Genomic DNA, 137,757 nt, shown 5'->3' with positions numbered 1-137,757 from the left:
AGCACCCACAAGAGAAAGAAGAGTGAAAAGAGTCCTTTTGGAGTCACCAATTCGCCTTCAGTGCTCCCAGATTTTCTATGCTGCACAGACTCCTATTCAATCCATTGGTGAACTGGAGCTTGCCTATCTGCACTTCCGATACAATCAGGAAGCTTTCAGCACTCAAGGCCCCTTCAGGAGTCCTTCTTGGCCTCAGAACCCTCTTGAATCCCAGTCCTGTTACTTGTCTCCCACGAGCAGGTCTCCAGTAGCCCAGGGCCTAGTGTGAGTCTCTCAGTTGCTGAGCACTTCGTTAGTGAACTGCCATGGTCAATTTCCCTGCCAGGCCATCTTTCAGGCTTCCCTTTCTTGGTGGTGGGGTGATGGGTCTTCTTCTGCTTCTGGTGCCCTGCTCCAGTCTAGTGATACCCAGAATCAGCGTAACTGCTCATGGACCACTGCAAGAATGAGTTCCACCATTATGGGCACAGGCCACTGTGGTTTCAGAATGTTAAAAAAAACACATGTTCAGGGCCATAAGACAAAGGAGCAGAATTAGGCCATTCAGCCCATTGAGTCTGCCCCACCATTTCATCATGGCTGATTTACCATCCTTTTTACCCATTCTCTACCTTCTCTTATTATTCCCTTCCTAATCAATAATGGCTTAAATATACCCAATGAATGGGCCCCCACAGCTGTCTGTCGCACTGTGTAGTAGGACCATGGAGGAGCGCTGATCTCTGCTTCTCACTCTCCAGGGTCCCCACCTATTAATTTCTTTGTTTATTTCACTATCTTTGTCAGTTTTATTTTGTTTTGGTCATTTATCCTATTTAATTTTATGGTATTAAGTTAAGCACTGCTTCCTTCTGAATTGAAAGATATTCATTCTTATCCAGCCAGCACCCCTGGATGCACTTAAAAAGCATTCTTCACCTGACTCCATTCACTTCAGTTAGTCTTGAATAGTTACATTTCCCCATGATTATTGGCTTGCAATGCACACCAACAACAGAACCATTTCCTTTTTTTAAATTTCTGAACTCTTATCTATTTGAATTGCATCTTAATGTAACCTCCAGGATATATTTACGTTCTGGTGGTATAATTAGATCCATCACTTAATCCACCACATCACCTTTTCCCCTTCCTATCTCTGTTGGAAATGTTGCCCGTCTGATCAAACCCAAAGGCCATTACATCATCTGTATCTGTGGTATATTAAAACAGATTATTGGGTTGCAGAATGCAGTGTAAAATGCATAAAATCTCTTATGTCACAAACTGAATAGAAAATTCAGCATTTACTATTTAGGTTCCATACCCTATGACACCTCTGAAGGGATTCTATGAATAGAATTTGTAAGGCTATAAATACATATCACATTTAATTAATTTCAAACCAAACCTTTATAAGTGGCACTAATTTGTTTTGAACTCATAGAATCATAATCAGAAGGCCCTTCAACCCACTGATTCAATGTTCACCATTAATCACCTGTTTACACAAATCTTATTTTATTCTATGAACTCCTCCCAGGTGAAGTCTGAACATTGACATATTTCAACACCCCCATCCTCTTCCACCAATCTTTACTAAGTTAAAGGAAGGCTCAAGGAAAAACTTTCCTAATTATATTCCCAGCCCACCAAGAAGTTGTCAAAAAAATAGAACATAGAACATACAAATCTAGTGCACAGTACAGGCCCTTCAGCTCACAGTTTTATGTCAACCTAATAATCTACTATTTCAGATTTCCTTACTGCTTAACAATACATTGTTTTCAGCTCCATGTACCTAGTAAGGGTTTTTTATGCACAAAAGCTGTGTTATTGCCTGCTGACGTTTCCAAAAAAAGGCAGGTTCACCATCTATGCTGAGGACTGAAAATGCAGATTGCACATTTCTTTTATGTAGCCCACAGCAGTGCGCTGGCTTCCCAGGGCCAAAAAAGGGCAGGATGTGTAGCCGCCGCCCAGTGACCGCTCTGCCAACTCTTTGCTTGACAGCTCGACCACCCCGCTGCGTGATAGTCCTGTCAGGAGTGGGCGGCGTGAGAGACTGAGAGGTTTGAGAGTGTTGACAGCGTGAGGGAGTGGGCTAGGTGAGCGGCATGAAGGAGCAGGTGGCGTGGCAGAGCAGGGTGGGTAGTATATAGAGGGAGCGGGCAGCTTGAGGTAGTGGGTGGCGTGAGGGAATGGGCAGCGCGGGGGGTGGTTGGTAGTGGGTGGCGTGAGGGAATGGGCAGCGCGGGGGGTGGTGTGAGGGAGGGGGTGGCGTGAGGGAGCGGGTCGGCGTGAGGGAGTGGGGTGGCGTGAGGGAGCGGGGCAGCATGAAGGAGTGGTGGCGTGAGGGAGTGGAGTGGTGTGAGGGAGCAGAACAGTGTGAGGGAGTGGGGGTGGTGTGAGGGAGTGGGGGGGGTGTGAGGGGGCGGCATGGGGCAGTGTGAGGGAGTGGGCAACATGAGAGAATGGGGCAGGGGAGAATATTGAGGGAGCGGGGCGGTGTGAGGCAGTGAGTGGCATGAGGCAGTGGGGTAGCATGAGGGAACGGGCAGTGTTAGGGAGCGGGCGACATGAGGGAACTGGCAGCATGAGGGACTTTCGCAATGTCTCTTTTGATTTGGGTAAATGTAAGCCTGGGCTTCTTCCGATAAGGCGAAAGTTGTGGCTATTACCGGTGGTAGGCTTTATTTGCATAATTAAGCACCCATTGGGCATAGTTATGAAAAGAACCCCAGACTTGTTTTGAGCATCTTGAGATTGTGTGGGACCGGGAGCTCCATGAAGGATCGCATGCGGTCAGGGGCGGTGACACCATGTGCCACGACATATCCAAGAAGAGCCAGGTGAGTAGTGCTAAACACACACTTCTTTCTCCTTGTTGTAAGTCAAATTCAGGGACTCCACTGTGCGGAGGAATTTAGAAAGGTTGGCGTTGTGGCCCTGCTGGTTGTGGCCGCAGCTGGTGACATTGTCCAGGTAGGGAAAAGTGGCCGTTAGCTTGTGCCTATCTACCATCTGATCCATCTCCCATTGGAACATGGTTCTCAAATAATGAAGAAAGGGGTACACGGAGGGTGCAGAGGCCGCAGGCGGGACTGGCTGGCTGGCTGGGAGGGGCAGTGAGTTGGGGGTTGTATACCGTTAACGGCAGTTTGTGGTTCTCTGAATGCCATTGTGACACTCCTGAACTGGCTCTGGAAATTGAGGCCCAGGAGAATCGACACACAGAGTTGTGGCATTACAAGCAAATGAAAGTTATCACAGTGTTGGCCCCCCCAACCATTAATGACACTATACAATACCCACGGATCACTGCATATTGGTTTTTAGCGGCCTTTGAGATGGTGTCGCTCGTGGGTCTAACAGGGAGAGAGAACTTGCTGTCAATGTCCGCTGGATGAAACTCTCTGTGCTACCACTGTCAAAGAGGCAGTTAGTTCTCTTCCCATTTACCTCTATCTCCATCATCGAATGGGTGATCGGGTGGGGACTGCCTTGGTTGAGTATGATCGAAGCCAGGACTGGGTCGTCATCACTCTTGGAACGGAAGCCCAGTCGGTAAGATGGCGGCCTTCATGTTGACCACACAGTTGTCTTGGGCAGGAAGGAGGAAGACGGAGGTGACATCATCCACGAGGGAGAAGAAGGCAGACGTGACATCTGGTAAGACGGTGACGCTCGGAATGCGCACACAGTCGAGCCTTTCACGGTCGGAAGTGATGTCAGGATTGATGGCCCACCCCCAGGGGCACATGCAGCGCTGCTCACACAGGAGGGTATGGACTTACAGACATGCTGATAGTGTCCTTTCTTTCTGCACCCCATGCAGATGGCTTCTTTAGCAGGGTAGAGTCATCGGGGGTGCTTTAGCTGGCTGCAGTAGTGGCAATTCACCGCTGCCGTTTCAGTTGTGGGATCGTAGTCAGCTTGTGCGGCACCAGACTGCGACACGTGATCCCAAAATGGTGCCACCCATAGCCCGCATGTGGAGGACCCGTTCTTACCAGTGATCGCCTTGGCATTGTGCTAGACTGATTCGAGAGTCCTGGCCAGCTGAAACGCTCTTTCATGGGCAGCTTGTCCTCTTCGAGCAGTCACTGATAGATGTAGGCAGACCTCACCCCAGACACGCAGGCATCCCAGAACAACTCCTCCATGCACTGAGCTGCAGGCTCAGGTGCTTACACAAAGCTCCAGCAGTCTCTCCCCAGGTTGTACAGGGCCCGAAGGAACTCGTCCATAGAATTATCGGGCTGCTGGTTTCTCGAGGTCAGGAGATACTGTGAGTACACCTCATTCACCCGGGGTCAGTAGAGGTTACGAACCCTCTGTGTTGGATGTGCATCTCCTGTTCGCCTGGTACGCTTGGTGGCCTACCTTCGCTTGTAGGACCTTGAGCCTCTTTTCATCCAAGTCCACCAGGCTCACAGTGACCTTGAGGAAGTTGGCTCATACTGCTCAGCAGCTCTTGTTACTAGCTAGCCTGTCAGGTCTCAGCTGCTTGTCCATCTTGTGTGGCAGGAATAATGTGTATTAAATTGATACTCTCTATCAATAGCACAAAAGACTGAATGAGGTGAACAATAGGCTTTAATGCACATTAGATTGTAGCTGGCCCGACTCCTTGTGCTCGAATGGAGGACAGGAGAAAGGAGGTTGACCTTTATGGCCAGGTCACTAGGGAGTGCATCAACAGTGGGCAGGCCAGCCACTCGTACACAGCACAATATATACATATCAGCTCACCACCTTTGGACATTTTAAGCATGTAAGTGGAGCATCTTAAAGGCAGGGGAAACCTGCCTTTACAAATCGCTAATTTTCACTATAAAAGGGCCAATAGTCTTTTCTTTTTGAAAGCCTCTCCAACTAACTGTGGCTTTGCAAAACAGCAAAGTAATGATCAGGGCTGAAAGGATGTTAGGGCAATTATCAGGCTCCCCATCCTATTTTTCCAATTCCTTTCAGATCAAATCATGGAGAAAAGTTGATCCTTTCCTATTTTGAGAAGGAATTAAGAATTGTGTAAAGTTTGGGGATTGAAAACTTTTTCTCATCCACCACTTCCCCATCTCGAACCCAGCCAAGTCGAGGAACTTCCGTATCTGATGGAGTACCATAATTCCATGACCCTAAAATTTTCTGTTCTCCCAGTCTCTGTTATAACTCAGTTAGAAAATCAATGGATCCACTCTTCTCAGTCTTCCAAACATCCCACCTCAATCAGATTTATTTGAGCCCAGTTCCCATCCTCATCCCTCCATCCCCGACTATGTTCTACTTTTTTCTTTACTTTAGCTCATTCTCTACTCTTATTATCCACCTTTCTCTCCCTACCTTGATTTATCTTACAATGTGTTCAATGGAAAGGATGCACTTATGCTGATATTCTCTTCCAGCGCAAAGATGCCAGTCAATGAAGTGTTTCTGAAAACTTTGGTTTCAGCTATCTCTGCCACTGAAAAGGAACCTCAAACCTGTCTTCATTGACGAGATCCCAGTGGAGAGGATTAGTACCTTCAAGTTTATGGGAGTCCACATATTGGAGGACCTCTCCCGAAACCACAACTTTAAAGCGTGTGTGAGAAAGACACACCTGTTGCTTCTTCTTTCCAAGATGTCCACTGAAATTTGGCATGTCATTGAATACTCTGTTGAATCTCTACAGGTATATTGTGGAATATACTGACAGGTATATACTGACTGGTCGCATCGTGGCCTGATTTGGAAACTCAGGTGCCCATTAATGTAGCCTTCAGAAAGCGACAAACCGAGCAAAGTCCATCACAGGCATTGACCTTCTTTCCATTGAAAATAGCAAAAAGCAAGGATGTGATTTTCTCCCTCAAGAAGGCTGCCCGCATCTTACTTCTCTCTTCAGGCAAATGGTTTCAATACCATGTGACTCTAGGCTCAAGAATAGATTTTAATCCAAAAGCTATCAGATTCTTAAACTTAACTGGAATCATAAACTATCCCAGGACCACTAACAGATCTGTCTGCCATACTGAAAAATTACTTTTTTTTCCTGCATTAACTGTAACTGTGAATATTTATATGTCTATCCTTTGACATTTATTATCTCTTTTTCTGTTTTGAATTTGTGGCCATTTAAATTTTTGGTGCATTTTATATACCTACCTCATTGCAGCAAGTAAAATTTCAGTGCTTCTGGGCATTGTACTTATTTATATGACGATGAACTCACATTGAGCATTGAAAGCCAAATGCGATGTATACTACCATATTATGTAGCTGATTGTGAACTTCAGGAGGGGAAAATCAGATGTTTACGATCCAGTGATCATGGGGGAATCAGAGGTGGAGAGGGTGAGCAAATTTAAATTTCTGGACCCAACACACAAATGCCATCATGAAGCAAGCATGTCAGCGCCTATTTTCTCAGTAGTTTGCGGAGGGTTGGTATGGCATTGAAAACCTTGGCAAAACTCTACAGATGCATATTGGAAAGTGTGCAGACTTGCTGGTAGGAGGCACTAATAATTCTGAACAGAAAGTCCTGCAAAAAGAAGTGGATGCAGTCCAAGATGTCAAAGGCAAAACCCTCCCCACTATCGAGAATGTCTGCAGGGAATGCTGTCATTGGAGAGCAGCAGCAATCAAGGATCCACACCAACCAGAATGTGCTCTGTTCTTGCTCCTGCTATCAGGAATGAGGTATACTCTAGCTGCCACTAGATTCACACCTCCAGGTTCAGGAACAGTTGCTACCCCTCCACCATCAACCTCTAAACAACAAACTCAACCGGAGACTCATTGAAGGACCTGTACTTTGCACATTATTTATCACTGAATATTTATGTTCTGTTGCATGGTTTGCATTTCCTTCTTATTTAAATTTCTCTGTATTGTATATATCTTTTCTTGAGGACAGTTTTTTTTTGCACTCTCGATAAGTAGAAATTCTGCCTGGCCTACAGGAAAAACAGTCAGAGTTTTATCTGATGTCATATGTCTGACAATAAATTTAAACTGAAATACATCCAATCCCCAATCTCATTGCTGGTTAGCAGCAGCAGGTCCCTTATCTTTTCATATTTTGGTGGTGTGTTTTTTGGGCTGAAGACACCATTTTAAATGTCATCAAGAAGCATAGACAGATGCCAGTGAGATGAATCTCTGCCAAGAATGCCATTTCTGGCCCTCTTTACTTTGCAATAAATTATGAATTGTTTATTGTATATATTGAATGTTTATTGGTTTTCGAGGGGGGTGGGAAAGGGGGGAAGGAAGGTGGGGGGGGGGGGAAAGGGGAGAAAATGCCACTGAGTATACACTGGTTCAGTGTGAAAAGTAAAAAATTATTTAAAAAATTATGAATTGTTTAATATTTAAAAATGCATTTGACAATCATGAAATGTAACAAATATTCAATGATAAAAGATCAAACTAAACTCAAGGTGAGTGGAAGCTCTTAAATAAAGATGAGTGTCAGCCAATTTGATAGCTCTATCTGTTCTGTGTTCTATCTCAGTTGTGGAGACATGTGGAATTTTTAAATAAGTATTAGCGTCCACACAGGTTTGGAAAATGAAAATCAGTCAGTGTATTGCTTCCAATGGTTTTTTGCTCAAATCTCAGAAATTGAAAGCATGATGTGTGAATGGACATTGGTCAAAACAGAAAGAGACTCAGATCTCATGGCATGGAAACATATAAAAATAGGTGCAGGAGTAGGTCATTTGGCCTTTCAAGCCTACATTGGCATTCAATATGATCATGGCTGATTAGTACCCGGTTCCTGACTTCTCCCCATACCCCTTGATCCCCTTAGCCACAAGGGCCAAATCTAACCTACTCTTAAATATTGACAAGGAACTGGCCTCAACTACTTCCTGTGGTAAAGAATTCCACAGATCCACCACTCTCTGAGAGAAGAAAATTTTGGTTATCTCAGTCCTTAAAAGCTTCCCCCTTATCCTTAAACTGTGACCCCTTGTTCTGGTTTTTCCCAGCATTGGAAACAACCTACCTGTGTCTAATCTATCTAAACCCTTAAGAATTTTATATGTTTCTATAAGCTCCCCCCTCAATCTTCTAAATTCCAGAGAATACAAGCCGAGTCTATCGAACCTTTCTTCATATGCAAGTCCTTCCATCCCTGGTATCAGTCTAGTGAATCTTCTCTGCACCCCATCCATGGCGAGGATGTCCTTCCTCAAATAAGGAGACCAAAACTGCCCGCAGTACTCCAGATGTGGTCTCACCATGGCCCTGTACAGCTGTAGCAAGATTCCTGTACTCAAATCCTCTCGCTATGAACAAGGAAGTCTGCAGATGCTGGGGCTGAGAGCAATACACAAATGTGCTGGAAAAACTCAGGGGGGGTCACGCAACATCTATAGGAAGGAGAAAGCCCCCCCCCCATCTTTTTATTCAGGTGCTTGGCTGTTTTCCTTACACCCGACGAAAGGCCCAGACCTGAAATGTTGGTTACCCTTCACTCTGCTGCGTGACCTGCTGAGTCTTTCCAGCACATTTGTGCTTTGCTCTCAGATCTCATGGCCTTCTTCGATTTGCTGCTGCTGCGATGTGGGAGGTGGGGATGAGGAAAGGCTGCTCCATTCAGGCAATGCACAAGAATAAGCTGGTAGCTCAAGGGAGGAGGAAGGTGAATTCCTCAACCACAGGAATGCCTAAGAGGAATTGAACCTGAGAAACATTAGAGTAAGCAGTGAGGCAACTGTGAGCTGCTCTGAAACTGAATTTAACAATACATCAAGGGTTATTGCATCATAGAGTTCACACAGACCACAATCTGTTTCTTTTTGAAAAAAACAGCAAAAGGAAAATATTAGAAGCAGCTGTCTACTACATTTACGTTGCAATCCTATTTAGTATTTAAATTTGCAAAATGAAGTCAGAGTACAAGCAGTTCTCCCAAATAACACATCTTACAAGAGCAGATGCTTCTCCAGAACTCTTTTGTTTTTCATTTCTCTTACATTCAGTCTTTCCTCACTTCAACATATTCCTTTCTTTCTCTGAGGCACTAAACCTGGATCAGGTGAGAACTCAAACAATAGGAGTAGGGTTTGGCAGCTGACCCTTCAAACTTCCTCTGCCACTCAAGATGGATTATGACTGACCTTTTCCGTCAACAGCACTCCCTCAAACCCAACCCAACCCCACCCTCACTCCCCAAACTCCATCATTCAATCAAGCTCTACAGATGACTGTACCGGCAACTCAGCGTTTCAATGGGCATTCAGTCGACTATGAAAGGTGGTTGTGGAGAGAATCACAACCACACTTTATCCTGTGGATATTTGGTTGTCCATTTATCTGCATCAGCATGCCAATCAAAAGAGGGGACACTCATTGGTTTTCACTTCCTTTGACCACTGGTATGAGGGTCAATTTGGTGACACACAACCATCACAGTACAATCAAGCAGGTTTGGGTTCTAGACAAAAAACAGACGGCAGTGAGATGACTTCACCACTCCCAGTTTTTATTGATTGAAAATGAAGACTGAAAGAAAGGCTACATTAGCAGCCAATTAATTATTATCCATCCAATACTATTCCACTCCACCCATTCCTGGTTGAATGTCTCTTATCTTACATTAATTTTAATCACATTGATAACTAGCAAATGATTTTTTTTTTGCCTGGAATGTGACTTATTCACCTTCAGATAAGCAAATCACAGTTGGTCCATCAGGATGTGTGATTTGTATGTTTGTAATTAATTAAGTTATGTAGTATAATACATAATGACCTCATCACAAATGCAAATATATTTTTATTAGCATCATGTGTATTTATTTTCTTGCTGTTACTTAAAACTTGTCTCAGCATCTTCTGGCTTGTCTCAATTATTGCAAGTAGGACTTATCAGAACTCTGGAAGCACAGTCAATCCAAGGAAACATTACAATTGATGACAAGACTATTTGAATTGATCCATGCATTTCCCATACTCTGGGAGGATAGATGGGGAAAGGATAGCTTGATCAGAGGGAGATAGATCTTTTAATATGCTAGCTGCTTTCCTGAGGCAATGGGAAGTATAGAAGGACATGATGGATGCCCTGAGCTCTGTTCACAACTCTGCAGTTTCTTGCAGACTTGGGCAGAACAGTCCCATACCAAGCTGTGATGCATTTGGACAGGATATTTTCTATGGTGTGTCGATAAAAAATGGTAAGGGACATTGGGGACATGCTGAAGTTATGAGCATGAACAAGGATGGAACAGGATAGATCATTGCTGATATTTGCATCTAAAACCACAAAGCTCTCTATCATCTCAACCTCAGCACTATAGAATAGAATAGAACAATACAGTACAGGACAGGCCCTCTGGCCCTCGATGTTGTGCTAACCCATATATTCCTTCTTTAAAAAAGGGTACTTAAACCTCACGACAACAGAACCCTCTATTTTTCTTTCATCCATGTGTCTAAGAGTCTTTTAAATGCTCTCAATGCTTCAGCCTCCACCACCATCCCCGGCAAGACATTCCAGGCATCCACAACTCTCTGTGTAAAAAAAACCTTACCCCCTGATGTTTCCCCTAATTGGCCCTCCCTTCACTTTGTACATGCATTCTCTGGTGTTTGCTGAACCAACCCTGGGAAACAGGTGCTGGCTGTCCACCCTATCTATGCTTCTCATAATCTTGTAGACTTCTAACAAGTCTCCTCTCATCTTTTTATGTTCCAAAGGTAGAAGTCCCAGTTCTTCTCACTTTGCCTCATAAGACATGTTGTCCAATTCAGACAGCATCCAGGTAAATCTCCTCTGCACTTTCTCCATAGCTTTCACAACCTTCCTTTAAAGAGGTGAGCAGAACTGAACACAATACTCTAAGAGGGGTCTTACCAGAGATGCGTAGAGTTGCTGCATGACATCTCTACTGCTGTATTCAATTCCTTTATTAATGAATCCCAGCATCCCATAGGCCTTCTTAACTATCCTATCAACCTGTGATGTATGGATTTGAATCCCAAGGCCCCTCTGATCATACACGCTCTTAAGTAACTGACCATTAACCATGTATTCAGCCTTCTAGTTTGTCCTTCCAAAATGCATCGATATTTTGATTGATATTGATTGATTGATGCAGACATCTCATTTCCTGAAGTTGATGGCCAACTCTTTCATTCTGCTGACATTGATAGAGAGGTTGTAGTCCTGATATCCTGACAGAAGTAGATTCTTTACCTCATTCCTGTACTCTATCTCAAATTGTTTGAGTTCACACTTGCAAAGGTGGTGTCACCTGCAAAGTTGTAGATGGAATTAAAGCAGTATTTGACCAGACAGTCTGATTATATAAAAAGTATAGTTTTGATTTTGGCCCACTGGCATGACTGTCCATGGCCTCATGTACTGCCAAACCAAGGCCACCTGCAAATGATAGAATGACACCTAATATTCTGTCTGGGCATACTCCAACCAGGTGGCATTAACTTCAACCTCTCTAGTTTATGTTAGGCCTCTCATCTCTCTCTCTATCTCTCTCTCTCTCTCTCTCTCTCTTTCCCCCCTCTACCTGTCTCCTTTTCTCCACTTCCCAACATCCTTCCCTTTTCATTCAGAGAGCTAACACCTGCCCGTCACCTCCCAGCTGTTTTCTACCCACCACCCATATCCACCTATGGCCACTTGCCTGTGGGCCTGTGCTCCTCCCCCTGCCTGTTTCCCCATCATTTTATTCAGGTGCCTGCCTGCTTTTTCCTCATCCCTTGATGAAGGGCTTGGACAGGAAACTTTGTTATGTAAGGAATGCTTTGAAACTTACTGAGTTTCTCCAGAATTTTTGTGCATTGAAAAAGATAGGTTGGCATGAATTGCCAAGAGTTAACGGCATGTTCTGGAATGCAAAGAATATGAATGGACTGGTCTGGAATATATAGAGAAGGAGGTTGGATTTCAGTTGTACAAAGTTTTGGCCTTTTCTGACAATAAGACCAAGAAGGCATGAATTGACCTCTAAATCAATAGCTTAAAAATTAATATTTTAAGAAGAAACTGCATGCATTTGTCCTGTATTCTTTTTAAATAAGAGTGCCTGTTTTAAACAAAGAGAATTCATTGGGTTCAATACAACAAAGCTATTTGCTCTGGTGTAGAATCCAGAATAGCTTGGGAATTTAGAAATAAAGCCAGGATTACTTTTTCTCACAATGTCTGCTAGATCCTGTTATTTCCTTGTTGTATATTATGTGGACACTGAGTCAACGGAAACTTTTTGATGGTCAGAGTATTAAGATACACAGATGTTGGGTGAACAGTGATAAAATAAGTGTGATTGAAGTCAATGTTAAATCAGCTTGAAGGTTTGAATAACTTAAAGCTCTGTTGACTAATATACACCCCATTGAATTCCCTTCTTATTTTTATCTTTTTCACATGACAACCATGAAGAATTTGCCTTCTGTAAAACTGTGTTTTAATACAACTGTCCTGTGGTTGAAACCTGACTTGGCATTCAGAGGAAAAAAAAGTTTGTTACCGATCTCTAATAATTTGCCTCAAAAAAAAACTGCAGACAGAGAACTGTCAGGTCTTTGCACAAAATGCTTGATGATCACAGCACAACTTGAGCAATTTAAAATTTATTCTGGCATATTTTATGCTAATTTTTATATTTTGAGTAACATGCACATCGCCTGTGACATACATCCTGGTGAAATGCCATTTTCTTATTGACAAAGCACAGTGTTAAATCACAAGAGATGAACCAAGGTTCACTGGTTCACCCCGAACATGAAATCTAAATACTAGCCAAAGGACCTCAGAGAAGAGTAAAATTGGTATCTCTGTAGATTGTAAATGCATTACATCATTTTAGGAGTTTCTAAGCCTGTTTACAAAGTCGCCAACATATGTGCACTATTCAATAAAATATGGAAGGCACAAAAGGGAGAGTGAGAATAAAATGACTGAAACAGAAAAGCAATAAAATCTGTTCTTTTTTGGAATGTGCCTTTCTGAGTCTTGTTAAGTGGAACTGCCTGTACACTATTTTCATTGATCTACTTCAAGTCTTAATTGTTGTATTGGACCATACATACTCTTGGACAGCTGCTTCTAATATTTATTCATATTGTTTTTACTCCATTTTAATTCTTTGCCTAAATGCCAGATTGTTTTCCTTCATGGTAAAGGCACCCATTTCTTACTGGGATACCCATGTAACTGCCGGGGCCAAGGCCAATTAGTATTAATTGTGAGCCTTGACGGGTTGTACTGACCATGGCTGAGCATTGTAGCCACTTCCAATTCTGCTCTCATCTGTTATTCAGGAGTAATCAGAAGCTGAAATGATTGGCAGGTATTTCCCCCTTGCTAACCCAGGTGTGTTGATGCTACAGATATTGCTACACCTACCTTGCCTGAGGTCAGCTAACTCAACACAGATTCTGCATTAAATGGAAACATTTCTGGATTTCTTGGCTATGGACCACACTGGATAAACTTGCTGAATGATCAGAGGAGTCACGGAAAATAATAATAAAATTTTTGTAGCAGATTCTTATCCTTCCTTTATGAACTGGAACAAATATACAAGAGGGGAAACATTTCCAGACCTGCCTTAAAGCAATCAATTGAATGAATGAAGTAACATGACATGAATAAAACCTTGTTTAGAGGTTAGGCAATGTGCTCTCTTTGGCCAGTTCTGCAGTGGAACAGAAGTAAAATGTAAAAAAAGCTCAAATATGGATGGCAGAGGCGTTTCTCTGTCTAAAATAAAATGGTCCATTGTTGTCCTGTGCCCCATAACCACCACCCAAACTGAAAGTTTTTGGTGGTGCTTCCTGTTGAAAGATGCCATATTTGCTATAAAGACATAGAGACTGCGGGAGCAAGCTGATGTCTTCAGGCCAGCAGCAAACTCTCAAATATCCAGTGCCATGGTGGCTGGTAGAGAATTGTGTAGGCTGCAACTTGAGGAAAAAAAACTGAACTCATCCTTATTCCTTAATATCCCCAGGCTCACCTAATGCCTGGCTCTTGGCTCTCAGGACCTACATCTGCCATTCCCTCCACTCTCCCAGATGATTTATTATCCTGTTGCATCATAGACAACATTATCTATTCTCCATTCTTCCAGTCCCTTGACAATGATAATGAAGTTACAAAAATCTCTTCCATGCCTCCCGCGATCTCTTCTCTTGCTTCCCAAAACATCAAAAGGTACATCTAGTCAGGTTCCTGATGATTATCCACCTTAATGTGCTGCAGGGCCTCCTTTCTGATATACACATTAGCCTATTATTGTTCCCTCTCCTGAACTACTTGCTTCCATGTCCTCTGCATGGTAATTACAGATGGAAAATAGTTATTGATGTCCCACCCATTTCTCCTGGCTCCACACACAGATTGCCAGGTCTGTCCCTTGAGCGAACCTAGTCTCTCCCAAGCTATCTTTTCTTTTAATATACTTAGAGAATCTTTTAGGATTCTCCTTTACCTCTCTGTCAGGAATATCTTAAAGCTTCCTTCTGCCCTCCTAATTTCCTTCTTTACTCCTCAAGAGACTCATTTTATCCGCCTTTTTCTTGGCCACCTGCTCAATTTGCCTTGTCAACCAAGGTTCCGTGCCAGCCTCAACCTTCACACTAACCTGAACATATTGGCCTGCACTCATCCTATCTCATTTTTAAAAGCCTCCAACTTGCCAAACATCCCTTTACCTGCAAGCAACCTCTCCCAATCAACTTTTGTGAGTTTATTAAAAATGGAATGGAAATGATCCTCGCTCCAATTTCAGACTACAACTTGGCAATCAGACCTATCTTTTTTCATCACTTTCTTGAAACCAATGGAATTGTGGTCACCAATGTGCTCTCCTGCTGACACATCAAACCCTTGGTCAGTCTTATTTCCTCAAGGCGAAGTTGAGTGTGGCTTCCTCTCCAGTAGGACCACCTATATTTTGCTTCTGAACATTTCCCTGGACACGCCTGACAAATTCTGCCCAATCTAATTCCACATATCCAGTTAATATTAGGGAAGTTTGAGCCACATGGTATTACCACCTTATTATTCCTACACCTTATGATGATGATGATAGTACAATCCCATCAAAGTAATCACCTCTTGTTTATAGCTACCCACATGGCCTTGCTGGATGTTCCCCCAGGAATATCCTCTCTAAGTACAGCCATAATGTCTCCCTCCTCTCTTACCTCCACTTCTGTAATGCTGGAAGAATCGTTATCACAGAACATTTAGCTGCCAGCCTTGTCCATCCCTCTAATACATTTTTGTACCAGCTAACATATCACTGTCTCATTGTTAACCCTTGCTCTGTTTATCTGTCTTATGTGTCAAGTTTCTTGTATTTAAGTTAAGTTTAGCCCATCAGACTTTCCACGTATCCTCTCCTGCCCATGCCTGTCCTACCTGCTGGGCTTCCTTGCTGGGCTTCACCTGATACACCACTATTTTGGACAGCACCTACGTGCGCATGTACATAGTACTTATGTGTAGGACAAAAATCATCCTGAGCAGCATAAGCAAGCCTCCCCACAAAGCTATTAGTCACCTCCAGTTCAGATGTGACCTGTCCCTCTTGTAGAGGGCCTCTCTGCCTTGGGTGAAATCCCAATTGTACATCCACTTGCAATATTGTCCTATTCCTACTCTCACTTGCATGTGGCGCATGGAGTAATCCTGAAATGACAGCAGTTGGAGTCTGTCCTTTAACCTACTGCCTAACTCCCTTCATTCATTTTGCAGCACCTCATCTCTCTTAATGATAATGAAGTTTTTATCATACACATAAGTACTATGTACATGCATACTACAATTCTTCCCTGCTGCGGTCAAACAGGTATTTTGTTAAATAAACATTTGCTATGGTATACAGGTATGCGCTGCTTAACATCCACGATACGTTCTGTGAACATTGAGCATTATGTGATGTGGATGTTGTGTGAACAACATATTATATACTTAGCAAACCTATATGGGATACTATACTGTACCTGTAAACTTCTTATTTGTAAATAGGGATCAGTGTGGAGACTGACACGGGGCTGTAGGCAAAGAACGGGGCAGTGTGATCAGTGTGGTGACTGACACAGGGCTGTGGGATCAGTGTGGGTATACAGTGTACAATTTCCTATAGCTAGAGATTTATTATTCAGCCACATATGCTATCTTGCTTCCATTCACTATCTTCAATTATGATCCTCCACAAACTGAAGATTTTTTTGAATCATGTATACAGCGATCCAGGCCCCATTTGAGTGAGTATCATCCTACATATTATGAAACTGCAATAGATAGCATGAAATAACCAAACAATTATTCCTAATTCAGTGGCTTCTCGTGTTCAAATACAGAGATTTAGGAGAGAAATGCATCTTTTGCTGCACGTACTAATCAGATGCTCGAGTGTCAGCTGTTGGTTGTATTCAAATATTTTATTCATTGATGAAAATAAATGCTCTAACCAGAAATGAGGATTATTTTGTATATACAGGAACATTTGGAGTTTTCTCAATGTGTAGATGACTGATGCATTACAAAATGATTGCTAGTGACTGTGTTGATCTTAATTTCAGTTTAGTATTCATATGTTTTATTGTATTCGATATTTAGTACCGTTTCATTGTTGAGTTAATCACCCAGCCTACACATCAGCAGTAATTATTGGAACTTGCTTTTTATTTCTGAAGGTATTTGGAATAGAATAATCACTTGCTGATTGTTGATCTGGCCATCTTGTTTAAATAATGTATGCACATATAATTGTTTGCTTCCTTGATGGACTTTGCTTGGCACTCTGCACAAGTATATTCCATTGAGGCAGGTAAAGGATGTTAAGATAAAAGAACCATGTTATGCAAGGGATGTAGAAAATCTAGTTAAGAAAAAAAGCTTAAGAGAGGTTTAAGGAAATGATAGAGCATAAGAGAATTACAAGATTGCAAGAAAAGTGCTAAAGAAACAACTTGGGAGAGCAACAGGAGGCCATGAGAAGGCCTTGGCAAGGAGGATTAAGGAAAACCCATTCTCCAAGCATGTGAAGAACAAAAGGATGAGTTGTGTAAGGATAAGACCCATCAGGGATGAGAGTGGAAACATGTGCATGGAGTTGGAGGAGGTAGTGGAGGTCCTTGATGAATACTTTGCTTCAGTATTCACCAGTGAATAGGACTTTGGCAATTGAGAAGATGACTTAAAGCAGACAGAAATGCTTGAGCATGTTGACATTAAGAAAGAGATGCATTAGAGCTTTTGAAAAGCATGAAGTTAGTTAAGTCACCAAGATCAGACATGATTTACTCAAGGCTACTGTGGGAAGCAAGGGGGGAGATCGCTGGGAAACTGGTGATGATCATCACTAGGGACAGGAAAAGTCCTGGAGGATTGAAAATGCTATTCCCCATTTCCTCAAGAAAGGAAATGGAGATAACCCAGGAAATGATAGACCAGTGAGTTTTACTTCATTGTGGGCAAGCTGTTGGAGAAGATCCTGAGAGACAGGATTTATAAGCATTTAGAGAGGCATAATCTGATTAGAGGTGATCAGCATGGCTTCATCAGGGAAGATTGTATCTCATGAGCCTGATTGAATTCTTTAAGGATGTAACAAAGAACATTGATGAAGGTAGAACAGTGGATGTAGTTTATATGGATTTCATTAAACATTTGATAAGGTTCCCCATGCAAATCTCTTTCAGAATCCCAGGAGGTCTAGCTTTGCTGAGAGAAGGTAGAGTGTGGTTGTAGATGGTTCATACTCTGCAAGAACATTGGTGACCAGTTGTGTTCCACAGAGATCTGTTCTGGAATACTTCCTCTTGGTAATCTTTATAAATGAACTGAATGAAGAAGTGAAAAAGTGGGTTTGTGGATGACATAAAAGTAGGTGGTGGTGTGGATAGTCCGGAGTATTGGCAGAGGTTCAGGACATTAATAGGATGCAGATCTGGGCTGAAAAGTGGCAGATGGAGTTTGACCCAGAAGTGTGAAGTGATTCATTTCAGAAGGTCAAATTTGAAGGCAGAATACATTGTTAATGGGAGGACTCTAAGCAAGGTGGACGAATGTAATGTAATATTTGTAGATGTATTTGAGAGATAAATTGGTAAAATTAGAGTAGGTTACATACATGCATACACACACTTTAAAACAGATCTTCTCAGCCTATCACAGATTATTTTGCATCCCTTCCCCATGAATTCTGCAACTTAAACTTCTTTTTCATAAAACAAATCTCATATCTTTTAGCAGCTGTCTGTGGGGAGTTGGTACGTTCTCCTCATGTCTGCGTGGGCTTCATCCGGGGGCTTCGGTTTCCTCCCACTGTTCAAAAAAGTGCCTTAGTGTACTTGTGGACCTTGGCCATTTGGCAGTGCGTACCCGTCCGTGCCCATTCACTGACGTGTTTTTGCAAGACTTGCCAAACCAAATGCATTGAATTCGCCTATCGTTATTGAATGAAGATCTACCGGGACCAAGGCCTGAAGAGGGCGCACAAAATCAGTGAACCGGTGCGGACTCGAAAGGCCAACATGGCCTGCTTCCGCTCCGTTAATGGTTGTATGGTTATAGCGATTGCTTTTTCTAAATTGCTGCAGTCTTGCTTGTGGTAACTAAATAATTATGGGTCCATGGAGTCAGACATTGCCCGAATGGACGTTAATTGGTGCATACCTGTACATTAAATTAAATGTACTGAAATAAATAATATATGCAAAAGATAGATGATAAATATTCATTGTTAGAAAAGTGCATAAAGTGGAACTTCAATAGTCACCAACTAAAGTAAATGCCTCTCTTAAAATCTTTACCTTCAACTCTTTCTACCTCCTGTTTGCTCTTCAGTGAGACTAACTGCCACTCCACACATCCATGTGTTCGGAGAGGATTATCCTGCAAATATAATGATTAGGGACACTTGACCTCCCAGATCTCCCACACCTCACAGGAGGAGCAAATCATTTCAGTGACTACCATTTCTATTATTCAAGTTACCAGTCAAATTAAATTTAAATTTAAATTAGACATACAGCACGGTAACAGGCCCCCTCGGCCCATGAGCCCATGCCACTCAATTACAACCATTTGACCTACACCTCCAGAATGTTTTTGAATGGTCGGATGAAACCGGAGCCCTTGGGGATAATCTACACAGATATGGGAGAATATACAAACTTCTTACAGACAGTTGGGATTTGAACCCTGGTTCTGTAAAAGCGTTGTGTTAACCTCAACACCAACTGTGGCCCAATGGCTCAAGGATAAACATACCTTGTTACCACACAGTCTCTTTGCCAAAGGCAATGCGCTGAGTGTTCAAGCACTGGATATGTCTTAACTCCTCTTCCTTTCTCATTCCCATCACCCTCAATCTTTCAAATATTTATCTATCCCCACCATAAAAATATATATGGCCTCCACCACCTTCAGGGGCATAGCATTCCAATGACGCATTACACTCAAAACAGGATATTCGACACAACTCATATTACTGGCCCCTTCATTTATACTTATGACCTCTTGTTGAGAATATCTCATCATCTAACCTATCTACCCCCCCGTTGGGATATTCTACATTTGAACAAGCCCACCCTAATTTTTCCAAACTGCAAGGAATGCAGACCAATTCTCTTGATGGACCAACCTACTCATCCTTGGAATTAGCCTGGCAAATCTTTTTGGGACTACCTCCAGTACTACTGCATCCCCTTTGTAAATGAAGGGTCCATAACCATGCAGCTGTTTTGGGAAGGGCTGATTTGTGGCCGGAAACCTAGATAGATCTGCTATGATCATACTGAATGGTAGGGCATGATTGAAGGAGTGGCCTATTATATTGTGTTCTTGTGTTCAAGGTATTTTTTTGCTACTGAACAGACCATGCAAGGGGCTCTCTCTTCTGTGTTCTACCATTGAAGACTACACAAAAGACACCAGTCAGGTCCAGCATTAAGTCATACAAGTTGTGCTGGGTGGGTCAGAGAGGCCAAAGTGGCAGAAGGGCCTGGGATGAACTAAAACCACTGGGCTAAGTTTGGTAATTACAGAGAATGGAGAGCTGGGAGTGTGCATTGAGCATTGGGCAGAAGGCTGTTGTTTGGACATCAATAGGTTGTTTGTGAGGTACTAACTGAAAATAATTATCTTTGCAAGGTCCATGAAATTTCCAGCATTGATGTTATATTATCAGTTGCTGCTATTGTTTTGGGGTCAGGGTGATGGGAAGTAATGGAGTAGATGTTGCTGAGTCCAACCAGTCATCGGTCATTATGATAGTGATGTGGGTATCCTTCCCGTCTCTGAGTTAGGGGGTGACATACAATCTATCACATGTCACTGAGTGGATTGGAGTGTTGTCATGAGGTCTTGTGCTCGTCTCTCTGACAAGAAAGGTTATCGATCATGACAGGACTGTGCTCCAAGGGCTTTGTCAGGAAGACTGATATAACTTTCCCTGTTTCCTCCATGACAATCACAGAACATGTCATTTCCAAAACTGACACTGAAGTCGCCAGCTTGACTCCCTTTGAAAAATGGACCAAGGATTTTCCAAAGTTCAAGTAAAACTGGAGTTATGGCTTGGATGATAACAGCATTATTCTGTTTTCATGTTGGAAGGAGCCAGAGGATTATGATGCATTCAGTTATCCCATGGAGAATTATTAAGATGTTAAAACAAATTCTTAAGAGCAAAACCAACCCAATAAAGATAGCTCTCCTCTTCCAGTTTGTCTTTCCAAAAAAAAGGCCTACCAATAGTATTCTTCTTTGAGCTAGCCATCTCCTGCCATCTTGTCTCTCTCAGGGCAGTGATGACAATAGTCTTGGAATTCATCCTGTTGCAGACTAAGGGATATCGGAAATGTACGAAAATATAGCGACAAAATCTATTATCATAAGGTGTGAGTTGATACATTTGACATAAAAATAACACAGGCAATTATAACCTGAATGGAATTTGTGCTGTGAATAAAACAGAAGGGTTTGAATGTGATTAAATCAATGTGAGAAAGCTAGAAAATTGCCAAATGTCTTTAAGCTTCTTTACATAGGGAGGTGTGTGACTGTGGAGTTCACTCAGTGATTAGTGATTCATGTCAACATTCAGGGTTGGATGGGATTGGTGGATCAAGGGAGAGAGATATGGGAAGAGCGTGAGAAGATGTGATTAGGAGTATTTGCTTATTTGAAGGGTAAACACTGACATGGACTTACTGAGTGAAACAAGCTGCTGTGTTCATAATGCAGAGGTATTTATGCGCTTGTGTGTTTGTTTTTAACTGTTCTTGTTTAAAACTTTAGTAATTTTACAGACGAAACATAATCCGAATGTGACCAAGAAGGTCATTTCACATGAAAGGATCTACAGTGAGAAAGGAGAGTCTCAGCAGAGGCTTGCAGGTGTGGTCTAGTGAAAAACTATTTTCTAGCTGTGGGGCCCAGTGGAGATGAGAAAGGCCAGGGCCTCATCGATATAGAACTTATCGGAACAAGCCACAAAGGCAACGCCTTTACTGAGAAGTGGTTGGTGTTTGTTAGAGAGAGCAACACTAGCTGGTACTAAAATTGCTTTTCTATTTAAAATCCAGTAAATGCTATTTTCATCTTCAGGGCAGCATGGTTGGTGTAGAGGTTAGTGCAATGCCTTCACAGCGCCAGCGATTGGGGCTGGAACGGGTTCAAATCCTGTGCTGTTTGTAAGGAAATTGTGGGTTCACCCCATGTCTGCATGGTTATTCTCTGGGGGTTCTGATTTCTTCCTACCTTTCAAAAACATACCGGGGTGTAGGTTAATGGGGTGTAATTTGGGCGGCATGGACTTGTAGGGTCAAATTGGCCTGTTACAGTGCTGTATGTCTAAATTTAAAATTAATTTTGTTTTTAACCTATCGAGGTATTACTTTAACCCATTGGGATGATACAAAATATGTAATCAGGAAATTGCTGGGTTTTTTTGTCTCCTAATTTTTATTTCCATTGATTTTAAAGGACTTGAAAATATGAGTGGTGTGGATACATGAAAATTTGGATATATTCTACAAATTCTACCAACTCCCACTGTTACCTCAACTACACCTCTTCAAATCCTGTGCTCTGTAAAGATTCTATTTCTTTCTCTTAACTCTTCCTCCTTCAAAAAACGCAGCTTCCCCTCTATTACTTTCAACCCAACCTTAACTTACATCACCTCTATTTTCCGCACATCTGTCCTGGCCCCCTCTGTAGCAACATGCAACAAGGACAGAATTCCCCCTGTCTTCATCTACCACCTCTCCAGCCTCTGCATCTGACATATTATCCACCTCAATTTCCATCACCTACAATATGATCCAACCACCAGACATATACTCACTTCTTCTCCCCTCTCCACCTTTTGCAGGGACCAACCCCTCTAGGACTCCCTTGTCCACTCCTCCCTTCCCACTAATTGACCCCCAGTACCAACACCTGTGACCATAGGAAATACTACACTCCCTCACCACCATTCAGGGCCCCAGTCCTTTCAAATGAAGGAACATTTCACTTGTGAATCTGCATGAGTCGCCTTCTACATCCAGTGCTCCCATTGTTGCCTCTTCTACATCAGAGGGACTGGATGCAGATTGGGAGATCATTGAATTGAAGCAGAAGAGAAATACTAAGTCTGTGGCATTAATAAGGACTTCCCAGAAGCCAAATATTTTAATTCTGCACACTATTCCCACAGCGATGTGTCTATCTGTGATCTTATACGCACTGCCAAACCAAGGCTACCTGCAAATTGAAAGAACAGCTCCTAATATTATGTTTTGACATTCTCCAAGCAGGCAGCATGTACATCGACCGCCATTTTCCATTAAACCCCTCTCCCAAGTCTCTCTCTTTTCCTATGCCTTTGTCTCCTTTTCTCCATCTACTCACACTTCCCTTCATTCTCCATTCAAAGGGCTATCCTCTCCCCATATCACTTCTCAGCTATTTTTCTCTTCTGCCCTCCCACCTTTATCCACTTATGACCTCTGATCTGTTAGCCTGTACTACTTCCTTGCCCCTTCCTCCTTTTCTCCTTGCCCCACCTTATCTTGACGAAGGGCTCAAGCCAGAAACATTGGTTACCCTTTACTCCCCAAAGATCAGGGGTTCCCAACCTTTTTGTTCCTCTGTATCCCTTGGGCATTTTTATAGGTTCCGTGTACCCCTAAAAATTAGGGATTAAACAAACACGACATTGTTCAATCTGACTGTAGATTACAACACCATGTATTGTACAGTAGTGGTTATTCTCTCAGACCCAATGTACCCCCTGAAAAGTGCAAATGTACCACTGGGGGTACATGTACCCCAGGTTGGGAACCCCTGCTATAGATGTTACGTGATCTGCTGAGTTTCTCAAACACTGTTGCGTATTGCAGTACAATCACGGCACCTGCAGACTTTCCTATTTAAAATCAATTTCCAGGTGAAGTAGTGATCCACTTGCATTTCTTCTATCTCGTGTATTGCATTTGGTGTTCACATTGTGATCACCTCTAGTGATTGGTTTGTGGTGAACCTGCATTTAATCTGCTAGGTGTGAGCCTAAGCTTCCAGGTGCCTGCCACTTTATCTCTCTATCCCATTCAGCCTGTATTGTTACAATAAAGCTAAATGCAAGCTCAAAGAACAGCACCTTACCATCTCTCTGGGCACATTGCAACTTTTAGCACTCAAATTCTACCTTTTATGGAACTTGGCTTCTACCTGCATCTGTCATCCATCTGTAATATTAGCTCAGCTTGTTTGTTGTTTTCTCCCCCTTTTTTTCTGTTTTCTCCCCCCCCTTCTGGGAGTGTACTCCAGTTCTGCATTTTGCCACTCCTACGTTCTTTTAACCAACTTTTTACCCTCTTAACATTTCCATTCACTTACTCACCAGATAACCTTGCCTAGGTCTTAGCCCCATGATCATACTGATTTCACCCTATCAGAGACTTTGCCATCCCCTATACTTCCTGGAGACTCACAAGCTTCTTGTGTTTCCTTCCCAATTCCGATGAAGAGACTTCACCATGAAACGTTATTTCATTCCCCACAGATGATGGGCCTGACTTGTGAAATATTTGTAGCATTTCTGCTTTTGTGTCAACTTTCCAACACTTTTTCCACACTATTGACAGCCAATAGTCGCTTTCAGGTGCTCGGACGCAGATAATGCGCCGACAGATGAGGCTGGGGGGAGTGCAGCTGGGACATTCAGGTGGCCGCGGAGAAGACGCCTCTCTGTCGCCTGAACGTGCCAGATGAAAGAGAACCGTGTCTGAGCAAACACCGGCTCCTTTGGACTGTGGCTGTAGTCCACTGCAACTTTCAGGTGCAACAAGGGATTCTCGGAGCCGGAGATTATACCTAGAGGAGGAGGGTTAGCTAAGTGCTTCTCCTGGTCGGGTTCTCCACTTTCAAGTGGCCTCCTGACAGCCACATAGGGGTAGAATATGTGTCTTTACATCGGGGTATTTTGGCCACCTGAGAGCGAATGTTATCTTTATTTGACACTCCTGCAGTAACATTCCCTTTAAGTCAGTTTTATCTGCATTATTACTTTGTGTGATACCACTTTCTTTGCCACTGTTAGTGCCAGGGTGCCTTTCCTGATGTAGTAAAATACCCCTGGTGTTTGACCCCTACGGGGATTGGAAGATGTCTGATAAAAGGGTTTTCCTGTTGCTTGAGATTCACTGTTACAATGCCTAACAAATACACCAGCATTAAGAATAAACAGTTTAAAAGACAAAAAGCAGGGCAAAAAGTAAAGTAATTTGAAGAGAAAAAAAATCAGTATTGTGGTCCTTAATTATGAATCAGGTAATGCCCTTAACTTACAAAATTTACATTTAAATTCAAACCCTGGTCACTGGCACTGTAACAGCACTGCATTAACCATGCCACCATCATAATTAATACCCTCTCCCCAAGTTTATAGATAAAGCCTTACTAATATTATTAATAATACACTAATAAAGATAAAGACTCTGAAGGACTAATAAAGATAAATCAGGAATAAGGAGGCACTTTATGAGAGTCACCCCGACGACAAGTGGTATCAACTAGCTCTTCATCCTGGGGAACACCATTTTATTCAAACAGCTGCGACAAGCAAGGCACTCCACTGGCTGAATATTACAGATTCAGATTTATTGTCTGAGTACATATATGACATCACGTACAACCCTAAGATTCTTTCTCCTGCGGGTGAGGCAGAATTACTACTTATTGGCAGTGGAAAAAAACAGACTTAATGTATACATGTAAACAAATAAAGAAATGTAAACAAACTGATTGTGCAATACAGTGAAAAAATCAATAAAGTGCACAAGAAAGAATCCTTAAATAAGTCCCTAATTGAGTTTGTGGTTGAGAAGTCTGATGGTGGAGGGGTAGCAGCTGTTCCTGAACCTAGTTGTGTGAAGCTTATGGTACCTTTACCTCTTTCCTGATGGTAGCAGCGAGAACAGGGTGGTGTGAATCCTTGATGATAACTGCTGCTCTCCGACGGCAGCACTCCCTGTAGATCTTCTCGATGGTGGGGAGGGTTTTATCTGTGATGTCCTGGGCTGTGTCCATGATCGTTTGCAGGGCTTTTCATTCAGGTGAATTGGTGTTCCCATACCAAACTGTGATGAAGCTAGTCAGCCCACTTTCCACCAAACATCTGTCGAAATTTGCCAGGGTTTCCAATGTCATGCCAGACCTCTGCAAACTCCTGAGGAAATAGAGGCGCGATGTGCTTTCTTTATGATCCCATTAGTGGGCTCAAGTCCAGAAAAGATCCTCCAAAACAGTGACTCCCAAGAACCTAAATTTCATCACACCCACCAGCTCTGATCCCACAATGTTCACTGGATCGTACACCTCTGGTTTTCTCTTCCTGAAGACAGCAATGAGCTCCTTGGATTTGGTTACATTGAGTGCAAGGCTGTTGTTGGAGCACCATTCAGCCAAGTTTTCAGTCTCCCTCTTTCTGCATGCTGACTCATCACCCATCTTTATACAACCCACTAGTGTGGTATCAGCTGCACTAGTGTTGGTGTCGTACCAAGCCACACCATCATGCGTGTGTAATGTGAGTTGCACAGGGGGCTGAGAACACAGCCGTTTGTGCTTATTTGCTCCCATCTTCATCAAAAGTTTATGCGTCACTTTTGTGTTACGTCAGATAACATTTACTTCGACAATTTAAAACTTTTATTTAATTTTTAAATTTATTTTATTCCATCCATTTATTTATTTATGTATCTAGCTGTCCATTTATTTCATTATTTATTTGTCTATCTATCTATTCATCCACCTATTTATTTATTCAACCAGTCACCAATCAATGCACCTATTTATTTATTAATTTATCCACCTGACTGCTTATCTATCTATCTATTGATTTATTTATTTATCCTTTCTGTTTATTGTTTATTCGTTAATTTTCCTTGATTTTTTTTTGCCAGCTGCTTGAGGTTGCTTGAATTCCAAATAACTGTAGTTTTATACATGGAAAACGGGTAATAATCATTTTCTTCAACTGCTTAGTCAACTGCTCAAACACAAGAAATAGACGGTTGGCAGTAGATGCGTATTTTGTGAAGCCCTAGCTGCTGAAAGATGTGTGCTTCTCCAGCTTATTCTGGCTCCTGACACTGGAGGCAGGAAGGCTCCAGTCTCATGACAGTAAAGGTTGCCCCTTCAACAGATCCCGCAAAAAGCTCTGCAGCTTCAAGGTACAAAGCAGCTACAAGTCAATAATTGCAACCTGCTTCTCATTTCAATCGTGGAAGTATTCGCCACTGGTCACTTGTCTGAGTTTTGTATTAAAAAACCCTCTGCCTTTTGATAAAAATGAATCCACACTTTATAACATGTATATTGATGCCAAACCTTACTTGGAACAATGCCCATTGCCTTCTTATCAGATACTCTACTGCAATACAGGCAGCTATTGTTAAAATGGTTCAATGATTTAATTTGATCTGCTCAAACCAGCTGCACACAAGTAATGGAGGTTTATCTTCCTTAATAGCTGCTGACATGAGGTTGCCTGACCATCTCACACTGTACTCAAATGTGGGTCTTTCTCACCCAAATGGCTTTTTGAAATAACACTGATTCCCCGAGAGTGCTATGGTATGGGTTGATTAATTCACTGTACCACTTGTACATCTTTTCCATATGCCTCGTGGTTTTCACTTAGTGTCCTGATTTCCCAATATTTGTTAAGCGTACATATCGGTATTCTTAGTGCACAACTTATATAAGCATTCCTGGAAAGAAAAACACAAAACCGTGAGCAGTGGTGTGGAGATGATGAGATATAATAACATCTTTGCTTCTTCCGGTACTTCTAGTGAATGTTCAACATCATCCATCATAATCCAAAATGATCAGGAGTTATCTTTCCTTTTCCAAAACAAGACCATTCTTATTTACCATTTCAGGGGTTTCAGTGGATCAGAATGACCTGCTGAATTTTCCTGCTGAACAACATTTCTATATTTAAAAAAAAATCCTTATGTGGAATTTAAACAGGATAAACACCTGGAGAAGCTCTTGAGTGACCTTGTTCATTGCAAATCCATCTGTGGTCCTGGCCACCATAAAGGTGAGTGCACAGTATGGTGCAAGACCAGGGAGTTCAAGTTCTGAACTGTACTTAGATAACAGATTCACGTGTATATGCATCTGCGTGCGTTGCGGATGGGATGAAGTGGCCATGCGGGGTCCTGCAGGTTCATAAAGATGTGAAGGAAGGATAGGAAAGAGAGCCATCATTATGAACAAGGCAGGGAAATAAAATCCTGCCAGCGTGGCCTTCTTCTCTACTGCAAAGTTGCCAGTTGATTTGTGCTCTCTAGAATCATACAAATATAGAGTCCACACAAGTGCTGGAGAAAGTCAGCAGGCCATGCTGCATCCATTAAAAGTAAAAGGCAATCGACGTTTCGAATCTGAAGCCTTCTTCAAAACTCTTGTTTACCTTCTTACGAAAGTAGCCATAATTCATGCATGGGCCAGACAACAAATATCATCAGGCAAGTCACCCGCCTGGGGATTTATGCTCAAAGCTTATCCTAACCATATCTTCAAAACCAAATTTCCTTGGAGAGTTTACTACATGAAAGTCATGATACAAATCAAGTTGTGTTGATCCCTATGTAAACAATGAGAAGCTAGAGAAACTCTTCAGGTCTGGCAGCAGCCATAAAGAGAAATGTACAGACAACATTTAAGGTGAGGACCTTTTGTTGAGACTTACGTTACCAATGACCATGAGACAGAGATTAAGAAGCATGTTCAGTTTTAACCTCTTTAACTCAGAGGTGCTGAGATAAGATATAGTAATATCCCTATTAATGCAATACAGAGCTGATCTGCCTGGTCAAGCCAACCTATGTTTTGCTACAACTGCTTCATGTTACATTCTGACCTTGATCCAACCAACGGGAATGGAGTAGAATTCAGTAATGAATTGAGAGTGATTTCCCCTTGAAATCCAAGCAGCTTTTGATCATGTGTGGCATCCAGGACACTTTTGTTGAAGGACATTCAAAGTAAGCCTAACACAAAGAAGGCGACTTTGGTTGCTGCATGGATTGTGGATTGGTTAATGGAGGGAAAAACATCAGGAATAAATGGGTCATTTCAAGCTTGAGAAGCTGTGATGAGGTATCAGTGTTGGAGCCTAAGATGTTCACAATCCTCACTAATGATTTGGAGGTGGGGAAGATATATGCTTGTTTACTAACAGTGTAAAGTTGATTGGCAGTGTGGATTGTGAGGACAATGTAGAGGTGATGGACAGCTTAAGTGACTGGATAAGAATATGGTAGAATGTAATGGGTAAAAGACCACACGACCATGAAACCTTAAGATACAGGAGAAGAAGTAGGCCATTCAGCCCATCAAATCTGCTCTGCCATTCAATCATGAGCTGATCAATTCTCCCACTCAGCCCCATTCCCCTACTTTCTCCACATAACCTTTGATACTCTGACTATTCAGTTACCTCAATCTCTGCCTTAAAAACAGCCAATGACTTGGCTATAGCCACCCATGACAGCAAATTCCAGATGTTCACCACTCTTTAGCTAAAGAAATTCCTCTGCATCTCAGTTTTAAATTAGTGCCTTCAATCATGAAGTTGTTTCCTCTTGTCCTTGATTCCCCTACTATGGGAAATACCTTTGACACATCTTTTCTGTCCAGGCTTCTCAACATTCTTCTAAACTTCAAGGAGTACAGTCCAAGAGCCATCAAATGTTCCTCATCTGCTAATCCCTTTATTACAGGAATAATTTTTTGCAAATTTCTTCTGAACATCTAATGCCAGCACGTCCTTTCTTAAATAAGGAGTCCAAATCCCATACTCCAAATTAGGCCTCACCAATGTTTATAAAGCCTCAACATCACATCCCTATTCCTCTAGATAGGAATGCCAAAATCGACTCAACCTGGAGATTAACCTTTAAGATATCCTGCAGGAGAATTTCCAAGTCTCTTTGCACCTCTGAATTTTGAATTTTCTCCCCATCCAAGTAATAGTCTGTCCTTTTGTTCCTTTTACCCTACACTTTCCAATATTGAATTTCATTTGCCATTTCTTCGCCTATTCTCCTAATCTAAGGCTCGCTGCAGAAGAGATCACCCACTTTAGTAGAAAAATATAGATAAATGAAATAACATAAATGGTGAGAGATTGGAGGATACTGGTGCTGAGAGCAATCTGGCTGTTGCTAGGGTCTTGGTAAGACTGTTCTGGGATATTGTGAACATGTCCAGTTTCCCACACAAGGAAGGTTATACTGTCAGAGGTGCTTAGGCAATTCCTGCCAGTGGTGAATCTGCCTGCCTTGCAGCAGGCAAAAAGAAATTTCATGTAATAGGACACTGTTTGATTACTATGATAATAAATTGAATCTTGAATCTTGAAAATTGACAGGTGACCTCCATTAAATCTATAAAGCTTGTAAAGGGGTGAGAGTAGCTAGAATGTCTGCATTGAGAGGGCTGAGAAAGGAGGGAAAAGAAAGGTGAATCTTTGGAATTCTTTACCAATGTGCTATGGGGGATCAGTCACTGAGTATACTGAAGACACACAGGGACAGATTTCTGGATATGATATAAATCAAGTGATAAAGGGAGAGTGAAGGAGAATGCCCCTGATAAAATGTTCACTTATAATCCTATACTGCAAAGCCATTCTTTTTTCACTAAGATAACTGAATATTTATTTTATCTGTTTTTCTGCAGTATTTATTGTCCCTTTTTAATTTAATTATATGTACCATTTTTATTTTTTATTTGTTTTATAGATTTTTTTGTACAATATAAATGTTGAGCTGTAGCAAGAAAGAATTTTGGTGTGTATGTACATTGTATAATATATATGGCAATAACAACATTATCATTATTCAATGGTGAAGCAGGCATCACCTACCAACTCCTGCTCCCAATTCTTCCATTCTTTTGACAATCATTCCAGTACTGGTGTGTAGCTGTAGAAACCCCATGGGTAACACCATCTTCAGCTGCTTCCTCTATGTCCTTTCTTCCATCATCAATCCAAAGGTGGGATGCTTGTGCTAATTGCACAATGTTCTATTGTGTTTGCCTTCTCCTCACAGAATGAAGAGGCCCGTCTCTACATGCAGCAAAACCCAAACAACATTCAGGCCTTGGCTAATATAATGAGTAATATGAACACCTTACAAAAGGAGAACAGTGACCAAGAGTCCATCACCCCTTGACAGGGATCGATTTATCATAGCTGAAACACCTGCAGCAAGTTTCCCTGGGTTCACCATTGAACATCACTGAAAATGGATAGAATCTAACTGGATAGCATTAACATCCACTTCTCCAGCTTCCATTAAACCCCCACTCATGTTCCAAGCCGTCTGTTTCTTTCTCTCTAGCTCCCAACACCCTTCCCTTTCTTCTCCATTCAGAGAGCTATCCATTTCCTCCATCACTTCTCAGCTTTTTCCTCTTCTACCTTCCCATCTAAATCCACTCATGACCTCTTACCTGTTAGCCTGTGGTCTTTCCCCTGCCCCATCCTCTTCTCTCTCTCCTCTGTTCCCCATCCCTCCATTTATTCAGGCATCTGCCTGATTTTTGCTCGTACCTTGACAAAGAGCTCAGGCCTGAAATGTTGGTTACCCTTTACTTGTTGTGTCACCTGCTGAGTTTCTTGTGTGCCTTTTGTGTATTCCAGGAGCATGAGGGAATTCTCTGCACTTTTTTGAATACATGCATTTAAAAAGATCAACACCATCCAGAGTAAAATGTCATGATTGATTAATATTCCCTTGCCATTCTAAATCTTTGCTCTCCCCATCACAAAGTCACCAAACCTGCAGTCCATCTGATGTAGAGGATGCAAGGTAACAGCTTGTCAAGCGATCTGCTCTTGGCTCCTGATTTCTATTATCTAGGAAGGCACGGACAGCAGTCACAGTTAAGGAAACCATTTAAGATATTCCCTGCAAGTCACATGCAACCCTAAAATGTTAATTCTTTTCCCCTCTCATAAGATGTTGCATGAACTGCTAAGAACTTCTCGCATTCTCTTTTCTTTTCTTTTCAATCTTTTTATTATTATTATAATTTATAAACACATACAGTTCAAAGAGATATTAAAAAAATACATAGTAAGTAATGAATTAATACAGAGATATTAAACAATAATATTACAGAATAAAAATATATCATAAAAAAAAATTTTCATCAGTTTAGGGTGTGAACTATCTCTAAAAAAAAAGATATAATTAATAACAATATATGAAAAAAGAGAAAAAAAAACCCAAAAAAGAAGAAAAAACAAATCTGAATTTAAAAAAAACTTAAAAAAAAAACCTACAGATATAGCTAAACCACGCCGATCACTCCGATCTCATCTTACAGCCCAATTATCATACATAATCATAGAAAGAAAACAGAGCCAGATCAACTCACCACAAATGAAAATATTGAATAAATGGTCGCCAGGTTAACTCAAACTTAGAAGGGGATTCATAGACAGAGTTTCTAATTTTCTCTAAATTTAAACATAGTATAGTTTGGGTAAACCATTGGAAAACAGTGGGAGGATTTACCTCTTTCCAATTTAATAGTATAGATCTTCTAGCCATTAGTGTAAGAAAAGCAATCATACGATCCGCAGGAAGAGATAAATAAGTCAAATCTATCATAGGTAATCCAAAAATTGCAGTAATGGGATGTGGTTGTAAATCAATATTCAAAACAGTAGATATAATGGAAAAAATTTCCTTCCAATAATTCTCTGTTCCTAATTCAGTGCCATGGTATCCTTAATTTCCGAGCTGCCTCTGTCACTGAATCAAAACCTTGGACAGCTACTAACAAAGCACAGGATCCTTTCAGCACAAGGTCTGCAGATATTTGAGAGGGTGGTTCACTTTAATGGACAATTACATAATAATGTCCATATCTGGCAACATCCAAGATTCAAGATTCAATTTATTATCATAGTAATAAAACAGTGTCCTATTACATGAAATTTCTTTTTGCCTGCTGCAAGGCAGACAGATTCACCTGTGACAGGAATTGCCTAAGCGCCTCTTACAGTCAGAAGAGAAGCAAAAGAGAGTCCCCCCAGAGTCACCGATTGTTCATGGATTCACCTCCAGTGCTTCAGCCTCTGCAGTCACAGAGTCCCGTCCGGTCACAGAGTCCTGACCGGTCACAGAGTCCCGTCCAAATCATTCGCAACCTGAGCTTCAGATCCAAACCTCCGACATGGTCGGGAACCCTTCAGCACCGCCTCGCATCCTGGTTCCGATATCTGGTACCCCTTCAGCCAGTTCCCATTTCTCAATCTCTCTCTCTCTCTCTCTCTCTCTCTTTCAGGGGACAAACTCTTGACAGATATTTTCTACAAACCCACCAAGTCCCACAGTTACTTCCTCACACCCTATCACCTGTAAGGATTCTATACCTTTCTCTCAATTTCTTCACCTCTGTCACATCTGTTCCCAAGTTGAGGTCTTCCATTGCAAAACATCCAACATGTCCTCTTCCTTCATAAAATGTGGCTTCCCCTCTACTCCATTAACTCAGCCCTTACCCGCATCTAGACTATATCCTTCACATCTTCCCTGGCCCTCTCCGCCCTGAAACGCAACAAGGTGAGGATAAGGCGACACATCCAACATATTACCCTTCACAATTTACGTCACCCTCAACCTGATCTGACCACCAGATACATCTTGCCCTCTCATTCCTTCTCTGCTTTCTGCAGGGAGCGCGCGTTCTGGATCTCCCTCATCAATTCAACTCTTCCCGCTCATCGACCCCTCACTACCCTGTGACTGCAAAAAATGCTACACTTGCACCCATTCCTCCTCCCTCGCCATCACTTGGGATCCCAAACAGTCCTTCCAAGTGAAGCAATACTTCACCTGCAAATCCACATGGATTATCTACTCCATCCAGTGTACCCATTGTGGCCTCTTCTACATCAGAAAGACTGGGAGATCAGTTCATTGAGCACTTTCACTCTGTCCTCTGCAATAAAAGGGACCTCCCAGTGGCCAACCAAACCATTTCAATTCCATATACAGGGTACTAGAGTACAATCTCAGATATTCAGAATTCAAGCAAGCAGCAAAAAAACCTGGAGGACATTAAAAAAATAAATAAAAATATTAAATAAAATTTTAAATTTGTAAAAGTAAATGCTCTCTGAAGCAACAAACCCCCTGGTGAAAATGTGAGCAAACATTTGCTTGCGTGGCACTTCAGACAGTTTCTGCCATTGGTAAATCTGTATGCCTTATGGCAGACTAAATTAATTCTGTTTAACAATGCACTGTTTTTATTGCATAACAATAAAGGCACCTTGAACCTGGTCGTGCCTCACTCGCAGTAGCTATTTGAATAACATTTGAATAAAGTTGCATCTGAATAAAGTGGCATCACCTAGGATGAAGAGTTGGCCGATGCCAATTGCTGCTGGGGTGACTCTCACAAAATTTCTCCCTATCCCTGCTTCGTAAGGGTCTTTATCTTTCTTAGTATTTTGTTAAGGTTTTTTGTAAGGATTTATCTGTAAACCTGGGAGAGGGGGATTAATTATGATGGTGACACAGTTAGTGTAGTGGTTAGTGCTGTTTCAACACCAGTATCCAGGGATCTAATTTAAATTTGAATTTTGTAAATTACAGGAATTATCTGATCATAATGAACTTTACATAATTAAGGAATACAATAATGATTATTTTTCAAATTACTTTACATTTTGCACAGTCTTTTGTATTTTAAAGCAGTGGTTCCCAACCTTTATCTTTCCACTCACATACCACTTTAAGTAATCCCTGTTCCATCGGTGTTCTGTGATTAGTAAGGGATTGCTTAAGGTGTTAGGTGAGTGGGAAGAGAAGGTTGAGAATCACTGCTCTGGACCCGATTGTTACTGAAATATTTTGCTTGAGGAAAATTGTCATTGGCCTATTTGTGTAACCAGGCTAAGCAAAAGAGCAAATTGCAGCCCCCTAATATTTCCAATTTTATCATTAACCAAATTCAACAGCAAAGATCTCAGAATGGATAGAAGAGGGGTACATTAGACAACTTTGCAGTGGCTATACAAGGGACCATTCAAGGTGATCAGGAACAATGGGTCCACCTATATCCTGGACACTGGGGGGAAAGAGGAGGTTTTTATGATAGACAGACTTAAGTCGGCCCATGTAGACTTGACTCAACTGGCCGAGGTCCAGGCACTTCAGCCAGGGGGCAGACTGTAATGCCAGTTCTTGGCGGCAGTAGGGGGGGGGGGGGGTGGGGTGGGGTGGGGTGGGGTGGGGTCATGTGGTGGCCCAAACTACATGATCGAATCAGCGTAAAATAGCGGCCACATGTGGCTAAGAAGATCCTCTCCTAAAATGGTGCTGGTCTTCCTCCCTCTTCTTCAACACAGAGCAAAGCCCACAGGCGTGTAGAATCTTTGTATGTGCAGGTGATGACACTTCCAGAGGAAGTTCCGGGAACAGGAAGTACATAGAATTTGGTTTGGAGAACACTAATTAAAAGCCAGTTTTTAAGCTACAACTCCGACTGAACGTGTCTGTCTTTTCTAGCTCTAGTGTAGCACAGTACCACAATATATACATTCAAATTGTTCCAAATACAACAGAACACTAATAAACTGGTACCTTCAGTCTTTCCCAATCTGAACCAGTAGACTTTCACCTGTTAATACCCAAGCATACTCTTTATTCACTTTATTTTCCAAGTGACAGAGGAGTGCAATAATATTTCCAGTGAAGCTCGTGAGTTTGAAGGGAGCACAGGAACGAAGCGTTTAAAGGGAGAACAGGATCCTGAACCCTGACACATTTCAAAGGAGTGGTGGTAACATGATCTGGTAAGCCAGATTCCCCACCATCTGATTTTTGAGCAAACAGATGATGATGTGGATTTGCTTTTGATGCTACAGTTTTCCATCACTTCCAATTAACAGCGAATCACAAGAATATTATTATGTTCTTTTACTTGATCCCAAAATCCTTGCTGGACTGTTGCTACTGTATCTAATCTACTGATTAGCAAGTCCGCCGATTGCTTCCTTTTTGCAATAATGATAATAAAAGGGAAATGATAAGTGAATCCATGACTGATTGAAAACCATTCAGAAACGCACTCAAATATAATTACGTCCCACAGCTGATGTTCTGTCATAACTAGTGAAAATGAAAACTATTTGCAGTTGTGGTTACAAAGCCGGTACTTAAAATGAATAATCAATTTCTTGAATATGTTGTCAACACACTAGCAAAAGTTATAAAACCACCTTGATGTGTCAAATTAATCCCAAGCTCCTCAATGACCAGTGACTTGTGATTCCCTTTATTCTCTGAGGAATTCAGAGATGTCATGAGTAATTTCAAAATTTAGAAGCAGTCATTTTCATTTCTAGTAAAGTGCTTTTGAAGCTCTATCACCTTAATTAGGGGCTGGAGATTTTGCTGAAATGATGCCAAGATAAAGGAAGCAAGGTGTCGCTAAAATTTAAAGAATTAGAAATAGAATGTTCTCCTGCATTTACACTGCAGTGCTGATCTTTCTCAGGTTTAAACAATACTTAATTTGGTGGTATCAGTGGTTCTCAACCTTTTCCTTTCCACTCACATACCACTTTAAGTGTTCCCTATGCCTTAGGTGCTCTGTGATTAGTAAGGGGTGGCTTAAAGTGGTATGCAAGTGGAAATAAAAAGGTTGAAAACCACTGTTTTAATTGTACCTAATTGACACGTTATGTGCACAGTTTCATAACTCCAAAGGAAATGGCCCAATGACAATTTTTCCCAAGCAAAATATTTCAGTAACAATTGGGTCCAGAACAGTGATTCTCAACCTTCTCTTCCCACTCATATGCCACCTTAAGCAATCCCTTACTAATCACAGAACACTAATGACATAGAGAATACTTAAAAATGGTTTGTAAGTGGAAAGGAAAAGGTTGAGAACCACTGGTTTAGAGGAAGTCAAAAAGATCTTTCAAGCTTCAGAGCTAAAATAGAACAAAGGGCAATTCTTTCATGCAATGCATCTAAATGAAGACTTGGAAAGATGTTTTATGCAAGGAAGCGAACCTATAACTTAAACCTTAAGGTGTTAAATCAAAGCAGATATAAGTCAGAGAATCTGATTTGTCAAGGAATCCAAACCCTGCCACACTAATGATCCTCTCACCCATTTTGAACAGTCTTTCTGCTCCTGGACAAGCCATCCACCCAGACCTCGTACCTCAAGATCATCTTGTCCGCCCTTGTCCAGTCTATTCACACCTAGATTCAGGACACCACTCATACTCTCCAACATTTTGAAGAATTGCAATTCTCTGGCTCCCACTGCCTCATCATCACTCCTTTACACATCTGTACCCCATCAGGAATGCTTCAGGACATTCCACTTCTTTCTTGAATGCAGAGCCATTAAGTCCCCATCAATTAACTCTCTTCACGATTTGACAAAACTTGTTCTTATCCTAAACAATGACTTGTCTCATTTCTTCCATATCAAGGGTATAGCCACATTTGTGGGCCCCAGCTATGTTTGCCATGTTGTTGGGTATGTGGAACAATTCCTGTTTCAATCTTACTTGGGTTCCTTTTCCCAATTCTTCCTCTGCAACATTGATGACTACATTGAGGCTACCTCATCTATCCATACAGGACTTTACATTTTAATTCACTTCATTCCCAACTTCTACCTGGTCCTAAATTTACGTGGACACTTTCTGGCACCTCTCTCCCCTTCAATGACCTTATCTCAAAGGTTATTGATTATAAATCCACTGACTCTTACATGCTGGATTATACCCTTTCTTACAATTCCTCTACTCAGCTGCATCTGTTTCCAAGATGAAGCTTTCTACTTCAGGGCATCATAAATGTCTTCTTGGTTTGATAAGTGGTTCCCCTTATCATTGATAAAGCCCTTGCCTATATCTCTATTTCTTGATCTTCTGCCCTCACCCCACGTCCCTCCACCAACCACCTCTTCCCCTCTTCACTCCAATGCACTTTTGCCTGGTTCACTCTTCCCTCCCCATCCATGTTTCTACCCCGTGAGCCACTTCTGCTGCTTTCAAGAAGGTCCATTTGTGGTGTGCTGTCGGTGAGAAGCCAACACACAAAACCAAAAGACTGTACAACAGGCTTTATTTGACGTAAACTTCCACAGAGGCAGCTGTGAGATTGTTCTGCTATAAACCTTGAAAGTGACTTTGAAGGGCTGGCTCAGGCTTATATCCCGGAGGGTGAGTGACACCCGACCGGGTGGGGCTTGGTCCCTTCAGGTCAGCTGATTGACAGCCGGCCAGGTGTTGTCCCCATGCTCTTCTGCAGGTACAGAGGTTGCTCCCCGCAGTAGGTCAAAGGAGTACTACCTCATGCACAACTTGTCCCTACATCTACTCATCTACTCCTCTCATCTTTATCTCGGGCCACAACAGACCTTCCAGAGAGACTGAGCTTTACATCCAACGTAATCTACTGCACTTGCTGTTCTCAGAGTGGGCTCCTTTACATCACTGAGACCAAACCAAGATAGCGTGACTGCTTCAGCAAGCACCTACGTACTGCCTAAGCTTGAGCTTTCTATAACCGACAATTTCAATCCTGTCTGTCGTCGGCCTCAGCAATGTTAGGGTGAGGCCAAACATAAATTTGAGAAACAACACATCATATTCCTCCTAACAGTTTTAAATCTAATGGCAGGAACATGGATTTTTTGAATTTAGGGTAACTGCTACCCCAGTGGTTCTCAACCTTTTTCTTTCCACTCACATACCACTTTAAGTAATCCCTATGCCATACGTGCTCTGTGATTAGTAAGAGATTGCTTAAGGTGGTATGTGAGTGGAAAGAAAAAGTTTGAAAACCACTGTTTTAATCATACCTAATTGATTTGTAATCTTCATGGATCCATAACTCCAAAGGAAATGGGTCAATGACAATTTTTCTCAAGCAAAATATTTCAGTAACAATTGGGTCCAGAGCAGTGATTCTCAACCTTCTCTTCCCACTCACACACCACCTTAAGCAATCCCTAACTAATCACAGAGTACCGATGGCATAGGGATCACTTAAAGTGGTATGTGGGTAGAAAGAAAAAGATTGAGAACCATTGCTCTACCCTAATCTGATTTTTCTGTTTTCATCATTCCATGATTTAATTCTGCATGTTTTCTTTTTTTTCTCTCTATTAACTTTTCTTCCTCCCTCCCCTTCCTAGTTGTTTCCCCTCCGCTTGTCTCTCCACTTCTCCCATCTTCTGTCTTTGGCCCATCCCCCCAGGTTCTTTTCTCTTTATATATGTAATATCACCACCCCCTTTTCACTCTAGTATTGATAAAAGGCCCCCATTTGAAATGTTGTTTGACCATTTCTACCCATGGCCACTAACTGACCTGCTGAGTTTCTCCAGCAATTCTTTGTCAATAAGCAATAAGCCATGGTCAGATTAAAGAAGAATGGTCTCAATATTTCTATCATTTGTGTTTGGAAAGAAAATCATGATGGAAATTGATCAGAAGAATACTTGAAGCTTCTAATTTGGCACATTGAAGGGCTCCAGGTAAATACATAGAAATTCACAAGTGAGAAAGAAATAAAGCTACAATGGCTGTAAGATTTGGCCCAGTGGAGATTGGAATGACCAAGACTTCTGATAGTATTGAAGTAGATGATCTGCAATTGAAAATAAGCAGAGAATGAGTTAAACTGGCAAGTTGGTCAGACATTACAGCATTACAGAGGAAGTAGAAAAAAAAAACAGCTGGAAATCTGAATTAAGTGTCAAGGGCATCTGGAATAATCCATGAAGAAATAAACAGAAAGAACATTTCAGGTCAGTAAACGTATCAAAATTGGAAAACTAAAGTGGCTCTACTTTCTAAGCCATCCCTATTTTGACAAGCACACTGAGGAAGAGAAGTATTTAATAATTGTGCATGTTGTGCACATTTTTTTTAAATGGAGACCTGGGCTTGTGCTGGCTCCAAGTGAGAAGGAGAATACTTTTCATCTAAAATCAGCTTAACAACATTGTAGCAGTTTGAAGAAACTAGCGGATTCACAATTGAGCCTCTAGTTGCATAATAAGCTAACCAATTCACAAGTAAACTATTCATTGCCACAAATGATTATAGCAGAGACTTGGATTTAATAATTTATACCAGATTAGTCTTACTCAATGAGAGAACTCATTTATTGATAGTTTATAGGTCAGTGAAACAGTTTGAAAGTGTGAACAACAACAAAATGGCTTTGGGATCCATAGACACTCGATGTCTCTGAAGGGATCTCCTTTGCTTTGTGGTGTCTTTTTATGTGCCTTTATAGGTAAACAGTGTAAGCAAATTTTGTGTATTATATTCATGATGATAAAGGAACCAGAACATAATCCTGAAATATTTCTCTTTTCCCAACAAATTACCTGATTTGCCTTGTTCCTCCTTTATCTATAACCTTTAGGTTGTTCCAGATGTACACGTTATCTGGTAAAGAGTGAAAACAGGCAGAAATGGAAATGGGGAAAAAATACCAGGATGTAGTGAAGATGAGAGGATCCCTTAAATCAGTACCCTGCTGTTAACACTCATTCAAAACTGCCATAAGGAGTGAAGCTTTTTACCCTGGTCCACAGAGGTCTGGAGAAGACATTTTGTAGAATAGAAATGAAGAACACAAAAGTTCCAGAGAAACTCAGCAGCATCCATGGAAACCAAAAGGTAAGTCAACATTTTGGGCCCAAGCCCATCTTCAGGTATAAAACTGAACCTATCTATAAATTCATGTGTCCACGATGCCAGTGAAATTTAATGTAGCTTAAATATTATGACTTGCTTTTAACCTAATTCTGATGAAGAATAAATTCCATTTCTGTCTGATTTGCTATGTGCTTTCCAGCATTTTCTGCCTTACTGCAAATTTCAAGTTTCTTCAATATTTTGTGAATGTCTTGAATGTTTTATATCTTTCTACTTTTAATAATAATTTCAGGAATGGCGAGCCATCTCCCTGCACTTGTAGTATTTGCATGTGAACAGCAAAAATAGCCATGTTGACGACTACCTGAAACACTAATTCTGCTTCTCTCTCCACACTCGCTGCCTGAACACCTCAGCGTATCCAGCATTTTCTCATTTTATTTTAGGTTGTGCTTTATGGCTCTTGAATTAAAAGCAGCTGAATGGTTACAAGGAGTTTAATCATCTTAAAACAGGTAAACATTGAGAAGCTGAAGGAACTTAACAGGTCAGGCAGCATCTTTTTGGTAGAACTGGTGAGTCAATATTTTGAATAGGGATCCCTTATCAAAATATTCTCCAAAAAGGATCCCTATCGAATATGTCGACTGACCAGTTCTACTCATGATGCGTTGAGTTCTTCAACCTTCTCATTGCTTGCTTAAATTTCCACCATCTGCAGTTTTACTTGAAAATTAGTTGTTTCAGATGTCTTTTGAAATGTAAAACTAATATGTCAGTTGCCAATGTCAATTTACAAATTGTGCAGCATGGTTAGTGTAGTGTAGTGGCACAGTGCTATTGCAGCACCGAGGGGAGTATTGGGGTCTCTCTCCCTGCCATGAAAGACAGTAATAAGGGCCATTGTTTGCGGAAACCCATAAACATTATGAAGGACTTCACACACCCCTCCCTCAATCTATTTCCCCTCTTGCCATCCGAGAAGAGGTTCTGAAGCGTCCAGGCCCTCATGACCGGATTGCGAAACAGTTTTTTCCCCCAAGCCTTGAGACTTCTGAACACTGGGGACACACACCTTGCATATGTAATATGATATTTATAAGTGATATGATGTATAAGTTTCTGATGTAATTTAGCCATGTAAACAACCAGGTCCATGATCCAGAGAAACGTTATCTTGTTTTCACTGTACACTGAATGGTTATGGTATGAACGACAAATAAACGTGACTTTGACTTGACTTGACCAATAACCCTGGTTCAAATCTGGTGCTGTCTGTAAGGAGTTTGTACGTTCTCCTTACTTTCACGTAGGTTCCTTTAGGTTCTGGCTTTCTCCCACATTCCAAAAACATACGAGTTAGTTTGTCACATGGGTATATTTGGATGATGCAAGCTCATGAGCCAGAAGTCCCTGTTACCTAGATATGTCTCTATATTAAATTAAATTAAACATTTAAGGCAATCTGGTTGGAGATCACTGAGTTGGAATGTAAGATGTATTCCCCCTATTTGAGGGTAGCCTCGATTTGGCTATACATAAGGCCATGGAAATAAATAAATTTACCTGCATTTTTTCAATATTTCAATGATCAATTCATTTTTTGAAAACTGTTATTGAAACTGCTTTCATTACCTTTTTCAATTGCCCAAATCTGAACGATCTGAAGTGTAAAAGATTTCACTTTCATACTTGTTTTTAATGTTAATTATTGTAAACTATCTGTTCTGGTTAACACCCTGATTGTCAGTGGAAACAATTTCCTCCTCGAGTGCCAGGCATTGCTTAATTGGCTTCACTGCTCCAAAGTGACAGGGTTTGAGTCCTTCTCCAGAAAATGAACATAAACTACATTAATGTTCATGGGTGATTCTGAAAGAGTATTGCACTCTTTTAACTGCCAGTCAGCATTTTGAAGAATGGAAAGGAAAGAATCCTGGCCAATATTTAACTTTCCATCAATAACACTGAAATAAAAAGAGATTATTTATTCATTATCAAGTTTCAGATTGGAGGAGTGGTTCCTCTCACACACACACACACACACACACACACACACACACACACACACACACACACACACACACACACACACACACACACACACACACACACACAAGAAGATTAGTATAGAAGCCAGTTTTAAAGAGGCCAGGGGTGAGACAGAGGCCTATCCAGGATTGGAAAACAAGACAGAGATGAAACATGATGGACAGAGGCAGCGGTCACAAAGACAAAGGGGAAGAGAGACAAGAAAAGCAAACAGGTCAGATGGTGGAAGATAGGTGGGGTGGGTGATTAAAAGACAAACACTGTCAGTGCTGCAATTTTATGAGTAGATTATACAACAAATATAGAAGCAAAGTGTTGGTCAATGTTTTGAGTCAAGACCATGCAGAGGGAAGAGAGTTAGTATAAAGAGGTGAGAGGAAGGAATGAGTTGTGATGGATGGTGACAGAGGAATAAGTTGAGGAGGGGATGATGGGTAGATAAAACAAAGTGACAAAGAGGAAGTAGATTTGGGAGGCAGCAGCTGGTGGATGATTGGCAGAAACAGATAAGATGAGGTTAAAAAAAAAACAAGGAGTAGATGGAGCCAGGTTGCAGGATAGTGTAGGTAGAGACAGAGGCTGGAAGGTGACAAGTGGAGACACATGAGACTGCATATGCTGGAGTCCGATAAGTAAGGAAAGCTAAGTGAGGGATGATAAGCAAATTGAAAGGAGTTGAGAAAGGCAAGAGGGCCCACAATTGGGCAGGATTCTGTGTGATATGAAGATGGAATCAGATGGAGAGTACAATATTGAACAGCAAGGTCTTCCTTTAGTGGTTATGAAGAACTCAATTAAATTTTCTTTTGACCGGATCTATTTTAAGAAGAACAACCCCATTTTCTTTAGCTCCTCCTCATAACTCAAGTTCTTCCTTGGAACAATCCTTCATACCTGGATATCCATATTATAAACAATGCCTTCATGTAAACACAGTGTTCCAGCTGAGGATCAGTGGTGATTGACAAAGAGAACACAAGAAACCACAGATGTTGGAATCTTTAGCAAGCTACAAGAAGGTGGAATGATTCAACAGGTCAGGCATTATGCATTGAGAAAAAGGAGCAGTCATCATTTTGGGTTCTATTTTGAGACTAAGGTGGAAAGAGCTTGCTCTCTCCTCTTCCAACCTCAGGCTTGATAAAGGGTCTCATTGACTTCCTTTTCTCTCCATAGATGCTGCCTGACCCACAAGTCTCTCAGGTGATTTACCAGGGTTCCGGGTGCCCTATATGATCATTTTTCAGATAAAATATAATCTAATTCTGTTGCCTTGCAATAGAATTAAACTGTGGATGGTGCTACTCTTTTGCACATCAGTAATCCATGATCAAGGATAAAGTTCTGCTTCTCTTTGTTTTATTTGAAATCACACTGGTCTTCCCTACAGCTCAGTATAGAATCATAGTCACGTATTTGCTGGCATTCAATAATGTTTGGAGACGTTTGTTTGAAAATATTCACCAATTAATATTGTTACTGGAGCCAGCTTACTTCACTGCATATAGGTGTCCATGACTTCAGCAGAGGTTCTTCCAAACTCCTGCTGTGATGTAAGTGGAAGACTGTAAAAGTGGTTCAAAGGAATTTCCATGTGGTACATTGGCATTTCCCAGAAGGATACAGAAGTGAAGCCTGCCCAAGTTACTCCATATGATTTATTAGCTGTTGGGTCTCAGCCATCAATTGGGAGGGGAGGGTTGTGAGGGGAGAGGGCGATGGGGATGGGATGCCATCTCAGGCTGAGTTCTTCTTGGAGATGTCGGATGCATTCAGTGATGTGACATTCAATCACATTATACCCACTAACAGTGTACAAATGATAAAGAGGAGCAAATCTGCATGTAATTTTGTTCCAATGGCAATGATCTGAATAGTTACAAGGGCAGCACAGTTAGCATAGCTGTCAGCGCAATGCCCTGACAATGCCAGCGATCAGGACTGGGTTTCGAATTCCACGCTGTCTGTAAGGAGTTTGTAGGTTCTCCCTGTGTCTGCTTGGGTTTTCCTCGGGGGCTCCGGTTTCCTCCCACTGTTTGAAACATACCGGCAATGTATGTTAATGGGGTGTAAATTGGGTGGCACGGACTCGTGAGCCAAAATGGCCTGTTACTGTGCTGTATGTCTACATTTAAAAACCTCACCTGGATGCAGGTCCAGAAACTAGTTACAAGCCATCTGCAAGAGCTGTGTATTCCACTGAGGGTAAAGACTACATTTTTTCCCCCCAGGGTTTCAATCATTCGTTTCCAGGAGATGGTATGTTGAATCAATCTTCTGTTTCTGAAATATATTGGATGATTCAGGAGGATAGGCAAACTGGCTCATAGATGTATTGCTTCCAGTTATCAGGTACAGGCCAGAGTTTTAATTCCACATGCATCCATCAATATTTCTCAATGCTGTTAACCCCATTCCACTTCAGTTTGTTGACTGCTGTTCTGTTCTTCCAGACCTACTTTCTTGTGGTGGTTTGTAGCCTAATGTCTGAATTTAATTTTTTTTTCAATTTAAATTTAATATAGCACGGCCCTTCCTGCCCACATGTCCATGTCGTCCAAAATACCCCAATTAACCTACAACCCCTGCACGTTTGAAAGATGGGAAGGAACCGAAAATCCTGGAAGGAACTCACACAGACACAGGGAGAACGTACAAACTCCTGAAGGACAATGCCAGATTCCAAGCCAGGTCGCTGGTGTTGGAATAGCGTTGTGCTAACTGCTAAGCCTACAGTGCTGCCCAATTAGTGAATATTGCTGGACACCACTGTGGCTGCAGTGAATTATTAAATAGTGTTGAATTAAGCCCATTGATTCTGTGGTGGCTCTTTTGAAGGGCAGTGCATTTAGTTCCATTCCTTTATCGTAACAAGTGTTCTCAGGCTAAACGTGTAACATTCTTTACTCAAGTCGTAATGAATCCCTGTGGCTCCTAGACTACAGTAACATAAAATATAGAATGTGCTGTGTAGTATGTGGGAAATACAATGAGATATAAATGTGTGTCTGGCTTGTTGGAGGTATTTTTCAGACGATGCACATGTATAGAGTGATATCTCTCTTTGGCAAATTGAAGAAGATTTTAAAAAGTTAATACTATACTATACAAATTCCACCCCCTTCTCTTCTGAAGTTATTTGGTAAGTACATATAATTTCACTACCATTAAAAGAAAACACAAACTCATATAGCAAAATCTAAGTGATCTTATAGATTATAAAAAAGATGAATAAAAGGACCCCATAAAGTTAAAATTGTTTAACTCTCTTACATTAGAAGAGCATCTGATTTTTTTTTTCCCCAAAGTTAGACATGCCATTATATCAGATAGCATTGGTAATTAGTAGGAGGGACAGCATCTTTCCATCTCATCAGTATTGATCGTCGAGCAATAAGGAAAGCGAAACAAATTACATGAGATTGAGACCGAGTTAAATTTGCATCAGTTTCTTTAATTGTTCCAAAAAGGCCTATTAAAGGGTTAAGTATCAGATTCACATTAAGAACTAAAGATAAGGTATGAAACATATCTTCCCAAAATGTGGAAAGAGCATCTAGTGATATCTAAATGACATGTCACAATGTGCATCATTCTCATTTGGAATATACTACACTGCTTTTCTCCTTAAAAGAAAATGAATTTAATTTAACAGTGTTTAAGTATGTTTAACTGGCTTTCAATTTCTCATCAGCGTTCATACCCGTGTTAGTCATGCTAATCTTGGAGAACCTCTTACCTTTTCTTTCCCCTCTTTCACATCTGTGGCAATTCTTCTTCAACATTATCATTTCAGGAATAGGTTCCCACTTATAATCCTCCTCATTATTCCTAAGTTTCAGCCTGAAAGCTCAACAGTTCTCTTCCTCCAAACTGATCCTCTTTGACCCACTGAATTATTTCAGCGATTGTATTTTATTAATTCTCATTATTCTCTTAGCAATATGTGCTGAGATTACGTGGTGTTGGTGAACTTTTCTGAATCTCTTACCTATTTTGAGGACACTAAGTGCCATTTCGACAGTACCTTGATGACAGAGGAAATGGGCCAAACACAGGCAAATGGGACTGGCTCAAGAAGACTACTATGTTAGCATGGATGAATTGAGTCAAAGCGCCTCTTTATGCTCTGAATAACTATAACTCTAAGATGAAGATGATTTTTACGCAGACTTCACAGAATTTTACCATTATGAAGAGTCTCCAATATCCCGGCAATGGTTGTTCACACAGGAACGACCAAAACTGAAATTTCAATTTCTGTCCACGATTTTAGACAGAAAACCAGCATTGCAATATGTAAAGAGGCAGGACATGCAACGCCACTGCGTCGACATCAACTGCAACATAAAACATATGTGAGACACACAGCGCCACTTTGTTGATGTCAACCTGATGTATATCATACGTGAGATGTATATCACCACTGTGACGTGTATTATACCTGTCTGACACATCTTCAAAACAGAGCAAAATGGCTGTAGATCCGGAAGTGCTGATAATTTAATGTCTGCTTGTTTCAAATTTGAAAATCACGTTCTGCAATGTCGTGCATTTTACACGTCATCACACATCATCGCCACATCATATTCATTAGCCAGTTGATTCTGAAATGCCTGCAGTGCAGTTTACATGACAGGTGTTCTGGGAAAATGACATAGGGTCTAGGAGGAAAAAAGTTAGAACTGGAATGACACCCACATTCTGGTTCCAAGCTTTTTACACAGCAGGGGTTCTGTGAAAATGGGAATAATTTCCCGGAATGCAGTGGCTGTGTAAAAAAAAATGTAGTCTTATATGATAGTCATTGGAACTGCACAGCTCCAATATCTTGACTTCTTACTTCTGACTAGTTGGGAGGTCTCAACACGTGATGATTGTGCAACTGGAACCTTCATGGCATACAGTATGTGTGATATTTCTTTGTTTCAACTTCTTTTTCTTCTAGATTTTTGGCTCAAACACATCCTGTTCCTCAGCATTTCTGCAGGAATGTGTCCTGCTGTTGAGTGTGACAGGCCAACTTTGCATAAGTGATGTTCAAGTGTACATTGTGTACTGTGCGTGTACATTGTAGGCATTGAGCATGTGGAACAAGTCATAGGACTGCACTTAAGTTCAAAGGACACTGTTACATGGTGGTTATATTTAGACCAAACTCCTTCAAGTATTGTAAACAAATCATTTTGCCTTGCTAAAGGATTTCCAATCCTGAGTGCTTTCTCTTCAGTGGGGGGGCTTTCCCATCTAACATTTGGTCTCAACCACTCACCTCCCTCTCCTGATCCTGCTCACTGAGTCTCAGTGTAATCCTGACCATTTTCACCTGATGTTAATGCCCTGAAAAAAAAATCAGGTGGATCCCAAGCTCATTCTCTCAGACCCTTCTACTCCACACACCCCAACCCCAAATTTCCCATGCACCAGGTATCTTTTTGTGGAAGGGATGGAAACTTGATTGGCAATCTTCTCTATTCCATCATATTAAAGCAAGTTCAAGTTTATTGTCACATTTGCCAAGGTAGAGTGAAAAAGATTGTTTTGCATGCTGTCCAGAAGGCTTATCCATACAAAAGTAAAGCAGAATAAGACACATTACAGAGGGCAGAGTTAAACTGAGGGGCCAATTTTAATTGAGTCAGGCAAACAATATTTTACTTGTGTCAGGTTTGTTCAGCAATCCGATATGGAAGGGAAGAAGCAGTCCTGGAATCTGGTTTTGCATGATTTCACAGTTTTGAATCCTTCTTCCCGTTGGGAAGAAGGAGTTGAGAATATAGTCAGGGTGGAGTGAGTCCTTCAGTATGTTAGCTGCTTTTCCAAGGCATCAGGAGGTGAAGCTATTATAAATGGAAGGAACAATTCTATGCATAGCTGTCATCTAACACTGCACTTTTCACTTTTTCCACAAACTGCTGAACTCCACAACCACACTGTGCATCACCCAGCCGCAAAAGAATAAAATGAAAACCACTGCAGTAAGAACTGTACACAATTTAGTTAAAAAATGACGAACACAGATTTTCAAGTCAGTGCTATAACTGGGTTAAGTTTAAAGATTTCTCTTGCTGGCTGCCTCATTGGTTAGAGGAATAATTGTTGTGATGTTGTGTAGTACAATGCAGAACTCCATGTGCTGAGTTAGCCGATCTGAATGAAGGTATTACCACTAATCTTCTCTGTATTGGGCTTGAGTAGAGGAAATCTCAGTCCATACAACTGACCCTAAGGCGACAACAATTCTGCCTGTTGTGTTCAGTATGATTGGATTCTCATTGTCCAAGTTCCTTACAGTTGACTCCCCAAAAAATAGGATTTCTGCCACACTGCCAACAAAGTACTGGCAGCAGAAATAAATGAGCTCCATGGACATTCCCATCCTTGTCAAGAATCGATATCTGGGAAATGAATCCAAAGTTTGCTGCCACATAATGAATACAATCCCAGTTTCAGAGTGGAAGAAGGAATATGGAAGGGAGAAGCTCAAATAGGTGCACTTTACAAACGGAATTTAATTCCGATTTACAGTGTGCACCCCCTCCCCCCCCCCATATTGGTAAGAGTCTGCTCTGTTATAATCTCTAGCCATTTAAACTTTTAAAGCTTAACTTTTAAGCTTAACCATTTACATGGCAACATATTCACAAATGAACAAATGTATTTTCCTCAAATCTCATCAACGTGATGGAAAGACTGATTCATGCATGTGGCGTTGTTTGAAATCATGCAGTTGTAGGGCAGTGACTAAATTTAAAACTCGCAGTACTATTCCTTGTCTGAACTGATGAGCATATTAATGCAGTTCACTGTCAGACATTGGGAATACTGGAGCTCAGAGTTATCTGATTGTGAGTGCTAAATATGTCCAAGGTTAGCAACATTCATTCTCTGTTGGGAGTGTGAACATTGTATGCTGTTTCAGTTGGGAGTGTGAGCAGTGTGTACTCTCTCAGATTGGGAGCATTATTGTTGTGGTGAACCACTGTACGTATGTGTTTGTCTGTTTGGGCACACCCATGGCCAACTGTACCTGTGGATCCTCCCACAGGCTCCAGAATGTTCCACAGACCCCTGCCCAGTGCAGAACAGTCGAGCAGCATGGATGAGCTTTTGTTTTAAAGATAATAAAAGCCCATCAGTTCACTCAATTTCAGTCTTTAGGAATAATTTCTCTTCTTGAAATTGGGAGCATTTCTGTACTATCAAGAGGATAGATGGCCAATATTTTGCATAGTCTTACTTCAGGAGGCATGAGCATTATAGGTTTACTGTATTTTTAAATATTTTAAAGCAATTTGTCTGCAGTCTGAATATTGTAGATTGGTAGTCAGATTGCAGTCAAATTGGGGAAATATGCTACAATTAATACTCAGTAAAGGAATGAGACCAAACATGGCCAAATTGCCAGCCCTGCAGCATTGTACACAAGTAGCATTACCAGGCTTCTGGACTGTGGAACCAGTGTCGCCTGGACCCAGTTCCCATCATATCTGCTGTTTGGGCAGCGTGCTCTGTAGCAGCTGGAACAGGGAACTTTTGAGTCATTTTGTTCTCGGTACTATTTCAACCATCAGCACGCCTGACTGCTTGGCTGGGGCTGAGAACAGCTGATTTGCATATCTATCCAGGCCTGCACTGATTCAGCTCCATGCATGGAAATGAGCCAGCATGTCGCTGTCTGAATAAAGCAGGTGCTAGGTTAAAGACAGGAGCTAGTTCATTCTGATCGCAACAGTCAATGTAAATGACAAGCAGAAAGTGCTGCCTGAGTGTGCAGTGTTTCCCCACTGCAATTATTTCACATTCAATCCAACTGAGAATGGGATAATTCAGTTAAAAGGTTTCTCATAAACCAATAAATTATTACTTTTAAAATTAATAGTGACATCAGTGGTAAAACTACCGTATTTGGTGACATATAAGACTCACTTTTTTCCCCAATAAATTGACTCAAAAATAACCCCTGGATCATATATGCAGTTGAAATTGAGCAGGTCACTGGCTACTCGCCCAGCTTCAGGAAGCCCGCAGTGGAGCTGGGGCTGTCCAGTAAGCAGGCCTTCAACTTTGTGGGCCACCTTCCCTCGGGTGGCCCATGCTTTCCAGAGCTGGTGCTGCCACTGCTCATTCCCCCTGGTGAGAAGGCCGACTATGGCAGTCCCTCGCCAGCAGCGGAGGACTGTGCTTTCCAGAGCCACCACTGCTCACTTTCCCTAGTGAGAAGGCCAACCACGATGCCCCCCCGCCCCCCGTCAGCAGCGCAAGACCATGATTTCCAGAGCTGCGCCACTGCTCACTCCCCCTGGTGAGAAGGCTGACCATGGCAGCCCCACCAGCAGCGCAAGACCATGCTTTTCGGAGTTGTCGCCACTGCCGCCACTCACTCCCTCCGGCGAGAAGGCCGACCACGGCAGCCCCACCAGGAGCACAAGACCATGCTCCTGGATCTGCCACCACTACTCACTTCCCCCAGTGAGAAGACTGACTATGGCAGCCCCTACCAGCAATGCAAGACCATGCTTTCCAGAGCCGCCGCTGCTGCTCACTCCCCCGTGAGAAGGCCGACCATGGCAGCACCTACCAGCAGCGCAAGTCTGTCCGGAGCCACTGCCGCTGCTCGTCCTCCTGGTGAGAAGGCCGACCATGGCCCCTACCAGCAGTGCAAATACACTAGAAACTTTTTTATTGATATCCCCTGCTGAAATGGGGGTGGGAGGGGTCTTATATGCACATGGGCATTTTATGCCATTAAATATGGTAATTGTAAATCACTTACACCTAAGAAATAAGTACGACAATTTTTTTTACAAATATCAAGACCCTATTTATAGATCTCAGGTGTAAAACTTTAGTTGAGTTACTTCCAGTTCTCGAGACCACGTTAACCTTCTCCAAAGAAGAAGACTAGTTAAATAATGAATTGAAATCCGTGGAGTGAACAAGCTTTCCACTCTAACTTTCTTTCTTCTTTCTTTTTTTCTTCTCCCACATTTGTTTTGTGTGGGGGGGGGGGGGCGGGCTTTTGGTGGGGGGGGGGTGCTTGGAAAGTTTTGGTTACAACCATCATGTAGCATGGATTTGTCTATGTATGTATTTGTTTTTTTTAATTTTGTATTTAACTATATGTATGGCCTAATCATTAAATAAATGGTAATTGCTCACATATAAAAGTTAACATCAAACATATTGTGTTCTTTTGGTAAAATGCTTTTAAACATGGTTGTGCTAATAGGGCCAGAAATTGGATTTTCCTTTTTATAGGAACAAAGGGCACACTTAAACATTCAACAAGGCAGGTGGCATCCACACACATTCTGTGTTATAAGTGCGTCAAGCAACATGATAGGTCGAGTATCAAATGAGGCACTTGTGATGTTTATTTTTATTGTAATAAAGACACTTGGGTTCTTTTAAAACAGCAATACTATATTAGCTATAGACTCAAGACTATGTGGAGGATCCATCTTGAATCCATCTGAGCTGCCACAAACTAGTCTCTGACTCCTTCTAGTGGTCAGGTTTTTCACTAGCACACTGTCATTAAATCCTCTTTCCTTGAAATGTTTAATCTAACAACATGGCACACTAATACAGTATTCATCTCAATTTAAAGTTCGACACAAGCATAAATACAAACATCAGCAGCACAAACCTTATGTCTGCATTTCTTTTGCTTTTAGAGATTCAGTCTGTCAGGTGCTTTGATAACGCTTCTGAACCTTTTTAACACAGGTGCTTGTGTCAGCTCTGGTGGTCCTACTGTCCAGCACTGGTACTGTTTTGTCTGTTGCTGTGCAGGCTGGATTCTCTGTGTTTTTCTGTTCCTGTAGAGTCCCTTGCATTTTCAGCAGGCTCTTTCAATTCCTCCTCAGTATTTGACCATCCTTTGTTCTGACAGTGCAGGATCTTGGATTTACTTCCTCCAGTACAGTAGCCCTTTTGTCCCAAGTGTGAGAATCTGAGTCTCACTACATCATGTTGTGCTAGTGGCTCATAGCTTCTTGCTGACTTGTCATAGTTTGCTTTTTGTCTCCATTGCAGACATTTTTGTTTCCGTTCGACATCTTTGACATCTCTGTTCTTGTTTGGGTCTGCAGAGTAGATAAAAGTAGTGTGTAGTCTATGTCCCATCAGAAGTTCAGCAGGTGACTTGCCATGTTCAAGTGGTGATGCTCTATAACTCAATAGAACTAGATATGGATCCGAGCCTCTGTCTTGTGCTTTCTTGAGCAGCTGTTTAACTATGTGAACTCCTTTCTCTGCTTTACCATTTGACTGTGGATGCAGAGGTCTTGAAGTCACATGTTGAAAATCATACTCTTCTGCAAAGTTATGGAATTCTCTAAAGCTGTAGTATGGTCCATTGTTACTGTAGATGATTTGAGGAATTCCATGTCTTGCAAAGATTGACTTCATGTATTTGATCACACAAGCAGCAAACATGTTAGGAAGCAACGGGATCTCTGGATAGTTCGATAGATAGTCAATAACCAGCAAGTAATTATTTCCATCCCTGTGGAACAGATCAGTCCCAACTTTCTGCCATGGTTCCACTGGTAAGTCAGTTATGATCATGGGTTCCTTTGTCTGCTTTACATGATGTTTCACAGCTGGAAACCATCCTGTCATGTCAGTGTTTATCCCTTCCCATAAACTGCAGTTCTGGCCCTCCTCTTGCATTTTTTCATTTCAAGGTGCCCCTTGTACACCATTTTCAGCATCTCTTGTCATAGTGATTGAGGAATGATAATTCTGCTCTGTCTGAGAAGAAGCCCATTGACAACACTCAGCTCAGCCCTGATGTTGTAGTATGGCTGACATTTACCACTAGTCCATCCTTCATTCATATTCTTGATGACCTTCGGTAAAACTGTGTCCTTTTCTGTTTCAGCTGTGATCTGCTTGGATTTCATGTCAGATACAAGAAGAGATTCAGTGATCAGGTTCACGTGGAGATTCACATCTGTCTCTATGGAACTCTCATTGCGTGCTTCACTCTGCGTTGTTGCCCTGGATAATGCATCAGCTAACACAATAGGTTTCCCTGGTGTGTACACTCTCTTGACTTGGCTTAAGGTTTCATATTCTTTGTCACCCAGCAGTGATTCCTGTCCATCTGGGATGACTGTGAATCTGAGGTGGTTCTCTTTATCTTTAACATTCAGACTGAGATTACATGTACATTTTGTGTCAATGCTCTGTCCATTGAAGGCTTGAGGTGTACAGGATTTGCATGAATGTTCAGCTTTATCGTTATTGTCCTGATGTCATGCTCATGGATCAAATTGACCTTTGCCCCTGTGTCCTGCTTGAAAGGAATTTTATTGTTCTATTTGCATGCAATGACACAGTCCACTTGTCCTGCTTGACTCTGTTCATGCTTGGCTGTTCAGTGTCCGTTGGCTTATATTCTTCCTGCATTACCATGCCAACAAAAAAGTGCATCACTGAGAGCAGTTTCTTCTATAGTGTGTACAGTTTCACTTCTTTGTTTCCCTTTGGTAAAACATTAGTTAGCAGAGTGATTCTGCCCATTGCATTTGTTACAAACCTTTCCATAAGTTGGGCATTGTTTTGGTGCATATTTAGTGCCACATTGTTTACAAATGAATGTCTCTCCTTTTTGTTGTTTTCTATATCTCATTTTTATTTTGTTTAGGTGTGTCCCCAGATTCTGTGGCTATGACTATGCATTTATTTTCATTGGCTTTTGCACTCTCACCGAACATTTTTGGGTGCTGTAAATCTATTTCACTGGCATGGTATATCTTCACAGCTCCAGCTAAGTTAAACTCTGTCTCTCACAGCAGCTGCTCTCTCACATTCTTATCACTAATTCCTAACACAATTTGATCACGGATCATTGAATCTTGCAGTGATCCAAAATTGCATGTTCTTGCTTTTAATTTTGTCCATTAAAAAAGCATCAAAACTCCTCCCAGCAGCTGTGTATGTGAGCGAAACATGCATCTCTCGAACGTTTCATTTTAGTTTGGTGAACAGTGTTCATCCAACATCTCAATAACCTTGTTGAACTTGCCCTGGTCATTTGCCTCAGCAAAAACAAATGTGTTGAAAACCTCTAGTGCTTGAGATCCAGCCATGATAAGTAGCAATGCAATCTTCTGTACATTAGGTTTACTATCGAGTTTAATGGCCTCCACTTGTGGTCGACATTTCTAGTCCAATTTACAATGTCAGGAATCTTTACACTCTCCATATCTCTGCTGATAATGACTGATACACACTCTGTGCGCTCCTGGTATTTCTTCCACTCCAGGTACCATGCATACTCCAGGCACCATGCTGATAATGACTGATACACTCTGCATACTCCTGGTATTTCTTCCACTCCCTGTACCATGCATAACTCCTCATATTTCTTCCACTCCAGGTACCATGCATAATTCTTGTTATTGTAATAAAGAAACTTTGGTTTCTTTAAAACAGCTATACTTTTTTAGCTATGGACTCAAGACCAGGTGGACGTATCCATCTTGAATCCAACCGAACTGCCAAAACTAGTCTCTGACTCCCTCTAGTGGTTGGGAGTATCACTAGCACTCTATCACGACAGCACTCAGACACCATGGCTGAAATTGGCCTGGCAGGGTTCTGCAAGCCGCATTCAAGAAGTACTGGACTTACATGGCAACCAATTTGATTCCTTAAGAGTTCCATTGAAGGCTGACATCGAAATGTTTGCTTGAAATTATTTTGAGCATTGATACAAAGCATGCTGGATCATTTCTCCAGCTCTATATTAGAACTATAAGTCCTCCTCTCATAATTACATTTTCAATTCCCTCAACATTTCTCTCAACTTACCCCACTAATGAAAGATTAATTAGTTTAATTTCTTTGATTCAATCACCTCAATTAAGGGAGTAGAAGACGTTGAAAGTTTAAGATGGCTGTGCTCATTAACAACTTAATTCCTCGTATTGCCACGTTATAATTTCAGTATGATTGAGTAGGTGGGAAATGAGGAGAATTATTTTCACCTAGAGAGTATTGGATCTGAAACATTATTTGAAAGGGAGTTAAAAGCAGAAATATCAGCACAAATTACTATCATTATTTTTAGTGCCTTTCATTTAACAAAACATCCTGAAGTGATTTCCAGAAGGCATTTGACAAGGTGCCACATAAAATATATCTTCATACGATAAGAATGCATGGAGATGCGGTGGATGGGTAATATATTGGCATGGTTAACCAATACAAAGCATAGAGATGGGATAAAGGGTGCTTCTCTGGTTGGGAATCAGTGGTGAACAGAGGGCCGCAAGGGTCGGTGCTAGGCGTGCAGCTGTTCATGATATATATTCACCATTTGGAAGAGGGGACTGTGTGTAGTGCATCTACGTTTGTTGATGACATTAAATTGAATAGAAAAGCAAAGCCTGCAGAGATACAGATAGGCTATGTGAGCGGGCAAAGGTCTGGTAAATGGAATGTAATGTTGGTAAATGCAAGGTCATCCACTTCGGAATGAAAAATAAAAGATCAGATAATTATTTGAACGGTGAAAGATTACAGTATGGTGTTGTGTGGAGGATCTTGGGCTTGTGCATGAACAACAGAAAATGAGTTAGCAGTTGCTGCAGCTAATAAAGAAGGCAAATGGTGTTGGCCTTTGTGGCTGGAGGGACTGAATTTAAGAGCAGAGATGTTCTGCAGCAACCATACAGCAGGGATGCAGTGCTACAATTTTTAGCTGCCGGAGCTCACCATAAACAGCAACAAGGAGGTGCATGGAGGCGTCCCATGAGGTGCCTGGAACAGCTCTGTGAGGTACGGGATGGCACTCCGGTGAGCTCCGGCAGCCCTGCAACCCTGCTGTACAGGGTTCTGGTAAGGCCACGCCTGAAGTATTGTGTGCATTCTGTTCACCTGACTTGAGAAAGGATGCACTGGCTTTAGAAATGGTGCAGAGGCGATTCACCAGTCAGAGGCTGGAGGCCCGTGACCAAGTGTGTGCCACAAGGGTTGTTTGTTACTTATATGAACAATTTTGCTGACAATTTAGTGAATGCACAGATGAAACCAAAATTGGTGGTGTAATGGACAATCAGGAAAGGTACATAACTTTAAAACAGGATCTACACCAGTTTGGATGGTAGGCCGAGGAGAGGCAAATGGAATTTAACTTTGAAAAGTGTGAGGTATATCAATGAACTAATTCTATCTTGACAGGACTTACGCTGTACATGAGTGTTGTAGAAGAGGGAGACCAAGGAGTATAGGTGGATACGTCCTGGAAAATGGCAACATTAAGTACAAAAGTTGAGATCTTGTGATAAAGCTGTACAACATGTGTGTGAGACCCCACCTGAAGTACTGTGTATCATTCTGGGCCAAAGAACCTGCTCCATGATTGATGACTCTTTAACTCTTCAGCTGATAGGCCATCAAACATGTGCTCAGTAATAAATGTCAGAAGGGATGAAGCAAAGATGTTGCCAGGACTGAAGGGTTTGAGTTACTGGGAAAGGCTGGAGAGGGTGGATCTTTATTCCCTGGAACACAAGAGGTGACCTTGTATAGCTAAAGATGACTCTGTAATTAGAGGGCATGGATTGAAGGTGAGAGGGGAAAGAGAGATAATGGGCAACATTTTCACCCAGAGAGTAGTCCATATCTGGAATGAACTGCCAGAGGAAGCTATACAGTGTACAACACTGCAGGTTTTATTACAGCACTCAAAAGACATTTAGACAGATATATGGATAGGAAGGGCTTAGAAGGATATGGGACAAATGCAGACAAGCCCAGAATGCCAACTTGAGCAGCAAGGGTGAGTTGGTCTGAAGGCCTGTTCCATGACAAATTATTCTTTGACTCTACAACTGAAGGGCCTTCAAACATGCTCACTAATAAATTACACACAGGAAAATTGCAGATGGTGGAATTGTGAAATATAAGCAGAAACCACCTGGAAGGTTACACAGTATCAGTGGAAAGAGAAACAGAATCAATCTTTCAGGTGAGAAATTGGAAAGAGTTATAAAGCCCCAGTTAAGTTAAAAAGAAGATAGAGGAAAAAGTAATTAGAGGTTATTGTCATATACATAAGTGCAATGTACAGATTCACCAAAGTTCTTACTTGCTGTAGCCAAACAGGTATGACAGATATGCCAAATAGAACAGTGCACATTAAATTACCACAACATGCCAAACCAGAAAAAGATATAATAAATATAAAAGGTTGGATAGATTAATATTTATCATTGTAGTTAGTGCAAAATAAAAATGAAGGTTCAATAGAGCAAACAGATCTTTTAGTGGACCCAGACTAGTCAGAATTAGGTTCAAGAGCCTGATATCTGTTCGATTAAAAACTGTTCTTTCTTTTTTAAAACTTTATTTATTAAACAAAAGGTAAGATACAAATAAAGAGTAAAATATAACAATACATGATTTTCTCCTTATATACCTCCCTCCCCCTCCCCTTTCCTCCCTCCCAACCTCCCCCAATATCTAACCCCAAAGAGTAAATATAAAAAATGGAGCTAAAATATATATTTATCAATAGTTTAATGCCATGGATGATGCCAATCCCATCTAAAAAAAAATATTATATTTCCAAACCCATACATTTCATATATGGATTCGACATTTTAATAAAGAAAGAATAATTATTATGCAAATTATAAGTTATTTTTTCCAAGGGAATACAAAACCTCAATTAAATATTCCATCTTTGAATATTCAATTCAATTTCATTCTTCCACGTAATCGGCATACATTTCCTAGCAACTGCTAAAGCTAACCGAATAAATGCCATTTGAAATTTGTCTAGTTTTAAACCCAAAGTCAATGTTATGTTATATCTCAATAAAAAATAATAACGGATCAAGAGTTAATTTAAATTTGAATAAACCTTCCAAAAACTCCATAATCCTATGCCCAAAAGGCTTCACCTTTTCACCAAGCCAAACTGAATATAAAAAAAGTACCAATCTCTTTCCCACATCAAAAATATATATCTGAAAAATTAAAACCATATATTTTTTTAACTTCCAAGGAGTTAAATACAATTGATGTAAAAAATTATAATAAACTAAGCTATATCTCACATTGATTAATTTAGTCATACTATCCTCACACATAGTCATCCACTCTTCCTGAGATTTTGGAATAGATAAATCATTCTCCCATTTATTTTTCATTTTATACAAATCAGATTTATTCATCTTCTGTTGCAATAAATCATATATTTCTGAAATAAAACTTTTTTAGCCCCATCAGTTAATAAAAGTTCAAACTTAGATCGTTTAGGTAATTTCTACTCACACCCTAAATTATCTAATAACCAAGTACATACTTGATAATATGCAAACAATATATTTGATGTAATTTCAAACTTTTCCTTTAATCTATTAAATGACAAAAACAATCCCTCTTCATAACAATCTCCCACCAATCTGATACCCTTCTGTTCCCATGATCTCAAATTATGATTATTCACCGAAAAAGGAAATAATTTATTCTGATATAATGGGGTTTTAACCAAAATTTTACCTTTAGTTCCAATAATTTGATCCCTACTATACCATATCTCCATCACATGTTTCAACAGAGATAGATTATAAATTTGTAAAAGACAAGGATTCCATTTATAAATAAATTGATCAACATTTTGTTCTGAAATCTGACCAATTCAACATTACCAAACAGGGGATTGATCCATATCAAACATCTTTTTAATAAATTTTAACTGGGCCGCCTCATAATAATTCTGAACATGTGGTAATTGAAGTCCCCCTAAAGCATATTTCCATGTCTACTTTTGTAACGATACTCTTGATAATTTACCTTTTCATAAAAATAGTTGTACTGAAGCATTTAATTCTTTTAAAAAATCCTTTGGAAGCTTATAAGGGATAGATTGAAAAAGATATTGTATACGAGGAAAAATATTCATTTTAATGCAGTTCACACGCCCCAATAAAGTTAATGGTAAATCTTTCCACCTATTTAAATCAAATTTTGTTTTATTTAATAAAGGTATATAATTTAGCTTATATAAATGTTGATAATCTGCATCAATAACAATTCCTAAATATTTACTCTTATTTGACCATCAAAATTGTGTCATCTGCTTACAATTTGAATATTCCTCACTTGCTACTGGCAATATTTCACTTTTGTCCCAATTAACTTTATAACTTGAAATGTCCCCATACTGCTCCAATCACTTTTGTAGATAACCCAATGATTCCTTAGGATGTGTTAAATATATTAAAACATCATCTACAAATAAATTAATTTTATATTCATCTAAACCTACTTTAATAATTTTAATATTAACATATTGTCTAATCGCTTGAGCCAATGGTTCTATTACCAATGCAAATAAGGCTGGTGACAAAGGAAATCCTTGTCTAGTCAATCTAGTTAACATGAATATTTGTCCATTTGTCACCACCCTGGCTGATGAATTCTTATATAAAGCTTTAACCAACCAATAAAGAGTGGTCCCAACTTAATTTTCTCTAAAACTTTAAATAAATAAAAAATGCAATTCCATTATATCAAAAGCTTTCTCAGCATCTAAAGCTACTATCATTGGTTGATTGAGTTGCTTTCTAGAAACATTAATCAGAGAAAAAAATTAGCAATATTATCTGGCTGCATCTATTCTTAATAAACCCAGCTGGATCTACATGAACCAACTGTGGAAAAAAAATTAGCTAATCTATTAAATAAAACCTTAGCTGCTAAATTATAATCTACATTCAATAAAGAAATTGGTCTGCATGAACCAACTTTTAATGGGTCTCAATGTTTTTTTGGAATAACAATAATGAATGCCTTAGAAAAAGATTCCGACAAAAAAAAACAGTATCAGGAGTTTGTTTCAAAACATTCATAAATACAAGACACAATAACTCATGGAATTCTTTACAGAATTCTGAAGTAAATCCATCTTCACCTGGTGATTTCCCACTTGGCATAGCCTGCAAAGCTTCTTTAATTTCCAAATCAGTAAAAAAAAGTTATCCACTCTTTCATATCTTTTTCTTCCAATCACAGTAAATCCAAATCTGACAAAAATGACTCAATTCAGTCATTATCCTGCACCACCCCAGAAGTATACAAATCTTTATAAAACAAACAAAATTCTTCATTAATCTCCTGGGGTTTATAGATGACTCAATTCAGTCATTATCCTGCACCACCCCAGAAGCATACAAATCTTCATAAAACAAACAAAATTCTTCATTAATCTCCTGGGTTTATAGGTAACAACTGAAACTCTTCTAGGAGCATTTATTGTCCTAGAAACTTGTTCCATCTTCAACTTCCATGCTAAAACTTTATGGGCACGTTCCTCTAACTCATAATAACATTGTTTAGACCTTTGTAATAACTTTTCAAATTTATATGTTTGTAAAGTATTATAACGTAACTTTAATTTTGTAAAATAATCCTTTCTATCTTCCATTGAATTTCGTTGTAACTTATTTTCTAAAACATCAATTTCCTTCTCCAAATGTTGACTTTCTACCAAATATTGTTTCTTAATTTTAGTCGAATAACTAATAATCTGGGCTCTCAAATACTCTTTTAAAGCATCCCATAAAATAAATTTACTTTGTACTGAATCTTCATTTATCTGTAAAATTTTTAATATTGTCTCTAATATATTCAATAAATTCAGGTTGCTTTGTCATCGTGTTAAATCTCCAACGATACGTAGTTTCTACATTTTCAGAACCTATGCAAGAAATTAAAAATAAAGAATGATCCTGGTGGAAATGATACATTATGTAATTGTACATTTTATTTATCTATTTTAATTTTTAAAATTTAGACATACAGCACGATAACAGGCCTTTTCGGCCCATGAGACCGTACTGCCGAATTTGCACCCAATTAACCTACAACCCTCAGTACGCTTCGAAAGGTGGGGGTAAAACCGGAGCCCCCGGGGAAAACCTACGCAGACACGGGGAGAACATACTTACAGTGTGAGATTTGAACCCCTGTCCCAATTGCTGATGCTCTAAAGGTGTTGGGCTAATTGCTAAGGAAAGAGATGTGGAAGTGCAAGTGAGATTTGGTCAGAGCTTTGTTGGAGACTAGAAGAGAAAGAGAAATCACTAAGGCTGAAAAAGGTAAAGAGGCAAGTTGAAATCCTTTTTTTTAAAGGCTGGCACTCTGGGAAGAGAAATGGCAGTGTATTCAGCTGGAAATTAAAATAGAAAAAAGATTTACTCTTCCCCGCTACTGACAAATATGCACAAATCATATATCTTTCCTGACATTGTCTTGCTAGTTTAACATTGGCTTTGTTGCCTCAGATATGATTGTGTTTGCAGCCTAGCTAAGTTAAGTGTCACACATTGAGAAATTGCTGTTTGAGTGCAGGTCTCGTGTAACCTAACTGCAGTTAAAAGTGAGTCATTATCCCTGGTCAGATAGCATTACATGGTTGTGAAGGAATCTGTATCATATTGTAAATACAACATGAGTGTGTGGTCTAGACTTATTTTTTTTAAACAAATCACTACTACTGTCTGAATTACTCATGGACTGGATGGTCATTTGTCTCTTATTTCTTGTGTGACTGACAATACACTGGGTAATTAGAGCTCATGTCTGCATTATTAAACCTGAATTACTTTGTGTGGGTGCTTTACAATACAGAATAAGTTCACATGGATTCCTTACACTTCTCACCACATGTGCCTGTCATAAAGCTCGGCTGAAGATGGAAATCATTAATAGTGGCATGTTAATCTTTCTTTCCACCGGAAGCGAAATGGCTCACCTCAAAAAAGTAATTAAGTGTTTTTCACCATGTGGAGCTTTTTCCCAAGTTTCCCACTGACTAAAATATCTTTCTCTTCATGGCGGAGCCAATAAAGGACAATCTCTTTTTAAGGTCCTTTGCCTCAAGTATAAGAATGACAAGGTAAATCCTCAGAAGAACAACTTCAGCTCGGAAGTGCATCTCTGAAGAATCTCTCACAGAGTCCTAGGGAATGCAATAAATTATAGATTTTCCTTAATGTACTTTGCCATCTCTCCATCTTGCTCAGAGAGATGTTTGTGTTTATTTTGTTGCCCTGCATGTTTTGTCCTCCACTAAAGTTATTACCTCTTATAGTTGAAGGTAAATAAATTCATTATTTGCAATTAATCTATCAATTTTTGTTTTACCTTCTAAAATGTTTATTTGAACAGTAGTCTCTCCTGAACCACAGTGATTACACTTGGGCTCATTGATCTGGCAACAATTTGCATGTTCTTCACATGAAATAGGCCAAGAAGCAATATTTTGGTTCCTAAGGTCTGGGGAGAATGTACAAACTCCTTACAGACAGTGCCAGATTTGAACCTGGGTCACAGGCAATGTAATAGTGTTGCACTAACTGCTCGGCTAACCGTGCCATGTAGAGATCTTCGAAGGACAGGAGAGTGGTGTCCCTGATGGACTTGGCTAGGACTGTCAATCTCTGCACCTTTTTGCATTCCTGGCCATTTGATTTCCTAAGCTGCGATGCAACTGGCCAGTATACTTTCCACAGTACATCTGGAAGCAATCACTGAGTCCAGCAGCTCTTGCCCATGCTGGGTCTGGAGCCTTTTCTGGACACTTGGATCAGCTCATATCATTGATGATGCTTCCATGGATAACAAGTCATTACAGAGGTTCAATTTTGATGCCTTTTTTTCACTCGCCATAAGCGAGTGGGGAGGGATGGGTGGACGTTGGGAAAGGTAGGAAAAGAATTGAGGAACTCTGAGATACATAGATCTTCATGAGCAGAGAGTGGCCAGCAGCAACAACCTCTTCAGCAAATTCACAGAGCATTGGACCAGAGAGATCTTGTTGAATTGTTGAAATGTTTATTGTGATGTGTACATTTTTTGCATGCTCTTCAGGCATGCCATCCTTCCTAGATCTCTACTGAATCAGAACTGATATGTGGGTGACCTGTGAAAGTCAAGCTTGAGTAGCTTATAGAGTGTTTCTGATCCAGACTGTGAAAGTGTGAGAGTGAATGCCATGACTAAAACTTGATGCAGCTGAAATATGAGGGAGAAGCTATATTCTCTGAAATAGGGATGTCAATTGAGCTAATTCATAAAGAAGAATACATGATATAGATGCCACTTTTGTTCTGCTTCACGAGTCTTATGAATATCAGGTGAAAATAGGAAATCCAACCCATCATTCCACAGTGATCATCCTTCTGGAGCACTTCTTTGTAAAACACTGTAAAGTTCTAAACCTGTGAAATTAAAACATAATCTGTTTTACCTTTTTCCTTCTCTTGTAATTTTGTTTTGCTTCCATTTCTATTTCCCTGTCTTTCGTTTTTTAATTATTACTTTTCCTTCTTTATAATTTGCTTTATTTCCTTCTCTTTTTCATTTGCTTCAATATTGTTCTTTCACTCCTTTTTTCCCCCCTTTCTCTCCATTAAAACCTTTTCCTGAGGCAGTTGTCAGTGTGAAGGGGAAATATTTATTTATGCTCAAGCCTGGCTCCTTCTTCAGGATGGAACTCATACTTCCGATTTGAAAAATCCTATTCTCCTCTTCATTGTACTTCAACTCTCTGATTTAAATTTCTGCATTGCACTGCATAAAAAAAAGTATAAATTAGCAGAGGCAGTCACTTGATACTGGAGCCAGAAAGTCTGTAACCTCCTGGTGACATTTATCAATGAAGTTTAAAGGAAAAAGAAAGCCCAAGTTGTGACCCACAGAATGGTGCAGATTTAAACTGATTTTTACACGCTGTTCATCAATGAAAATTATACCTCACGTTTGTGTGCTTCAAGAGCATATTAAACTTTGGCAACTGGAAACCATATCCTGAGCTACCTGATTAACAGATTAAAGAACGTAATCTGGATTTTCTGGCTCTCATGGATCTTAGCACATGCCTCAATTTGCATTTTGCAATAATCTTTGACATTATGTTTTATGATTGGTTCACATTTCAAATTGAACAAATTAGAATTCAGAGGTGAAAGAAGGTACACAAGCATGTGGAGCGCGTGACATCTCAAGGAGTAGCAACAGCTGAAATCTACAAATAAATCACATCAGATTTTGAAACATGCAAGATGTTTTTTTTCTTTAGCCTCTTTTCCCGAACAAATGTAGTTCCCAAACTTCACATTAATGTAAAGGATGGAAGTAAAACATTGAACTTACTGCAATGAGAGTAAATGGGCACAATTTCAAAGGAATCTAAGTTCCCAAAGTGCAGTTTATAGAATCTCCTGGCAGTGGTCTGTATGATTGTCTCCGTAAGAAATGGAAACCTGTCTGTTTTCAAATTTGGAAATTTACATTTTTTTTTAATTAAATGATTTCAAAGCCAGCTGGAACATCATTTTTAAAGTTATGGTTCAAATGAACAAAAATCTGTCTGCTTAAGTGCTTTACTTTAGAGAGAACTAGAGAGAGAGAGAGAGAGAGAGAGAGAGAGAGAGAGAGAGAGAGAGATAATGGTAAAAAAAAACAGAGAAACAAGTAGAATTAATGAACAAATTAATGCAAATATATTGTTATATAAAATACATAAGTACAAGTAAAATTCTTACTTGCTGCAGCCACACAGGCATGCAAGATACATTAACTCCAATAGTATAAATTCGATTACCATGATATGCCATGAGACGGAAAAAGAGATAATAAATGTAAAATAATAAATAAGTAAATATTCATCATTGCAGTTAGTGTAAGAGTAAAGTGATGTTGCAATAGTGCAAAAAGATCATCTGGAAGTCCCCGAGTAGTTTATATTTAGGGTTTGCGCAGAACAGAGTTGTTCAGGAAAGCTGATAAATGTTGAAAAAAATTGTTCTTGAACCTAGGCTTGTTGGACTTCAGGCTTCTGTATCATATGTCTGAAGGTCTCAGCCATAAGAGGTTGTGACTAGGATGATGAGGCTTCCTTTAAAATGTTGGCTGCCTTCTTGAGGCAGGACCATACATATGGGTGGTATGTCTTCAGGGATTTGGTGTTTGTGATGGACTTGGCTATGTTTGCCCCTTTCTGCAGCCTTCAGTGTTCTTGGGCACTTACTGTAAGTTTCCAAACAAGGCCACAATGCCACCAGTCAGTATACATTCCACAATACACCTGTTGAGTATTCAACGGCATGCTAAATCTCCTCACAGTTCTTTGAAAGCCAGGATGTTGGTGTGCTTTCTTTACAGACATCTCAGTGTGCTGGCTCCAGGAGGGATCCTCCGATATGTGGACTTCCACGAACTTGAAGGTACTAACTCTGTCCTCCATCATCGTGCCAATGAAAATGGGTGTGTAGACCCTCAGCTTTCACTTCCTAAAGTCCACAATAGCTCCTTGGACTTACTAATGCTGAGAGCAAGATTACTGTTCTAGCACCAAATGACTATATTCTTGATTTCCATCCAATATTCTGACTCATTTCCCATTTTTTGCCCAACAATGGTGATGTCATCATCCAATTTATTGATTGAAGTGAAGCTGAACTTGGCTACATATTCATAAGTGTAGAGTGGAATAAGACTCCATTCTGAGATTTAATTTCTGTATCATGATACCAAGGTTATAGTAATCCAGATTTTACAAAGTAATAAATGTCATTAAAGAAAGGCTCAAGCCCGAAATGTCAGTTATGTATCTGTTTGACCTGCTGAGTTTCTACTAACGCACACATATTTGAGATGCGGGTGGAAAATGGAGCATACAGAACAAACTCATGTAATTGCAGTGAGGATGGCAAACACTACACAGACAGCACCCAAAGTCAGGATATCTCTGGCACTGAGGCACCAGCTCTTCTACCTGCACCACTCTGCCATCCTTTGACCTTTACAGCAAGAAGATCCCATCACCTGAATCCTTTTGGTGTTTTCCAAAGGTTCTCATTGGGAAGTTGGTTAAAAGATCTGGTGGCGAGCTGTCAGCTTGTCATTGGCTCCAAAATCCTGGTTATTGTTTAAATAGAAAGATTTCCTACTGACAGCGTTACTCAGCACAGAAGATTAGACACAAATGTTTGTGGACTTTGAGTTGCGGGTGTGGGTGAGAGATCACTAAAAGAACAATTCTTCCTATGATTGGACAGGAGAGAAGGGAAGCCAGTGAAGTATCCATAGCTGAGGTAAACAAGAGAGACCACAGATGCTAGAAAATTAGAGGAACCTGGATACTGTCTGATCCACAACATCCAGGAAGGTAATAGATAGTCAACATTTCAGGCTCAAAAAAATTGACAATTTCCTTCCATGGAGGCTGTCTGATCTGTCGAGTTCCTCCAACATTTTGCATGCATCCACAGCATTAGACAATTATATTCTACCAAACTTGTATGTTGGACGATGAAAAGGTTGGTCACATTTGAAAGCTGCAGAGATATAGACCAAAATAAAGAGTGATAGCACCCTATCATTTAGTGGTACCTATCACTCTGGCTGCTTGTCCAACTAATAAAAACAGATTGCCTATTATTTTATGTTTCTGTTGAGGTCCTTATGTTATGTCCTATTCAAATAAAGTTATTTGCACCCTAAAATTATTTACAGAATCAGTACCTTGCCTTTGATTCAAAAGATTTCACATTATGTCACTCAAGAAGATGAGCACAAAATGCCGGTCTGGTTTTGCAATGATAGGCCAGAGCAGGGAAGCATTGTTGGAGGTGCCGACTTGCAGGTGCGACGTTGAAGCATGAGCCCCTTCTTTTTTCAATGGTGGGGGCAGAATGTCCTGACACATTGTTTTAAAGGGGAGGAGAGCTTCTCCTGGGATCCTGGCCAGTGTCTGTTGCTCAAACAACACAATGCTCTTTGTGGAAACTTGCTGTGTAAATTTGTTGCTTGTCCTGTGGAAGTTTGCTGCTACTTTCCTACATTATAATAGACGGTGAAAATAATTTCACTTAGCTTGGTACATTAGAAAAGGCATGACAGAAATAATGTTTTTCTTGCAGTCAATTAAATTATTTTGCACCGTTGTGATAATTATCCACATCCCTGTAAGTACAACAGTCGTCACATTGGTTTTTAGTTGGTGGTCCCGTTGAGAACAGGCAATGAGCAGCAGCGCATATATCAACATGTTTTGGATATCTGCCCTGGCATGGGGTGAACTTGAGATCAGAGAGTGGCACCCAGTGAGAGTCAGCATCTCTTTCTAGCTCAAGCTGTACACTTACTCCAAAGTGATCAAGCCAACATATTCCATTCTGATCATATGCCTTCCCACTGTGATTCAGCACACAATTCCAGTGTGATCCAGACCACCTATGCCAGGATGTCCACCCCATCTTTTCCAGTGTGATCTCATTCATAATTCCAGCATGTTCCAACTTGTCTGAATTAAAGGAGACAATAAATGCAAATAAATGGGTAGATAATAAATATTCACCATTATCCTAGTGCAAAAAATGTGACTTAGCAATAGTAAAAACAGTCCTTGGTATGTTGGCAAGTAAGCATTGGTTCCCACTTTATCTCTGGAGGCCACAGTCAGTTTCAAACTGATCAAACTAGTCCACAGGTCACCCCCAGTTTCCTTATCTTTGCAAGCGCTGCAGCCATTCACCATCCTCCTCCTTCTTCAACCCCACTTCTGGCTGTGACTTATCTAATATATTCACAATGGCTATTAGTTCACACCTCTTGTTCTGGAGGATCAGGCCCTCAAGAATGTATTGATTGATAAATCCTTCATCTAGATAATATCCAAGCTGTTTACACAGAATGAAATAAATGCATTCTCTCTTGGTGTCCTATTCCTGAGTTTATCTCAACAATAGTTTCTTTGTTATCTTTTTACTAATAGTGGGGAGTGAAACCTATCAGACTATGCCTATACAATATAACATTAGCAACAAGGCTACCAGTATTACCAGTTACACTACTGCTGGGACATGACATACAATTATAAACCAGGTGTAGATATTAACATTTAATCCCCAGTTTCAGGTTTCCTCTTCTGCAGTTGATTATATGGCATCTCCTCTGCTCTCCAGAATGGAGTTGCATGTGTTTGTTTTCTCTTGACCTCTTTTACAATTGTTTTCCAGGCAATCCTCTACCCACAAGCCTTCTCTTTGACGCTTCTCTCAAGCACTAAGTCAAGCTTCTCTCCTGAACTTACCAACCTCCTTTTCCCAGATGAGATAAGATGTTTAAGCCTTAAGTTAATGAGGTTATACCCTGGTAGAGTACAGGCCAATCCACCTTTTGTGTGCCATGTTGTCAATGTTGACTGTAATATTTTCCCTGGAAAATATGTTTTCCTTTGCAGCACAAAGAGGAGGCTTGAGTCTTCATACCAACAGTGAGGTATCAATTCTTACAATGAATAAGCCCACAGATGGATTCCAACAAGCTGGAGAAGTCCAGTGGTATCTCTGTTAGTTGTACAGGTGAGATCTCACCTGTCTAAATTTGTATAAATTATTCGAATATGATCAGAGGTATAGAGCACTGTAACCCACAACCCATATTTGTATTGTTGAATATCAAGGACTTGATATTGAACTAAGGTTTAATCTGCATCTGGTGAAGGATCTGCATTATTATATTAAGATGTGCTCCCCTTAGGAACCTTGGCAAACCTAATCTACCTCACTACCTATGTAAGGTGACAGGCAGACTTTGTGTTGTTACTCCATGGTTTAAGCTGCTGAATTGACATCATAGATCAGTAAAGCTGGTTCTTCTGAGGCACCCAGTCCAATGGGTAGTTTTATGGCTTCCTTACCGTCACAAGTTATGACCTCATACTCCTCTTTGACAGTCTGGGGAAACAGAAACATCCTGGCCCACAATTCTATCCTCTCTATAATCTTGGTGGGAGATGTCTTAGTATAAGATGGTTATCATTGGTTGTCAGTCATATTGGAGAGGGATGCAGAAAGAGGTTTTATTTTCAGATGTTTTAATGTGGGACCAATGACTCCACCTCACTCCAGTTTGTCCCTTCAAGCAAATGCAAGTTGGGGTTACAAATAAAATCTCATATGGTCTATCCACCCCAATGGGTACCCAGTGCTTATCTATCAATCTTCATGATTATTACCCTGTCTCCAATGTTGGAGAATCCTCACTGTCTACAATCTCCTGTTGTGGTCTTACCTGCATTGCCATTTTCCTTACCTATCCCCTTGACTTCACTAACTATTCCCGTTGTTGGTAGCACCCCAGTTATTTGGAATTCCGATGAGCTCACGGCACTTCCTATCGTGAACTCTAATGGTGCTCATCCCACCTTATTCCCGGGCATTGTTCGTAATGCCATTGATAGGATAGTAAAACCATCCATTATAATTGGCTTTCACCAGCACTCCTTTCAGGGTAGGGCTCACTCACTCTCGCAGTCCCGAACTCTGAACATAATGGGAATATTTTACTTCCATTTGACTCCCAACAACATAAACTGCCTTTCATGATCTTATTAATAAAATATATTCTGCAACTCACAACATAGAACATGGAACAAACAGTACAGCACAGGAACAGATTCTTCCACCCACTGAACATGAACATGATGCCCAAAACATACTGAAACTCTGCTGTTTGCACATGACATATATTCATCTATTCCGTGCATATTCATATGTATATCGAGAAGCCTCTCAAATGCTATGAGGCAGAAATTGAACTGCAGCCAACCTGATCCTGAACAGTCCGACACAACATTCCCATGTGATCCAGCCACTTTCCCACTATTCCAGTGTGATTGGCATTCCTGCAACTGTGATCATGCAACAGTTGGGCATTGCAAATGATGAAAGAAAATCTGATGGATTCTCTTCTGTTTAGCTCCCGTATCCTCCCAAGCCTTAATCTTGTCCAAGCCTTCCCCTTTGCACCAAGGTGCAATCAGGTTCTTCAACCTCTAAGGCCCCCATCACTCATTGTTCCATGTGGGTTGGCAAAAGGGCAGTGTCAACTTCTTTCATCGCCTTGTTGGTGCAGTCATTTCCCAGTGTCCTGTCCTGCCCTGTTTATTTTCTCCTCACATTGCTTTAACCTTTGTAATGGTTTCCTCCTTGGGCTTTCCTGTAGCCTGTACTAGTGGTCATATCTTATCTCCTTTCTGTTCGAGCTAGTTGTGGTGAACGCCTCCTCCTCCAAACCAGCAGGTAACTGTGTACACATCTGAAAAGGTGCTGGCAGACTGTATTCACATTAATCCTTTTACTTGCATCCACTTCAATGAGGATCACCAACTCTGGCCCTTCTGTGGAGTTGATTCCTGATGGTGCTCCGCTGGACAAGACGCAGTTCCCTCTGTTGACCACCATCCACCCAAATTTGGGAATCCCATCACTGTGCCTTCAAGGCCAGTCTTCATACATCTCCATGCCTGCATTACTGAGGGTTCATCTTGCACCTTCCTCTGGTCTTTCAACCATCTTTGTTTGCTGCACTCATGTGCTTCTCCCTTTCTCACTGTTCCCATTTCCAGCAATAGTATGCTTCATCCCACTGTTGCAGTGTGGTCAACCCAATGTTCCAGCATGATGCAGCCCACCATTGTGATCCAGTCCACTTTCCAGGGTGATCCAGTCCAGTGAAATCTAGACTAACTATTCCAGTATGATCCATCATACAGTTCCAGTGTAATCTAGTCCTCTGTTCCAATATGCTTCATGTCATTTATACCAGTGTGTTCCTGTGCACTGTTTCAATTTTTTGGTTCCCCAGACTGCCAAAGAGGAGTATGAGGTCATAACTTGTGAAGGTAAGGAAGCCATAAAACTACTCATTGTCATTCAGCATGTTATTCCTGTGCAATCCAGCTCACTCTTCCAGTGTGATCCAGACAAAATATTCCACTATTATTCCACCATTTTCATACAATGATTCACAACTCTATTCTCCATGCGATGTCGATCGTTACTCCTGTGTGAACCAACCCACCTAAACTCTGCAATTCAGCCTAATTGTCCAAGAGATTCAGTCCAACTATTCCAGTGTCATCCATCCCATTGTGATTCATCACATTATTACAGAGAAATTCCTCCCATTATTCAAATGTAAATCATTACACTAATCTAAAGTGGCCCAGCCAATAGTTCAATGAGATTCAGTCCAACTCTTCCAAAACGATACTGACCTCTATTATAGGCCAATCTCGACCAACAAGTCCATTGTGATCTACACCACTGACGTCTGTGTAAACTAGTGTTCAATTCCAGTGTGTTCCACACCACCTTTTCCAGTGTGTTCGGCCTACTATTTCAATGCAATCTTGCCTACTTATTCCAAAGTGATTCAGCCAACCTATTCTAGAGTTTGGCAGCCAACCTGATCCTGAACAGTCCAACAGAACATTCCCATGTGATCCAGCCAGTTTCCCACTATTCCAGTGTGATTAAAGTTGCTATTGCAGAGAGATCCAGACCACCTATACTGTGCAATCCACCCCAAAATCTCAGTAATCCAGCCTAATGTTCCAATGTGATCCAGACACTAATACCAATGAGACCATCCCATCTATTTCAGTGTGATTCAGCCCTCTATCCCAGTGTGATTCACACCATGATTCTCGTGTGCTCCAGCACATAATACCCATGTGATTTTGCCATTGTTTCCATTGTGATCCAGCACCCTATCCCAGTGACCCAGATCACTGTTCCAGTGTGATCCAGTCCATTATGCTCTGTCATCTAGCTTAGTATTTGAATGTGATCTATGCCGTCTACAGAAATGTGTCTGGCCCAAATATTCGACTGAGATTTAGGACATTACTCCCATGTATTCCAGCCCACTTTTTCCAGGATAAGCCACCCCACTATTCCACTGTGATTCATAATGATAATGAGTTAGTGTCACATACATTGTATAATGTACATCTGCACCAAATTAACTTGCTGCAGCCAAGCACATACTTTGTAAATAATATCTACAGAAACAACTAAAAAAACAGTTTACATACTATATTTAATTGAATTCAAAAGAGACAATGAATACAACAAAAAAGAAATATTCACAGTTATCCTTGGGTCAAAAAAAAGTGACTTTGGAATAGTACAGACAGTTCTTTTGTTGTGTTGGAGCAGTCATTTATTAGTGTAGCGAGGGGAGGTTCAAGAACCTGATAACTGTTGGGAAGAATGCTCTACTGAATAGAAGAGGTTGTGACCAGCGTGTTGGGGGTCCTTTAAGATGTTGGCCGTCTTCTTGAGGCAGCATCTCTCCTAAATATCTTCTATGGATATTCTGAATATGCCTGAGATTGTCTGATCTCAGAAGCTAAGCAGGTTCAGGACTAGTCAGTACTTAGAGGGGAGATCCCCTAGGAACACCAGGTGCTACAGGTTTCTGTGAAGGGTGCTGGACAGAGTGGCGACTCTATGTCTGCCTTGCAGAAAAAAAGTTTAAAAATGTCATATATGTTACATTCTAAATTTAGTTTTACGTGACAATAATGGAACCTTTACCTTTTTACCTTTTTATCAAGTGATATCTATCCCTCCACTATGGTGTGAATTATCCCACCAATTCCAATTTAATTTATTGCACCATTCTGGGGTAATCCACCCCAAAATTCCAACATAGTCTCGTTCAATCATTCTCGTGTTATCCACCTCACTCTGCTGTGGTGACCCAGTCCATCTTTTTTAACATGATCTAGCACACTAAGCCCATCAGATTCAGCCAACTATTACAGTGTGATTCAACCCAATATTCGAGAGTGAATCAGCCTATCCATTCCAGTGAGATCCAGACAATCTATACAAATGAAATCCAGAACATTGTTGCAGTGAAATCCATCCCACCATTCAAAGGAATCAAACCCAATATTTCAAGGAGATTCATTCTTTCTTTTCCAGAGTTATCTACCCCACTATTCCAGCATTTTACAGCCATACTATTCCAGGGTGATCCATCTGATACATTTTGGAATGAACCATCATAATGCAAATGAAGGAAAAGTTGGCAAATTTTACAGCAATGTCTTGGACTAAATACAAATGATGTTAAAACATATCAAGTTGGATACATACATTCACAGGGCTCGACAAAGAGATTCTTTGGACAATGTGGGAAGCTAGGGAAGAAATTACTAAGTTGCTGGGAGAGCTATTTGCATCAACATTAGCCAAGGATGAAGTTCCAGAAGACTGAATGGTGGCTAATGGTGCACTTTTATTTAAGAAGGGTTGCAAGGACTAGGCAGATAACAACAGACCAGATGCCTAACATCTTTGTTGATATGTTAGTGATTTTGAGGGATAGGATCTATCAACATTTTGATAGACAATGAATGGTTAGAAAAGTCAGCATGACTTTGTGTGTAGGAAAGCATGCCTCACAAATTTTATAAATCTTTTTGAAGAGGTGACTAAGAGGATTAATGAGGGCAGAATGTGGACATTGTCTAGATGGACTTTAACAAGGCTTTTAACAAGGTCCCACATGGTAGGCTGGTTCAGAAGGAGCTATCACATGCTATCCAGGGTGAGCTAGCCAATTGGATTCAAAATTGGGTTGCTGGAAAGAGTCAGAGGGTAATAGTGGGAGTGATGTCACTCAGATTGGAGGGCTGTGACCAGTGGTGTGTCACAGGGATCGCTGCTGGTAGAGGCAGATGCAATTGCAAATTTCAAAAGGCATTGAGACAGGTAGAGGGATTGAAAAGTTTCAGAAGGACATAAGCCAAATATAGCTAAATCAGACTAACTTCTGTAGATAACTTGATCAGCATGAACAAGTTGAGCCAAGGGGCTTGTTCTGTGTGGTTAAACTCTGTGACTTGATGACTATTCCAGTGTGATCCAGCCCAACGTGCACCTAACAAGGTTCCACAAACAGATAAGTCATAGAAAGATCAGTAAATTCACTATTTTCCCTGGATTTCTGAGCGAAATTCTAACTTACAGAACATGAAACTTGCCTCCCCTTTCTCGTACAGTATTGAGGTCTTTAACTGGCATTTAAATAGGGCAAGACTTTATTTCAGTGTCTGATTAAGTACTGTTATTGATGACAGGGTGTAGACTTTCAGCAGAACTTGCACATCTTGAAGATGCATTCACTTCTTTCGAGCAGTTTGAGCCTAGGTCTGTCATTCTCAGGATTAAAAAGTGGTAAAAGTGAGCCAAGAATAAAAGAATAGCATTTGTTTTAACATTTATGACTTTGCCCATATCCTAAAATTAAATTGAATGATTGATGTGACAACATCTGACAAAAAACTTCCAGTAAATCTTCCCATCATCATTAGGCTCTCAGGAATCTTAGTGTCCTGCTGCTAGACTATTGAACTTGGGCAATTGACTGGTTTCTCATTTTGCTTCATGTTATGTTGTTGGACAATTTCTATTGCATCATTACAAAGCACAAGATGTTTCACTGGATGACATGCAACTGATTTCAATTAAATTGATACCAGAAAATCCAATACATTGTGACCAGACAGCTCCATCAATAATATATTTCTTAGTTATATCTTCGGCTCTTCACCATCATAGGGACTTTTGCCATTCTAGCTTCCCTTTGCATCTCATTATTATTTAAGAGACATGAACGTCACTACTTGTGGCCTTGAAGAAGATAATAGCTGGGCAATTTATTGAGATGGTGCAGTCCTTTTGGTGAAGGAATTCCCTTGACGCTGTGGAACAGAGAGTTACTAATTTAGACCCATTGACCTATTGACCAGTGAGGATAGTGTGCGACTTAGAAGGGAATGGTGTTCCCGTGCACCTGTTACCTTTGTCCTCTATGCTGAAAATCACTGGTTTGGGAGGTGCTGTCAGGTGAGCATTTTTGAAGCTCTTTCTATCCAGTGTCCCCTTTCAACTATAATGATCCAATATCCCATTGACTCTCTATTCCAATGTGATTAGATCCTTTGTATAGTGTGGTGACCAGAACTGTACATCCTACTCCAGGTGTGGCAAAACAATATCTTACAAATGAATAATATGACATCCCATCTCTTGTTTTTTTTTAAATGCTATGTTCAGGTTCCATGGACTTATACCCCAAGGGTACTCTGTTCGTCAATGCATAATGGTCCCTCCATTTACTGTGTTATGTCCTACCTTTATTTGCTTTCTAAAAAAATGCATCACCTTGCATTTGTTACCATTAAACTCCATTTACCATTGCTTTCCAAAGTCCCAGTTCCAACCACTTGGATTTGATTCTGGCCATCAGCATCGTCTGTGTGGAGTTTAAATGTTCCCCAAGTGACTCCTTGGGTTTCTCCCGGGAGCTCCTGCTTCCTTCCACATGTGCTGGTTGTTGGGTTAATTGTACTTGTAAGTTGCCACAGATCAAGTTGGTTGGTTGGAGAATCACGGGTTGATAACAGGATTTTGAGAGAGAACAGGTGACAGAGGAATAAATATAAGTGAGTTTGATCTGCTGAAGAATCAGCAGAGACACTCAATTGGCCAAATTGCCTCTCTTTAGGTCGTAAGAAAATATAGTATGAGGAATCTGTTCCAAGAAGATGGCAGGATTATAGAAGAAAATACTTTGGTTATACAGCACTCCCTCAGAATATACTGCTTCTCTGGTATAATCCTCTTTTGTCCTCTTTCTCTCTGTTTGAGTGAAATCCTCCAACTTTGAACATGAGTATGTGCAGGAGAGTTTATTCTCATATGAATGAGTACAATGTACAACGTACAAATGAGTCAATATTTTTACTTGCTGCAGCCACAACAGTATGTAAGGAACACCAGCTATTAATGTATAAATTAAATTATCACAATACGTCATGAGACAGAATAATAGATAATATATATAAAAAGATATGCAAGTCATATTCACATTTACAGTTGGAGCAAAATAGTGATGTTTCAGTGTCGTGGACAGATCTTTAGGGGGTCTAAGTGTTGTATGGAAAGGTTCAAGAGCCTGTTAAAAAAATTCTTGAACTTGAGAGTGCTGGACTTCAGGCTTCTGTACCTTCTTCCTGAATGTAACAGCAAGAGGTTCTGACCAGGGTGATAGGAGTCTTTTGTGATGTTGGCTGTATTTCTTGAGGAAACTTTTCACAAAGATGTCTTACATGTACGAGAGGTCAGTGCCCATGATGAACTTGGCTAGGTTTGGCACTTCCTGTAGCCTCCTGTATTCCTGGGCACTCAAACTCCCAAACCAAGCTGCGAAGGAACCAGTCATACACTTTCCACTGTCTTACTGCAAAGTTTGATAGAGTATTCAAATGCCAAATCTCCTCAGACTTCTTTGAAATAGAGGCATTCATGTACGTTCTTCAAAGTTGCCTTCATAGGCTGGCTTCAGGAGAGGCCATCTGATATGTGGACTCCCAGGAATTTAAAAGCACTTTAGTTCAATGTCACTTTGATTTAAACATGCATTAAGAAATACCTTGGTTGTTGCAGATGGTGTTTTATGCAAAATTGTAGGTGAGAGATGCATCCAAATTTGGAATTATTTAGTTCATCTGGGCATGAAAAACTACAGCTTGTTTTTGCTTTTCAAGAAACAGGGACTGTTTCACGAGCATTTGCCAAGATTTCACAGGAAGCTGTGAGGTGTGAGCTGAGACGGGGTACACAGCAAAAGTTCAATAAGTACCATCAATTGCCAACCATTTTCTGGAATGTTTATTGTGCTGCAAGAAAAATAGTCAGGAGACAAAACAAGTGGGAAATATTATAAGCACATGAGGTTTGATTTTTAAGTGATGCTCGAGAAGGAAGTGTATAATTACTTTAAAGCAATCTGCAGTCGGGGAATTGGAGGCAGGAACAAAAGCAGACATGCAAATGCAGAGAGGGAATAAGTATGCTGTAAAAAAGGCCACAATTATTCCTTCTGATCTCTGTGCAGATTGACAAGAAACATTCTGAACAGTGCTCCAGCATCTTCCTGGACTTAACAAGTAGCAGACGCAGAGAGTTCAAACAATCCCACCCGAGGAGGAAGCCACGATGGACCTGCAGCACAGATTTTGCGAGCAATACAGGAAATGTTTGGGAAACGATGGAACAATTGTGCAGCATATCTCAGCTCTCCGGCTGTGACCGTTCAATTCAAAAGGCTTACACCTACTGAACTCTGTGTATAAATAGATTCCTTATGAAAAATAATCAACATTTCCATTGTCTATGTTGTGTTGGCCATGGTTCAAGGTGAGGAGTGGGTGTGCAGACATAGCGCCATGATAAGAGTGTCGAAGCAAAAGAAAACAGAATTGGCATGGGGAGGGCAAGGCTGTGAGGAGGATGGTGTGAAAAGCAGGAAGTAAAGGAGAGAATGAGAGAGCATGCAGAGAGGAAAAAAAGGAAAGGAGGGGAAGAAATCTGAACTTTCTTTCACCAATCACGTTCAGTGGCCGTGCTGGGAAGTTCATGTGTCAGAACACGGTTGAGGCTTGAGGAATGGGTGTGCGCAAGGAAGTCTATGGGAACAAGGAGGTCTCTTTTATTTTAACTTCCAATCTTTAGAGGCCCAGAATATTCTGATGAACTGTCTCTGACCTGAAGCAATGACTCTGTGTCTCATTTCAAAGATGCTGCATTAGATTAGTGAATGTTCTAATTTATCTCTGATTTCCAGCATCTGCAGCTTTAATTTTGATTTTGACATCCAAGACAACACCCCAACTTAAGGGCCCCTGGTGGAATCTGTGTTTGAAATTCAACTACTATGTCAATTCTGCAAATTACAAGCTTCCTTTCTGAACCACTGACTGCTTCTATTCCAAGTTTTTTTGGCTTTGGAAAGGATGGTTAGTGATTATACCTCCGATTGGGCTTTGGAAATATCATTCAATTTACTGATTATCACTTCCCTCCCTTCCCTTACACCATCAAGCAAACCTTCCTCTTGAATCTCTACTGGAGAGACTGTCCTTACATTTTACAATCTGATAGTTTATTTGTCACAAAATTCCAAGTAGGGTAGGGTTCTTCTGTAAACAGACCAACATGTTACATCTAATATTCATGCAACTAAGAACACAATTTAGAGTAAAATGAAAAAGAAGATCAATTAGCCATATAGGACAATAATGTTGTTCATTTAGGAGCCTGATGGCTGTGGGGAAAGAAACTCCCTTCAGGCCTGTTGGTAAGGGTTTTCCTTCTCTTAAACCTTCATCTTGATGGGAGGATGGACAGGCATGCTTGTCTGGGCTGTGATCGGTGCTTCAGTATTTTGACTGGTTTTTCTAGGGAACAGTTATGTAGATGGAGTCCTTGGCGGGGAGGGAAGTTGCATTATCTTCTGAGCTGCAATGTCTGCCTTCTGCAACTTCTTTAAATCGTGTGCAGAGCAGCTCCCACACCATACTGTGATGCATTCAGCAAATATGCACCTGATGGTACACCTGTGGAAGTTATTATGGGACCAGGAGGTCATGTCCACCTTTCTCGGTCATTCAAGAAAGTAGAGGCATTGATGTACTTTCTTAACCATTACATCAAATGTTATTGGTGCAGGTCAGGTCATTGGATATGTTTATTCCAAAGAATTTGTAGCTATTTACTCATTTGATTTCAGCACCACGTGTGAACAGGTGTGTGGACTCTACTTGCTTGTTCGTGTCAATTCTCTTGGCCATTCTTTATTCCACTCAAGGGGTCTTCGCAATCCACTCACATCACATGGTGACTTAGCTTTGTAGAACCAATAAGCATGGGTATGTTCCACCACACTGACATTGATTGCGAAGAGCTGGGCATCCAGACCTAATCCCTTCATTATACCACACTATAGCCACTTAACCTGAAATAACCCATTTATCCCTTCTCTCTGATTTCCATCAATCCTCAAATCACACCAATTAGTTATCCCCAATATTGTATACACCAATTTTGTTTCATTATCTCATGTGCCATTTTTTAAAGGACATCAATCTTTAAATACACCAAATCAATTGTTTCACCTTTATCTATATTCTTATTCATATGCCCATGCTGTCTGTCCAATCCTGGTATAACATTCCAAATGCCCTTTTACCTTGACTAAAATGAATAATAAGAATTAGAACAATAATGGTTATAATGTTGCTGTGTAGTCTTCTTTGGTCTCCCTCCTGTCCACCCCTTCCTTTAGACTTAAAACATGTTGAGTTTTAACTTCTCTTGATTCTGATGATAAATCGTGAACATATAACCTTAATTCCATTTTAGTTTCTCTCTCAATAGATGCCGCCTGGTCTCCCGAGCACCTCTGGCATCTTCTGCTTGTCTTTTTCTTATTTGAATATTGCGCTCATCCTCCGCAGTTCCACTCCTCTGTGCTCACTTATTGATGTTAATTCCCAGTTCAGGGACACCCTGATTTAAAAACTCTGATGCTTGTTTTGAAACTTCCCTTGTTAACCCCAAGTATTTTTGATCAAGTTTTCTGACTGTCTGTTGTGGTTGCCTTGTGAAGGATGCTAATAAATTTTGCTGCTGACAGCCCCTGTAAATTGCTTTGTGGCATGTTGCTGTATTAAAAGAATTACACAGCATTGTTTGCTACATCTGTTGCACCTGCCCTCAGTCTGAACAATGTGAAAGCTGCGAGTTGCTTTCATTGACTGATGAGAAGGGGCACTGCTCTAGATTTAGTTTGTCAGATATAAGCATTGTTCCAAGTAATGTTTTACATTGAAAGAATGTCCTGCTTGCACCAACACAGAAGGCTTTCTAATTGCTATGCTGCCCCTCTGTAGTCATGTGGGGAATTCAATTCCTCTTTCAGTAAACTGAATAATGTCCCAAGGGAGTTGGAGTTGGGAATTGAATTGTGCATCTTGTGGAATTTGATTAGTTTATCAATGAGTCTCAATACCAAGATGTGCTATTGTTTAAAGCACACTCTGCAGCCTGTTACTCTGTACAATAGATGCAAATCTTGCCCTGTTAATGATTCAACACTACTTTTTCAACATCTCGTGATTGAATAACATGACTTGAACAGACATGTTAGTGTAGCATGTGATTTGAACAGTGGCAATGTTGGGATTTCACTGCATGTTACAGGAGAATGTCAGAGCTTCTATAGTACTAATAATGTCACACAATGCACCTTTGTGCTGCTAGAGTGATTAGATTTTGAAAGAACCACACTTACAAAAAGTTCTTTATGGTATAAAGTGCAATTTGCTAGCCCAGTTCCCAGAATGACCTCTGGCTTTGCAACTTAATGTTCCATTGAACAAAGCTTTTGGGTCAAAATGACTTCAGACACAGGAACTGCCTTTAGGAAAAATCCAAAAATATACAATGAAAGTTGCGGAGAGTGCATGAAAGATAGCAATTGAGTGATTGAAGACGTGGCTATTACGTTACAACAAGGATTTGAAAATGCATTTTTTTTAATTAATGGCAATGGAATACTTTAAAATTAAGCCTTTGAGAAGTTTAAAATTGAGCTGTGGAAGGTCTCTGCACACTCTAGCAACCATTTGGATAGGATGAATAGTGGGGGGGGGGGGCTGTTCCTATTTGTGAAGGGGTCAAGGATCAGAGGTCACAGGCATAAAATAAAGGGAAGAGAATTAAAAGTGACATAAGGAAATACACAGCATGTGGTTGGAAACTAAAATGCACACCCTGCAGATGAGGTGGAGGCAGGTTCAACTGTGACATTCAAGAAAGAATTGGATAAATGAGGTGAGGAAAAAAATGTCCAAGGCAACAAAGAAATGGGGGAGCATAGGGGATGGGGGACTAGAACAAGAGAGTTGTTTTGGTTGAGAGCTGGCATGGCTATGATGGGTTGAATGGCTTTATTCTGCACTGTTAAACAGAAAATGCTGGGCAAGCTCAATCAATTCCTTGTAACAGAGATATAGACGTGACTTCTCACATAGATACCTCTGAGATATCTGCCCTGAACACCATGGCTTTCCTTTGTCCAGAGCTGACAGGGGACTGATTGTGCCTCATCCATATCACACAACTCTGCTCTCATTTCCTCTTCTCATGTTAGAATAAGGACAGAGTTCCTTTACTTTTCACTTTGCACCCTTTCAACTACCACATTAAACAGATCATCCTTTGCAATTTCTTCACCTCCAGAGATTTCACCACCAGACATATCTTCCCTTCTGCTCCCCTCACTGCATTTCAAAGAGACTGTTCCCTTCATGATTCCCTGGTCTGCTCATCTGCCTCTGCCAACCACTCATAGTTATGCAGTCACAGATGATGAACACCTCTCCTTTCTCCTCTTCCCCTCACACCATCCAGGGACCAAAACAGTTTTTCCAAGTCAAGCAGCAATTCACTTGAACTTCTTTCAACCTAGCGTACTGCGACTTGTGTTCTCTACACTGGAGAAACCAAATGCAGATTGGACAATCACTTTCATTCAGACTGTCGTGTGATCCCAAGTTTCTGGGTGCCTACCACTTTAATTCTTCATCCCCCTCTCACTCTGACCTATCTGTTTCTCCTCCATTGTTATTTTGCAGCCGAAAGTATTGAATAGAAGTACACTGAAATGAATAGAATTAAGTTGTTTATTGTCACGTGCACTGAGATATAGTAAAAAGTTCCATCCAGGCAAGTCTACCCATACTTAAGCATCTAGTATAATAATAAAATGAAAGAACAAGGTAAGGGTCATAAAGACAACACGCATGATATAGAACAATGGTTCTCAACCCTTTTCTTTCCACTCACATACCACTTTAATTAATCCCTATGCCATTGGTGATCTGTAATTAGTAAAGGATTGCTTAAGGTGGGAAGGTTGGGAATCACTGCTCTAGACCCAATTGTGAAATATTTAGCTTGAGAAAAATTGTCATTGGCCCATTTCCTTTGGAGTTGTGAAACCATGCACATAACGAGTCAATTTAGGGATGATTTAAAAAGTGGTTTTCAAACTTTCAAACAGAGCACCTATGGCATAGGGAATACTTAAAGTGGTATGTGAGTGGAAAGAAAAAAGTTGAGAACCACTGATATAGAGAAAAGTACAGTTAAAACTGTGGAAGGGAATTATTCTTTCCCAGTGAGAGGTCCATTGAAGAAAAAATACACAGAAATGCTGGAGGAACTCATTCGGTCTCACTGGAGGTAAAGATATATTACTGATGTTTCAGGCCTGAGCCCTTCTACATAATATAAACAAAAAACAGGAAGGTGTCAGGATAAAGACTGAAGACTCAGTGCTTTTAAGAGTCTGTTAACAGGTTAATGTTTTGAAGGTATTTTCTGTGTGATGTGAGGGAGTTAGGCATAAGAGTGTGTGACTGGGTGGGATGGGTCTTTTAATATGTCATCCTGAGACACCAAGAGGTATAGACAGAGTGCAGTTGTTGGTTTGCGTGATGGCCTGGGTTGCTTTCATAACTCTTATGGTGGAGGGGTAGCAACTGTTCCTGAACCAGGTGATACGAGTCTTTTGGTGCCTATTCAACATTCAAGACTCATAACTTATAGCTTCATATGGTCTGGGGCAGAAAATTCCTATATCATGCAGTGATGTGTGTGGATAGGATACTTGCCATCATGCAACAGTCAAAGTTGGGAAGAGACCTTGGGGACGTGCAGAATTGCTATAGGCTCCTGAGTCGTTTATGTGATCATGGCATTAAAATGGCTGGCCCAAGATGATAGTTGGTAAGAATTCCTCCTTTGAGCTTGAAGCACAATTAAACTTAAGAAACATTACTTAATCTTTGATCTGAGTACATTGTATTTTTCAGAACTCAATGTTACATTTCACAACTTCAGGTAACTCACTTTCTTTGTTTGTGTCAGAATTGACAGTTTTTCTGTATCTCCCTTTTCCTTTCCAGTCCTAAAGTTCTTACATAAAGTTAAATACAGAAAGAAATTAAACACCCTTAGGGCAGTTTCATTGTTTGGGGCACACACCAGCAACCTCTCCATCTTGAGATGTTGATTAATCTGAATTGAATCCTTTAAGTCCCCAAACTGAGTGTACATGTATGTGTATGTGAGTGAGTACATGTGTATTACTGTGCACGTGTCTTTGAGTTTGTGTGTGCATTGAAAGTTCAAAATTCAAAGTTCAGCTTTATAGTCAGAGTACATACATGACATCCCATAGAATGCTGAGGTTCTTTTTCCTGCGGGCCAGGCAGAATTTCTACTTAATGGTAAGTAAAACTGTAATTAAGAAGGAAGATATCTACACAAAAGAGAGAAATGTAAACAAAGAAATAAATTTAAACAAACTGACTGAAATACAGAAAAAAAATATTCAGTAATAAATAATGTGCAAAGAGTCCTTAAACGAGTTTCTCATTGAGCCTGTTGTTCAGAAGACTGATGGTGGAGGGGTAGCAACTATCCCTGAACCTAATGATACAAGTCTTGTGGCACCTAGCCAAGAATCAAGATTCCTTTATTGTCAAGTAATAATACAGAAAACTTAATTTTTCCACTACTTTTTGCAATAATTCTGCTCAGGGGTATTAATCTCCCCACACCAGGCCATGATGCCGCCAGCCAGCACATTTCCATTGCACATCTGCTGAAGTTTCCCAAGGTTTCTGATGTAATACCAAACCTGTGTGTGTGTGTGTGTGTGTGTGTATGTGTGTGTGTGTGTGTGTGTGTGTGTGTGTGTGTGTGTGTGTGTGTGTGTGTGTGTGTGTGTGTGTGTGTGTGTGTGAGTGAGAACATTTGTATATGTCTTTGTGTGGGTGTATTTTTATGTGTGGGTCTGTGTGAAAGAGAGAAGGAGGAAGGTAAATTGCTAAAAAGAAATTATATAAATTAATTTTTTTTCCCTTCATGACTTCTTATGTCATCTAGATCTACTTATAGATGCCACAGACTAAGTGCAACAATGCACATCCAAATACCTTTATGGTTTCCATTGCTGATCAAGTCAAGTTTATTGTTATTTGAATGTACAAGTACAACCTGATGAAACAGTGTTCTCTAGTTCTTGGTGCTAAAACATGCAGACACACAACCAGATATAACACATTTACAGACATATAGTACATATGTAGCCAAGTATTTTATCTATATGGATAAATAAATATTGTTTTGTACAAATGATAGACTCGGATGGTGAGTGTGAGCTGTCCCGTTGGTCGTTGAGCATTCTCACTGCTCGTGGGAAGACCTGGAGGTGCTGGCTCTGATTCTGTATCTCTTCCCTGATGGGAATAGCTGAAAGATGCTGTGTGCAGGGCAGAAGCAGACCTCAATGATTTGCACACCTCTGTTGATTTTCTGTCAATGGGAAACAAATGAATAAAGAGTGAGTGGACAGCTTTGCTCCAGTTTTATCACCACTAACTCAAGAAATAAGTTAAGTGGATTACTTAAATCAATCTTAGCTTCTAACCAAGGGACAAAACAAACTAAAAATGTCATCAGCATTTTTGTCAGTAAAAGCTCACCTGTTACAAATCTGGTTCTCGGCACCACCTTCCTCTGCAGCCAGTTGAGTGTTTCCAGCTGCTTAAATTGAACAGCCTCAGTTTCCTGGCTGAACACTTGCTAGTTATTCTTCATCTTTCTCTATGTGTTGCTGTTGGTCAGATGTGGACGATGATTTATTCAGCATGTCCATTGGCCTACTCTCATTTGAACAGGTGTGCTTCCCATGAATTTGGGGTCACCAGTGTGTATGTAGGTGACAGGCAGTAAACAAAAATCCTCCCAACTAAGCAAATGCACTGTACTCTTTTGGATCAAGAAGGTTTGCTGTACAATTTCCTTGAGAATATTGAGTTTTCTGAATTTTTGTGCACTGATATCAATGTACATTTAATTTAATTTTATACTTCTGCAATACATTTGCAGATTTTTGACAAATTTGGCCCCTTCTTGGCCATGTAGCTCTGAATTAGTTCATTCATCCTGAAATATGTGTCCATAAAGGCAGCATCTCCCCCCCCCACCCCCCCATATCTAGCAGTTAGCTTTGAATCTCTTAACATGACCCCTCTCAACTTTCATCTCCTTGAACTCCCAGATCACTTCTCTGTTGGGAGATCTTCATTCCCCTTGGAAACTCTTTAATATTAATTAACCAAAGAGCAACCGGGGTTCTAATTTTCATATAGGGGATTGGTCGGGGCAAGGTCAAGATGTCTTTCTTGCTTGTGTCCCCTCATCTCTTGCCACACTCACACTAGTAGACTTAGACCCATGCACCTTAGTAAGTGGTATTCTGCTAAATCACTTTTGGTCTTAAGAATTAAAACCCCCTACATACTGTTTCCTTGTTACTCCCATTGCTGCTTGTAAGCAGTGCTCAGTATGGAGGAACATTGAATAATCAGCTGAAGGAAGGTTGGAGGTGACTATCAGCAGGTTTTGTTGTCTCATTTTGTCCCCATAGTTCCATAGATCTATAATCAATTTTGTGAAATCTCAGATCCACTTCCTTCTGACAATGTACAAATGTAGGTCTGCTGAAATGGACCATTTTGAAATAATATTGTAGAATAAAATTGCTAGATCAAAAAGGATCTAGAATTCCCTTGAATACATGTCCAAGTTTGCCAATATTGCTCATTAACTGTGCTCATTCAAGCAATATGGTTTTGCTCTGACGTTTGGCTGGAAATGCAGGAAGGCATTTCTGCCATGCCTATGCAGTTGTAGACTACTCAAACTAAATATTAAAATGATTTGACATGCCATTGAACTGAATAACCTGTCAGCATCCAGACATTTAGTTCACCTCACATTTCATGTCCTTAAGGTGATAAAACTTCACCTTCTAATCTCTTTTCCTGTCATTTCTGAAATTTAAACATGCTATCTGAACCCTTAAATGTAATGAACAAATTGCTTGGATTAATTTCCTCAGTATTTGCTTTCACAGGGAGAGCATATTTAACTTCTGTAACCATTCCTCAAACCTTTAACTCTTGGTACATGAAATCAGCTTCACTGTCCTCTGAGAAGCAATAATGTCACCTATATGATTACATGATTCAAAGAGTAAAATGATACAAAAGGAGGAGGTTATTTGGATCTTAGTTCTGTTTTGTCTTATAATGAGATCATAGTTTATGGAAGCCCATCATCTCTAAATCTACTTTGTCAAGTCATGTAAGAATTCTTTAACAATGACTTCTGCAAATATTTTCCAAATTTAGCAAACTTTTGGTCCTGCCCTCAAAATGATCTTTCATGATGACTTGGCCTTTTTTATTTGTCCAATGTCTTGTTCTCCTGATATGTTCCTTAAAAAAAAGGTTCTATGACATGCCACCTCTGGAAAATAAGTCATATGTAAATGGATGATCAGAATATATCATTCATTGTCATTTGTTGATCGTATACCTTGCATTTCGAAAAATGTGAGAACTTGCTCTATGTATATTTAGAGCAAATAGCACCTTTGGAAGACTACACAAAAGAGTCTGGAAAAACAACCAACTGAAAAACCTCACAAAGATTAGCGTATACAGAGTCGTTGTCATACACACATTCCTGTTCGGCTCCGAATCATGGGTCCTCTACCGGCATCACCTACGGCTCCTAGAACGCTTCCACCAGCGTTGTCTTCGCTCCATCCTCAACATTCATTGGAGCGACTTCATCTCCAACATCGAAGTACTCGAGATGGCAGAGGCTGACAGCATCGAATCCATGCTGCTGAAGATCCAACTGCGCTGGGTTGGTCACGTCTCCAGAATGGAGGACCATCACTTTCCCAAGATCGCGTTATATGGCAAGCTCTCCACTGGCCACCGAGACAGAGGTGCACCAAAGAAGAGGTACAAGGACTGCCTAAAGAAATCTCTTGGTGCCTGCCACATTGACCACCGCCAGTGGGCTGATCTCGCCTCAAACCGTGCATCTTGGCGCCTCACAATCGGCGGGCAGCAACCTCCTTTGAAGAAGACCGCAGAGCCCACCTCACTGACAAAAGACAAAGGAGGAAAAACCCAACACCCAACCCCAACTAACCAATTTTCCCTTGCAACCGCTGCAACCGTGTCTGCCTGTCCCGCATCGGACTTGTCAGCCACAACGAGCCTGCAGCTGACGTGGACATTACCCCTCCATAAATCTTCGTCCGCGAAGCCAAGCTAAAGACATTTGGAGCAGTTATACAATTTTAAAGGAAATAATAAAGGAATGACCTGGTTAGTGTAGCAGTTAGCGCAACACTGTTACAGCGCCAGTGACCTGGGTTCAAATCTGCTGCTGTCTGTAAGGAGTTTGTATGTTCACCCCATGTCTGTGTGCATTTCCTCCAGGTGCTCTGGTTTCCTCCTATCTTTCTAAACGTACGGTGGTTATAGGCCATTTGGGTGTAATTAGGTAGCACGGGCTTGTGGATCAGAAGGGCCTGTTACAGGGCTGTATGTCTATATTTAAAAAAAAATTAATATAGGGATTTGAGATATTTTGAAATTATATAATTCATCTTGCACTACCTCACCTTCTCTGTAAATGAAACTATATGTTGGACCTGAAATATTTACTCTGATTCTTTTTTCACAAATAGATTAGATTATGATTTAAATAGTGAAGGATTACAGCATGCTCTTGTGCAGAGGGACCTGGGAGTGCTTGTGCATGAATTGCAACAGGTTGGTTTTTTTACTTTCAACAGTTTATACAAGAAGGCAAATGCATTGTTGGCCTTCATTTGCTAGAGGTATTGAATTTAAGAACAAGGAAGTTCAGATGCAATTATGCAGGGTTCTGGTGAAGCTGCACCCAGAGTTCTGCAGGTAATTTCCGTCTCCTTACTTGAGAAATTACATACTTGCAGAGGAGGTCCATCAGGTTGATTGGAGAAATGAAGAGATTATCTCATGACGGGAGATTGAGTTGCCTGGCACTATGCTCGCTGGAATTCAGAAGAATGGGAATCATATAACATTATGAAAGTTATGGGTCAGACAGATGCATAAAAGTTGTTTCCACAGTTAGGTGAGACTACAACTAGGGGACATTACCTCAAGATTTGGGGCAATAGATTTAAGATGGAGATGAGGAGGGAGTGCTTTTCCCAGAGAGTGATGAATCTGTGGAATCCTCTGCCCAAGGAGGCAATGGAGGCTACCTCATTAAATACATTTAAGATACAGTTAGAAAGATTAGTGCACAGTTGGAGGGGGGGGTGGGGGTTGAGGAATCAAGGGTCACTGGGTCAAGGCAGATAGGTGGAGCTGAGTCCATGGGCAGATCACCCATGATTTTATTGAATGGCAGAGCGGGCTTGATGAGGCAGATGGATGACTCTTATTTTCATATTTGCTCACGCAGTTGCAGGCTGATCTGAGAAGTGTTCCAAGTACTGTTTGTTTTCTTTCCGTTGCCCAGCATCTGCATTAAAAAAAAAGACCTAAATTCCATTAACCTAAATTCAAAGTTTTCTTGTGTCAGAGCTACCTATACCTGGAGCCCAGTTCTGCAGTATTAGAATTAACTGTCCTCGAACCATAGCTTTCTTGTTTGCATCAGAACTCTTTCTAAAATGAATAAGCTGACCTCAAGAAGAGAAGAAGGTTCAATTGATACTTTTGGTTTTTGGGTACCAAGATTAGGAAGGAAAAAGTGAAAGGATTTTCCTATTCTAATCAATGTCTAGCAACATGTTGTAAAGTGTACTGTACAAGGCACAGCTGCAATCCTTGGCATGTTTGTACAGTTAGTCAACGTTCAATATCTCTGTTGAAATATAAAGAATGTAAGCCACAGAAAAACTGAATGATTTGAGGCACTTACTAGATCTGTGGTAGATCAATGGATAGGGAGTGATCGATGTAATTGGTTAAAAATCTATTTCAGAATCATTGCTACAACCATCAGTATAGAAGGAAGTGAGCAGTAGAAATGGTGATTTCTTTTATCCTCTGCTTCCTGCAATTGTCATTGCTGCTGAGAAGGTGAAGTGCCAGTTGATGAAGTAGACAAAGACGATGTGGTCAAACAATAATCATGGCTTTTATTAGCAGAAACTAACGATACAATAATGAAAGACAATGGGTGCATGCACAGTTATACCCAAGGGGAGTGTCCTTAACAGTGGAGATAATGCACAGCCAATGTTAGTACAGCAAGGCTCGCCGAAGGGAAGACAGACAGCTTGGCAGAGATTCACCACAGAAGGGGAAGGTAAAACTGGAGTAATATATACTTTTCCATTAATATTTTCTTATACTCAACCAGGGGTGGCCAAACTACGGCTCATGAGCCACATGCTGCTCTTTGACATATAATGTGCGGCTTTTGGAAATATGTCGGCTGGAGGAGATGCCAGTGCTCCTGGAGCACCCTGGTGCACTCTGAATCCCTGCAGCCAGACCAAGATTTCTTGGAATGGTCACAACCTGGGCTGTGTGGCAAGGAGTGGCAGTGGAGCAGCGCATGCCAAAGCTAGCAGCGCACTCCAGAGTCGTACATGTATTTCTTAATATTTATATCAAAATTTGGTCACAAAATGTGCACATAAGACTAAAAATGTGTATGTAATATTTTTTCATGTCTTTCAGCTCTCAAGCATCTGAAGTTTATTGTCTGTGGCTCTTGTTTTAAGCAAATCTGATCACCCCTAAATGAATCGTCTCCCTGAGCAAACAAAGAATTGCTGGAGGAACTCAGCAGGTCAGACAGCATCTATGGGTAGAAATGGTCTGTCAACATTTCAGGTTTGGACCCTTTATTCTAAATAGAAAGGAGGGGGTGATATTAAATATATGAGTTGGGGGTAGGGGGGGTGGGCAAGAACCAGATTCCGGCATCTGCAATTTTTATGTTTCTCACTGGTCTAATGTTCTGGATGAGGCTATTGATCAATATTTGCAACACATTTCTTTGCAGCTGCTTTTCTTTGGTGAGATTAATAATAATAACAATTGCTTTACAGACTTCAATTAGTTTTAATGGTTTCATCATGTAGTGCATCTACCCAAATGTCCTCTTTTAAACCATATGTGTGTTGTTTAAAACAAATTACTAAATTGAGGTTTTTAACATTGTAGTCTTGTACTTTGGCATTCCAGTGAATGTTAAAATCCAGTAGGATATGCAACATTTTTAAGAAGGTCTTCAAGAAACTGATTGAGCTTATGATTACAATGACTTAAAAAGGATGATTTCATTTAAAAAATTATATTTTGTAATAAGAATATGAGGCAAACAATTTTTCCAACAAGTTATAATTTCTCTGCCTAGTAACTGGATTATTTAATGTAATGTATTCTTGGGTCTGTCTCATAAAACCTCAAAATTGGTTAAAAAAAAGTGTACAATAACATTAGAGATTTACACCCAGAAAGAAATATTAAAAGGAGACCCAGGAATGTCTCAGTGGGACCAGCTCAACTTGGGGCAGCTGCAGGCACTTCACTGTGCAGAAAGCAATGAAGGGAGTCAGCCCTTGAAGGCATATTCTCCAATGGTCCCAAGTAGCAGTAACACCAAATACAGCTGCTATGGTAGCTGCATGGGAAAGGGAGAAAACCTCAATGTTTATAGAAAGAGAGAAAGAAGTGCTCATTAATCGAAGTCCAGTGAACAAGGAGCAGTGTGAAGAGAGTTGTGGAATGCATGATGTAAATCAAGGGCACCATTAAAGCCAAAGTGTAGCAAAAAAAAGTCTGTCTTGTTTATACATAGACATGGACACAAACTGACATAGACATGTACACAATTAGACACACATAGATGCACACACACACACACACACACACACACACACACACACACACACACACACACACACAAATACATATACACTTACACAGACACACACAAATACATATACACTTACACACACACAAATACATATACACTTATTCTTCTTCTTTGGCTTGGCTTTGCGGACGAAGATTTATGGAGGGGGTAAATGTCCACGTCAGCTGCAGGCTCGTTTGTGGCTGACAAGTCCGATGCGGGACAGGCAGACACGGTTGCAGCGGTTGCAGGGGAAAATTGGTTGGTTGGGGTTGGGTGTTGGGTTTTTCCTCCTTTGCCTTTTGTCAGTGAGGTGGGCTCTGCGGTCTTCTTCAAAGGAGGTTGCTGCCCGCCAAGCTGTGAGGCATCAAGATGCACGGTTTGAGGCGATATCAGCCCATTGGCGGAGGTCAATGTGGCAGGCACCAAGAGATTTCTTTAGGCAGTCCTTGTACCTCTTCTTTGGTGCACCTCTGTCACGGTGGCCAGTGGAGAGCTCGCCATATAACACGATCTTGGGAAGGCGATGGTCCTCCATTCTGGAGACATGACCCACCCAGCGCAGCTGGATCTTCAGCAGCGTGGACTCGATGCTGTCGACCTCTGCCATCTCGAGTACTTCGACGTTAGGGATGAAAGCGCTCCAATGAATGTTGAGGATGGAGCGGAGACAACGCTGGTGGAAGCGTTCTAGGAGCCGTAGGTGATGCCGGTAGAGGACCCATGATTCGGAGCCGAACAGGAGTGTGGGTATGACAACGGCTCTGTATACGCTTATCTTTGTGAGGTTTCTCAGTTGGTTGTTTTTCCAGACTCTTTTGTGTAGTCTTCCAAAGGCGCTATTTGCCTTGGCGAGTCTGTTGTCTATCTCATTGTCGATCCTTGCATCTGATGAAGTGGTGCAGCCGAGATAGGTAAACTGGTTGACCGTTTTGAGTTTTGTGTGCCCGATGGAGATGTGGGGGGGCTGGTAGTCATGGTGGGGAGCTGGCTGATGGAGGACCTCAGTTTTCTTCAGGCTGACTTCTAGGCATCTTCAGCCATCTTCAGCGCAAACTCCGGGAGATCCAAAACGAGTGGTGGACTAGCCTCGCCAAACGAACCCAGCTCAGCGCGGACATTGGCGACTTAAGGGGTTTCTACGAGGCTCTAAAGGCTGTGTAAGGCCCCTCACCCCAAGTCCAAAGCCCGCTGCGCTGCTCAGACGGCAAAGTCCTCCTCAGCGACAAGATCTCCATCCTCAACCGATGGTCAGAACACTTCCAATCTCTTTTCAGTGCCAACCGCTCAGTCCAAGATTCCGCCCTGCTCCAGCTCCCTCAACAGCCCCTAGGGCTAGAGCTGGATGAGGTCCTCACCCAGGATGAGACATATAAGGCAATCGAACAACTGAAAAGTGGCAAAGCAGCAGGTATGGATGGAATCCCCCCAGAGGTCTGGAAGGCTGGCGGCAAAACTCTGCATGCCAAACTGCATGAGTTTTTCAAGCTTTGTTGGGACCAAGGAAAACTGCCTCAGGACCTTCGTGATGCCGCCATCATCACCCTGTACAAAAACAAAGGCGTGAAATCAGACTGCTCAAACTGCAGGGGAATCACGCTGCTCTCCATTGCAGGCAAAATCTTTTCTAGGATTCTCCTAAATAGAATAATACCTAGTGTCGCCGAGAATATTCTCCCAGAATCACAGTGCGGCTTTCGCGCAAACAGAGGAACTACTGACATGGTCTTTGCCCTCAGACAGCTCCAAGAAAAGTGCAGAGAACAAAGCAAAGGACTCTACATCACCTTTGTTGACCTCACCAAAGCCTTCGACACCGTGAGCAGGAAAGGGCTTTGGCAAATACTAGAGCGCATCGGATGCCCCCCAAAGTTCCTCAACATGATTATCCAACTGCACGAAAACCAACAAGGTCGGGTCAGATACAGCAATGAGCTCTCTGAACCCTTCTCCATTAACAATGGCGTGAAGCAAGGCTGCATTCTCGCACCAACCCTCTTTTCAATCTTCTTCAGCATGATGCTGAAACAAGCCATGAAAGACCTCAACAATGAAGACGCTGTTTACATCCGGTACCGCACGGATGGCAGTCTCTTCAATCTGAGGCGCCTGCAAGCTCACACACCATATACACTTATACACACACAAATACATATACACTTACACAGACACACACACAAATACATATACACTTACACACACACATACACACACACTCACACAAATACATATACACTCACACACACACACTCACACACAGACTCACACACACAGACTCACACACACACACTCACACGCACACACAAATACATATACACTCACACAGACACACACACTCACACACACACTCACACACACTCACAGCCAGACTCACACACACTCACACACACACTCACACACTCACTCTCACACACACACACTCACATACACACTCACACACACACACACAAATACATATACACTTACACACACACAAATACATATACACATACACACACATAAATACATATACACTTACACAGACACACACACTCACACACACACACTCACACACACACTCACACACACACTCACACACACACACAAATACATATACACTCACACAGACACACACACACACACACATACATACTCACACACTCACACATACACTCACACACACACTCACACACACTCACACACACACACTCACACACACAAATACATATGCACTTACACACACACACACAAATACATATACACTTACACACACACACACACACACACACAAATACATATAGACTTATACAGACACACACACACACAATGTATACTAACAGGGTGAAATAAAATTTCTTCCCTGCAATCATCAAGATCCTGAATTTAACCCTTGCTTGGTACTAATTGATCTTTGTGTCATTGTAACTTTGTACTTCATAATTGTGCTCTCGTTCAACTTTATGCGGCTCTATGAATGTTAGAACTAATCTGTTAGATGAAGAACCTCTTTCATTGTATGAAGTATAGCGTGAAAAATACATTCTAACCATGCTGCATGTGTGATCCACTGCTGCTTTGTTTTTAGTGGTTGAAAGGAAAGGATTTCTTCTGTTCCTCTTTGCCACACCTTCAAGACATTGAGCAATGGGGAGCAAGGAGCAAGTGGAGGGAGGGGAGAGGATGACAAGGATACTGATGATGCTGCTGCTCTTTAGGCATCCAGCAAGATCAGACATGTCACAGGTTGGCTGCAGTCTGATACCAGGCATAGGGATCCCAATGTGGGAACTTTGCTAAGGGAAGATCCATGCATCCTGTCTGCCTTAGAGGACTCAGGTGTTGTCTATGGTTGGGACCTTATTGCAGTCAGGCTGATGTGGGTGGATGGTCAGGGCAGCCTGATCGAACACAGCAGGTGGCAAGGAGAATGAAAGAGGTTGTGTCTGTGCTTTTTCAGGAGGCTGTGATAAAACATAAGCCTCATTCTGAATATGCTGGGTACACCTTTGTGACAATCTCATCACAGCGTTGCAAGTGACAGCTGCCATGGCAACACTGACACAATGCCCTCCTGCATTTCCAAGTGTTCTGGTCTCTGGTGAACAGCGATGGCCTGAAGATCTGCAGAAGCAATGATATTCCACCAGGGTGCAGCTGGCTGTCACCACTGAGCAGTTACTTCGTCCTCACAGATCATTGTGGAAACAGATTTCTTAACAAAACAGAATCAGAGCCAGTCCAATATTACTCCTTTGACATCTTGCATGTGAGTTTCCAGTGTGATCTGTGGCCTTGAGAACAAAACTTATCTGATTTGTTCCTTTTCATTTCCCAGGCATGCCAAGCCAATTAAAGTGTCTGGGAACAGGTTTGGCTAAATTCCCACCACTGTATGACTCATCATTGCATCTACTGATGCATTTACCGCCTCACAAAACTCGTCTCTCATCTACGATCAAAATTCTGCTTGGCATATCTGTTTTAAACGAGATACAATACTTTGGATGTTTTTTTTTTAATATGAAAGATAAAGCTTTCCAATTATGTTCATTATGTTGCACCAAAACCAAAACCATGTTCAAATAAAAAAATGTATCATATTTTATTACATAGTACACAGAAGGCATTTGGTTCCCTTAGCATCTTTTGCAAGGAAGAAAATCTGTATTCAAAAGTACAGTTCTTCCTTTCTGATATTCCTTGTTTTGCACGCTGTGGTTTCCATGGAGCGGACAGCCCTTCAGACACTGAACCAATTGGCAAATATTCTGTGGAAGTTTGACCATCGGTGTAAATCCCGTTCCAGGTACGACAGTTTGTGTCAGGTTGCACTTGGTGAAGTGCTATTGGTTTGCTGCACTCTCTGAGGTGTCATCTCTGCACGAGACATTAAATCAATGGTCCGTTAACCTTCAAAGTCAGGGGAGAGGAGAAAAAGAAGTGTAAAACTACCCTCTACATTATTAAAAGAAGAACAAGGGGTTTCTCAATCTCCAGACATAGGTTAAAAATCATCATTAAAATGAATTACCTTACTGTAGGTTGTGGGATTAAGATCCCAGAAACTTTTCCAACATTACAATCGTGAAGGCAATTCTCTGATAAAGTGTTTTAAGATGTTCTGATCCCATAAACAATATCATGGAAATATATATTTTTTGTGAGATTCACAGTGAAACCTGATTCTGCTTGTCAACAAAAGGATGACATTGGATAACAATCGACCACCCTGAGGGTTGTTGAAATGCTTGCTTCAATTACAGCTCCACAGAGAATAGTCAACGTAGCAGAGACCTAAAATTCCCCCTGCCACAGTCTGGTCTGTACAATCTAATTCTAACAACCTCCATTAGTCCATTAGAGCGGTTGTTAAAGTGCCTCTGGTTTCTGCTAATGGAGCGTTCAGCTTACAAGATACTACTGGGAAAATCCTTGAATGTGCAAAGATTAAACCAGCCATGGAAAAACAGAAATAGAAATTAAGAGAAGTTCCATTCTGATAATGTAAGCACAAAAATCTGCGCTCACATTCCAGTGAAGTGCTGAGGGTGCTTTTCCCTGTGGAAGTTGTCAGTTGCAGATAAGACATGAAACCAAGTTCTTTCTTGCTATCTCAAGGAGATGTAAAAGACTCACTTGGAATTATTTTGAAGACGAGCAGGGGAATTATCCCTGCTGTTCTGATCTACCATTAGTCGTTACAGAGTGAGTTTGCTATGTACAAATTGGCTGTAGCATTTCCTACATTTCCACAGCATTGGACGTAAATTACTAAGAAATGCCCTGAAGAGACACGAAGAATGTCCTTTAAATTCACCTTTTCACTGTTAATACATTTCCTGCTGCTATTCACAACTGAATGTGATAGGATTGGAGAGCTCTGATCTGACAACCGATTGAGGGATCAGTCAGCTGAGCCTCTATTGCTCAGCACACTTAGAATTCCTTGTTAGAGCTTTACTAGGTGCACATATAATTTTAAGATTGTTTTGATCCTGGTTTGACATTTTACATTACTCATTGATCCAACTTTGCTTCTATGTATTGATCGCTATGGTGGAATGGATACACAGATCACTGTAGATTACAATTCAACTGATCAGGAGGACTCAAATGCCACAAGCATGCCCAGATTTATAGTTTAGCTTTCAACCCTGAATCAATTCCATCTGGCATGGGATGTAATATTGAAATGGGTCTTCACAAACATTGGCACTTTTCCTTCTTCTTGATTTTAAAATGGTCCTGAAAATCCCTTTTACGTGGGATTTGTATCATAAGTTAAAGGAGCTCAATCAAGGTGCGCACTGGAATGAAAGCAGGAAATGCTGTGCGGATTATGCCACGTTGATAGGATGAGAAACAGAGTTAATGTTTCATCACTGAAAGGATTCCAAGCTTGTGAAGGGATGGTGAAGTCTGTTCTTGTCTGTGAGTGGTTAAAACAAGGGTGAGCATGGGATAAGGTCATCTGGTCAACCAATAGGTGCAGTCAGACCTTGAGGACATAGACTAAAAGAGTTGTGAAATGCAGAGTAAGAAGACATGCCCGGCAGGTTGGACTGAAAACGTCACCCATTCCCAGAGAGAACAAAGAAAATGAAAAGTTGAGAAAAAAAAACAAACAAGTTGATCCAACATCATAGAAGGAGACTGATATGGACAGGAAAAAAAATAGTTGACTAAAGTTGTGGAAATTAATATTAAGTCCAGAAGGCTGCAACATCACTCAGATGAAAGTTGGCCTGTTGTTCCTCAAATTGCATTGGGCCTCACTGTTACAGTGCAGGAGGCCACCGACTGGGTGGGGGTGGGCTAAAGAATCTAAATGTACAATGTGTACTTGAACTTGCCCCAAACTGTGAAGCAAAGTGAGAAACAGAGTTTCCTTTCAGTTGGGAATGAAATGATTTGGGAGATCCTGCTGCACACATATTCTCACTACAAATGATTGATGTGTTCACCTGGGGCATCTGCCCACGTTGAGAGCTGCCAGAGGGTAAATTTGGACAGCAGTCAGGTATGTCAAACATGCTGTATGTTCAATCACCTGGACAGCATGAATTGATTTTTTTAAAAATTAACATCACTAGGGCATTCTGAAAAATCTGATGAAAGGTCGTTGACATGAAATTTTAACTCCATAGACGCTGCTTGTCCTGATGAGAATCTCCAACATTTCCTTGGATGCATGCAAACACACACACACACACACACACACACACACACACACACACACACACACACACACACATACACACACAAATACATACACATACACACATACACACACAAATACATACACATACACACAAATACACACACACATACACACACAAATACATACACATACACACAAATACACACACACACACACACAAATCCACAAACACACACACACACACACACACACACACACACACACACACACACACACACACACACACACACACACATTTACCTTCAAATACAAAGCACACATGCTCTCTTTCTCTTTCAGGTCCCACATTTATCTTTAGTACCATAACTCTGTTGAATGGCTAAATCAATACTGACAAGGAATCAAGTAGGGATTTCTCAGGCCTCCACTCTGTGATCGATTTAGTCACGACTGAGCATTTGGGAGATCAGTAAACTCCATCTCAGGGTCGTAAAGAATGTAGTGCACTCCCACTCCATCATGTTGCGATGATTGGATGGATTAATGTACAGGAACCACATATGGTGAGTACGACGAAACAGCTTTTTAAATAGTTCACAGATGAGAAATTCTGGAAGTAATCAGAAAAAATAATAAACTAACAGCAGATTAAGGCCCAACCTTTAATCACGATGAGAGATTGAGAAAACAAGGACAAACATTGTTGCGATACCAAGGAACTATTTCTCTTGTCGTAATCTATCCTGTAAACTTATAACTTCATAGAAAGAAAATCAGGATGATACTAGAAAAATACAAAGCTACCTTTATTTTTCAAAGAGACTAAATGTTGGACCTTGAATATTTCTCAAAGCCTGTAGCATCCTTTAATTTTTTATATAGTTATTTCATATTTGAGGGCTGAATTTCCAAATAATCTTCTTTGTCACTGTAATGGAGAAGGCCTCCCAGTTCTGACATCCAGGGATAAGAAAAGTAGAGCAGATCTTGACTTTTAGGCATAATTTTATTGAATGATTTTAAAACATGATTTTATAACCTGACCATGCTGCCTACGCTCGCTCTCTTTCAGTTAGGATTTTCTCTCTGGCCTTACCTGCTCCAGCAACAACATTTGCTTCAACCATTTTGTTGAAGGAGAGGCGAGGCGCAAAATAGCACATGAAAAATATGAAGCCATGCAAAACCATCAGAAAGAGCAAACCTTCTGGTGTCCTGTGCTTCTTTGACTGACTTTTGGGAACTTTTGTGAGGTGATAGAAAGAATTCAGAATCACTTTAATCCAGCATACTTGAAGATCAGAGGAAGTTACAAATTTGTGACCAAAAGCCAAAGATCATGTGGATGACCTTATGACTTTAGTGCCTGTCTGATGCAATGTGACAAGAGAAGTATGGCTGTTCTTGATGTGAAAATTTAGGTCATTAAATACACAAATCTTAATGCATGATTATGCATGTAAAATAGCCACCTGATGGGGATGGTTAGTGCACAAGGAGAGTGATGTTGCAGTGTATGGCCACAGTCCAGCAATGAGCACATTGACAGTTATGGTTTTTAGACTGCAGACACATCATGGCACAATCAAAGAATTTGGCAGCTACACGGGCAGTCTAAAAAGGAATGCGCAGGAATTTTGAGTCAATTCCTACACTGCAATTTATCCTGCAGGACCCCTACGACTTTTTGGAGGAAGCCTGCAGTGTAAATCGTATCGTAAAAATTCGTTGTTAGTCATTCACTCTACTGCACTTCCAACCACCGGGACTGTTGCTCTCAGGTACTTGCAGTTTAAAAAGGTGCCCAGTGTGAACGACCACAAGGGTAGTAATTATGTTAATTTTTTCAACGATTTTCCCAACATTGCAGTCTAAAAAACATTATGAAGGAATTTGTTGTTTGAAGTGAGACTGAAAATGCTAATGCTAGTGAATTGGAGTGTGGGGGAGAGTAAGATTAAAGGAAAGATCAGCTATGTCCCATAATGGACTGATTAGGTGAAGTGGTATCTTCAAATATGGAGATCACTCATCACAAATGTACCAGTATCAAGGAATGAAATGTTTAAACTGTAAAAGGTTGCATGGCCTCGGAATGTAAGGCTAGGTACATCATTGTATGTCCAAGACAGACTGAACTGTCCAGTTTTGTAAATTTTATAATGCCCAGCTAAGCCAACGATGATTAACAATAATTTTTGCAGGGAGTACACATTGAAGCACTCTGCTAAGTGGTGCCTCACACATAGAAACAATTAAATGTGTGTAACTTTAAAACTGACTTGATGGCAAGAAGTCATCAACCAATACAGGGAGAAGATATGGAAAAGAAGTTCCACACCATGAAGAAATATCCAGGAGGTTTAATAAGCTTAAGGTTAAACTTGAGCAGGAATTTGTGGTTTATTTCAATTTCATAAGTATGCAAAACTAAATAAGGAAAGGTTGAGTGCATTGCTAAAACTAGAATGTCTGAAAATAATGCATTATATGATACCCATTTTCATACCCACACTCCTGTTCGGCTCCGAATCATGGGTCCTCTACCGGCATCACCTACGGCTCCTAGAACACTTCCACCAGCATTGTCTCCGCTCCATCCTCAACATTCATTGGAGCGACTTCATCACCAACATCGAAGTTCTCGAGATGGCAGAGACCGACAGCATCGAATCCACGCTGCTGAAGATCCAACTGCGTTGGGTAGGTCACATCTCCAGAATGGAGGACCATCGCCTTCCCAAGATCGTGTTATATGGTGAGCTCTCCATTGGCCACCGAGACAGAGGTGCACCAAAGAAGAGGTACAAGGACTGCCTAAAGAAATCTCTTGGTGCCTGCCACATTGACCACCGCCAGTGGGCTGACCTCGCCTCAAACCGTGCATCTTGGCACCTCTCATTTCGACGGGCAGCAACCTCCTTTGAAGAAGACCGCAGAGCCCCCCTCACTGACAAAAGACAAAGGAGGAAAAACCCAACACCCAACCCCCAACCAACCAATTTTCCCTTGCAACCACTGCAACCATGTCTGCCTGTCCCGCATCGGACTTGTCAGCCACAAACGAGCCTGCAGGTGACGTGGACATTACCCCTCTATAAATCTTCGTCCGCGAAGCCAAGTCAAAGAAGAAATATGATATAACATATAACATAAAAGTTTGTTGTCCTATTGCACAGATGCACAGAAATTCTTGCCGCAGGTATGTAAGATATACCAACAACAATAGTATAAATTAAATTAGCATAATGCACCATGAGACAGAAAAATAGGAAGCAAATATAAAGGCAAGACAAATCAATAATTTCTTTTGAAATTACTGCAATTAAAAAAAGGAGATGTTTCATTAATGCAGGCAGATGTTTTGTGCTCCTGGAGTAGTTTATGGTTAGGGTACACACAGGAGACTGCAGAAGCTCGAATCGGAAGCTAAGCACAAATCTGCTGGAGGAGCTCAGTGAGTTTAACAACATCAGTGGGGAAAAAAAAGAATGATCGACATTTGAACTGAAATCCTTCATCAAGGTCCAAAAAGTAGACTTGTGTATACGACTGTAAATTCTCATCCTCAATTACAAATAGTTAACATGAAAGTTGCAGCACTTAAATTTGGCTATAGGTCTGGAAGAGCTGGCCAGCCAGTGCACATTCTGCCAAGACTGAGAGGCTCATTACAAATGTGGAAGGGAATTTACAGCCCATTCCAATGTGTTCACATAGACTACTGTGGGAAAATGTGGACAATGTCCTTTGGTTGTAGAGCGCCACTCAACGTGTGGATTGAATTAAAACACAAGGGGTCGTGCATTACTATTTAATGCTTGACAGAAGAACTCAGATCCATTTTTATGACGTGATTTTTTTCAGGAAGTTTTTGGTAAAAGTGAACAGCTAATGAAAATATTTGTTAAAAAAACAGTGAAAGTAAAGGTAAAGATTCCATTATTGTTACATAATACAACATTTAGAATGTAAGATACATGAAATTCTTTAACGTTATCTTCTGTAAGGCAGGCAGAGAGTCACCACTTTGTCCAGTCCAGTGCACCTCACGGAAGCCTACAGCAACTGGTGTTCCTATGCAGTCTCCCCTCCAAGTACCGACCAGGCCTGAGCCTGCTTAGCTTCTGAGATCAATCTCAGGCGTATTGAAGCTATTAGGTGCCAAATATCAGTTTGCATCTCTTTACTATTCAGCCTCAAATTGAGGGGAGAAGGGAACAAAAGATGCAAGACATGTAAAACAGGATAGCTCTTCCAATGGAGCATTGTCTAACGGGCTTCCTTCTGAGCAGCTAACACTCCTGCAAAAATGTTATGACTTTGAAGACTTAAAGGCCCATTAAAGTCTGATTCAGCAAATATGGAATGGAGTAGGTGGAGGGGTGGAGGACAGGGGGATGGGTGGGTGAGGGAGGAGGGGAAGAAAGTTAGTTGGAGAAATTGTGGAGATGTGTGATTCCAAGAATTATCATATGAGAGCAGCTGAGAGATACAAATGGGGTGACACAGACCACTTAATGGTCAAACAAAATTAAGGAAACTAGTGAGTTCAAATATGCCCCAGAGATGGACCATCTAAAGCAGTGGCTCCCAACCTTTTACTTTCCACTCACATACCACTTTAAGTATTCCCTATGCCATAAGTATTCTGTGATTAGTAAGTGATTACTTAAGGTGGTAAGTGAGTAGGAAGGGAAGGTTGAGAATCACTGCTCTAGACCCAATTGTTACTGAAATATTTTGCTTGAGAAAAATTGTCATTGGCTCATTTCTTTTGGAGTTATGAAACTGTGCACATAACGAATCAATTTGGAATGAGTAAAACAGTGGTTTTCAATTTTTTTCTTTCCACCCAAATACCACCTTAAGCAATCCCTTATTAATCACAGAACACTTATGGCATAGGGAATACTTAAAGTGGTATGTGAGTGGAAAGTAAAAGGTTGGGAACCACTGATCTAAAGGAAGAGGAGATTGTAGAGAATATGATGGAAATGAGAAGCAACACATTCATTGGGACCAGATAAGGCTGCTTCATCACCCACTTCTTATGAGTCTCCACAATCAATACTTTGGGTAAACTTGCAAGTTTGCAAATGCTTTGAAACTAGTTTAACTCTTTTATGAGCCATGTATTGCATGTAAATAATTAATGCATCACTGAATGATACATTTAGGTCACATGGTTCATGTATACAGTCTAAGAAGAACCTCAAATCAAGTAGATGTTCCTTTTAGAGCTCTTAGTGTTTCCTATATATAACTCAGAGAACCAATTGGGGTAAATGTATTGCAGATTCTAAGGAATTCTTTCAAGGAGATTAATCAGTGATATTCAAGCATAGAATATAAATGTGTATCACGTAGAAACAGACACTTTAGCCTATGATGTCTGTGCTGGACATGATGACTGAACATGATCCATATCTCTCTACTCCCTGTATATTCATGTACCTTTATAAAAGCCTTTTATAAACTATCATGTCAGCTTCTACGATTATTCCTAGCAGCCATTCCAGGAACCTTCAACCTTCTGTGCAAAGAATGTGCCCTGCATATCTCCTTTGAACTTTCCCCCTCACGAAAACATTCTCTGGTATTTGACATTTTTATCCCAGGAAAAAAGATTTTGTCTGTCATACCTATCTATGTCTCTCACAATTTGATAAACTTCTATCAGGTCTCTCCTTAGCCTCAGACTTTCCAGAGAAAACAGCCCAAGTACATCCAACTTCTCCTCATAGGTCATAACTATAATCCAGACAGCATCCAGGTAAATCTCTTCTTTATCCTTTCCAAAGCTTCCACATCCTTCTTGTAATGGGATGATCAGAATTGCGCACAATACCCAATGCACAGGTGAACCAAAAGTTTCTATGGCTGCAATATGATTCCCTTTCTCTTATGCTTTAATGCCCTAACCAACAAAGGTTAGCACACCACATTCCTCTTTTACCACTCGAACTATTTGCATGGCTATTTTCAGGGAGCTATAAACTTAGATCCCCAGATCACTCTATACATTAACACTATGAAGTCCTGCTATTATCTGTAAGCGTTCCCCTAAGTTTTGACATTTCAAAATGCAACATACAAATTAAACTCCATCTGCGAGTTCTTCACCAACATCTCTAACTATCCTTTATCAGCCGTCAATATTGTCCACAGCTCCACCAATTTTTGATACATCTGCAAATCCACCCATTTACATTTTCATCCGTCATTTATAGATATCACAAAGTTAAAGGATCTGACGGTGGTTTATTTAAAAAATTTATGACGGTGTTTTCTGGGCCCAAGATACTGGTGCCTGTGTTTGGCAACATCCTCAAGGGACTGGGGGAAGTAGAAGAGTGGTGCAGGAGACCAGAAAACGGGGAGAACACCCCTTGTGGAGAAGCAGAGCTGATAATCATACAGGACAGTGACCACAGCAGTGGACTGGTGAGGGGCTCTGCGGATGAAGAACATACAGGCTGTTGGTGACTAGAGGTGAGGAACCCATGCAGGCTGTGGGTTACTGGCGACTGCGGTTGGAGGACTCACACCAGGCTGCAGAATGCTGGAGACTGCCTAAAGATTGCCTCAAGACTGGCTGAGTGGGAGTACTAGGTATCACAACCGGGATGCGAGAGGGTGTTGAGGGCGCTGAAGGCTTCCTGACCATGTCGGAGATATGGATCTTGAGTTTGGGTTGCCGGTGGGATGGACTGAAATCTGTATGGCCCTGGAGGCTGCAGGAGTGCTATAGGCGAAACCAAGACACTCAGTGACTCTGGGGTGATTATCTTTTGCTTCTCTTTTTTCTGACTGCAATGGGAGCTGGGGCAATTTCTGCTGATGGTGAGTATTTGCCTGCCTTACAGCAGACTAAAGTCAATTTCTTGAAATATTACACTTGCTTTTATTACATGGCAATAAAGCAATCTTGAATCTAACAATGAGGGCAGCACTGATCACTGCAAAGTACTACTGATCACAAACCTTCAACCAGAATAATATTCTTTCACTACTAACTCCTGTCTTCCATGGGCAAGAAAATTCAGAACTCAAATGATCAATTCACCATGATCCCATGCATCTTTATCTTCTGAATCAGACTACCATGAGGGACTTTGTTAAGTGTCCTACTAAAATTCACGTTGACAGCATCTACTACCCTCATTAACTACCTTCATCACTTCCTAAACCAACTATTACCTGCCCTGTGCATAGTCATGTTAAAAAGCTATCATCATTATAGTATCAAGATATCTTAGACTCTAAGACTTAGAGTATATCTGACCATTGTCTTGAGAGTGGGGGGGAAAAATCTGTGGTATCTGATTCCAATTAGTTCTCCTGTGAAGGAGGACGGTTGATAATTATTCATTAGCAGATGGGCAGGCATCATAGTTGTGCACCACATGGTTGCCAACATTCATTGCATTGACCCAAAGTTGAATACTTGTTTCTTGGAAAAGTAATTGGTGATAATATATTCAAAAAAATAATCGAAATGCTCAAGGGTCTCAGCAGAATCAACCTGTTAGTTTCTGGTAGAGATGAAGCTTATGGAAAAATTGAGTGAAAACTAGAACAAAAATCATCTTCAAAGATTTGTGTTTATTTTATAGAGAGCTTCTTTATTGTGGAGGCTGATGACTTATGTAGAAATTAATGTAATTGCACTGAGTACTTGTGCGGGAATAGGCTGAACTTGCCCTCCACTGTCCAATATCCAGGAAATGCATTGCTAAATAAGCAACTACAAATTTCATTAAATTAATGAAATATATAACCGTTCTTTCATCAGTATCTTTAAGATTTATTATCTAGCTAAGGGAGCATGGGGTTCCCCCTAAATTTTATAAAGAATTTAAGGAACTTTTGATATCTTTCTTTGTGGAGATGCTAGATCAGGCGGCTGAAACACATGATCTCCCAGAATCATTCTCAATGGCAATAATTACGTAGATACCTTAAAAAAAAAAGACAGGGATCCATTGAAACCATCATCTTATAGACCTATTTCATTATTGAATTCAGATTACAAGATTATTGCCAAAGATTGGCAATTTTTTTGCTGAAATTAATAAATATGGATCAAACAGGCTTTGTGCAAAAGAGACAGTCTGGTAATAATATAAGCAGGCTGCTTAGCATAATCTATCTGGCTCAAATGAAAGGTGATCTGAGTGTAGCTGTGGCCTTGGTTGCAGAAAAAAGCATTTGATAGATTGGAATGTGATTTGTTTTATTTAAAGTGCTGGAATGATTTGGACTAGGGGAATTTTTTAAATAAATTGGATTAGAGTATTATGGCAAGATTGTGATTTATGGACAAATTTCTCCAGCATTCCCATCAAACTGATCTAGTAGACAAGGATGTCCATTATCTCTGGCTCTCTTTATTTAGGCTATAGAACCCTTAGTGGAAGCAATTTGGCAAGATCCAGGCATTAAGGGATTCAGGGTCAACCAGGAGGAATATAAGATTAATTTATTTACTGATGATGCACTGATATATTTGACAGAACCAGAAACTTAATTGCAAAAATTGTACTCAAAACTGGGAAAGCCTCGGGTTATCCAATAAATTGGGATAAAAGTGAAATTATGCCACTTATAGGTGGGGATTATAGCCAATGTCAAAAAAGTACTCAATTTAAGTGGCCACTAATTGGGAAAAATATTTAGGGTTTAGAACAGATAATAATTTACAGAATTTATATAAGTTAAGTTGTCTCCCTTGAATAGGTGGATAGCTCTACCAATAACATTAGTTGGTAGAGTCAATTGTGTAAAAATGAACAAATTTCCAAGAGTACAACACCACTTTCAGTAACTGCCCATACCATTCCCTCGGAGGTTTTTTTTTCAGGTTTAAATAAATATGTCAGAAAATTTCTTTGGAAAGGTAAGATGATTAGATTCTCCATAGAAAAAAATAACATGAACTGTGAGGTTTACAACTCACAAAATTTAAAAATTATTATTGGGCAGCCCTGATAAAATTTATCACCTCCCTGTTTAAGGCAGGAGACAAGCCTTTCTGGGTGAAAATAGAACTGCATAAAGTAGGAGCGAGGATAGCAGAGGATTTTGTACATAAATGGGATTCAAAATTAATATCTGGTGAGAAAGAAGCCCCTTGTTAAATCATATAATTAATATTTGGTACAAAATAAATTATCAGATTGGGTCTAATGGAGGAGGGATAGGTGGGGGGGGGGGGGTGGTGGTGAGGTGATCTCCAAAAACACCCTTGACTCAGAATAGGTTCATACCTTTAACAATGAGTAATAAGGTTTTGGATACCTGGTCCCGGAAAGGGTACAGGTATACTGAGTATTGTTATGAGCAGGGGCAACTTCTGTCATTTGATCAATTAAAAATTAAGTATGGCATTATTAATAATACAATCTTCTGCTAATTTTCATTTAAAAGCTTATTTAAGGAACAAATTGGGCCCAACAAATGATTCTACTGAAGTTCATTGATGTGGAGACTTTTATTTAAAAGGGAAGCACAAACAAATTTATGTCAGCCATGTATCTCTTACTTCAAACAGGAACCCCTAAACAGGGGATGCACAAGTCTAGACAGAGATGGGAATCAGTCTTAAATATAAGAATTGGTGAACAAAACTGGTCCAATTTATGTCAGAACAGTATAACAAACAAAATAAATGTAAGATACAGACTGGTGCAATATCATTTTTTGCAATATAATTTTATAATATTTAGCTTTAAAAAATGTAAACAAAATATTCAAAAATAAAGATTTAGTATCTAGTTGCTTTGGTATTCCAAAGGGGCTGACACCTATTCAATAATACCTCAGCGCTGGGTACTTATATCCAGGGATTATCTTTTTGCTTTCTCCTTTTCAACAATATGCTTGCTTCAGTTCAGAATGATTAAGTTTTAAACCCCCTCAGGATTTGTCACAAATGATCTGAAAGAATCCAAATTACATCTGCTTAGTGAAAACAAATGTGCTGCTCACATTTGAAGTGATGATAGCTGTAATCGGAAGTAATTTTATTATATATTTACTTGCCCGTTCATAATTAATATATTATGGACTTGCATCCACAGAGCTGAAACTACTGCCAAAAGTTGCCCATTAAAGCAGCCTGCAATATGTAATGACGCAGCAAGTTTAGATTGAAGTCAGAGAAAATTGAATCAGGCATGTGTAATGAGGCAGTGGCCCTTTAAGTCCTGTTTGCTCATCTTTGGGGCATGTCTGGCATGCTAGAGAACCTACACAACAAGTTGACTAACTCAAAAACTGTTAATGCATTTTTTAATTAATGTGAAAGCAGCTTCCACGTGAGATGTCAGTTTGGGAGGGAGTGGATTGCATGAGCAAACATCAGAAGGCAATCGAAGATGAGAATCAACAGTCTTGTCTAATTTGCAACAGTTTATTTTTACTTCTAGGCTTTACACTACTGAACTGACGAGCAATTGTGATGAGTGCCAATATAGCTTAATTGCAGTTGTATTTAAAGGGAGAGAGCATAAATCAAACCCCATACTAGTCATGAGATACTTGATTTTAAATAGGAGACCTCCCCATTTCAAAGATAGATATCTTCAGTGGGCAATCAGGAAAATGAGAATCATATTTTCTGGCAAAACCAAAAGATGAAGCCTTCTTCTGGCAAAAAGAAGGTTTAGTAGGAGGTAACCGATAAATAAGCGAGAACTGTACACACAATACATGGATACATCATTGAAGCAAATGAATGACTCAATCAATTCAAGAATCTCATCATTTCCAAGACCCCATTTATTCTGATTGGCCTTATCTATGACAAAACTCTATTAATTCTGGGAAAAAAATTATGCATATTTATGTGCAATTGACTGAAGTTATCCTCAAACATACAGTATCTTGTTGAACATTCCAGAGTAAAGATGTGGAGAGTAGTAATGATTTATTTACTGGGCCAGTGATAACTCATGCTTACTGGGTCTAGGTGGCAGCTGGTCTTGGTCCAAGCACCTATAATTATCTGTCACTGCCTGACATGACACTCAGAGCATCTGTTCAGCAATATTGCAACCATGGAACATTATAGCACAGAAACGGGAGGCCCCTTTGGCCCTCCTAGTCTGTGCTGAACCATTTTTTGGCCTAGTCTCCCTGACCTGCACCCAGTCCATAGGTGTCTATACCTCTCCTATCAACGTACTTTTCCAAATTTTTCTTAAATGTTAAAATTAACCCTGCTTTCACCACTTCAACTGGCAGCTCCCACCACTCTGTGTGAAGAAGTTCCCCCTAATGTTCCCCCTAAACTTTTCCCTTTCAGTCTTGATCCATGTCCTCTGGCTTGTATCTCACCTACCCTCAGTGGAAAAAACCTATCTACATTTAGTTTGTCTATCCCCCTCATAATTTTAAATACCCCATCTAATCTCCCCTCATTCTTCTCTGCTCCAGGGAATAAAGTCCTAACCTGTTTAACCTTTCCCTATAACTCAGTTCCTGAATTCTGGGCGACATCCTAGTAAATCTTCTCTGCACTCTTTCTTTCTTGTTGATATCTTTCCTGTAGTCAGGTGATCAAAACTGCACACAATACTCCAAATTTGGCCTTACCAATGTCTTATACAATTTTTCTATAACATCCAAATTCTTATACTTAATATTGTGATTTATGAAGCCCAAATGCCCAAACCTATCTTTACAACCCTGTCTACCTGTGATGCTACTTTCAGGGAATTATGTATCTGTATTCCCAGATCCCTCTGTTCTTCTGCACTCCTCAGTGCCCTACCATTTACCATGTATGTCCTTTTTTGGTTTGTCCTTCCAAAATGCAACACCTCACACTTATCTGCATTAAAATCAATCTGCCATTTTTCAGTCCATTTTTCCTGCTGGTCCAGAGCTTCTGCAAGCTTCAAAAACTTACTCCACTGTTCACAACACCTCCATACTCCATACTTTGAATTATGAAAGTCAATGTTCACTGTCCACTACACCTCGCTCTTTATGTCATTTGCAAACTTGCTGATCCAATTTACCACATTATCATCCAGATCATTGATATACAGTGGATGACAAACAAAATTTGTCCCCGAGTTGATCCCTGAGGTATATACTAGTCACAGGCCTCTTATCTGAGAAGCAAACATCCACCACTACTCTCTGGCTTCTCCTGTCCAGCCATTGTTGAATCAATTTCACTAATGTGGTGAACTGCTGTACACCCATTTACTTGGCTCTGCCCCATCGTGTGACTGCACCTGTGACTCCTCCTTCTTGACCCTGTATAAAGGCTCCAACACCATAACTCCTCCCAAGAAAGCCTGGGTCATGGCACAGGATGACCAAATTTAATGTAAATAAAAGCCTACAGTTCTGCAACTCTAGTTTTTTTGTTATTGATAGTGCACCAACTATTTCACCATGAATACCTGGCATCTGAAGCTTCCAGATTAACCTCCTTTCAATGAACTTGTTGAAGGAGATTTTCTTCTTTGAGGCTGAATGTGACTCCTTTCATCTAAGCTCTGCAATTCCACTCCATCCTGTGCCTATACAATTGTTTTCAGAAACAGATTCTGGTGATTCATAAGGATTAGGAGCAGGAGTCGTGATCCAGCCTGTTGAGACTGCTCTGCCATTCAATAAGGTCATGGCTGATCTGATTGACTGAAATCCACCTACCTGCTTTTTCCCTATATCCCTGAATTCCTCTCTTATGTAAAAATCTATCTAACTGAACCTTAAAGTTTAATAAAGTAGCCTCAACAGCTTCCTGGGCAGAGAATTCCATAGATTCACTACTCTCTGGGTAAAACAGTTTTTCCTTATCTCCATCCTAAATCAACTCCCCTGAATCTTGAGGCTGTGTCCCCTTGGTCTCTTTCACCTTCCAGCCTCTATCTTATCTATTCTTTCACCAGTATCTTGTATAGTTGCCATTCTTGAATTCAATTCCTCCAGCAATGAAGGCCAACATTCCATTTGCCTTCTTCATAACCTGTTGTACCTGCAACCCAACTTTTTGCCATTCATGCATAAGCACTCCCAAATCTTTTTGCACACCAGCATGCTGCAAACTTTGACTATTTAAATAATAATCCGCTCTTCTATTTTTTCTATCAAAGTGGATGATCTCGCATATACTATCATTGTACTGCATCTGCCAGATGTTTTCCAACTCACCTAACATAACTATATCCTTCTGCAGCCTCTATGCAATTTGCTTTTCCACTCAATTTAGTATCATCATCAAATGTAGCTACACTACACCCTGTCTGCTCTTCCTGGTCATCAATGTATCTGGTAAACAACCGTGGGCCCAGCTCCGACCTCTGCGGCAACCCACTTACCATTGTCTGCCAATCAGAAAAACACCCATTTATCTTGATGCACTGCCTTCTGTCAGTTAACCAATCCTCAATCCATACCAATTAACTTTCCCCGACTCCATTCATCTGTATCTTATTGATAAGTCTCTTGTGTGACACCTTATCAAACACCTCTGGAAATCCAAATATACAACATCAACCTGTTCTGCTTTATCTTCCGCATCCATTATACTCTCAAAGAAATCCAGCAAGTTTGTTAAACAAGACCTGCCCTTTCTGAATCTTGATGCATCTCCCTGATGGAACCCCTTTGTTCTAAATGCCTCACTATTTCATCCTTAATGACAGCTTCAAGATTTTCCCAACTATAGACAATAAGTTAACTGGCTGATAGTTACTGTCTTCTGCCTACATCCTTTTTAAAAAGCGGTGTGAAATTTGCTGTCTTCCAATCTGCCAGGACCTGCCCAGAATTCAGAGAATTTTGGTAATTGACCACTAATGCATCAACTATAACTCCCACCATTTCCTTCATTACCCTGGGATGCATCCCATCAGGACCAGGGGATTTGCCCACCTTCAGTCCCATTAGTTTGCTCATCATTATGTTTTTTGTAACAATTACTTTATCGAGGCCCTCAGCTTCCATCGCATCATTAACTTCCACTGTGAAGACTGACACAAAATATCTGTTCAGTGTTTTGGCCATTTCTTCTTTACTCCATATCAATTTCCTTTTCTCATCTTCCAAGGGACCTATGTTGACTCAAGCCATTCTTTTCCATTTTATATATTTATAAAATTTTTTGCTCTCTGCTTTTATACTTTGTGCTAATTTACCTTCATAATCCTTCTTCCCTTTCCTTATTTCTTGATTAGTTGTCCTTTGTTGCCTTTAAAGTTTTCCCAATCCTTCAATTTCCCACTACTCTTGGTGACCTTGTACACTCGAGTTTTTAATGTTATCCTTTTCTTCATTTCCTTAGTTAACCAAGGCTGACTCGTCTCTCTCTTACTGCCCTTATTCTGTGACTCCTCTTCTAATTATTGTCCTGCTATGCAAGACACAACAGTGTACACAGTACACATGCTGCTTTGGCCATATAACCATATAACCACACAGCACAGAACAGGCCAGTTCAGCCCTACTAGTCCATGCCGTAGCAAATCCCCACCCTCCTAGTCCCACTGACCAGCACCCGGTCCATACCCCTCTAGTCCCCTCCTATCCATGTAACAATCCAGTCTTTCCTTAAATGTAACCAATGATCCCGCCTCGACCACGTCTGCCGGAAGCTCATTCCACATCCCCACCACCCTCTGCGTAAAGAAATTTCCCCTCATGTTCCCCTTATAATTTTCCCCCTTCAATCTTAAACCATGTCCTCTAGTTTGAATCTCCCCCTTTCTTAATTGAAAAAGCCTATCCACATTTACTCTGTCTGTCCCTTTTAAAATCTTAAACACCTCTATCAAGTCCCCTCTCAATCTTCTACGCTCCAGAGAAAAAAGCCCCAGTCTGCACAACCTTTCCCTGTAACTCAGACCCTGAAATCCTGTCAACATTCTCGTGAACCTTCTCTGCACTCTCTCTATTTTGTTTATATCTTTCCTATAATTTGGTGACCAAAACTGTACACAGTACTCCAAATTTGGCCTCACCAATGCCTTGTACAATTTCATCATAACCTCCCTACTCTTGAATTCAATACTCCGATTTATGAAGGCCAACATTCCAAATGCCTTCTTCACCACACCATCTACCTGAGTATCAGCCTTGAGGGTACTATTTACCATAACTCCTAAATCCCTTTGTTGCTCTGCACTCCTCAATTGTCTACCATTCAATGTATATGACCTATTTCAATTTGCCTTTCCAAAATGTAGCACCTCACATTTATCTGTATTAAATTCCATCAGCCATTTCTCAGCCCACACCTCCAGCCTTCCTAAATCACCTTTTAATCTACGGTAATCTACCTCACTGTCCAAAACACCACCAATCTTTGTGTCATCCGCAAACTTGCTTATCCAATTCTCCACCCCTACATCCAGATCGTTAATATATATAACAAATAATAGTGGACCCAGGACCGAACCCTGAGGAACTCCACTAGTCACCGGCCTCCAATTGGACAAACAATTTTCTACCACTACTCTCTGACACCTCTCATCCAACCACTGCTGAATCCATTTCACTACCTCCTTATTTATACCTAATGCCTCCACCTTTTTTCCTAACCTCCTGTGGGGAACTTTGTCAAAAGCTTTACTAAAGTCCAATTAGACAACATCCACAGCTTTCCCTTCATCAACCTTTTTTGTAACCCCCTCGAAGAACTCAATCAGGTTTGTCAAGCATGATCTACCGCTGACAAAACCATGCTGATTACTCCCTATCAATCCCTGTACCTCCAAAAATTTGTAAATAGCATCCCTCAGAACACTTTCCATCAACTTGCCCACCACAGACATCAGACTTACAGGCCTATAATTCCCAGGTTTGCATTTGGACCCTTTCTTAAATAGAGGATCCACATGCGCCACCCTCCAATCCTTTGGTACCACACCCGTGGCCAGTGACATCCTAAATATCTCTGTTAATGGCCCCACTAACTGTCCACTAGCCTCCTTGAGTGTCCTAGGGAGTATTTTGTCCGGTCCGGGAGATTTATCCACCTTTATCTTTTTTAACACAGCCATCACTACCTCCTCGGTTATCCTTATATGCTTCATGACCTCCCCACTATTTTTATTTACTTCAACTGGTTCAACATTTTTTTTCCCTAGTGAATACCGAGGCAAAGAAATTACTCAAAATTTCCGCCATTTCCTCAGACTTCTCACTCAGCCTACCCTCGCTATCTACAAGGGGTCCAATTTTATCTCTCACTAATCTTTTACTTTTAATGTACTTATAGAAACCCTTTGGATTTATTTTTACTCTGTCAGCCAAAGCCTCTTCATGCCTTTTTTTGGCCTTTCTAATTTCTTTCTTAAGATTCCTTCTACACTCCTTGTAGTCCTCCTTCAACTTCTCAGCTCCCTGCTCTTTATACCTCTTGCACACCTCCCTTTTTCTCCTAACCAAATTTCCAATATTCCTCGAAAACCAAGCCTTCCTATGACTTCCAGCCTTTCCTTTGATCCACACTGGGACATAACTACTCTGTACCCTCAACATTTCTTTTTTGAATATCCTCCATTTTTCATTAACATCCTTACCTGAAAATATCCTGTCTCACTCAATACTCCCCAAATCCCTTCTTATTCCTTTGAAATTTGCTCTTTTCCAATCCAGAACCTCAACTTTAGGCCTCTCCTTGCTCTTCCCTAAAACTACCCTAAAACTAACAGAATTATGATCACTAGACCCAATTGGTTCTCCAACATTAATGTCCGCTACCTGACTTAGCTCGTTCCCTAACAGGAGATCCAGTATTACACCATCCCGAGTCGGTTCTTATACTAACTGATTTAGAAAACAATCCTGAACACATTTAACGAACTCCAGCCCATCCAGCCCTCTAACTGTATGGGTATCCTAATCAACGTGTGGGAAGTTAAAATCTCCCATGATCACTACCTTATGATTTTCACACATATACGTTATCTCCCTACAAATTTGTTCCTCTAATTTTCTTGGCCCATTTGGTGGTCTGTAATACACCCCTATTAGCATCCTCTTGCCTCCTCCACCCCTCAATTCCACCCAAACAGCCTCACTGGTCGATCCCTCCATACCATCCTGCCACCTCACGGCAGTAATGTCCTCCTTAACAAGCAGAACAACTCCTCCTCCTTTTTTACCCCCTGATCTATCACATCTAAAACAAATGTATCCTGGAATATTAAGTTGCCAGTCCTGCCCCTCCTGTAGCAGGTCTCACTAATTGCCACAATATCGTGACCCCAAGTATCTATCCATGCTCTCAGCTCATCTACCTTGTTCACTATGCTTCTTGCATTAAAATATATGCATCTCAGAGATGGAGTAGTCTTGTTGAAGAAAAAAAATTGGACAGGCTCATAGATAGGAGGAATCTGGAGGGACAAGGCAGGTCAGCAAGACAAGACAGAATAATAGTTTGACACAGACTAGAAGGACTGAAGGGCTGTAGTGGTCTATGGTTCTACAGTTCTGTTGTTAAGATTAATAGGATCTCTGTATTTAGACCCATGGTGTTATTGAGTTTACGTTGGTCAGTTCCTTCATAATTATTCTTCCATGCACAGCAGCTGGTTCTGCTGCCTGTCTCTCTGGTATAGTCTCTGCTTGCGGGACCTACTGTTCAAACTTAAACGTTCATTCAAAGGTTTTGGTTTGGCAATGTGTCAATTTGAAAATTCTAATCCTTTAGTTCAAGTCCCTCCGTTCCTTCACATGTCTGTCTTTGTTATCCTTCAAGATAGCAAGTCCCTGAGATCTCTGCACTTCCCTAATGTTGGTCTCTTTATCCACCTTGAGTTTCTTTGTAAAAAATAACCTATTATGGAGGAACTCAATAGGTTGAGCAGTTTCAATGGGGGAAAAAGAGTGGAAGAAATACTTTTCTGCAAATTTACTGCGATTTTTACCCTGGTACTCAATGTTTTTTTCAACTGCGGATGAAAAGTCCATTGGGAAGACAATTTCAAAATGACCACATCTCTTCATCTGGGTCAGTGTCCTTTTTCTTCCACATACAGTGTTGTTTTTCTGTGAAAGGATTATAATCGAGGTAGGGATCTGTAAATACTCAGCTAAAAGTTAAGCATGATTTTGTTTTTAATTGTTGCTGAAGTTTCCCTTCCTCTTGCTAAGTGCTGGCAAATACCTTATATCCCAGGTTGGTTTCACCATCAGGAGTAGGTGCCTCTGAACACACACAGGAAACTGGTTGGGAATGAAAATTAATCACAGGTGACTTCTAGCTAATGGGTGAAACAACATGATATAAAAGGAAGAGAAAAATGGGACAGACAGTAAATATTTAAACCCTCGTATCATATCTTGACAGCCTGACCCTATCTCTGCAAAGTAAATCATTTGTAACTTCTATTGAAAATTAGATCACTCATTCACAATTCATTATCATGGTGAAAATCTTTGGTCTTTCTGATGATAACATCTAAGAGCTTTCTGCTAAGAGCTGCTGTGCAGGAATTTGTATATTGAGCAGACATGGTTTGTTCAATGAGAGAATGTGAATCTATTTCACCTTTCCTCTATTGCTTGTGATCACTGATAACTTCCACAATGTGCAGTGGTTCAGCCACAAAACAATAACAGGGGTTAAGTTGCTTTCAAAGGAAGCATAGGTGGGTGAATTGGAAAAAGGAACTAATGCAGCAGATCCACAACTCTATGCGAGTGTGGAGCGAGAGGTAAAAAAAATGGCTGAAATTTAAAAAAAAATGACAGGACTTATCACAATGTTTTTGAGTTTTTTTTTCCTTGCTGAGTCACCAGGCAACAACAGGAAGTGGAATGAGGAGCCTGGGATTCTTGGGGAAGGTTACTTTAAATTGGTCGATCATAGCTGGGGCCAAAGGCTTCCTTGAGGAGCTGGGGAGAGGATTGCTGCTTCTGGACCCCATAAGGTGTGCCCAATACCACTCATCCCATTGTGCCACCAGTTCCCAGCTTCCAAACCTCTGGAAAATGTGCGGAGACAGTTCCAAATTGCATAATTAAGTGATTATGGAGGGGGAGATAGAGGGAAAGGTGCAGTTTAGAGAGGTTGCAAGGAGGAAGGCTAATTGGGAGTGCATTAGAATTGTCATGGTGGGGAGCTGGCTGATGGAGGACCTCAGTTTTCTTCAGGCTGACTTCCAGGCCAAACATTTTGGCAGTTTCCGCAAAGCAGGACGTCAAGCGCTGAAGAGCTGGCTCTGAATGGGCAACTAAAGCGGCATCGTCTGCAAAGAGTAGTTCACGGACAAGCTTCTCTTGTGTCTTGGTGTGAGCTTGCAGGCGCCTCAGATTGAAGAGACTGCCATCCGTGCGGTACCGGATGTAAACAGCGTCTTCATTGTTGACACATTGTCGGGCACACAAAACTCAAAACAGTCAACCAGTTTACCTATCTCGGCTGCACCATTTCATCAGATGCAAGGATCGACAATGAGATAGACAACAGACTCGCCAAGGCAAATAGCGCCTTTGGAAGACTACACAAAAGAGTTTGGAAAAACAACCAACTGAATAACCTCACAAAGATAAGCGTATACAGAGCCATTGTCATACCCACACTCCTGTTCGGCTCCGAATCATGGGTCCTCTACCGGCACCACCTACGGCTCCTAGAACGCTTCTACCAGCGTTGTCTCCGCTCCATCCTCAACATCCATTGGAGCGCTTTCATCCCTAACGTCGAAGTACTCGAGATGGCAGAGGTCGACAGCATCGAGTCCACGCTGCTGAAGATCCAGCTGCACTGGATGGGTCACATCTCCAGAATGGAGGACCATCGCCTTCCCAAGATCGTGTTATATGGCGAGCTCTCCACTGGCCACCGTGACAGAGGTGCACCAAAGAAAAGGTACAAGGACTGCCTAAAGAAATCTCTTGGTGCCTGCCACATTGACCACCGCCAGTGGGCTGATAACGCCTCAAACCGTGCATCTTGGCGCCTCACAGTTTGGCGGGCAGCAACCTCCTTTGAAGAAGACCGCAGAGCCCACCTCACTGACAAAAGGCTAAGGAGGAAAAACCCAACACCCAACCCCAACCCACCAATTTTCCCCTGCAACCGCTGCAACCGTGTCTGCCTGTCCCGCATCGGACTTGTCAGCCACAAACGAGCCTGCAGCTGACGTGGACTTTTTACCCCCTCCATAAATCTTCGTCCGCGAAGCCAAGCCAAAGAAAGAGTTGTCAAGATTGGAGGTCAAATGGAGTGGATGAAGGTTTACACATCAGATGATCTGTCAAGATTAGAAATGATCTGTCTGTATTGGAGCCTGTAATGCTAAGGAGGTAGAAAAAGATGGGCAGGGTGCTGGAAAGATGTGGTTTGTCATAAGCTCAGGGTTACATTGGATTGCAAACAGACTTATGCGATACACTGAATGCGTGGCAGAGAGAATGAGTTGTTTGCTACTATATTTCTGTGTTTTTGCCTTGGTGTAGCATACTTTTTGCCCATACCTTTGGTTAGCAGCTGCCAAAACAGAGTGTTAAGAGAATGAATCGCTCCCTATTAGCACCATCTCTACATTGTTAAAACCACTGTTTTGCCTTCTCATGGCAATTCTCAGAAGATGTAACTCATGTAACACCAGGCGAAAGCTTCAGGCAAACTCTAATTAGGTTTGACCCTGTTGTGGAGTGGGCTAGTTTGCTGACATGTAGGTACGTCAAGGAACACAGGAACAAAACCCACAGCTATGGACAAAGAGCTCCATTTCGTTAAAAGTACATGAATGAATGAATGAATGTCATACTTGCTGCAACTTTCCAGTTACATAAAAGCACTAACATATGAATTGATGGAGAATGTAGGCAGTACCATCTGTGTGTTTTCAGTTGACATAAAAGTTGGTGATGTGGTGGACAGTGAGAAAGGTTGACTCAGACTACAGGTGGATACATCAGAATCAGAATTTATTGTCATGAACATGTCACAAAATTTGTTGTTTTGTGGCAGCATCACAGTGGAAACATTTATATAAACCACCTTAACAAATAAATAAAAATAATGCAAGAAAAAGAAAAGACATTGTCAGGTTGTGTTTATGGTTCATTGTTCATTCAGGAATCTGATGGCAGAGGGGAAGAAGCTGTCCTTGTGCTGCTGAGTGGTCATCTTCTGGCTCCTTACCCTTCTCCCAATGGTAGCAGAGTGAAGAGGGCGCATCCTTTGATGTTTGCCATTTCCTTCTATCATCTATCACCAAGATAAAATTAAAATGTAACATTAAATATCCTGATTTAAATTGTATTTTCTGATACAACAGAGCATTCTTAATAACTGTGAACAGTATATTTTGTTCTACAACATATATTTTTTAGATAAACAGCGATGTATCCAAGAATTGTGAAGATTAAGGAAAAGAGCGATTTTTCACTTTGCAGCATTTTGTTTTGCTGTTTTGCTTTCTCTATTACTTTCCATGAGACATCTTCGTGTAAGATGTGTTTGCATATACAATAAAATATTCTGAAACATTTGGAAATGTTTAACTCGACGAAAGAAACTGCTTTATTAAGATACTGCCTCTTGTCCTCGATGGAGTGAAGTCCCGTGCCTGTGATGTTGCAGGCTGAGTTAACAACACTCTGGAGTCTTTTCTTGTCCTGAGCATTGACACCTCCACACCATTCAATGTGCAATCAGTCAGAATGCTCTCCTCAGTACACCTGTAGAAGTTTCCAAGAGTCTTCAGTGACATACCATATCTCCTTAAACTCCTTTCAAAGTATAGCCATTGTCAAGCCTTCTTCAAGATTACATGAACATGGAGGCTCCAAATGGTTCCTCAGAGATGTTGACACCCTGGAATTTGATGTTTTCAACCCTCTCCATGCTGAGACCTTGATAAAGACTGGACCATGCTCTTCTGATTTCCTCCTGAAGTCCACATTTGTCTCCTTGGTTTTGCTAACATTGAGAGCAAGGCTATTGTTATGAGATCACTTGATTAGCTGATCTATCTCCTTCCTGTATACTTTCTCATTGCCATCTGTGGTTCTGCCATCAGCCATGGCATCATTGGCAAATTTATAGATAGCATTTCAATTGTGCCTAGTTATACAGTCGTGGAAAATGGGAAAGAAGCAACAGAATGTGCCTCCAATAGACCTATTTAATTACTTAATGTTGATATGAATATTTTATCTAAAATATTAGTGCATAGGTTAGAAAACATTTTACCAATAATCAGATCAAACAGGTTTTATTAAAAATCATTATTCATATTATATATTGTGTACTGAGTACAATATATCTATCTTCTACGCAAACAATGAAATGTATTTGATCGGGGAGAATGGAACTATTTATTCGGTGCTGTAGAGAAATTTAATTTTGGTCCAGATTTTCTCAATTAGACTATGGCTGAAATATATACTAATTTACAACAATCAAAAATGTTTAGGCTATTTAGGGGAACACGTCAAGGATGCCCAATAAGTCCCTTAATTTTTGACATAGTGTTCCAACTTCTAGCGGCTGCTCTATGACAGTGTAGAGAATTTAAGGGAAAAACCAGATGGAATTGAACAAAAAGTATCTCTTTATGCAGATGATTTATTGTTGTTTATTTCAAATCCAGAACTCTCCACACATAATGTATTAAATAGGTTTGGTCAATTTGAACAATTTTCAGATTATAAAGTAAATTTAAGTAAAAGTGAACTCTTACCTTTAAAGGGACCTACTTCTAAATTTCCATTCAAAATAGTTAAGGACCCATTCCAATATTTAAGAATTATAATTACAAAAACTCTTAAAAAGCTTATGAAAGAAAATTTTGCAGCATTTTTTAATCAGATTATAGTGTCTCTATCTGGATGGTCTCCACTTTCAATTACAATAATTGAATGCATTAATTCAATTAAAATAAATATCTTACCAAAATTTCTATATCTTTTTCAAGCTTTACCAATTTTTATTCCCAAATCATTTTTGACTCATTAGATTCAAGTATTTCTTATATATTGCAGGGAAAACAACCACTAATAAATAAAACCTATCTTCAGAAAATAGTAAGGAATGGAGGATTTTCACTACCAAACTTTCAATGTTATTATTGGGCAATTAATATACATAGTTTAATTTACCTATTAAAATTGATCATCTAATTAGTCACCCTACTTAGGTAGAAATGGAATGGAAATTTTCAAGGAAAACATAATTGTTGGCACTTTTAAGTTCTGCTTTATCATGATCTTTTTCTAAATTAATTCACAATCAAATAATGAGGAATAGGCTAAGAATATGGAACCAATTTAGGAATTTTTTTGGTTGTAATAGCTTTTCTCTGGTGATTCCCATTATAGATAACCACTTTCTTCCACCTTCTGTTATAGTTGCAGGTTTTAAGGAATGGCATATATCAGGTATTAATTTTGTAAGAATTTTTTCTTATTTTGAACAATTGTCGGTTAAATTTAGGCTTTCCAATAGACATTTTTTTAAATATTTGCAAGTTAGACATTTTATCCAATCTAAGCTACAAGATTTTATTTGAAACACAGATGCAAATATTCTTGATATATTTTTTAATTTGCAGTTTGCTCACAATGCATTAATGTCACATATTTATAATAATTTATTGGATTTAAGACTAACCTCAGTGGTAAAGATTAAAAATGATTGGGAACGGGATCTTAATATAACTTTTTTTCAGATGAGGGCTGGCATTCCACTCTTAGTTTGATTAAAGAGGTGCACACAATGCATATGTCTAAATGCAGATGTTGATCCATTTATGCAGATGCAGATGTTGATCCATTGTTTGAAAGTGTAAAATTGAAGAGGCCTCATTAATCCAGATGTTTTGAGAATGTCCCCAATTAGGAAGATATTGGGGAAATAATTTTCAATTTTTATCAACAATTTTTAAGACTAAAATAGATTCATGCCCTTTAATTGCCTTCTTTGGTTTTATTAATGATCTGACTATATCTTTGTATCTCAAGAGAAGGTTTTAGCTTTAATACGCTGACAGCCAGGCGAGGGGTTTTAATGAAGTGGAAAGATGAAATTTCACCAATTCACGGGCAATGGCTACATGATGTAATGGCATATTTAAGTTTGGAAAAAAAATTAGATATAATATCAAAGATGAAAAGTTCCAGTTTGAAAAGATATGGGGTCCATTCATAGAATATTATCCTGGTTGGCAGTTTTAGGGCATTGGGCTGCTCCAGCGATGCTTCGTCTGGCTTCTGGAGGTAGCGATCCAATTCATTTTAATTTTCTTTGTTTTTTTTTAGAAGTGACCTTGATTAGAGGGAGGGGTTAGATTAGCATTGGTTTAGATTTTAGTTTTTTTTCTTTGTTTTATTTATAAAATAAGTTGATTAATTGGAGTTTCTATATGGTGGCCCTTAACTCTAATATTAATATTAATTGATACTTTACAGTTATGAGCAGATTGCTTATAAAGTAATTTGTGTGATCTTCATTTTTAATCTTAATAATATTCATTAATAATTAATAATGAAAATAGGAAACTGTTAATAAGAGCATTTTTACCAGTTAGCATATACAGAGCCGTTGTCATACCCACACTCCTGTTCGACTCCGAATCATGGGTCCTCTACCGGCATCAACTATGGCTCCTAGAACGCTTCCACCAGCGTTGTCTCCGCTCCATCCTCAACATTCAGTGGAGCGACTTCATCACCAACATCGAAGTACTCGAGATGGCAGAGGCCGACAGCATCGAATCCACGCTGCTGAAGATCCAACTGCGCTGGGTAGGTCACGTCTCCAGAATGGAGGACCATCACCTTCCCAAGATCGTGTTCTATGGCGAGCTCTCCACTGGCCACCGAGACAGAGGCGCACCAAAGAAGAGGTACAAGGAGTGCCTAAAGAAATCTCTTGGTGCCTGCCACATTGACCACCGCCAGTGGGCTGATATCGCCTCAAACCGTGCATCTTGGCGCCTCACAGTTTGGCGGGCAGAAACCTCCTTTGAAGAAGACTGCAGAGCCCACCTCACTGACAAAAGACAAAGGAGGAAAAACCCAACACCCAACCCCAACCAACCAATTTTCCCTTGCAACTGCTGCAACCATGTCTGCCTGTCCCGCATCGGACTTGTCAGCCACAAACGAGCCTGCAGCTGACGTGGACATTACCCCTCCATAAATCTTCGTCTGCGAAGCCAAGCCAAAGAGAGAAGAGATACTATGTATACATTTTGATAATTTCTTTCTGTCATATTAATGCAACATGGATATGAGATTATTATATTGAACTCAATAAAATTATTTTAAAAAAAGCCATACAGTTATAGGTGTAAAGTGAGTAGAGCAGTGGGCGAAGTACACGTCCTTGAAGTGCACCTATGATAATCGTCAGAGAGGAGGAGTTATTTTTTCCAATTTGTGCTGACTGTGGTCTTCTGTTTAGGAAGTCAAGGATCTAGTGCCAAAGGGAGTGCAGAGGCCCAGGGTTTGGAGCTTGTTGTCCAGCACTGAGGGAACAACAGTGTTAAAGGCTGAGCAGATAAGAAGGAAAGTTGAGTGGAGTGGTCGCAGATGCATTTAATCCCAACAAGAGTGTGATGATGCATTTGGGAAGTCAAATTAAAGAAGAACACAAACAGTAAATGATAAGGCACTAAAAAATGTTGATGAACCTTGGAGTTCGTGTCTATAGTTCCCTGAAAGTAGCAACATAAGTTTATAGGTGATGAAGGGACTGTTTGGCATCTGAGCCAAGTTGGAAAGTTATGTTGTAACTTTACAAAACAACAGTTACTTGGAGTATTGTGTACATATCTGGTTGTTATATGATGGGAAGGAGGTGGTTGTACTGGACAGAGTGCAGAGGAGATTTACCAAGATGTTAGCTAGATTAGAAAATTTTAGTTATGAAGAGACAGTGGAAAGGATGGGTTTGGTTTCACTGGAGTGAAGGAGAGTGAGTAATGACTTGTCAGTATATAAAATTATAAGGAGCCTGGATAGAATAGAGTCAATTTTTTCCCCCTTATGGGTGTATCAAAAAGAAGGAGGTGAGTGGAAGGAGTTCCCTGCTGAACATTGTGGGAAATATATTTTCCCATGTTGCCTCACCCAGTGTGCAGATATAAGATCCCTCCTCCAAATTAGTTTTATCCCAGGCAATTCAATCTCTTGTCATAAAATAATCTCTTAATTTTTCTCAATGTGGTGGATCTCCTCTGCATTGTCTTCAAAGCCAATATATCTTTTCTCATCAGGAGCCCAAAACTGTATGCAGTACTCCTGGTACAGCTCACCAGTTCCCTATATTGTGGCAGCAGAACTCCCCTACTTTTAAATTCAATCCCTCAAGCAATGAAGGCCAACAGCCTATCTGCCATCTTGATTACCTTTTGTAATTCAGATGCAACAGTTCCAGGTCTCTGCACAACAACACACTGCAATTTTCCACTATTTAAATAATAGTTTGATCTACTATTTTCTTCCAAAGTGGATGACCTCATATTTACCAGCATTGCACTTTATCTGCCAGATTTCTATCCAATCACTTAATCTAATTATACCTCTCTGCAGACTCTCGATGACCTCCACACAATTTTATTTTCCACCCAATTTACTGTCATCAGCAAACTTAAATACTCTTCCAAATTATTAATGTATCTTATGAACAGTTGTAGGCCTAGCACCAATGGGATGGTGGCACAGCATCCTATAGCACTCAACTAACCACTGAATACCAACCCAAGAAACATCCATTTATGCCTTCTCTGTCTTCAATTTTTTAATTAATCCTCTATCCATGCAAATGCATTACCTCCAACTCCATCCATAAGGCTCAACCATTTCCACCTTTGCTGCACCTGGCGCATTCTTTCTATATCCCCATGGGACAATGACATCAAATTGGAGGGGGGCGGGGGTGAAGGAGAGAGGAAAGGGAGTGGGGAAAAAGGGGAGAAAATGACACTGTGTATATTCAAGAGGGAAATGTTTGTGTGTATTTTGGTTAGTATGGTTCATAATGTGAAAAAAAAATTAAATTGGAGGTGCTGGAGCATGCCAGGTCCATCAATTCATATTCATTCCAAAGCTAACAAAGTTGCAGTCAATTTGCCACATTAATTGCATAGCTGTAATCCTCAGGACATTTAGATGGGGAACTAGGCCCTGCTCATGACCTGTTGGGCATTTACATCTCCACTCTAGGTGAGAGAAGATGGTTTGCATTGCCACTGGCAGCTGGAGACAGCCACCAATGGTTAGGGGCTCTGTTCAGGAGAGCATTAGAAAAGGCAAAAAGGTATATAAAGTTCAGCTTGCCAAAAAGAGGTCCCAAGAGAAAACAGAGGTGAGCCAATTCGACACCTTCTGAGTGCAGGGCATCATCTAAAGTATGTGTTGCAGTGACTGCCATTCCAGAATGGAGCTCCTGAGCTATTCCTGCTCATGTTCAATATACAGTCAACCACTAAGGCACAAAGCATTCTCCTGTAAAATAGAGGCTGTTGCACCAATGCAAACAGTCAGGTTCAGCTTTAGAAAGTGGTCGATGTAAGGGTTAAAGTTGGTGGCTGGGCATTGTAGTTTGTGGAATGATGGCCCAGCTCTTAAATCAAAGTGAATTTTATTTGAGTAGCTTTTATTTATGTGCATGGATTAACTAAAAACAACAGCCAACCATCCAGCATCCAATCCTCCTCTCCCTTAAATACACCCATACTTCAAGTAAGGATGATTAAAAGCATTTATCATTTTCTTTAGTTGAGGACACAGTCCAGTTAAAGAAACCATTCCAAAAAACATTTTTAACTGTTTATCTACATTTCACAGAGTGGGGAAATTCTAGATTCCAGTTTTCACCTGTGCAGAATAGGGTAATCTTATCTGGGACTACTTGCTGAGATGAGATGCCTGTCACTTGGAGAGTTCCCAATAGATTACAAAATCATCGAGTCATTTAATTTATGACACAGAAGGATATTATGCCCAGCTGTGGAAAATAAAGCTAACCATCCTAACCTCATTTCCCAGCTCTTTTGTATAGGTTTGCAGAATATGTTTACCAAGCACTTTTTAAAATTTGATGAGAATATCTCCCTCCAGCATTCTTTCAAACAGTAAGTTATGGATTACCATCTCCCCTCAGCTCTCAACCTCTCTGTGCCTTTTGGAATTGATCTCCTAGCAAAGGGAAATAGGTAATTCCCATTAATGTAAACCGTGCATTTCAATGTTTTAGATCATGCAATGAAATGTTTCCTGAGCCTCTTCAATGACAAAAGATGCAACCGCACTCTTGCCGAACTTTTCTCATTCGTTAGAAGTCTCCAGTCTCAGCACCAGTAAACTGCTTGAGACACTTTGTATATTTCAAGCCCTCATATTAATGAAGTTGTGCCTCAGGGACAAGATGATGCCTTCAGCAGAACAATTGAAAGAGAGAGTTCAAAGAGGAGCAAGATTTCCTGATGTAGAACACTAAGTTAAATAAATTAGGAGAAAATTAAAAGAAAAAGAATATCAATCTCAATGTGTTAAAAAAAAGGCAGCTAATGTCCAAATGTTTATGAAAGAAAATAATTTGTCCTGTTGGTAGATTTTAGTTCGTTGCAGGGCCAAAGAGCCTAAGCAGCCTTGAATCTGGCTTTTAAACGGATGGGGTTGGGAAAGGTAAATTAGTTTAGAAATAGAGGGTTAATGCTTTGGGATTTAATGCTTTCTTGGGTTTAATACCATTAAACTAATGATGCTCTTGAGGGATTAATGTTCTGCTAAGGTTGGGGGGGAGGGGAAAGGGGGGGGGGGGGGTCACAATGTACCAGGTAATGTAAATCTTGCAATAAAATAGAAAATTAAACAAATCAAAAGTGATAAACCATTAACTCATTAAAAGACACAAAATATGGGAAGACTTAATTCTCCCTCAAAATTATATAATGATTAGAATGATTTGAAGGAACAAACTTTGTTCAAGTTTATTTATCATCTGTTTGTACCAGAAACCTGACAAAACTGTGTCCCCTTGTTCACAGAGCAAAACACAGATGCAAAAATAACACACACACATGATGCATATATACATATGTATATGTGCATATATACATACAATAAATCTTATTAATAAATAGTAGTCTCAGAGTGTTGTTTTAGCAGTTCAACAGTTATTTAGCAGTCTCACTGTCCATGGGAAGAAGTTGTTTCACAGCCTGCTTAATATTGCTTGAATGGTTGCAAAAGTAGTTTCAATGGTTTCCCTAGTGAGGTTAATCCTCGCCCACCCTCATGACGGCATTATATTGCATAAGATTATGCCACTGTCTAGCCTCTCCATTTTTGATGAGGATGGCTTTGGGCAACACTTTGGCACTCTGCCTAACATGACTTCACTGAGACCAGAGCTTGAGCTCAATATGGAGTTTCAGTCTCGATACCTAAGGAAAGATGTAGCAGCTTGCAGTTTGGCTGTGGCCAGGGTGTGAAAGAAGTAGTGGGGAAAGGTTAACCAGGGAGGGTTTTAATGAAGTTTCATCAGGTTGCTTCTTTGGATGAGAATGCTATCCTAGGATAAGAGAATGATCCTGTATTCAGCAGAGTTTAGAAGAATGATGGTGATATCATGGAAGAACATAAAATTCTTTGTGTTTAGCAGATAAAGAATCAAGAATTAGGCATTGTAGAATATCTCTGTTAGGTGAATTGGTAACGATTGGAATAGGTATTGTATCCTTGGGAAGATATTAATTTTAATGCAATTTACCCTTCCTATCAGTGTTAGTGGTAAATCTTTCCAATGTTCTAAGTCATCTTGTAATTTCTTCATTAATGGCTGATAATTTAGTTTGTATAGATGGCCTAGAATATTATCTAGTCTAATACCTAGGTATCGAATTGCTTGTCTTTGGCATCTAAATGGTGATTCTTTCTTAAACTTTGTGAAATCCGCATTATTCATTGGCATCACTTCACTTTTATTTGCGTTGATCTTGTACCCTGATACTTCTCCATATTCCTTCAATTTCTTAAGTAATTCTTTTATTGATATTTCTGGTTCTGTTAAGTATACTATGATGTCATCTGCAAGGAGCTAAAGAAAATAATAAGGAAATTCTTATGGAAAGGGGGGAAACTGAGAATGGTACAAACAAGGGGGGCTTACAGCTACCAAACTTTAAGAATTATTATAGAGCAGCACAATTAAGATACCTATCAGATTTTTATCAAACAAGGGAAAAACCAGATTGGACCAGATAAGAGCTAGATAAAATAGGGGATAAGGTACCTGAACATATACTATATAAGTGGGATGAAAAGCTGGTGCAACATAGGAATTCACCAGTACTGCACCATCTGCTCAACATTTGGAAGAAGATTCACGTAGAAAGGAATAAAACAAATTATCAACTACCCAAATTAATATTGATGCAAAATCAACTAATCCCTTTCACAATAGATAACCTTTCCTTTAGAGAATGGGAGAGAAAAGGGATCAAAAGAATAGAAAATTGTTTTTCGGGAAATAAATTATTATCTTTAGAACAAATGAAGTACAAATATGGTATAACTCACGGTACAATGTTTGCATACCACCAACTGAAAACCTACTTGAAGGACAAATTGTGAAGCAGGCTGAGGTTGCCAGAAGGAAGCAATTTTGAATATGTGATTACAGACACAATGATAATTAAAAGATTTATAACAAATATGTACATCAAATTGCAAGAGAAAGAGAATGAGGAAACAAGCTGTAAACCCAATCAAAAAGGGGAACAAGATCTAAACATAAAGATAAAGAATGAAACATGGGAAAAGCTATGCTCCGGAACTATGAGAGATACAATAAACACGAGGTTACGCATGATACAATATAATTGGTTACACAGGCCATACACCACCCCCCAAAATGGGACCCAACAGTATCAGACAGATGTTTTCACTGTAAGAAGGAAACGGGAACAACAATACATGCAATTTGGGCATGTGAGAAAGTGGAAAAGTTTTGGGAAGATCTAAACCAGGTATTAAATAAAATCACAAAAAGCAACATACCAAAAAACCCAGAGATCTTTCTTCTAAGTAATATAAGAAGTAAAGAACTTGGACTCGATTTGGATGAAGCACAAAAAAGATTTATTATGATTGCCTTAGCTGTAGCAAAAAAATGTATAATGTCAACCTGGAAATCAGAAGATAGCCTGAGAATACACCAATGGTAGATGGAAATGAATAAATGTATTCCATTGGAAAAAATAACTTATAATTTAAGAAATAACATCACAGTATTCAAACAAATTTGGGAACCGTACATGGAACACAACAGAGATGTCCTACCGTGGACCTCCACCACCTAAAATGACAGAAGGAGAAGAAGACGAAATTAACTGACCCAGTATGTAAAAATAGAAGACACAAATTTCTTGTTTATTTTCATTGTGTGATGACATTGTTTAATGGCTTTAATGTATCATATATGTTGAATGTTGAGTGGATGGGGAGGGTGGGGGGGTGAAGGAGGGAGGGAAGGAAGGGGGGAAAAGGGGAGAAAATGATGCTGTGCATATTCAAGAGGGAAATATTTGTGTATATTTTGGTCAGTATGGTTCATAGTGTGAAAAATAAAAAAAAATTTAAAAAAAGAGAATTAGGCATTGTGCCCTGCGACAAAGATATGGAGAAATTCCTTTACTCAGATGACTGTGAATCTTCTGACTTCTCCATGCCAGATGACAGTGTATACTCATTTTAAGGATCTATTGCACTAAGCATAAAGTTACAAGTACACAAACATTTATTTTAATAATTGCCTCCATTGGCATCATTCTTTGAACTTGGTAGCTATTGTTGCTTTTATCTAATTTTATTGTACCAATGGTGCAGAATAATACATAAACATGCAGATGTGCTTTCATTAGAAAGGATGCAATATATCATCCAATAGCTTTCTTGGCTGTTGTTTATCACATTAAAATTATTTAAAAAAAATGAATCAGAGCTCATGACACTTTAGTAGCACTTGATGCATGAAATTAAATTCCGATGAGTACTATGAAAATTAGATAAACCAATTAGTATAAAGTGGGATGTACAGAATCCCTATAATATATATATCAGAAAACAAAACTTTGTTTTATTCAACCTATAAACATTGTTGCTATCTTGTTCAATGTCCTGTGGCATGGAAATATAATTTTTGAAAACCGTCTCATTGGTGGCAAGGCAAATTCATATCGGAAACTACCCTAGTCATCTGATTCTGGTCTGCCAAGTCCTTCATGTTTCTTTAATCTACTTTCGTGCTGGGTTTCGGGAAAAAAAAATCATATTTTTGAAAGCTTACTCTCAAAAATTTTGTGCATTTATTTAAAACAAACAAATTTCTTGAGGTAGGCAGAACTAAATGTTTTCATTTTCAGTATAAGGATAGGACAATGTTAATGTGTTGGTTGCTTGGGCCCTATGCATTGCTCTATGGATTGGGAAAGGAATCACAGAGTCAGATGAAATACTTCCAATATACCTTAACAAAAAGGTTAAATGCTTTGCTGCCCTTCACACCAACTGATACATTTCACCCCACTGGTTTTAAGGAGGATTAAGGTTTGAGAAACTAAGATACCATGTCCTTCACCAGCAGTTTAGGATTACCAAAGCAATCTCCCTATTTAACTCAAATTGTAGATTCAAACATATTATATGGTTGTTTCCAGAAAGATTCCTTTGAATTTATAGTTTGCCATTTCTTTCCAGAAAACGATCCTTTGTGTTGTGATGGTGATGGTCAGAGCTGAAATGTTGGTGGTTTTTCTTTGCACAGATACTACCTGACTTCCACTCGGATACTACCTGACTTCTTGATGATGACAATCGGAGTTTATTGTCATTTGAACAGGTGCACAGAAATTCTTGTTTGCTGCAGCTGCGTAGGTATGTAAAATGCACTGATAAATTTAATTACCGCATGAGGGAAAAAAGATAATAAATATAAAAGGAAACATAAATATGTATAGTTGCAGTTAGTGCTAGAAAACTGATGAGACAGATATTTGGTGCTGCGGGAGTCAGACGGAAATGTTCAGACCTAATAGTTGTTGGACAAGTAAACTGTTCCTGAATCCAGGGGTGTTGAAAATCAAGCCTTGAGGTAGCAGCGAGAAGAGAGCACGATCAGGATGTTAGCTACTTTCTTGAGGCAGTGCCTCATATAGATGTCTTCAATGGAGGAGAAGTTAGTGCCTGTGCTGGACTTGGCTAGGGTTTCCACTTTCTGCAGACTTCAGCATTCCTGGGCACTTGATATCCCAAACGAGGCCGTAATTCAACCAGTCAGTATTCTTTCCCCCGTATACCTTAGAGGTTCAATTGAGTATTCGATGACATGCCAAATCTCCTCAAACTTGTTGAGTGCTTCCAGCCTTTTCTGTTTTTCTTGCTTACTCAGTTGATATTCTCAAATTTGCTCACCGAATTTTATGTTATTTCTTTAAAATGTTTAAAATTAGACACACAGCGCTGACACCAGCCAATTCGGCCTGACGAGTCCGTGCCGCCCAAATGACACCCCTTTAACTTATACCCCGTTACGAGAAAACCCACATAGACATGGGGAGAATATACAAACTCCTTACAGACAGTGCGGTCCTGATCAGTGGCACCGTAAAAATGTTGCGCTGACCGCTACACCAACCTTCTCTCCCGTCTTTGATCCCTCTCATCCTAATTCACTGTGAAGGATTTAATTTATTCCAATGTGATTGCAGACTTGAAAAGGTGAAATCAATATTTGTTTCTTTATCCATTGCTAAAGTAGATATTAATCAACATTGACCCTTATAAAAATATAGATCTAGTCAAACTTGCAAAGTAATCTGGCAAAGGAATAAGGCCTTGTCGTAGAATACAATATATTCCTTAAAAAATCCCATATTTTGGGAGACGCTATCTTTAGATTCTGTAGGGTTTCAAAGATTAATTAATTTTTGTCATCTCTGACAATTTACTCAACTGACAATATGAGACCTTTGAAGTCCTGCAGTGCTATGTTAGAACATAGGAAGGATATTGATCTTGGGGACATCAGGATCTTGGACCTTGCAGCCAGCAATGCCTCATCAGGCTTTCTATATTCTACACAATGGAGACTGAGGTCAATTGCCATTGCCCCAATTGCCACCCCACTCAAAATCAGTTGAGACCTCATTGGCTCAGGAACTCCTTGGCCACCATACACATTTTAACAACTGGCTTGTCACTGGGCAGTGCTCAATAAAAACACCTACCTAACAATGTATGGAGAATATGATTGGCTCAATCTTTTGGAGTTACACAAGGTTTGAGTACTTACTCAAATAAAGTAAATTTCTTTTTTTCTCTTGTAAAAAAGTGTAAACAATGATGAAGAGACTCTTTTGTAATAATGATGTTCAAATTCAAAATTGTTGCAACCGCATCAGGAGTCTATCATAAAAAAGCACGGGGCACACTGACAATGACTTCTGTGTACTAGTTGAAAGGAACACCTTGCTCATACCTTTCAGACAGTAATAGGATGTTAAAAATATTCAGATGACTGCTTGCTTGTACATACAGACTCCAATGGACGTATAATAAGTGCTTGATTTCTTGGAATCTAGCAGTTTATCAGCGAAGTGTCAGTGACATATAATGAATCTAAATGAAAATTCCGATTCATTAGTGTTGAAATCCTTCAGACCAAAGACCTTGACAGAGCTAGGCTGAATACTCAGACTTTATTTTATCCACAAAGAAAGGGACTTCTGCTCAAAATGCCCTCCTGAGAGATATTGAAATGTTTGCTTAATTGGCAGTGAGGTTGGGTTTCGGCAGGCCATCAATGAACAATGTAAGCTTGCATTCCGGAGGTCACCAAACATCCTGGAACCTGTGCATAAAGTAAAAGTAAAATAAACAGGCCTCAAGGATAGTTGATAACTCAGTTGGCCTTTCTTCATTGCCTCACTAAGGGTATACAGAGCATTCCAAATGAATTAATTCATACACTGGGAGTTAGTGTAGGACTCTTTTTATTCTGAGTGCATTTACTCAGAATTATCAGCCACATGACAATGGAGAAAAGCAAATAAAATATTTTAACACAAAATCAAAGCATTAGAGATGCTGGATGTTTAAAATGAAAATGGAAAATGCTGGAACTACTCAGCAGGTGAGGCAGCATCTTTTGAAAGAAAGAGTTGATACTTCAGATCAATGAAGAAACATTTTAGCATGGAGAGATTAGCATGGAGGGAGAGTTCAAAGTGCAAAGAATAAAAAAAATAGATAAGGAGCAGATACTAAGCTATAAATAGATTGTTGACATACCTGGAAGAATGGCTATGTAAGAAGGAAATGTTTTCAACCCAATCCTTTTTAAGTTTGTCATACATTAAAAACTGACAATTTGGGTAGATTTAGAACATAGAACATAGAAATCTGAAGAACAGTGCCAACCTAATAACCTATTCTAACAACTGCCTAGAATTTCCCTACTACATAACCCTCCATTTTTATTAGTTCCATGTACCTCTCTAATCGATGTTTAAAATATCCTATTGTGCATGCCTCCATCACCATTGCTGGCAGTGCAATCCATGTACCCACTAATCTCTGTGTGAAGAACGTACCTCTTGCACCGCCCCCCCCAACCATATTTAATACTCATATTTTGTGAGGTCTCTAGCCATTCAATATAATTGAGTATCTGAACCTTTTCCAAGAAGACCATTACAACTAGGAAGCCAAAAAGACTGCCAGAAACACAAGGAAAGAAGCAATATATAATGTTACCGATGGCACCACATCCTGAAAGCAAAAGTTAATTGATGCTTGTTATTTCAAAAGATAACCAACAAATTGCAAAGGGGTAGAATGTATTATTAGAGATGTAACTTTCCTGCAATCGTTGGTCACATAGTGAATATAATGGCTTTACTCTTCGAAGAACTCTTTATCAGCAGTATAAAGTCACCAGGTCAACAATGTAGGCTCAATGCAGTTTGCAGATTAAGGTCAAATAACCCCTGGGAAATTGTAGCCTAATCATATCCAAACTTTTGTCATGGGCGGGCAAGAGGCTGAGAGGAGTGGTTGGGGTGGAAAGTGGTGGCTGGGTGAGTTGAGTAGAGGGAAAACAAAGGCTTCAATACCTTTTGGAAGATGCTGATGAACTTGGATTGCAATTATTTCCAAGATTTATGTTAATGCTTTTTCTATTTAGGAAAATAAAGAAATTTTCTCGAATATAACACACTTCAAATTTTATAAATATTAAACAAATAACCTGCTCATTGATATCACTTTAAATTTTAAGATATTGCCTTGTTCTCACCCACTCATTCAGATGAACGGCAGCATATGATGAATGGCATTTCAAGCAAGTAAGGTGCATGCACAAGAAGAAACAAGATGGCAAGTTTATTGAATGATCAACACCAGATTAATATACTGAAACCATCCCCTTTGAAATATTACTGAATAAATATAATATTTAAGTTGTTTCCTTTCACATCCTGTCATCTGATTCCAGACAAAGGCTTCCACAAATGAAAGCAATTTCTGACACCTTCTCGCATGAGCACTCTTCCTGGCAATAGACACTGAGTGTCAATGGTCTGTTTATAACTCGGCAACTTGCCTCTGAGTCAGAATTGTATGTTCAAGTTTACAAAAAATGCTGGAGAAACTCAGTAAGTCACAAGATTTAGGATCAGAAGTACGCCCATTGGCATGCAGCGTTCTTTATGTAACAGCAATAAAGATACTTAACCATTGTTTCAGGCCTGAGCCCTTCATCAAGGTATGTTCAAGTCCCAGATTTGGAACTGTACTTGCTAATAGTCCAAATGTTTGCACTATCAGAGATGATGTCTGAAGCCAACGGCCATTGAGTTGAAAATGTCTATTCATTTTGATGATCAGAATCAGAATTTATTCTCGTGAACATGTGCACCCTGAGGTAACCCACACAAATACAGGGAGAATGTACAAACTCCTCACCAGAGTCAGTGTCAGAACAAATCTAATCAAGGGGCATTAGGGTTACTACGGGGTGGGGGGGGTGGGGGCATCAGCGGCATTGCACCGGGAGGTGGTGGCAGCAGTAGTGTCAGACCGGATGGGCACGGATAGCACTCCTTTGTGGGAGGCCCATGGATGCTTCCTCATGACACCGACCCTTCTCCTTACAGACAGTGCAAGATTTGGACCCAGGTTGCGCTAACCACTACACAAACTGTGGTGTCATCAGCAAATTTGGAGATGGAATTTGAATTTTGCCCAGCGACACAGTCATGGGTGAACAGTGAATAGAGCAGTGGGCTAAGCACGCATTCTGAAGTTGCACCTGTGTTGATCGTCAGAGAGGAAGGGATACTATAACCTATTCGCACTGACTGTGGTCTTCCAATGGTGAAGTCAAGAATCCAGTTGCAGAGGGAGGATCAGAGACCCAGGTTTTGAAACTGGCTGACCAGTATTGAGGGTATGACGGTGTTGAAAGCTGAGCTGTAGTCGATAAAAAGCAGCCTGATGTACATGTTTCTGCTTCCTCGGTGATCCAAGGCTTTGTGGAGAGCCTGTGAGAGTACATCTGCTGTGAAGTCTTCAGTGAAGATCCTTAGTGAAGATAGTGCCAGAATCACTATAGTGGCAGGGCTACCACTGGTGCGTACCCAATAGGAGCAAGGGAGTGAAGATCCAGCACTCCCGTGGGGTCAATTGCCCCAGTTGACTGCCGTGGGCTCCGCACAGGCTTTGGACAGCCCGTTGAGGGAGCCGATGGTGGTTTTAGTTGAAATCCTGCAACCACTGGTCTTGGACCAAGATGGCGGCACCTAATAACTGGCAGCAGCCATGATGGACTACAGACTCTGGGGAAGTGGCAGTGTGGAGCATGGTACTAGAGGACGGGAAGATCACGCACTGTCTGAGAGGGAAAAGCGGAGGAGACGACCCGCGGTGTCAGTGACCATGGCATTGAACCAGGGAGGGGGCCCAGCATCTGAGGGACAGTGCATGCGGCGGGCTGCTGGTGACTCGAGGTGAGGAACCCGTAGATGCTGTGGGCTGCTGGAGACTGTTATCAGAAGACTGGGGGGGGTTAGTGTAAGGATGCTGCAAACTGCTGGAGACTGGCTCGAACTGGCTGGAGGGGTACCAGGTATCGGAACCAGGATGCAAGGAGGTGCCGAGGGTGCTAAAGGTCCCTGACCGTGTTGAAGGTTCAGATCTGGAGCTTGGGTTGCTAATGGTTTGGACTGGCTGTCGGTGCTGCGGAAGCGCTGGACGCAAACCCACGGACAATCAGTGACTCTGGGGACTCTCTTTTGCTTCTCTCTCTCTCTGACTGTAAGAGGCGCCTAGGCAATTCCTGCTGGTGGCGAATCTGTCTGCCTTGCAGCAGGCAAATAGGAATTTCATGAAATAGGACAATGTTTTATTACTATGATAATAAATCGAGTGATTGTGGTGATAGGAGAATTACAATGGGTCCAGATCTTTACTTTGGTCCAAGTCAACCTCTTAAAGCATTTCATCAGAGGTAAATGTGAGTGGTATGAGGCGACATTATTGATGCAGCTCACTCTGCTCTTCTTAGGTGTCGCTATGATTGACTCCATTTTGAAGCACATGGGGACGTCCAACTACAGCAATCAGAGATTGAAAATGTCCATGAACACTCCAGCTAGTTGGTTGGCACAGAATTTCAGTATACTGCCATGTACAGTATCAGGGCCTGACGCCTTGCAAGCATTGACTTCTTGAAAGGCGTTCTGTCGTTGGTCACAGAGACAGATATTACAGGGTCACCCGCTTCGCCCAGAATTCTCACAAGGCTTCTTCAGGTGCATTCTCTGCCAAGAATGTGCCTGCAGAAGCAGATTCAGACCTGTGGGATTCAGGTGGCAGCACTGAAAGCGCACCACTAGCCATCTGAAAGGGACAGCTTCACGGGAGACACCTCGGAGCTCACTCTGGCTCCTGTCCCCTTGGGCTGTCAGGGTTGGGATGGCTGGCTGTCAGAGCTGGGACAGCCAGCGTGGGCTATCAGTGCGGGGACATCGCATCCCCACACTGATCCCGCTGCCCCACTCTCTCCGCACAGCCCTATTAGTCCCCACATTGTGGGGCAGCCAGTGTGGGCTGTCAGCACTGTCAATATGCAGGCAGTGGGATAATCATCCCCCTTGTGTTCATCGGTTTCTCCTCTCTGGGGTTCTGTATCACTCTGAACTGCCACTTTCGGCTGGCCCATGTTTTCATTACACTGTGTCTGTTTCTAGCTCCTGCTGGGCCTTGTTTCTTCTCCTCCGGTGGGTTTCTGCATCGTCCAATGCCTGGCTGGGTCTGCTGTGGGGTTTTACAGTTTGTGTGGGATTTCTGCTTGGGTTATTTGGGGGGGTAAGGCTAAGGTTGGGTCTGGGTTAGGGTGTCCCTGTGATCCCTCCTGTGTGTGCTGGCTTAGGGAGTCTGCATTGCCCAGTGCCTGGGTCTGCTATGGTGGGGTTTAAAGGCTTGTGTGGGATTCTTGTTTGGGTTATTTGGAGGGTTAGTGTAAGGTGGGATCTGAGTTAGGGTGTTCCTGTTATCCCTCATGTGCGTGCTGGCTTGGGAAGTCTACATCCACACACCACAGATATCAGTACCCACCAGCAATGCTGAAAGCCTGCGCTGGCATCCCCACAGTGTGGGGAGAGAGCAGGGAAGTGGGATCAGTATGGGGACAGCCCACGCTGGCTGCCCCAGTGCTGACAGCCTGCGCCGTTGGGCAGGGGCAGCTGGGAGGAGAGCTGTTAGGCGGTCGCCAGCTGATCATCATCCCCTTAGCAGCCGCTATCAACTGGCTGCATTCATGTGCCGGGGGGATCTCAGTGCTCCAGTGATTATCTCTCCCGCAGGAGGGTTACAAAGTTTACCTCGCATGTGCCTCCTGCACTTTCAAGTGGCCTCCCGACAGCCACATATGGACATAATATGTGGCTTTACATCGGGGCATTTTGGCCACCTGTAAGTACTTACTGCTGCCATTGAATTCTCCTTTTTAAACCGAGCATAAATGGTTATCAGATAAGGAAGCATCACAACCATTTATGATATCAGGCTTGTAGGATGTAATGGCCAGTGAAACCAACCATCGCTGGCGAGCATCTGACTCTGTTTCTAGCTTCTCTTGAAATTGCCTCTTTGCTGCTAAGATAGCCTTCTGTCAGTTGAACCTGGGCTTCCTGTAGTGATCTGGATGTCTTAAATGCATAGATCTCACTCCCAGCAGGATGCAAATCCTTTGATTCATTCATGACTTTTGGTTGGGGTACTCACAGTATGCTCACGGTATGTGCATGGGG

General features: G+C 40.7%; 1 long non-coding RNA gene across 1 annotated transcript; it reads left to right on the top strand.

Moving 5' to 3' along the window:
• Positions 1–21,154: 21,154 nt before the first annotated feature.
• On the top strand, positions 21,155–134,173 carry LOC138737611 (uncharacterized). Its single transcript, XR_011341064.1, has 5 exons — positions 21,155–21,212; positions 39,969–40,225; positions 89,628–89,783; positions 130,212–130,321; positions 133,755–134,173. It is a non-coding gene; the product is annotated as an uncharacterized lncRNA (long non-coding RNA).
• The last annotated feature ends 3,584 nt before the right edge of the window (positions 134,174–137,757 follow it).

Source organism: Narcine bancroftii, chromosome 6 (assembly GCF_036971445.1).
Source record: "Narcine bancroftii isolate sNarBan1 chromosome 6, sNarBan1.hap1, whole genome shotgun sequence".
In the NCBI taxonomy this organism is placed as follows: Eukaryota; Metazoa; Chordata; class Chondrichthyes; order Torpediniformes; family Narcinidae; genus Narcine; species Narcine bancroftii.
Note: the sequence above shows the minus strand (reverse complement) of the source record. Positions and strands in the feature narration are given on the sequence as shown.